This window comes from Schistocerca nitens, chromosome 6, assembly GCF_023898315.1.
Source record: "Schistocerca nitens isolate TAMUIC-IGC-003100 chromosome 6, iqSchNite1.1, whole genome shotgun sequence".
NCBI lineage: Eukaryota > Metazoa > Arthropoda > Insecta > Orthoptera > Acrididae > Schistocerca > Schistocerca nitens.
The window spans coordinates 280,505,389-280,649,567 of record NC_064619.1 but is presented as its reverse complement, the minus strand read 5'-3'; positions in this window follow the sequence as shown (position 1 = coordinate 280,649,567).

Here is a 144,179-nt window from a genome sequence, read left to right as displayed (position 1 = left end):
TAGCTTGGCCGAAGTTGCCCGAATTAATTGATATCCCAAATATCACTACTCGTTATCAGTTTTTTAATATTATACTCTCTGATTCGCTTATTGCATCTATGAGTCTTGCCCTAAACGCATTCTATACGATTTAATTATTTCCCACTCCTCTTTAAACTCCTAGCACACTTCTGAATGTCATATACACCACAAACATAATCAGCAAAAATCCATCATGCTTCCAGTCGTCACGTAACCGCTTCGATTCTACCAACTAATACCTCATTCTCTTTCACACACTCGAAACCCCATCCTAAAGCAATTCCAAGTAACTGCCTTTCAAATGTCAAACGCGACTACTAGAGGCTAGAGTGCCACCCAGACGACTATCAGAGTTCGGTTGACCGATATATTCAGTTGCATTCTTCAAAACATTCTTGTGCACTACATGCACAGCAGCTAGGTGTCTTGTCGACATAGAACCGATGTGTCGGATTAACTACCGTTGTCTTGATACACATAAAAACTAGAGTGTAATTTCGCATGATTTCCGAAATTCGCCTATAGAAATGACGAGTTCATTTACTTTCTGCACTACAGAAGCTCAAAAAACACACATTTAAAACGCGAAGGAGCGTAGGATTTATACGATTCATTTCTGGTCCAGCATTTGGAGCGTGTTGATGCCCTTTCCACACCTGTAGTATTTATTTTAAACTAGATGCTGACATCAGTCGAACATTAATTTGTATTTTAAAAACTGCAGCTCGTTTTGGCCCCCGAGGCCTTTATCCAGTGGATATGAGCTACACGGTCTGTCATTCTGTGTTCTCTCACTACGTCTGACATATAACTAGGGGTAATGGTCTTGGAGCCGGAATCAGTCTTCTTAAATAAAAATTAAAGGGCAACTCAACTGGTGCTGGCATTTTATTTGAATTTTATAATATTCGATGATGGCTAACAGGACTTTTCCTTAGTTTGAGAAACCTAGTATGGAAAAGTAGGTTATCGTCCACAGAAATAAATTTATGGTCAGGTGAACGAGTACTTGTCATGAGTACATGATAGACGTACAGTAAAACAAGAAATAACGCAAAAGGAAGTGACTCCTTGTATTACTACGTAGGTATGATGGAGCCAAAGACATGTGTAAACATTCCTCATTTTATACAACCAACACTATACTTCTGCTCATGACCAATGTTATGCAAAACAGATTCACAGGAACTGATGCCAAACAGGTGTACTCCAACATATACATCTACATTTCTACTCCATAACCTACCTTACAATATCTTGTGCAGCGTACTTTCAGTATATGTATCTGTCCCAAACTTTCCCCTTCCATTCGCGAACGGTACGTAGAAGAATTATTATTGGTAAGCGTCGGTATTATCTCTAATTTCTCAGATTCACACGCATTGGGTGTTTCACCAGACCTTTGTGCGAGGAAGTAATATGTTACACGACTCTTCCCGGGACGTTCTCTCTTGGAATTTGGTTATTAAAAATTCACGGGACGCACTGCGCTTCTCTTGTATCGTTGCCACTGGAGTCTGCTATGCATCTACGTAACACTGTCGCGCCGAATAAACTACTACGTCACCAAACACGCCACTCTTCTTTGAATATTGTCAATCTCTTCTATTAATCTAACCTGGTAAGGGTCCCAGACTTTCGAGCACTACTCGTGAATCGATCGCTGTTTTGTTTTGTAAGTCACTTCTTTCGTTGATGAATTATTTCCTTAATATTCTCCCAATGAATCTCAGCCTGATATCTGCTTTTACTACTGGTAATTTGCTTCGGATAGTTACCCCAAGGTACTATTTTACAGTAGTACTGTATTCCTGTGATTTGTCGACAATAGTGTAATCGTAAAGCAGTGGATTCCTTCGCCTATTTATGCGTACCATATTACTTTATCTGTAATGTCAAATGTGAGCTCCTGCAACAATCAACGATTATTTGCAAGGCTTACTGCAAATTTTTACGTTTCACAAATTGCTAGCTTCCTTTATATGGCCACGAACGGCCTTTTGGTGCTCCCGGCGTTATTCACTGTATCACTTTTGTATATTGTAAGTACCACCGTTGCTATCACACTTCCTTGTGATACTCCTGAAATTACTTTTACATCTGGTGATTTTATTAAGAGCGACGTGTTGAATTCCAGTTGCTAGGATTTCTTGAATCCAGTCCGGTAGTCGGTAACGTCGTATTTCATTCACTAAACGACACTTCGGAACCGTATCAAATGTGTTCCTGAAGTTAAAAGCACGGCATCAACCTCAGCGCTTCATGTACTTCGCTCTGTATGTCATGGACGAAGAGAGCGAGTTGAATTTCACAAGTCTCTATTTGTGGAATCTGTTTTTGTAGAGGAGTTCTTCGTTCGCCAAGTAGATCATAATGCATAATCAGAAAATTCCATAACTGTACAATAGATTAACGTCAGTGATGTAGGCCTGTAATTATGTGCATCAGTTGTACAAACCTTCGTAAAAATGTAATAACACACGGAACTGTGAAAAAACAGTGCCTCAACAGAGTTGTCCCACTGTTTTACCAGTCTTCAGACTTTCATAACCATGACGTCAAGCCAGTCGCTGGTGAATATGGACGAGAGTCGTGTGTGCACAGTGAATGTGTGCTGGTAGGAAATAATATTAGGAATTAGTGTTGTATCATCAATGTTGCCATAAGAAATGTAATGCACGATCATTTGTGTATGAGAGGGAACCAAATTCGGCACTGATTTATCCAAATTGCCATTCTCGAATCGCCTCAAGCGACTAAGAATCAACAGAGTAACTGAATAGAAGTAGCTATATTTGGTAGGTTCACCTTACCTAGAACCCACCGAATCTAGCTACTATAGTCCCCTTTTTTAGGTCTAACTCACTTATTGTCATTAAAAACGTATATTTTATAATAAATTATTTAGAAAATTAATAGAAAGGAATATTTTACATATCACATTCTCTCATTACAAAAAATATATTTTTTCTTACAAAAGCTGAATTTAAGAAAAAAATTTAATATTTTTTAAAATTAAGGTTACATATAAGAAAAAAATTAATTCACTATCACAAAGATTAACTGATATTAAAATTTCTATCCTCTCACCAAAACGAATATATCTGTCTTCATTATTTGGTATTAAATGTATTTGTTTTTTATCATAACCAAGTTATTTGACAAACAGATCTGAATCATATTCCACTAAATTATGTAAATACATTGGTACAAAACCAGGATGTTTCAACTGTATATTACAATTATTAGATAATGTATTGATATATTTTCCAGACAGACTATCATGATGACAGACCTTTTTATTATTTCTTGTATAATGACATCTAAACAATGCACAAATTTTATATTTGTTACGTCTTGATTGTTCTTCTGCTCATAATGGTCTCATTTCTTCAATTTCAGAATAATTTCTTCCAATTTCTTCTACTTCTTGTGTTATACATTCAATAATTTTTTATGTCAATTTTCCTCTGTATACATCAGAATCTTTCTCATGTTCATTAATATATTTCACACAATAACAAAAGCCATGTAGTTCACGCTTTTGATATTTCATTGTGTATCAGTTTTCTGGATTTGGTTGACAGTTGTCCATGTCCAGTAACAAACTTTCAAAATCAGTATAAATAACAAATACAGCTATTTGCATATGTTGATAATTTGTTAAATTTACGTATTTATCTTTCTCTGGCACTTCTGCTTTTAGTGGCTTGTTAACTAAACAATTTTTTAGTCATTATGTAATTTTTCTTTACTAGTGAAGTGGAGTAAACACATATTACAAATAAATTTTTCCTCCTAATTTTTACTATATTGACTCGAAACATGTCGAGATAATTTTTTTATATAACAATAGTGTGAATCACTTTCATTCTTGAAGTAAAGGAGATTTAAATGTTCTCTCTGTTATATTTCGTAAATTTCATTGGATGAATTTGATATTTCTCAACAAATGAATAAACATTAATAGATACATTAATTCTACGCTCAATTTTTGGAATATTATCAACAACTAAGGGAGATTCAAAATTTTAGAGTTTCTGATCAAGATCAAGACCAGCATTTTTATATTTTGTATCTCTTTCAAACCCACAAAAAACATTTTTATCATTATTTTTTACATTTATACATGGCTTTTTATTTTTTATTTTATCTGATAATTCAGTGTAAGATGATCTTCTCAATGGAAAGATATATATTAATTCCTAGTTTCAAAGTAATAAATCTGTTTAATGACCATCCTGATCCTCATACCTGAAAATTAGAGATTCTTGACAAAATATTTTGTTTACCACTCTTAATTTTTTATAAATTCTCTTTCATTTATGATCCTATAGTTTTCTGTTTGAAACTGAAATTTCATAATGCTTCTGTTTCTCTGCATTTGGTTCTCACAAAAAGGTTTCTTTGTTACTTTCAATCCATGATGCATTCTTAGCTTATCTTTCACAATTTTTATAATTTTCCGTTTTACTGCAGTCATGAAATGGTTAGGTTTGGTTGAGGTTATATTATTTTCTAAATTTGTAGTTTGTAATTTGTTTGCAAATGCATTATCAGCTAGATAATTTTAACTGTTCTTTCGTCTCTTAGTTTCTCACATTAATTAGTATTAAAATGAAATAACTTTTCATCATTAGTTCTAGTTTTTTGTTTCACAAACACATTGGTAGAACATGGAAATATTTCTTTCAATGGCTTAGTTTCATTATTTTGAAAAATGTCATCATCATTTCCACTTCCATGATAAGGTAATTATTTCCAAACACTTCCACCTTGCACTAGATGACGTCTATTAATAAATCTATTGAGATCAGCTTCATTTAATTTACTATAACCTCATAAATTATTTATTTTACAATAATCATGAAATCCAACAACTGTGTATTTCTCCATCTGGACTTCCTATTTATAAAAAATAAAATTTATGAGATTTGTCAATAATAGCTTTCAAAATTTAAGACTTCAGAGGTTGCTGTTTTAAAAGATATTTAAAAAATAATATATTTTGATTGGTGTATCTTACTTTTATATATTCTAAAGTACATATTTATATATAAAATTATGGTTTACCTTTCAGTTATGGACTAACACAGAAACAATCTAAATGTTTAATCCCAAGACATGCTTTACAATTTTTTGAATTTAGGCATGGCCCTTAGGCTGCTTCAGCTGCTGCTGTGTCAATTTCTTGTTTTTCATCAATTTTCACCAATAATAATATTTTTCAATGTTCTTCACTTGGAATTCGTTGTAAACTATTTTTATAATAACACTAGGGCATTTCAAAAACTAAAGATACAATGGTTCACAGTCCTTAAATAGAACATTTATTTAGAAAACTTCAGTTACATCTTATTAACTGGATTATATGTTATTTTTCGACATAATCGCACTCATTATCCAAACATTTAAGTCGGTGCACAAGCTTTTCTATCCCACAGTCATAGAAGGTTACTGCCTGTTGTCGGAACCACATTTCAACTTCATCTTTGATCTCTTCATAGTCATGGAATGATTTTCCACCAAGATGTGACTTCAGGTAACGGAAGACATGGAAGTCGGTGGGCGCAAGGTCCGGGCTGTATGGCGAATGGTCCAATACGTCCCATTTGAATTGCTTGAGTAGTGCTTTGGTTACGAGTGCTGTGTGAGGCTGAGCGTTGTCATGAAGCAAGCGGACTCCACTTGTCAGCATTCCCCTGCGTTTGTTTTGAATTGCCCTTCGAAGACGTTTCAAAGTCTGGCAATATGCAGCAGCATTAATTGTCGTTCCAGGAGGCATAAATTCCAGCAGAAGAATGCCTTGTCTGTCCCAAAAAACAGAAGCCATGATTTACCTCAATGAAATCGACGTTTTGCATTTCTTGGCTTTTGGTGAATTCGAATGGCGCCATTGCATTGATTGTTGCTTGGATTCAGGTGTGTGGAGATAAACCCACATCTCGTCACCTGTCACAATGTGATCAAGGAACTCATCACCTGCTTCAGCATAGCATGTGACAAAGTCGAGTGCAAAGCCCATCCTTTTCTTTTTGTGTTCTTCCATTAACGGTTCTGAAACCCAGTGCGCACAAAATTTCCTGTACCCTAACTTGACACTCACAATCTCATAAAGAGTTGTCACTGACACGTCCGGTATGATCTGATGCAATTCTTTCAATGGGAGACGTCTATTCGCACGAATTGCTTCCTCCGAAGAAGGGCATCAGAGATCACAGATAGCCGACCTGTTCTTTGTTCGTCATAAACATCGGTCCTACCTTCAGAGAAATGACGACACCATTACATTTTGTCGATTCATAATGTTCCCATAAACAGATACAATTTCTTTGTAAATATCGCCGGCCGGAGTGGCCGACCGGTTCTAGGCGCTACAATCTGGAACCACGCAACCGCTACGGTCGCATGTTCGAATCCTGCCTTGGGCATGGATGTGTGTGATGTCCTTAGGTTAGTTAGGTTTAAGTAGTTCTGAGTTCTAGGGGACTGATGACCTCAGAAGTTAAGTCCCATAGTGCTCAGAGCCATTTTTTGTTAATATCCGCTGGTAGCTGACCTTTTGCATGAAGAAAACGTATGACGGAGCTCACTTCGCATTTGACAGGATTCTGAATCGGCGCAGCCATTTTAAACACGACCTGCTCCAACCAGAAGCAACGTTCAGCTGCCGAACGACCGCAAGGAAAAAGCTAACGGTTCAAGGTTAACACCAGTGTTGCCAACTTGCTCGCCAAGTCTCTTCAGTTCCTCTGGCATACGGTGTATCTTTACTTTCCGAAATACCCTCATATTTAGAAATATTTTTACACAAACACAAGGAATTCATTTACTGTTGTAATTTCTTATGTGATATTCATTTACACATTGGCTGTACGTCGTTTATAACCATCTTTTGTATATTTTTGTGTAGTAAAATTATGAATCGAGTTCTCAGTATTACAATATTTACACAACTTCGTTTTGATTCCTTCCATTTATGTAGAAAAATATTTATTAGATTTGTTCAAAAACAATTTTTTAAATTTTTCTAGTATATCTTTTAATATATTTATTACCTCAAGCAATATTGTTGTAAATTTAATACCAAATAAAGATAAATCAACTGCATCAGCTCGTATTAAATTGTAATGAATTGATTATATCCATAGAAAGTATCATCCTTGAAATAATACAATAATCCATTGATGAATCTAAATGCAGATTTCAATCTTGTAGGGAACCCAGGAAACTGAAATAAATATTTCTCATACTTTGGTGTATTTTCATCAGTTTCCTTACACCAAATCTCATCTTTATCCATATGTACTTCTACAGGATCGTTATTCACATTTGAAAAAATACATGACCTCACACATTGCCTTTTCCATTTAGATGCTTTGAACACTGATTACTAGAAATTTAATGTGCATGTATTTGCCTTTTACTTTTAATTAAAATATAAAGATCATTAATGTCACAAATGAACTGAATATCAGTACACACTGAAGTGCCAAAGAAACTAATACAGGCATGCATATTCAAATATAGAGTGGCTAGGTAAACAGGTAGAATATGGCGCTGTGGTCAGAAACGCCTATTTAAGACAACAAGTGCCTGGTGCAGTTGCTAGATTGGTTACTGCTGCTACAACGGCAGGTTATCAAGATTTGAGAGTTTGGTGTTATAGTCAGCGCACGAGCGATGTGTCACAGCACCTACAGGGCAGTGATGAAGTGGGGATTTTCCAATGGTGCAGTTGTTAGATTGGTTACTGCTGCTACAATGGCGGGTTATCAAGATTTGAGTGAGTTTGAGCGTGGTGTTATAGTTAGCGCATGTGCGATGTGTCACAGCACCTCCAGGGCAGTGATGAACTGGGGATTTTCCCAAACGACCATTTCACAAGTGTAATGTGAATATCAGGAATCTGGTAAAACATCAGATCTCTGACACTGCTGCAGCCGGGAAAAGGATCCTGCAAGAATAGGACCAACAGTGACTGAAGAGGACCGTTCAACGTTCAAACTACTGCAGATTTCAATGTTGGGCCATGAACAAGAGTCAGCGAGCAATGTATTCGACGAAACATCTTCGATATGGGCTTTCAGAGCCAAAGGCCCTTCGTGTACCCGTGATGACTGCACAACACAACGCTTTACTCCTCGCCTGGGCCCATCAACACCGACATTGAACTGTTGACGACTGGAAACATGTTGCTTGGTCGGTCGAGTCTCGTTTCAAGTTGTATCGAGCTGATGAACGTGTACGGATATGGAGACAACCTCATGAATCCATGGATAATGCATGTCAGCAGGGGACTGCTCAAGCTGGTGGAGACTCCATAATGGTGTAAGACGAGAGCATTTGGAGTGATTTGGGTCCCCTGATACGTCTAGATACGACTCTGACAGGTGAAACATACGTAAGCATGATGTCTGCTCACCTACATCCATTCATATCAACTGCGCACTTCGAAGCACTTGGGCAATTTCAGCACTACACTGCGACATCCCATTCGTCCAGAATTACTACAGAGTGGCTCCAGGAAGACTTTTCTGAATTTAAACACTTTCGCTGGCCACCAAACTCCCCAGACATGAACATTATTGAGCATATCTGGGATGCCTTCCAACGTGCTGTTCAGAAGAGACCTCCACCCCCACGTACTCTGAGGCATTTATGTACAGCCCAGCAAGGTTCATGGTGTCAATTCCCTCTAGCACTACTTCAGACGTTAGTTGCGTCCATGCCACATCGTGTTGTGGCACTTCTGCGTGCTAGTGAAGGCCCTACACGATATTAGGCAGGTGTACCAGTTTCCATGGCTGTTCAGTGTATAATGCAATGTTTACTTTTTTATCGTTGCCATCACTCTGCTTTGTACCAACGTCACTAGCACCGTAGCACTGTTGTGAGCTACTCGTCGACTAAACAGTTCAATAACGCTCTGTAGGCACATGCTGTTCTCGCTGTTTGTTACCTCCAGTCCCTCTTCCTGTTGCCATTAACTTCCAGTATTATTGTTGCATGACGGAGAATGTGTGGGATATCCGTAAAAATCAATGGCTCCTAGCGACCTCGCCTTCGCTTTTTGGGAGATAGGTTAACGAAAGGAGAGCCTGCTTTTACAAATTTGTGGACCAGAGAAAGCGTTTGACAATTATGATTGCAATATGCTCTTTGAAATTCTAAAGCTTGCAGGGGCAAAACAGAGGAAAGGAAATGATATTTGCAAAAAAAAAAAAAAATGATTCAAATTGCTCTAAGCACTATGGGGTTAACATCTGAGGTCATTAGTCAACTAGACTTAGAACTACTTAAACCTAAGGACATCACACATAGCCATGCCCGAGGCTGATATCTTCAACTTGTACACAAACCAGACAACAATTATAAGAGTTCAGGGGCATTAAAGGGAAGCAAATAGTTGACAATGGCGCTAGGCATGGCTGTAGTCCATCCCTGATGTTATTCAATCTGTAAATTGAGCAAACAATATAGGAAATGAAAGAAAATCGTGGAGTAGGAATTGAAGTTCAGGGAGAAGAAGTAAAAACTTTGAGGTTTGCTGATGAAATCATAATTCTGTAACAGGCAGCAAAGAATCTGGAACAGCAGTTTAATGGAATGGATAGTGTCTTGAAAGGAGAATATAAGATGGACATCCATAAAATCAAAACAAGAATTCTGGAATGTAGTGGAATTAAATATGGTGATGTGAGGGAATTAGTTTAAGAAACAAGTTACTAGTAGTAGTGAATGAGTTTGCTACTTGGGCAGCAAAATAACTGATGATGGCCGCAGCAGATGGGATATGAAATGTAGACTAGCAGTGACAAGGAAAGCGTTTCTGAAGAAGAGGAATTTGTTATCATTGAATAGAGATTTAAGTGTTACGATGGCTTTTTGAAGTTATTTGCCTGAAGCCATGCATGTAAGTGAAACAGGGTCGACAAAAACATTAGCCAAGGAGAGAATGGAGGTTTTTTGAATGCTGAAGACTACATGGGTATCTCACGATACTTATAAGGATGTAGTGAATAGTATGGGGAGATGAGAAGTTTGTGGCACAGTTTGACTAAAAGGAGAGATTGGTTGACATTCTGAGACATCAAGGCATCACCAGTTTAGTACTGTAGGGAAGTGTAAGGACTAAAAATCATAGAATGAGACCGAGAGATGAATACAAAAAGCAGATTCAGAAGGATTTAGGTTTCAATAGTTATTCGGAGATGAAGAGGCTCGCAGTAGCATGGGGAGCAGCATCAAACCAGTATTCGTACTGAAGACCACAGCAGCAACATATACCATTGACCTTATTTTATTTCGCACGAAGTTCACATTATAACGCCCTTTCAAGAATCTGGTCTTTCCATTCAGGCGCTCCTTCAAATCGTCTCTCTTTGTCTGACAGAATTGCAATGACATCGGAAAACCTCAAAATTTTTATTTCTTCTGACCTGAACTCTAATTCTCTTTACAAACATCTTGCTTTGCTTTACTGCTTGATTAATGTTCAGATTAAACAATATCGGATATAGGTCACAAGCCTCCCTCACACCCTTCTCAGCTACTGCTTCATGTTAATGTACTTACAATCTTGTAACTACTGTCTGATTTCTGTAGGAGTTGTAGATTATCTTTCGCTCCCAGTTTTATGGTCTTGCTGTCTTCAGAATTGCAAAAAGTTAATTCAAAAATTTCTGTAAATCCACAAATACTGTAAATGCATGTTTTCCCATCTTCAGTCTATCTTCTGAGATAAGACGTGGGGTCAGTATTTCTTCACGCGCTCCTACACTTTTCCATAACTTAAACTGATCATCACAAACATACCTTTTACCAGTTTCTCCATTCTTCTGTAAACTATTCGTTCAGAATTTCAAAACTATGACTTACTACTCGAAGCAGAGAAACAAAGCTCTGCGTTCCGGCCGTGATTGACCAATCGTAAACGACAGAGCTTCGTGCCCTCCTTTACCGATAGCGTCATTGGATGCGGAAGGGGGGTGGGGGAGGAGTATGGACTCTCCCACCCTGTGTCGGCTTTCTTGAGCGGGGAGCCGGTACCTCTCACTCAGGTAGCACCTCACTTGGCATCACGACAGTCCTCCCACCAAGCAAACCCCCTGCCCTAGAATCCGAATCTTCAGCATAGCAGCCAGACACTCTGTCCGAACTACAACTGGAGTTATTGCCTTTTTCTTCATGTACGAGTGTATCTTGTAAGTCTCGTATATCTTATGCACCATTTGAGTTTTGTCTTGGATGTTCTCCCAAGGAGCTCAGAAATCCTGAGCGAATTTCGTCTACTCCAGGGGCCTTATTTCATTTACGTTCTATAACTGTGTTGTTCCTTGCTACACTATGTGATCAAAAATATCTGGACATCCCCAAAACATACTTTTTCATTTTAGGTGCACTGTGCTGCCACCTACTACCAGATACTCCATATCAGCGACCTCAGTAGTCATTAGACATCCTCAGAGAGCAGAAACTGGTGGTGTACGGAACTCACGGACTTCGAACGTGGTCAGGTGATTGGGTGTCACTTGTGTCATACGTCTGTACGCGACATTTCCACACTCTCAAACATCCCTAGGTCCACTGTTTCCGATGTGATAGTGATGTGGAAACATGAAGCGACACGTACAGCACAAAAGTGTACAGGCCGACCTCGTCTGTTGACTGACAGAGACCGCCGACAGTTGAAGAGGGTCGTATTGTGTAATAAGCAGATATCTATCCAGACCATCATACAGGATTTCCAAACTGCATCAGGACCCACTGCAAGTACTATGACAGTTAGGCGGGAGGTGAAAAAACTTGGATTTCATGGTCGAGCGGTTGCTCATAAGCCACACGTCAGGCCAGTAAACACCAAATGACATCTCGCTTGGTGTAAGGAGTGTAAACGTTGGACAATTGAACAGTGTGGAGTGACGAATCTCTGTACACAATTTGGCGATCCGATGGCAGGGCATGGGTACGGCGAATGCCCGGTGAACGTCATCTGCCAGCGTGTGTAGTGCCAACAGTAAAATTCAGAGGCGGTGGTGTTATAAAGTGGTCCTGTTTTTCATGGAGAGGCTTGCACTCCTTATTGTTTTGCGTGGCACTATCACAGCACAGGCCTACATTGATGTTTTAAGCAATTTCTTGCTTCCCCTGTTGAACAGCAATTCCGGGATGGCGACTGCATCTTTCAACACGATCGAGCAACTATTCATAATGCACGGCCTGTGGCGGAGTGGTTACACGACAAGAACACCCCTGTAATGGACTGGCCTGCACAGAGTACTGACCCGAATGCTATAGGACATCTTTTGGATGTTTTGGAACGCCGGCTTCATGCCAGGCCTCGCCGACCGACAACGACACCTCTCTTCAGTGTAGCACTCCAAAAGAATGGGCAGCCATTTCCCAAGAAACCTTCCAGCACCTGATTGTACGTATGCCTGCGAGAGTAGAAGCTGTCATCAAGGCTAAGGATGGGCCAACACCATAGTGAATTCCAACATTACCGATGGAGGACGCTACGAACGTGTAAGTCATTTTCAGCCAGATGTCCAGATACTTCTGATCACATAGTGTACATTTTACTTCCTTGCTAACTTTCTCCCGGTATGCATTACTTCGATGGTAAAATTGCGTTCGGAATGAATATATAAGGTAGCGTTCATAGCGGAAAATCGAGTAAGCTATTACGGTCCGGCAAAACTCAGAATCTTTTTTTTATGTTGCCTAATATGATCAGCCATCTGATGCTACCAGACAGACAGCCGACCCTCTTGACGAGTGTGACATTACGTGAGCCTGCTCCGGCGATACATCCGTAAACGTAATTAAGTTTCAGTGTTAGATAAAGTACACATTGATAGCATTTCCAATTGTTTCGCAATAATAGTGGTTTTTTTTTCACAGCAAAAAATACGTTAATTTCACATTCTTACCCGACTTTCGCATGTAACAGAGGACATATAACTCTTATGTACACACAAATTCATATATTTTAGTTAACATAGACAATATTTATTAGAGGAAAAGAAAATATTAATAAATAAATATGCTAACGCTCTTGACAGAGCGTTAGTATATTCTTCTATCGGTGTCATACCTCCCATATCATCTTTGTTTACTTCCTCTTCCCTCTGTATAATATTGCCACGTAGTTGATTTATCTTGTAAAGCCCTTCTAAATTAATATTAGTCTTACATAGTTGCACGAGGTTCAGTCAAAGAGTAATGCCTACTACTTTTTTTCTTCTTAAATATTTTAACTAGAAAATTATAATTTGGTGCAATTCCGCAAAGCTTCTCCTCCAACTGGAGTAATAACTGGCTACGTTAATAGGTGGCAGTACTGCAGTCGCTTGAAAACTGGCAGACATCAAATTTCGTATGAGACAGCGTTCCGAGATACAGATCTTGAATGCAGAAGTGGAACACCCATCCGCTTTGATGAAAGACTGAAGCACGTGTACAACGATGCAACAGGGAGCATTAGCACTATCAGGGAATGGGTTCGTCGCCGTAACGAAGCTGAAGGACAAACACTGGTGGCTGACAAGACACGGAGCGGCAGGCTGGTGTCTGCAGTGGCTCCACACAACGTTCAGCGAGACGAGAACATCATTCGTGGTGACTGCCGGGTGACTGCAGATGATTTTGTCCCATTACCTTCCTCAGTAACGTCAGTGGGCTGACGATTAGTCAACAACTGAGATACTCAAAGGTTTGTACAACTTGCGTACCAAGAATGTTAATCGGTCAGAATAAAGCAGCAAGAAAAACAATTGCCTCCAAACTCTTACAGCGCTTCGGTTTAGATGGATAGGAGTTTCTGGAAAAAACTGTGACTGGAGACAAAACAGGGGTCATTATTTTGAACCACAATCAGAGGCAGTCAATGGACTGGCATCACAGAAACTCAGCTAAGAAGAAAAAGTTCAAAAGTGTGTGATCGGCAAGGAAATTTATGTTTACAGTATTCTGGAATGAGGAAGTTGTAATTATGGTATCCAATACATCAGAAACCTCAAACAACTTAAAGCATGTTTTCACCGAGTTCACCCAACAGAAGCTACTACAGACATTCGTCTTTTGCATTCTGATGCAAGACCATGCATCAGTCGTCACACAAATGAAGGGATTGTAAGAATTGTATGGAATATCTTGCCTCATTCCCCACGTAGCTCTGATATGGCATCCTCAGACGTCCTGCTGTTCGCGCAGCTAAAAGAAGGTCATCGAGGGATTCACTTTTAAGACGAGGAGGCCGTGTAAACGTCCATTTGTCAAGGGCTTCGGAAGCTGGACCGTGCGTTTTACCACACCGGAATACACGCCCTTGGACCAAAACGATGTAAACAGACGGAGATTGCATTAAAACGTTGCGCTAACTCACCAAAACTGACTGTCACAGTTTTTGCTTCTCAAGTGGCCTGAAACAAAAGAGATGGCCCCAGTTAGAGGGCAAGGTAAATATTGATATGCCTTAGGGATCGCATGTTATTGTTCTACCCAGTATCAGACCGTGGGAGGGCACGGACTACGATCCCTACTTGCAGGGAGCCACTGATTTGCTCATTACTAGACTGTGTTTGAAGTAACGAAGCGTTAAACTTTGCAGCAACACGGCGGAGCTTACCTGCCGACAGACGTGGTCGCGGGAGAGACGGCAGCTGGTGAACCTTCCAAGAACACTTTGCAGAATATGGGCCGGAGCGGCGGGCCTCAGAGGTTCTGTTAACGGCAGCTCACAGTAGTGTGCCTATGGCTCAAAAAAGTAGTTCTGGTGCCAACTTGCTTTGTGGTCGAGCGACTAGCTGTTGCTTACTGGAGCACAGAGCTTGCCGTTTCCGTTTTACACCAGAGGTTTCCTAACCTGACGCAGCATCGGCGGTTGGGACTGCTGCCTTTTCTGTGTTCGTGCGCGCCTCAAGACCAAGAGGACGCTCCGTTTGAACTTGAATCTTTTTAACGGCCGCCGCCATATTGAAAAGTTTAATATTCCTCTCAAAATGACGGCAGCTGAAATTTGTTTGCGGATCTCGGTTCCTATGTCTGTAGGGAATTATTATTATAAGGTTTCTTCCTTTTCCTTAATTATTTAGATGCTTTAATTTCCGATTCAGTCTTGAGATACTTCGAAATAAAATTTATATGCAGATTATGGATACTGTTGTTCCTCGTAACATATTATGTGGAAAATATTCGTTTATGCACAAAACGCCATCTGCGATAAACTATACAGTTTCAGAAATATGGAAAGTAAATGATGCCACCATCCCGCGGAACGAAGATGAACAGAAACCACAAGTTGATTGCCTCATTTCAACAGGACCGCCCACTTTATCTGGACGCGTGTACGCTGTACAGCAAAGGTAGTGCGACCAGCGGTGGCTGCGCTCAGCCTCCTTTCAATTATGCAACCCTGCAGGCGCACTGTCGGGCAAACAAGCCGGTCGGCCGGTCATTAGCGGCTCCGGCCGGTCCCCATTGCGCGGTTTGAGCAGGGTAGCGCGCATGCGCCTCGCACTCTATCACGCCGCTGCAGAGACAGACGAGGCGCTTCCAAAAAGCCTCTCCAGTCCTGTCCCTCTGTGCGGCCAGACGCGGTAATTAGGGCCGGTTTGGTACCGGAGGCGGTCCGCCGCATCGGTGCGAATTACTGCCGCCGGCGAACGATTCCGATCGGCCGTTACCACCAGCTGCAGCGGGCACCTCTCTGTCACGGACTCAAACGCTGGGAAGCCTCACTGCACATAGGTGCACATACCGTACTACGGGAACGCTAGCTTCATTGGGGCCCCTGTAAACTCGTTACAATTCGGCGCTGCGTTAGCGGCCTGCCGGGTTACATTCCGCTGCAGTAAATAGAGATCGGTTACAGTCGTTTGCCGACAGTGCGGAGGCGGTCGTTAAGCGAGCAGCGCGTGCCTGGAACGGAGGTGGCGAGATACTGCCCCTCTGTTACAGCCCCGGGCACCGGAACTCTCCTTTGTGGATGGTACTTCCAGTAGTGGCGTAACAAGAGCCACTTTGTAAATACTGTGTTAACGCAACTTTGTTTAGGGATTTAGTATAGTTGAATTTTAATTGTCATCATGCGCGCCATTGTCTGCACTATTTATTATAATTTATACAATTAGAGTTTTCACTTTTAAGCTGTCACCAAGTGATTCAGCTGCAGTTCAAATGGTTCAAATGGCTCTGAGCACTGTGGGACTTAACATCTGTGGTCATCAGTCCCTTAGAACTTAGAACTACTTAAGCCTAACTAACCTAATGACACCACACACATTAATGCCCGAGGCAGGATTCGAACCTGCGACCGCAGCGGTCACGCGGTTCCAGACTGAAGCGCCTAGAACCGCACGGCCACACTGGCCGGGTGAGCTGCAGTCTAACATATACAAATGAATATTTGTTTCTCGTCTATCATGCATTCCTAAAGCATTCATTGATTGCGATGAAACTTTGGCGAGTTGTTATACGCACACCTGTGAAGATTTCTGCTGTGGTAGGGGGTACCTAACACCCATAGTGGCTGTGGCGAAAAGGGAGTGATGCAGACGCTTAACTCAGAAATTTCTGGAGCAAATTCAAGTTTTGTATGCATATGACTCATTATTGGTATAATTATTTGCATAAGACATGCACATGGAGTAAAGTGTCCTAATCATACACCAAGGGGGCGGGGTGGGTGCAAGAAGACATTTGATGGAGACCGATATGTTAAATCCTGCCTAGCCTTTTTGTTTTCCTTCATTGGATTTCGATTCCCCCACCCCCCAAAGGGGGCGGGCTGACAGCAGCTTAGTATGCCGCTCTTCAGCCTACAGAATTTTTAAAATATGAGAAACAATAAAAACAGGCGATAAAACGGCGACGTAAAATGTAAAACGGCGGAAAATTGTGGAAAGTTAAAACATAAAACTAATAGTGAGCGATGATAATAAAATACACAGGAAGCAGACAGGGAAAATAGTAGACAGACAATTAAAAACACGGCGACAGTCTGGATTCGGTTCGTAAGAGATATAAAAATCACAGTATGATGTCCGTTCGCAACACTTCAGAAAAGATGCACAACACTTAACAATCAATGGAAACACTGCACTAAAAAGTCGGCACGAAGATGACACACCACAGGCAAGGGCAGATGGGGGGGGGGGGGAGGACTGGGACAGATGAGGGGGAAGAAAATGGGGGAGGAGAGGAAAAACGAAAGGCGGGGGGGGGGGAGGGGGACCAAAGAAGGGAGAGGACTCAGAACGGGGAGCAGGGCAGACGCGAGAGGGAATGGGGAAAGGCAGAGGAAGGAAATGCAAAAGGACTTGGGGGAGAGAAAGCAGGCAGAGGAAGGGTAGGTGGGGAAGAAACAGGATGGAACGTGTGGGAGGGGAGGAGGGAGCCCAGGAAAAGGGCAAAGGAAAGGAGGGGGGTGAGGATCAGAGTTGATAGGAGGGATAAATGGAGTGAGAGAGGGCATCATCCAGGAGGTGGAGTTGACTGCCAAGTTTTCTTTTTTCCCTTTATTGAGTTTTGATTCCCCCTAAAGGGGGCGGGCTGGCAGCAGCTTATTACGCCGCTCTTCAGCCTACAGAATTTGTTGTAAAAAGATGAAGATAATAAAAAAAATAACAGTTGCCGATAAAATCGGTGACTTAAAGGTAAAATGGCAGAAAATTCTGGAGCTTAAAACATAAAACACAGGGTTGATGATGCTAATAAAATACACAGGAAGCAGAAAAATAATAGACAGACAATTAAAAAACACAGCATTCTGTTCGCAAAAGATAACAAATGCACACCCAGCGACAGCATGATTTTCTGTGCGCAACACTGTGGAAAGACGCACAACACTGAACACTCAGTTAAACACTGCACTAAACAAATATGACATACCACACCCGAGAGCAGGTGGGGGGAAACTGGTCAGATGATGGGAAAAAAGGGGGGGAGGAGAGGAAAAGTGAAGGGGGAGGGGGGAAAGGAGCCAATGGAAGATGAGGATCCATAAGACGGGTGGGGGGTGCTGAGCAGACGTGCCAGGGAGTGGGGAAGGCAGAGGAGGGGAGTACAAAAGGACTCGGGGGGGGGGGGGAGAAAGGAGATAGGGAGAGGGTAGGTGGGGAGAAAACACAGGATGGAAGGGGGGAGGAAGAGGGAGCCCAGGGAAAGGATGGAGGAAAGGAGGGGAGTGAGGATCAGAGTTGATAGGAGGGATAAATGGAGGGAGAGAGGGCACCATCCAGGAGGGGGGGTTGATGGAAGCCACCTTGGGAAAGGAGATGTAGGGTGTAGAGATGGAGGGTGGGGGGGATACAACAGTGAAGACGTGGCAGGGGGCGAGGATGGGAGAGGGCAGGAGCAACCTGGGGGTGAGGGGCTTCATGGCGACGGGAGGTGTAGAGGATGCGGATATGTTCGAGGAAGAGAAGCAGATGGGGGAAAGGAATGAGATCATAGAGGATCCGTGTGGGGGACGGGAGGCATATACGGAAGGCGAGGCGGAGTGCATGACGCTCAAGGATCTGGAAGGACTTACAGAATTTGGGGGGGGGGGGCAGATATCCAGGCAGGACTGGCATAACAGAGGATGGGACGGATTAAGGATTTGTAGGTGTGGAGGATGGTAGAGGGGTGCAACCCCCATGTCCAGCCAGAGAGGAGTCTGAGGAGTCGGAGGCGGTTGTGGGCTTTGGATTGGATGGAGCGGAGATGAGGGAACCAGGTGAGGTGACGGTCAATGGTGAGGCCAAAGTAGGTGAGGGTGGGTGTGAGGCGGACAGGACGGGCGCAGACAGTAAGGGAGAAATCCAGGAGCCGGAAGGAGCGAGTGGTATGACCTACGATGATTGCCTGGGTCTTGGAAGGATTGATTTTCAGGAGCCACTGGTTACACCATGCAGCAAAAAGGTCAAGGTGATTCTGGATAAGGCGTTGGGACCGTTGGAGGGTAGGAGCGAGGGCGAGGAATGCGGTGTCAGCAGCATATTGCAAGAGGTGTACTGGTGGGGGGGGGGGGGGGGGGTTGGGGCATATCTGCCGTGTACAGGAGGTAGAGGAGAGGGGAGAGGACAGAGCCCTGGGGCACACCCACAGAGGGGTAGAAGGTGTGGGAATTGGCATTATGGATGGTAACATAGGAGGGGCGGTGGAAAAGGAAGGAGGCCATCAGACGGATGTAGTTGATAGGAAGGGCGTAGGTTTGGAGTTTAAACACGAGACCGGGATGCCAGACACGGTCGTAGGCCTTTTCGAGGTCAAGGGAGACAAAAATGGACCTGCCAAGTTATCGAGTATGGGATGTCTAGGAAAACTGCCTTCTCGGATAGCTAGAGTACATTCAAATAAATCGTATTAATGAATTTTTTTATGAAATGAACAATGACAATACTTAACTTTGGCAAAAAGACAAAAGTGTCGCAAGCAAAGGGCGACATGTAAGTAAGAAATCTCTTGACTATATACAATTCCTAAGTCCCTGGTCTTGAAGTGCTGCTGGGCTAGAGGAGGCCCGCGGCCAGTCGAGAGCGGCGCTTATGTTCTCTTCACATAGAGGCCGCTGCCGTCTCGTTGTCGTCCTAGAGATGGGGTCGGTCAGCCTGCGATTTGCTGACGTTTTGTCGCAGCCCTCTCTGCTCTATCGTTACCGACTGACGTCCCGCCGCTTGATTTTACACCATAACACGATATTAGTGTCAAACCCTTTGTTTTTGGTTTCGCTAGACTTGCCGGTAACAGTCACGATGACGTTTCACCCCTAGATTGGGGGCTATTGGTGGTGCAAATGCAACAACGTATTTGATGCATGCATAGCTGTAGCCGTGGATGACGTCTGTGTCATCTCTTCTCTAAAGAGTCTGAATTACTACAGATTATCGAAAGATGGAAGAAATGGCCTTAGGAGATTAACAAACTGTCATTCTTCCCTAGCAGATCGCCTGCTGATCTTCTGTCCCAGGTGCCGGAGTTTCATACTGCTGATGCTTCGTCGCCCAGTAAAAAACTGATCAACAAAAAGGAACAGAAGAGAAGCTACAGATTAATGTTTACTTGACTGACACGGGTAAGCGGAACTTTAAGGATTCACACTTCGTAAGAACAGTAGAATTTACATAGCAGCTTCCGGCGCATCTTCTTCCTAGCAGTGTGGGCATAACTGTACCATATGAAGGCAGACTTTCCGGACAAGGACCAGCAGTGCAATCCTAAACAGAGATCCGCATAACTTGCAGGCCGCTTACCTTGCAGCGCCAGCAACAGTTTATTTTCTGGCAGTCGATTGTTTTTCAACTATTCTTTCTATATTTCAAAACAACTCACTACTACAATTAGAAAAATTCAAAATTCTAAACTGATTGAGGTATTTCGATCAGAATTTTTGGACTCTAGAAAAAATTGTTACTTTAAAATGAACGCCCAGTCCAAAAGTGCTTCGATGGTTTAGAATAAAAGGATTTCTATGGTTTGAAAGAGTATAATAACAACGTATCTTCAGTTACTTAAAATTTCTTATGCTTGAAGGTTGACAAGCAAATCCAGCTACTAATAGCTCACAGCTGCATGAAAGACACCACCGCGACGTAAACACGCACGTTGCAAGACTACACTCGTCTTGCGGTATAATTTGAAAGGCTACAGGCGACTGTGAGTTTACGCCCAGACACCAGTCACCTAATTTGTATGCCTTACGCTTGCTTACCCAGACTATGCGCCTGCTAAATTGATTTTGCCCTTTCACAGTGGTTGTTGTTGTTAGCTTGCATTAGAGGTTACCATTTTTATCTGAATCTAAATAAACTTGAATGCTGAAATAATTTAATGAAATGGTAGCCCTCCCATTATCGTAGTCAATTATTGACAGATGATTAATGTATCAACTTGGGACCGATCTTTTGTAAAAAATTATGGCCAAAGTTTATTGATCACAAAATAGAACAAGAAATACAAGTTAAGTGGGATGACAAATAGACGCAACTCCACACGGTGAGAACTAGTCGGCACAGACTAAGGTTTGTCTGATTAATCTAATTACTCTGACTCCAAACTTGGATAACGCAGTCTGAAATTATCTAATGCTCAATAGGCGTTGATTGATTTATTCTTTAGAGAAGTACACCTGAGAACACGTGGTGAGACTGTGATTCTGTTTGCCCTAACAGGCCAGAGTAACAATACTACACCCCTTTATCGATGTGTAGCGCTGTCCCAGGTGACAGTCATGGTGCAAACATCTGTAGAATAGCGATGTGAAATGCCTGTAAGACGTTATCCTGGGAACAAAATACCCAAAGACGTGGCTGGGGATCTGTTAGATGGATCGCATTTACTCTCTAATGGAGTCAGAAATCTCAGCAGATTGCAGCGGGCGGTATTCTAGTTCGTCAGTTGTACCATGCACGAGACTGACTGCAGTGCACGCGAGGAGATCAAACGTCAAGACCTTACATGAATAAGATTGCCCTCAGCGCAGTGAGTTGTCTGAGATGACTGAGATCTAAACTGTCGGATCAGCCAAGTCCTCACCATAGGTTCCCCACTCAAGACCAGTGCCAGTGCGAAGTAACACTCAAGGTGAGTGTTCCAAGTGCAATCCAGTCATAACAAGAGTCAAGATCAGAGTCCTCTCCAGAACGGAGTCTGAATCAAAAGATTGAGTTTCTCTACTCCTCAGTTTGTCGTCAAATCTTGGTAAATCCACAATATCACTCACGCAACCACCTCCAAAAGGGTTTTGTGCCAATCACAAGACTCCAAAAGCTCCATATCTCCCCTCTAACTCGTCTGCTTTACTTTTCAGCCAATCCTAACCAATGATATCCTTCTCTTTTCCGGAGAAGCAGCTAATCCCTTATTCATAAATTCCCATGCAGAGAGGAGAAGACATTGCACTCCCGACTTGTTCATTCCCAAAGCCATTTTAAGCAGTGTGTTTTGAGTTTCTGTTTAGGCTTAAAGTGAACAATACACTTATCACAAAGATCACTATCTGGAGAGGCCGAATATAACAGTGTTCGACCAGTGCCTCGGCTAAACTCAGAGAAGTACTTTGTGTCCCAACAAAGACCATTTCAGAGCTGCCATACACGTTGTGTTCCATTATAAAATCGTTTTGAAGGCCTGTTCTGGGTACCCAGAGGGACAACACCACCTGACAGCTCTCTCGATAATGCCCGGTCCACAGTGAACAGGGAAACTGGCAAATTTTCATGGCCGCCATCCCTCTTCACAAAGGGCTTTTATGACACTGTCGAAACACCCTGGCAGGGTGACCTATAGTTCTCTTCCGTCACAGCCCTACCGTGGCTAGAGATGCCTGACACGTAGATCCAGGTAGGCAGTTTTCTCGTCTCTTTGGCTGAAAGCATTGTCTTGGGACCAGCGTTCTGTACCGTGTAACTGCTTCAAGATCTTCCTTTCTCTAATAGCTGCACATGGCTTCAAGCACAAAACATCCACTGCAATATACACTGCTAAATGCCCAAACTGCCTGCTTGTTTTCAACTCAAGAAAATACTATTTGAAGGTGAGCCACTATAAAGATCCCGCATCCATTATTTTTTGGGGTAATTCATCAACCCAAGTTAAAGTTTTCGCGGCACAAAAACGAGCAATAAGAGTTATATGTAGAGTGAACTCCTGACGATCCTGCAGAGGCTTGATTAGGGAACTAGGGAGACTATCTACTGCTTCCCAATATATTTATTCCTTAATGAAATTTGTCATTAAAATATATCACTTTTTCAAACCAACAGCTCAGTTCATGGAATCAACACTAAAAATAAGAATAATTTTCAAAAGGATTTAAAGTCAGTTACTCTTGTGCAAAAAGGTGTCCATTATTCAGGAACACAAATTTTCAATAATTTACCAGCAGCCATAAGAAGCTTAAAACTAATTAAATTCAGTTTAATAGATGCCTAAAGGATTTATTGGTGGCCAACTCCTTCTATTCCACTGATGAATTTCTCAGAGAAACTAACTGATTTATATACAGGGTGAGTCACCTAACATTACCGCTGGATATATTTCGTAAACCACATCAAATACCACTCCTCCGCTGTTCGATCGTGTGTATCGGAGAGCACCGAATTACGTCGGGATCCAAAGGGAACGGTGATGGACCTTAGGTACAGAAGAGACTGGAACAGCACATTACGTCCACATGCAAACACCTTTTTATTGGTCTTTTTCACTGACGCACATGTACATTACCATGAGGGGTGAGGTACACGTACACACGTGGTTTCTGTTTTCAATTACGGAGTGGAATAGAGTGTGTCCCAACATGTCAGGCCAATAGATGTTCAATGTGGTGGCCATCATTTGATGCATACAATTGCAATCTCTGGCGTATTGTGGCAGCCTGCGGTGACATTACACCAGATGTACTGCGGCGTGTACGGCATTCATTACGCCAGAGATTGCAATTTTGTGCAGCAAATTATGGCCACCACATTGAACATCTATTGGCCTGACATGTCTGGACACACTCTATTCCACTCCGTAATTGAAAACGGAAACCACGTGTGCACGTGTAACTCGCCCCTCATGGTAATGTACATGTGCGTCAGTGAAAAAGACCAATAAAAAGGTGTTAGCATGTGGACGTAATGTGCTGTTCCAGTCTCTTCTGTACCTAAGGCCCATCACCGTTCCCTTTGGGTCCCTACGTCATTTGATGCTCTCCGATACACACGATCGAACAGTGGAGGAGTGGTACTCAAGCGTCAACTTTAGATTACAATATCTCCGGATGTAATTAACATTTTACAATGCAACAAACGGCACTGATTACGTATTTGTTTATATGCTCAGATGTGCTAATAAAACGAACGTGGTTCCATTTAAAAAACGTAGGTTTGTGTTAAAAAACATACTTCCGTGCATTTTTGTATGGTTTGTATTAAACAATTACACTAGCCCCGCTCCTCACGTTCGGTCTGTGGAATCGGTTCGTCAGTATTTGATGTGGTTTACGAAATATATCCAGCGGTAACGTTAGGTGACTCACCCTATATATATATATATATATATATATATATATATATATATATATATATATGTTGTGGTCTTCAGTCCTGAGACTGGTTTGATGCGGCTCTCCATGTTACTCTATCCTGTGCAAGCTTCTTCATCTCCCAGTACCTACTGCAACCTACATCCTTCTGAATCTGCTTAGTGTATTGATCTCTTGGTCTCCCTCTACGATTTTTACCCTCCACGCTGCCCTCCAATGCTAAATTTGTGATCCCTTGATGCCTTAAAACATGTCCTACCAACCGATCCCTTCTTCTAGTCAAGTTGTGCCACAAACTTCTCTTCTCCCCAATCCTATTCAATACCTCCTCATTAGTTACGTGATCTACCCACCTTATCTTCAGCATTCTTCTGTAGCACCACATTTCGAAAGCTTCTATTCTCTTCTTGTCCAAACTGGTTATCGTCCATGTTTCACTTCCATACATGGCTACACTCCATAAAAATATTTTTAGAAACGACTTCCTGACACTTAAATCAATACTCGATGTTAACAAATTTCTCTTCTTCAGAAACGATTTCCTTGCCATTGCCAGTCTACATTTTATATCCTCTCTACTTCGACCATCATCAGTTATTTTACTCCCTAAATAGCAAAACTCCTTTACTACTTTAAGTGTCTCATTTCCTAATCTAACCCCCTCAGCATCACCCGATTTAATTTGACTACATTCCATTATCCTCGTTTTGCTTTTGTTGATATTCATCTTATATCCTCCTTTCAAAACACTGTCCATTCCGTTCAACTGCTCTTCCAAGTCCTTTGCTGTCTCTGACAGAATTACAATGTCATCGGCGAACCTCAAAGTTTTTACTTCTTCTCCATGAATTTTAATACCTACTCCGAATTTTTCTTTTGTTTCCTTTACTGCTTGCTCAATATACAGATTGAATAACATCGGGGAGAGGCTACAACCCTGTCTCACTCCTTTCCCAACCACTGCTTCCCTTTCATGCCCCTCGACTCTTATAACTGCCATCTGGTTTCTGTACAAATTGTAAATAGCCTTTCGCTCCCTATATTTTACCCCTGCCACCTTCAGAATTTGAAAGAGAGTATTCCAGTTAACATTGTCAAAAGCTTTCTCTAAGTCTACAAATGCTAGAAATGTAGGTTTGCCTTTTCTTAATCTTTCTTCTAAGATAAGTCCTAAGGTTAGTATTGCCTCTCGTGTTCCAACATTTCTACGGAATCCAAACTGATCTTCCCCGAGGTCCGCTTCTACCAGTTTTTCCATTCGTCTGTAAAGAATTCGCGTTAGTATTTTGCAGCTGTGACTTATTAAACTGATAGTTCGGCAATTTTCACATCTGTCAACACCTGCCTTCTTTGGGATTGGAATTATTATATTCGTCTTGAAGTCTGAGGGTATTTCGCCTGTCTCATACATCTTGCTCACCAGATGGTAGAGTTTTGTCATGACTGGCTCTCCCAAGGCCATCAGTAGTTCTAATGGAATGTTGTCTACTCCCGGGGCCTTGTTTCGACTCAGGTCTTTCAGTGCTCTGTCAAACTCTTCACGCAGTATCTTATCTGCCATTTCATCTTCATCTACATCCTCTTCCATTTCCATAATATTGTCCTCAAGTACATCACCCTTGTATAAACCCTCTATATACTCCTTCCACCTTTCTGCCTTCCCTTCTTTGCTTAGAACTGGGTTGCCATCTGAGCTCTTGATATTCATACAAGTGGTTCTCTTCTCTCCAAAGGTCTCTTTAATTTTCCTGTAGGCAGTATCTATCTTACCCCTAGTGAGACAAGCCTCTACATCCTTACATTTGTCCTGTAGCCATCCCTGCTTAGCCATTTTGCACTTTCTGTCGATCTCATTTTTGAGACGTTTGTATTCCCTTTTGCCTGCTTCATTTACTGCATTTTTGTATTTTCTCCTTTCATCAATTAAATTCAATATTTCTTCTGTTACCCAAGGATTTCTATTAGCCCTCGTCTTTTTACCTACGTGATCCTCTGCTGCCTTCACTACTTCATCCCTCAGAGCTACCCATTCTTCTTCTAGTGTATTTCTTTCCCCCATTCCAGTCAATTGTTCCCTTATGCTCTCCCTGAAACTCTCTACAACCTCTGGTTCTTTCAGTTTATCCAGGTCCCATCTCCTTAAATTGCCACCTTTTTGCAGTTTCTTCAGTTTCAATCTGCAGTTCATAACCAATAGATTGTGGTCAGAATCCACATCTGCCCCTGGAAATGTCTTACAATTTAAAACCTGGTTCCTAAATCTCTGTCTTACCATTATATAATCTATCTGATACCTATTAGTATCTCCAGGATTCTTCCAGGTATACAACCTTCTTTTATGATTCTTGAACCAAGTGTTAGCTATGATTAAGTTATGCTCTGTGCAAAATTCTACAAGGCGGCTTCCTCTATCATTTCTTCCCCCCAATCCATATTCACCTACTACGTTTCCTTCTCTCCCTTTTCCTACTGACGAATTCCAGTCACCCATGACTATTAAATTTTCCTCTCCCTTCACTACCTGAATAATTTCTTTTATCTCGTCATACATTTCATCAATTTCTTCATCATCTGCAGAGCTAGTTGGCATATAAACTTGTACTACTGTAGTAGGCATGGGCTTTGTGTCTATCTTGGCCACAATAATGCGTTCACTATGCTGTTTGTAGTAGCTAACCCGCACTCCTATTTTTTTATTCATTATTAAACCTACTCCTGCATTACCTCTATTTGATTTTGTATTTGTAACCCTGTAATCACCTGACCAGAAGTCTTGTTCCTCCTGCCACCGAACTTCACTAATTCCCACTATATCTAACTTTAACCTATCCATTTCCCTTTTTAAATTTTCTAACCTACCTGCCCGATTAAGGGATCTGACATTCCACGCTCCGATCCGTAGATTGCCAGTTTTCTTTCTCCTGATAACGACGTCCTCTTGAGTAGTCCCCGCCCGGAGATCCGAATGGGGGACTATTTTACCTCCAGAATATTTTACCCAAGAGGACGCCATCATCATTTAATCATACAGTAAAGCTACATGTAAAGCTGCATGTCCTCGGGAAAAATTACGGCTGTAGTTTCCCCTTGCTTTCAGCCGTTCGCTGTACCAGCACAGCAAGGCCGTTTTGGTTAATGTTACAAGGCCAGATCAGTCAATCATCCAGACTGTTGCCCCTGCAACTACTGAAAAGGCTGCTGCCCCTCTTCAGGAACCACATGTTTGTCTGGCCTCTCAACAGATACCCCTCCGTTGTGGTTGCACCTATGGTACGGCCATCTGTATCGATGAGGCACGCAAGCCTCCCCACCAACGGCAAGGTCCATGGTTCATTGGGGGAAGATATATATATATATATATATATATATATATATATATATATATATATATATATATATATATAACTTCTGCACAATTTCAGTGCAGTAATGTAGTAGTATTATATTTTCATTACCTTATAAATAAAAAACATATTTTTTATATTTTAAATTCAATGCATTAATGTGATCTTAGTAAATGAGTCTTTTAAAATAATCCTTTCATATAGTTTTAATTTTAAAAAAGACGATCTTTCCACTTGAGACCTGTGGAAGGTACATTAGCTTATTTGTTTAGTTGTAAATATTTGTCATGTATTGTTGTTTTTTCTGACATGTTCTACATGCTGGAGGACCTCCTCACTATGGATCAATTGGAATGAAAGTAAATATAATCTAATCTAATTAATAACATACATGCTCCCATCAATGCCTGCTCGTGTTCATAACTTCATGTCGTCTATGAAAAATGATATCTTTGGTGTAAAATCAGCATTAAATAGTACTGAGAGATTGGCTAGCCCTCCCTCATAGCACCACACCTATGGCTGATTTCCGTATATGTAGTGTCTCACTTCAAAATGTCATACTGTGAAATGTAACAGAGGAAATCATCAAACAGTATTGAGATCTCACAAGATGTTATGGGTCTCTTTGCCAACCAAGACCGCATATAAGAAACCATCCTAACTTGACCTCTTTCACCACACAAAGCTGCATGCCTGAGTGTAGCATGATATATGTGGAACCTAGGGTCGTTGCTACATCACATCCTTCAGATTAATAATTACTAAGCGATCAAAAAGGTCCTGCAGCAGTATTTTTACTCACTCGTAATATTTCTGATGTCACAGATGACTAATGTCCTAATTATATTGGAATTCCATGGATTTCAAACCATTCTCTCCCTCAGTGATTTACCCCTGCTCAGTCATTTACCAGGTGTCAGTCATCCTTAATACATAAACAGTCATTAACTATAATTTAAGAAACACACTTGTTCTCAGAATCTAAACAAGCAAGTAACATGCGCCACCTGGTGTGGTTATTTCCTAGGGCTGCGTAATATTGTTCCTACCACCTACAAGACATTTGAAAATCACACTCTTCAAGTAGAAATTATGTAGTACTTCACAGATTATATTCACTAGAGAAACTGTATCGAAAATTAAATCGGTGTCAGCAGAAATGATACAGAAGTACATTAGAATACATAAACAGACGATAACTGTTATTTGGGAAGCACATACATTCTCAAAATCTAATACAAGCAAGTAACAAGTGTCATCTGTTGCGCTTATTTCCTAGAGCAGTGAAATATTGTTTCTTCTACATACAAGACATTTACAAATCACACTTTACAAGTAGAATTTACATGAATGCTTGACAAACTATCTTCTCTAGAGCAGTTGTATCAAAAATTAAATCAGTTTCACAAGAAAACTTGCCTAATCTTTACTACTGTGATGTAGTTCAGCACGGCACAAATAGTGAAAATTCGAGACGCCTCGAGCTAGTGATGAATGCTTGCGTTAGATACGTGTGCAATGTACGGTTGTATGATCATATCAGTCCTTCATACTCCCAGCTAGGTTGGATACGCCCACATAAGGCACGCGATCTCCACACGATGTGCTTACTTCATCGATTTCTTAGCCACTGGTGCCCCCAATACTTATCTTCTCACATTAAACACCTGTCATCATTCCACAACCGCAATACCAGATCGGATACGTCTAGCATCTTGGCTGTACCTTTACATAACACAAAATCTTTCTCCGTGTCATTCTCCATCTCAGCCATACGACTATGGAACGCGCTCCCCTGTGATCTGCGTCTTATCCAGAACCACTCAACATTCAAGAGGGAACTCAAGACTTACATATTAGGGACGGTATAGCCACCATTGTTGTGCCCCTCTCATCTCTTTCTTTCTCCTCTCCATCATAGCTTCGAATTTTACCATTCTATTTCTCTTCCTCTAACCTACTACCTCTCGTATATCTCTTTCATCCCATTCTATCGTCTTATGTCTCTGCTTGATGAGAATAACTCACAAGCTGCAAGAATATATAACGAGAAAATTCCCAACTAGCAATAGGAGTGACTTCATAAAAGAAAAATATGTTTACTTTCACATACAGTCATTACTATTATTATTATTATCATTATTATTATTATTCTTGATTGTTATAATTATTTTTTGATTGTTATAATTATCATTGTACTACTTTTATAATCTCTATTTTTTTTCTTTAACATTAATACTGTAATAACATGTTATATGTCCTTAATGTTCTGTAGAAACTGAAATTTGTTGAATCTGAGTATGCCTGGTTAGGTGTAAGAGAGGGCCTGAAGGCCCTAATCTTGCCAGGTAAAATAAATGCATAAATAAAAAATAAAAGATATAATAATGAGAGTCACGAAATATCCTATCACTCCCTCCACAAGGGTCCTGGGGAAACAGTTTACATTCACAAAGTCACACAGATAGAATATGGCATTAAACACAAACACAAATGGTCTCTGGACTGGCTGGAGCATCAAAGTGTAGCGAGGTTGCACCAGAGTGAAGATCATCTTTCATTCACCACTCCCTCATCTGGTCCATGGCAGCATCAGTTAAGAACCTCAGTTGTCGTCCTCATTTCGACCTGGCAACAATTGGAAGTTCGTCATGCTGTTGGGTGTGACAGACATGACATCTGGTGGGAGAGAATGAGACACCAGTGTGAATGCACAGTGTCAAACATCTCCATCTCAAGTGATGCCTCTGCCCCTATCTTGTCTCTCGATCTGCAAGCTACAAGAGCTCAATGTTCCCTTGGATTATGTGGTGAGACAGTATTTCATTTGGTGTCCAACCGATGTCACAGTGATTATTTCTTGACTTAGTGTGACAGTGGGTTGCGTGTGATATATCCATAGTCGCCAGTGCCCGTTTGCAACATAGTGCATGACTTCAGAGCAACACATCTGGATCAAGCACATTTAATTCTGCACAGGAGGGATGTGTCTACCTGGGGGATCCCTCCAGGCCTCATTGTGGCGCCGGTTTGTCTGCAGGTACAAGGGTGTGGTGTGATGTCAGGAATGAGCCTCCAGCCACCCCACTCGTAACCACTTGGTGGGTGGTCGCTGTCAGCTGTCATTTACTCAGTGTCAGGCTGTTCACCAGGTTGTTGAGGGAATAACGTGACATCAATGCCAGGCCACCCCTGTCTGGCAAGAAACCTCCATTTTTAGCCATGCAGGGTAGGCTTGTTTATGGCAGCTGCGGCACATGGCGCACCTCACCCTCCATTTTCATCCTTGTTCGTCTGCAAAAGGGGGGGGGGGGCAGACCCACTTACTATCCCAGGATTCATTCATCACAGCCAGCTGATCCTCCACTCCGCAGGTTTCTGTGCTGCCCACTACTGCCATTCACCTTCAAGTAACAACTGTAACAAGAGTAACAACTGTAGTAATCAAGCTTCCATGTGCCTAGCTGCAGGGTGTTGCCCCATGATGCACATCAGGATGCATCTAGACTGGGTCTGACAACTCCCAAAATCTGCATAGTCTTCATATTCTGCTGTGCGAAGGTTTTACATCGATTTTTACAAATAGTTTCTTATGAATAGAACAATAACACAAAATTAATCTCTTTGAATAACTACAGTGTGAACCCACATACAATTATTTGAGAGTGTAATAAAAGGAAGAGAAGGAATAAGTGTTATTGAATTGACTAAACATGACATATTTAACATTTACAATTCTCTTAAAAATATAGTGTGCAGTGTCTCTGGTCTGTGTGTGAAAGTACCATTTCCTCTCATGCGTACACCTATGCACTTAGTATTATTTTATTTACCAAACACCTTTCAACTTTACCTCTAAGCCCTCTCTACTCTTAGATTATAACTATGCTGCATATAGTCCTCCTGTTCTTAGCACTTCTAGCAGTTTTGTCACCCAATGCTGAAGTGGTCTGAAATCATGCTCCCATTCATCTGCATAGATGCTCTGTCTCATGACAGCTGCTTCTGCACTCACACATCTGAAACTTACGTGTTGCTTTACATATTACAAAAATGTGTTCAATTTTCTCTAGCTGGATCGGTGCTGTAGTAAAATACAAAAAGGTAAATTAGTTCTGTAACGTAGGTTGATCCTCATCTTCACCTATGGCTCCTTTCTTAGTACTGCTCTCCTTTTTCTGAACCTGGGGTACACCACACCATCATGGCTGATTCTGTACATGCTCATGCCGCATAATGCATTTTTCTTCCGGCGCTTTCATGGCATCAGCAAAATATAAAGAACTCAAGAAAGGCTTAATTGGATGACCGGCGATGGCCCAGAATCCGAGAAGATTTAGCGTCTCCACACAGCTGATTTGTGGACAATCAATACCACTCATAACACACCGGAAAATCGAGACAAACACATGCAGAATCATGGCCGCAGTTCTATCATCTCTAAACAGCAGAAAACAACATATACTCGCCTCTTGGGCAGTGCACAGGATACGTGGAAAGGACAGAAATATTCTTAGAGACCGTAGTGATGTTATGGAGGACACTACTACGAGAATTATACAGCTGAATTAGATGTTCATGATGCGATCGTTCATGACGAACATGCTCATACTCCATGGAGCCTGATAATGGACAATGGCAGTGCCGTACATATACTTCATGACCATTCGCCACACAGGCAAATGCTTGTTGAGCCCTGAGCTTAGTTCAGTCAAGGTGCAGGGCTTACCATGTTCATACGAGGAGCTGTCACTTATGACGAATCTCTGTTCAATTCCGACCTTGATTCTCAAGCAGACAGTGAACGCGTTGGCACGATGATGTAACAACCACGTTACTCATTTGGAAACATTCCTCAAGGAGTCATACCATAAGCTATGTCCTAAAGAAAAAACATCTTCCTTTCATATAATTGATTCGCCTCGATGGGCAATAAATCCACCACCTTCAATGCGGATGCACAATTATATCCAACCTCCTGCGGGAATCTCAAAGTATCGAGCATAGAGGACATGGACAGTGGCTCCTGATAGGTGACGCTACGTGGGAATGTGGGTCGGCCGAAAGGCCGGTCGAGATAGAGAATGCAATTGCGATAAACAGTGTGTCCAGGTGGCACAGTAGTTAACGCAACTGTCTAATAAGCAGAAGATTCAAAGCTAAGTAACTTTTTGTATAACTGCGAACAAATCGCGAAGCTTCCACATTTGGTCAAATACAAAAACAACAACAATTATCATTCATCAATCTTTTTAGATATTTGATACTGAAAATCCATTATCAAGGACACCATTTCAAACTAACAACCTTCTCAGTATCATGATAATGTCATTTAACATGCAAAGTAAATTGTCTTATCACTTGATTAAAAGCGCTGGAGAAAAACATAGCTACTAAGTTCCAGGAAAAGTGTATATTCAACCTGTAGAAAGAGCAGGTTATCATTCTTTTCGGTCAAGATTTTAAACATGGCTGCAGCAGCAACTGTTAAAATTCTTCAGAATAAAGGATGACAGCCAGAAACAGTTGCAGGATAGAATTTTTTTATTAAAACTCTTGACCACGGTTTCGGTACATATAAACATACCTTCATCAGAAGTAAAACTTCTAAAATTACATCATGCCATGGAGAATAATAAAATAATTATGCCAAAGGCGTCGTCAGTAATTTAAAACATCATCTCCATTTATACGACATGTGTAATGGGCACAAGATCATAGCGAACAGTTTAACATCGTTGCTTCGCCTATCCAGCGAAGCAACGATGTTAAACTGTACGCTATGATCTTGTGCCCATTACACATGTCGTATAAATGGAGATGATGTTTTAAATTACTGACGACGCCTTTGGCATAATTATTTTATTATTCTCCATGGCATGATGTAATTTTAGAAGTTTTACTTCTGATGAAGGTATGTTTATATGTACCGAAACCGTGGTCAAGAGTTTTAATAAAAAAATTCTATCCTGCAACTGTTTCTGGCTGTCATCCTTTATTCTGAATTCTTTTCGGTAGAAAGAATCATCATATCTATATTTAACGCAAATGAATGACACAACTGAAGATTTAGTTTAAAAAAAAAACAGCTGTTAATGAAGGGGATAAAACCTTCTATTTACAACTGTCAAACTACAATACTCAACCATGAGAAAATCCTCTGAGCTTGCCACGTGTGGGGCTGATGGAAACTAACTATTAACGAAAAATACATGAAAATAAGTTACATGAATAAGTTTCCAGTAACAGCAAAAGACATAATTCTGGCAGTAATACATAGCCAAAAAATCAGTATTTTATGTGGATAAGTTATTGTCAAGGACAGAAAATACAACATTAACAACATCCTAAGTATTTGATAATGTCATATGACATGTAACATGCAATGTCTTCTCGTTTATTAAAAAGAAGTGCGAAACAAAAACGGCATATAACTTTCAGACAAACGCATAATGAATGTGTGTTCAACCAATAGTCTTACTAATGCAAAGAAACACAATTTATGTAAGTATTAGATACGAACAGACAGTAATGCAACAAAGTAAGGAATTAATTTTTAAAAAATGCTCGTAAATAGAGTGGATAAAAATCTTAACTTACAACTGTCAAACTACTGGTTTATAAATTCAGTCATATAAAAAATCTTTCAGCTTGTTATCTTTGGGAATGATGAGCAATATCCAGTAGTGCAAAGTAAATAAAAACTTTGTACAATTTTGGTAAACATTTTTGGAATACAGTGATGAATAGATTATTATATTTTGACTAAAGTTCAGTCTTGATCACACCATTTATGTTTCAATGAGATAGGTAACCGGTTTCGGTTATTTTTGCATAACCATCATCAGACCCATGGCTCCCTTAGGATGGTAGGCGGAGCTCTCCTCGCTGCTACGAAGTCAGTAGGGGGAAGCAATATATTCGATACCTCATCCAGAAACGCACCCTCTCGAAACCTGGCGAGCAAGCTACACCGCGATGCAGAGCGCCTCTCTTGCAGAGTCTGCCACTTGAGTTTGTTAAACATCTCCGTAACGCTATCACGGTTACCAAATAACCCTGTGACGAAACGCGCCGCTCTTCTTTGGATCTTCTCTACATCCTCCGTCAACCCGATCTGGTACGGATCCCACACTGATGAGCAATACTCAAGTATAGGTCGAACGAGTGTTTTGTAAGCCACCTCCTTTGTTGATGGACTACATTTTCTAAGCACTCTCCCAATGAATCTCAACCTGGTACCCGCCTTACCAACAATTAATTTTATATGATCATTCCACTTCAAATCGTTCCGCACGCATACTCCCAGATATTTTACAGAAGTAACTGCTACCAGTGTTTGTTCCGCTATCATATAATCATACAATAAAGGATCCTTCTTTCTATGTATTCGCAATACATTACATTTGTCTATGTTAAGGGTCAGTTGCCACTCCCTGCACCAAGTGCCTATCCGCTGCAGATCTTCCTGCATTTCGCTACAATTTTCTAATGCTGCAACTTCTCTGTATACTACAGCATCATCCGCGCAAAGCCGCATGGAACTTCCGACACTATCTACTAGGTCATTTATATATATTGTGAAAAGCAATGGTCCCATAACACTCCCCTGTGGCACGCCAGAGGTTACTTTAACGTCTGTAGACGTCTCTCCATTGAGAACAACATGCTGTGTTCTGTTTGCTAAAAACTCTTCAATCCAGCCACACGGCTGGTCTGATATTCCATAGGCTCTTACTTTGTTTATCAGGCGACAGTGCGGAACTGTATCGAACGCCTTCCGGAAGTCAAGAAAAATAGCATCTTCCTGGGAGCCTGTATCTAATATTTTCTGGGTCTTATGAACAAATAAAGCGAGTTGGGTCTCACACGATCGCTGTTTCCGGAGTCCATGTTGATTCCTACATAGTAGATTCTGGGTTTCCAAAAACGCCATGATACTCGAGCAAAAAACATGTTCTAAAATTCTACAACATATCGACGTCAGAGATATAGGTCTATAGTTTTGCGCATCTGCTCGACGACCCTTCTTGAAGACTGGGACTACCTGTGCTCTTTTCCAATCATTTGGAACCTTCCGTTCCTCTAGAGACTTGCGGTACACAGCTGTTAGAAGGGGGCAAGTTCTTTCGCGTGCTCTGTGTAGAATCGAATTGGTATCCCGTCAGGACCAGTGGACTTTCCTCTGTTGAGTGATTCCAGTTGCTTTTCTATTCCTTGGACACTTATTTCGATGTCAGCCATTTTTTCGTTTGTGCGAGGATTTAGAGAAGGAACTGCAGTGTGGTCTTCCTCTGTGAAACAGCTTTGGAAAAAGGTGTTTAGTATTTCAGCTTTACGCGTGTCATCCTCTGTTTCAATGCCATCATCATCCCGGAGTGTCTGGATATGCTGTTTCGAGCCACTTACTGATTTAACGTAGACCAGAACTTCCTAGGATTTTCTGTCAAGTCGGTACATAGAATTTTACTTTCGAATTCACTGAACGCTTCACGCATAGCCCTCCTTACGCTAACTTTGACATCGTTTAGCTTCTGTTTGTCTGAGAGGTTTTGGCTGCGTTTAAACTTAGAGTGAAGCTCTCTTTGCTTTCGCAGTAGTTTTCTAACTTTGTTGTTGTACCACGGTGGGTTTTTCCCGTCCCTCACAGTTTTACTCGGACGTACCTGTCTAAAACACATTTTACGATTGCCTTGAACTTTTTCCATAAACACTCAACATTGTCAGTGTCGGAACAGAAATTTTCGTTTTGATCTGTTAGGTAGTCTGTAATCTATTACTGTTGCTAAACAGATAAACCTTCCTCCCTTTTTTTATATTCCTACTAACTTCCATATTCAGGGATGCTGCAACGGCCTTATGATCACTGATTCCCTGTTCTGTACATACAGAGTCGAAAAGTTCGGGTCTGTTTGTTATCAATAGGTCCAAGATGTTATCTCCACGAGTCGGTTCTCTGTTTAATTGGTTCAAATGGCTCTGAGCACTATGGGACTCAACTGCTGAGGTCATTAGTCCCCTAGAACTTAGAACTAGTTAAACCCAACTAACCTAAGGACATCACAAACATCCATGCCCGAGGCAGGATTCGAACCTGCGACCGTAGCAGTCTTGCGGTTCCAGACTGCAGCGCCTTTAACCGCACGGCCACTTCGGCCGGCTCTGTTTAATTGCTCGAGGTAATTTTCGGATAGTGCACTCAGTATAATGTCACTCGATGCTCTGTCCCTACCACCCGTCCTAAACATCTGAGTGTCCCAGTCTATATCTGGTAAATTGAAATCTCCACCTAAGACTATAACATGCTGAGAAAATTTATGTGAAATGTATTCCAAATTTACTCTCAGTTGTTCTGCCACTAATGCTGCTGAGTCGGGAGGTCGGTAAAAGGAGCCAATTATTAGCCCAGCTCGGTTGTTGAGTGTAACCTCCACCCATAATAATTCACAGGAACTATCCACTTCTACTTCACTACAGGATAAGCTACTACTAAGAGCGACGAACACTCCACCACCGGTTGCATGGAATCTATCCTTTCTAAACACCGTCTGTACCTTTGTAAAAATTTCGGCATAATTTATCTCTGGCTTCAGCCAGCTTTCTGTACCTATAACGATTTCAGCTTCGGTGCTTTCTATCAGCGCTTGAAGTTCCGGTACTTTACCAACGCAGCTTCGACAGTTGACAATTACAATACCGATTGCTGCTTGGTCCCCACATGTCCTGACTTTGCCCCGCACCGTTGAGGCTGTTGCCCTTTCTGTACTTGCCCAAGCCCATCTAACCTAAAAAACCGCCCAGCCCAGGCCACACAACCCCTGCTACCCGTGTAGCCGCTTGTTGCGTGTAGTGGACTCCTGACCTATCCAGCGGAACCCGAAACCCCACCAACCTATGGCGCAAGTCGAGCAATCTGCAGCCCACATGGTCGCAGAACCGTCTCAGCCTCAGATTCAGACCCTCCACTCGGCTCTGTACAAAAGGTCCGCAGTCAGTCCTGTCGACGATGCTGCAGATGGTGAGCTCTGCTTTCATCCTGCTAGCGAGACCGGCAGTCTTCACCAAATCAGATAGCCGCCGGAAGCAAGAGAGGATTTCCTCCGATCCATAGGGACACACATCATTGGTGGCGACATGAGCGACCACCTGCAGATGGGTGCACCCTTCATGGCATCCGGAAGGACCCTTTCCACATCTGGAATGACTCCCCCCCGGTATGCACACTGAGTGCACATTGGTTTTCTTCCCCTCTCTTGCTGCCATATCCCTAAGGGGCCCCATTACGCGCCTGACGTTGGAGCTCCCAACTACCAGTAAGCCCACCATCTGCGACCGCCCGGATCTTGCAGACTGAGGGGCAACCTCTGGAACAGGACAAGCAGCCATGTCAGGCCGAAGATCAGTATCCGCCTGACAGAGCCTGAAACCGGTTCGTCAGACAAACTGGAGAGGCCTTCCGTTCAGCCCTCCGGAATGTCTTTCGCCCCCTGCCACTCCTTGAGACGGCCTCTCACTCTACCACAGGTGAGGGATCAGCCTCAATGCGGGCAGTATCCCGGGCAACCACAGTCATAGTCCGATCGGGGGATGCGTGGGATGAGCTGGCCGCCCCCGACAAACCCCCATCCGGAACCCCACAGTGATGCCCATTGGCAACAGCCTCAAGCTGTGTGACCGAAGCCAACACTGCCTGAAGCTGGGAGCGAAGGGATGCCAACTCAGCCTGCATCCGAACACAGCAGTTGCAGTCCCTATCCATGCTAAAAACTGTTGTGCAAAGAACGTCTGGCCTAATCTACAGAGAGCGCAAACAAATCGACACAAAATTTAAACGGTTATTAAAATACAAGATTGCCTAGTAAATGCAGTAATGCTGCTACTTGCGCACTGCTGACACAGTGCTCGGCGGTGGAAGGAGACTACTCGATTTTACACTATTCAGGTACTAAAACGCGATGCTACAACTCTCAAATACTATAATACGCCCGAAATTTATGAATTAAACTATGCAAGTACCAAAAACACGCAAAGAAATTAAGAATTAAACTATGTAACAAATGAGTGAGCTAGGAGTATACGACTTGCTGCTGCAGCTGTTTATCCAACGGCGGCAGGGAGCACACTGACTGTGACCAACCGACACTGGCCGTTCAAAACAAAAACAGAAGACAGACGACTACGCGAATTTACACTATTCAGGTACTAAAACGCGATGCTACAACTCTCAAATACTATAATACGCCCGAAATTTATAAATTAGACAATGCAAGTACCAAAAACACGCAAAGAAATTAAGAATTAAACTATGTAACAAATGAGTGAGCTAGGAGTATACGACTTGCTGCTGCAGCTGCTTATCCAACGGCGGCAGGGAGCACACTGCTTCTTTGGTGCTGTGGGCCCAATGATGGTGTATCCTAAACCAGAATCGATCGTCCCCAATAAAATATACCGTTACAGCTGTGTAACGCAGAACTTAAAAAAAGATAAATTCAGGAAAAGATTTAATATGTAGTGGATTGTATATTTTTGCTATTTGAACACCCAGTGTTATCCGATTTCCTATTAATCCCAATTTTATATTGGATTGGGACATAATATTTAATTTACACTCCATGAGGAAGTGATGACGCACGTTAAGGAGTAACGCACCTATCGACGTAAAACGTAAAACTGTGAATGCTGGCGGTCGATGGACGAATGTGTGACGCTGCAGTGCGATTTCACCGTGCAGCTAGTAAGGATAGTGAACACAGCATCTTGATACCAGGCTGTCAAGTCTTTGCTTAATTCATTCCTTGTACGCGTGAACAATATACACAGAGGTCAGCATTTGAGAGAGGACGTGTGGTTGGATCAAAGAAGACGGTTAGAGTAGTCGGTGAATCGCTCGACATATGAATAGGAAAGATGCTGCTATTCGACGATGTAGGAAGGAATGGAGGAACTGCGGCCAAACAAAGCATCATGTAGGAAGCAGTTGGCCTAGAGAAACGACAGAACGTAAGGAATGAGCATGCATCAGAGATGCACTGCCAAGGGAATGGTCCAACCCAACATGTGGAAACCTCCCCTCAAATATTTCATATAGGAAGAATACACCGGAAGGAACAGTATGTCAAAATTTTGGCTGGTAAGGCACACTGCAAGTAAGTATTTTAATGCTGAAAATTGTCAAATTCCTAGCTCGCCAAGCAGCTGGAGCAATGTACACTCCTACCGTAGTAGTCGCAGACTGTGCATGCGCAACAAAGCAGGCGCTTTTTCTTGGTTGTTGGCAAATCGGTAACCAGATTACAAAAAATGGTTCAAATGGCTCTGAGCACTATGCCACATAACAACTGAGGTCATCAGTCCCCTTGAACTTAGAATTGATGATGATGATGATGATGATGAGTCCCATACTTCTTTACAGAGCGTAGGGGACCGACGCGGGAGAACTACTTAGAACTACTTAGAACTACTTAAACCTAACTAACCTAAGAACATCACACACATCCATGCCCGAGGCCGGATTCGAACCTGCGACCGTAGCGGTCGCGCGGTTCGAGACCGAAGCGCCTAGAACCGCTCGGCCACACAGGCCGGCTGACCAGATTACACAGCACGACGGGATCGTAACCTGTAAAACGAATTTGCGGTTTCGTTAATAGTCACACTTGTTCACAGTTACTATTCACAAGAATTCGCAACGCATTTAATATTCATACTAATTAGCAGTTCCCTTGGTGGAACCTCCAACTGTTAACAATGGAGATGAACGAATTAATTTTCTCTGTATTTTCTTCTTACGTGCTTGCTAATAACATTCTTCTTTCGCCATGTTCCAGAGTTTCACAGTAATCTGGAATCAAATAATGTTTTAAACCTCACAAAGATGAATTGTGAAGAATGCGGTGCGGAATCAAAATCACCTGTTTCTCCTGAAGACTTGCGCATTGATATTTATTAGTTAATATCTTGGAAGTTCATTCGAATGATGTTGACATTTCGTTAGAAATTTTGTAAACATTAGAAGAAACAACTCTGACTATTATGTGAATTGCGATTCGAGAAATAATTATTGTGCTAAAGGCCAGAAAAAAATGTAATTCCTTCCAAGTCCAAAGACAATGTCTACAGTAATGGCCTATTGTGAAACATAAAATGCTGTAAAATTTTTGGTTAAACGAAGGGGAGAGAAATTACTTAAAGTTAATCAGTTTGTAAAGTCAGTTTTGTTTCACAAAAGCTGAATGTATATTGTATAAATGGGAGAAAGATTTACACGAAGTATGAAATATACGCCAAAATGAAACTTGCAGAAATGTGAAAGAAAACCTATTCGAAAGATTTAGAACTGCTCCTGATAGTCAATGCACAGTTGCCGAGGGTAGTCTACTAGACTGTGCCCTCTAGTAACACAGAGTCTGGAAATTACACAAGAAAGGGAAGTCGCACAATTACAGTTTACATAAAGTGAACTTGTATAGATGCCATTGTAGGTAACATATTAGAAAAATTCGTAGTTGACGTGGAAGCGAGGCCTCTTGATATGCTTTAAAATGTTGTAAAGAACGGCCATCAGTCAGGTTTCGTGCATGATCTACGTGCTAACAGCACTTTATCATTTCGAGCGGAAAAAAAAGACAGAATCGCTAGTCCAGTCGATGAATCCTGTAACACATTCTTATACAACAATTCCAACGATAAGTATCAGTGGATTCTGCAGCTTTATATCTGCTTTCATGAACCTCAAGGTAAATTAGGACCAAAAAATTTAAAAAAAAGAGACTGTTAGGTTGAAAAAGTTTTGTAATCGATGTAGCAAAAATCTAGAAACGTGAGAGAGAGTGAGTTTCATTATTAAAGCAGAAACGTCTTCTTACCAGGCGGAAAAATTAATTCACTACTGTTTATTCTTTTCTTTTAAATAGCGACAACTCTGTTTCAGGTGGACAACGAAAAGAATATCAACGTAATTCGGATTTCACTTGGAACTTACAGTGTGATTCAGGCTCTGTATAAGAAACGTTTCCACGCTGTAAAGCACTTGATAGCATTGTTAAACGTCGGTCATTTATGCAGTGTCAGTTTGCATCAAATATACCTGGAACTCAGCGTTGTACGTAGAATGGCAACTATCGTTCCTTTCTTCATTCCAGTTCTGTCTAAATAAATTTAACAATTACTGCAAAATGCCTGAATGCATTAATTTTTCTGTTACCGCGTGTGCCTGATGTAAGATAAACATTGCTTCCGTCATCCAATAGATACTTCGCATTCTTGTGGCGAATGCAAGGAACAAACAAGGAACAGTTTCATTGTTAGTAAAATATACACTATCCAAAAATTACCATAAGAACTGTGCAACAGGAATTGTTGTATTTCATGTCAATAAAAGTCCCGATTGGTAGAAGTAGTCTGTAATGTAATGTCAGTAGCTCAATGGCTTTTTATTTACTTGTATAACAATTACATCTGTAACAGCTTAGCTGTCGATATGAACTGCAATTTATTCTTGTTATGGCTTGAAGATACATTGTCTTGTTACAAAATACAATGTACAATTATCTGCATATTTACAAACATATACAGTTTTAGATCTAGATCTATGAGTAACATCAGTATTATTACAGATGTATGTCCAGTACCCTTAACCACTCCACAGCTTCCTCACTGGCCTGATGGATCTGCTCCATTGAACCACTCAACCTTCGAATTGGGCAGTCCATAACTACGTGGCTTATGGTCTGAGGCACGTCTGCATAGTCGCAGAAAGGGCTATCAGCAATCTTCCACTTGTGCTTCCAAAAAAGATATCTTCCATGTTGGGTTCTTATCCAGTTAAGTGATGTCCCGATTTCCCTGGGTTGGTTGAAACCAGGGGGTTGCTCGGTAGAGTACGAGATCAGTCCAGATCTGTCTGGGTTTGAAGATAGCCAGTAGCTGCGCCAAGCTTCACTTACTGTAAACAGAGATCTTGGGCCAGGTTCTTTTTCAGAATCCAAGAAGGGTTCCGAGATTTCAGACTGAGATCTTCATGTAGCTAGTCTTCATGTATTGGTAAGAGAGGGTTGTCACAGCACTTACGACATTCTTTGTTCAGTGCTAATGCTCTTTGGAGATGAGGAGGTGGAATGTTAGGAAGTACTGGTAGCCACTGAGGAGTAGACTGGATTGTGCCTGATATAATCCCCATTGTGCCATTCAACTGGACATCTACCTTCTTTCTATGGGTACTGTTCAGCCATACTGCACTGCAGTATTCAGCTACTGGGTATACTAGGCCAAGTGATGTAGTTCTGAGAGTAGATGCAGAGGGGCCGCAGCCTGTTCCTGTGAGTTTGTGTAGGATGTTGTTATGGCTTTTGATTTTAGCAGATTTTTGCTTAGATGTGCACTGTAGGTCAAGGAACGATCCAAGATGACTCCTAGATATTTAGGGTGAGAATTGAACTTCAGCAGGTGGCCACGATACTGAACTTTAGGAATACAGTTGGCTTGTCTGTTGCTCAGATGGAATTGCTGGCCTCTGGTTTCCTTATATTTTGTTACAGTCTCCAGGTTTTGAAGAACTTGTCGAGTCTCTGAAGATCTTCTGTGAGCGCGGTTTCTGCTGCTGCAAAGTCATTGGACTGGGGTATCACTGCAAGATCGTCGGCGTATATAAACTTTCTAGCAGTAGTAGCTGGTAAATACGCAGTGTGTATGTTGAACAGCAATGGTGCAAGGACCGATCCTTGTGGTATTCCATCATTCAGTTTGCTTACGTTGCCATTTAGGTGCACTTCAATCGCAGTACTGGCCCACATGTTGATCAGAAGGGCGGCAAGTTTTTTGTAGGGTATTATCTTAAGGAATTTGATGATCATCGCTTTTCGCCAAACTGTGCCATATGCTGATGTTGGGTCCACAAACTCAGCTACAGTCTCTTTGCGGTCCTGAAACCCTCTGTCTATGTGACTTGTTAGGGCCAGCATATGGTCAGTACAACTGCGCTTTTTGGTCTAAAGCCAGCTTTCTCTACTGGTATGTTATCTAGGGTTTTAGCCGAGATTGCATTGTATATTATTCTTCCCAGCAGCTTATACCAGACACTCAGAAGGGCAATAGGCCTATAATCTTCTGCATTATCTCCACTTTTCCCAAGTTTCAGTATTGCGACAATTTCACATCTTTTGAGTATTGGTGGTAGCTGTCCATTGCGTAAAATGTTTCTGCAAAATTTAGCAAGCAATTCAGTTGTTCGAGGACCACAGTGTAACAGAAATTCTGGATAGATACCATCTATTCCAGCTGTTTTTCCTGATTTTACTTTCTTTACCGCAGATGAAATCTCAACAGCCGTGATATCAAGGGGAAACTGAGAAACTGCTTCAGCCTGGGACATCTTTGATTTTAATTTTGAATGAATTCTTTTTGACTCTTTCTTGTCATTGTCGAAAGGTTTTTTTGTAAGACTAACTAATCTGTTTGCTCTTGCATCTGGTTGTATCTTGGAGCACTTAGCACTGAATTTAGGAGTATCGCTACCATTTTTCCGTAAAAGAAACCATGTTTTTCCGCTGGAGTGCTGAAAATTTGTATTTTCCATGAGGTTGATCCATTTTTCTCTTCTAGGTGAGTCAAGGAAATTTACTAATTCGTCTGTGATTTCAGGGTCACCGCTGAGTTTATATTCTTCATATAGCTCATGTTGTTGTAGTTCTCTTCAGTCCTGAGACTGGTTTGATGCAGCTCTCCATGCTACTCTATCCTGTGCAAGCTTCTTCATCTCCCAGTACATACTGCAGCCCACATCCTTCTGAATCTGCTTAGTGTATTCATCTCTTGGTCTCCCTCTACGATTTTTACCCTCCACGCTTCCCTCCAATGCTAAATTTTTGATCCTTTCATCCCTTAGAACATATCCTACCAACCGGTCCCTTCTTCTTGTCATGTTGTGCCACAAACTCCTCTTCTCCCCAATCCTATTCACAACCTCCTCATTAGTTATGTGATCTACCCATCTAATCTTCAGCATTCTTCTGTAGCACCACATTTCAAAAGCTTCTATTCTCTTCTTGTCCAAACTATTTATCGTCCATGTATCTCTTCCATACATGGCTACACTCCATACAAATACTTTCAGAAACGACTTCCTGACACTTAAATCTATACTCGATGTTAACAAATTTCTCTTCTTCAGAAACGCTTTCCTTGCCATTGCTAGTCTACATTTTATATCCTCTCTACTTCGACTATCATCAGTTATTTTGTTCCCCAAATAGCAAAACTCTTTTATTACTTTAAGTGTCTCATTTCCTAATCTAATTCCCTCAGCATCACTTCCTGGCAGATTAAAACTGTATGCCGGCCCGAGACTAGAACTCGGGACATCTCCTTTCGCGGGCAAGTGCTCTACAGACTGAGCACCCAAGTAGCTCAGTTGGTAGAGCACTTGCCCGCGAAAGGCAAAGGCCCTGAGTTCGAGTCTCGGCCCGGCACACAGTTTTAATCTGCCAGGAAGTTTCATATCAGCGCGCACTCCACTGCAGGGTGAAAATTTCATTTTGGTAACACTCCCCAGGCTGTGGCTAGGCCATGTCTCCGCGATATCCTTTCTTCCGGGAGTGCTAGTTCTGCAAGATATGCAGGAGAGCTTCTGCGAAGTTTGGAAGTTAGGAGACGAGGTACTGTCGGAATTAAGGATGTGAGGAGGGGGCGTGAATCGTGCTTGGGTAGCTCAGTCTGTAGAGCACTTTCCCGGGAAAGGAGAGGTCCCGAGTTCTAGTCTCGGCCCGGCATACAGTTTTAATCAGCCAGGAAGTTTTGTAATCATCTGTTTCTCTGTACATGTACGTCACATCTACCGATTTCCATCACATTCGTATAATTCCAGCATGATGCGTCGTTTTTTTTTTCTCGGTCTTAGACTGTCTTTTCATTTAATTAAAGGCAAAAGTATAATATAGAAGTTATGTAGTAATATTTTTTAGACATTATTTGTAACAATATGACATAAACTCGATTACATACCATGTTTTTAGTTATTCTTTGCAGTGTAAAACCATATAGGGGTACGAGATGTATTACTCCAACAATATTTTTTCCAACATACTAGGTCACATATTTACTACGTTTTATTTAAATTTCTCTATATGTCGCAAAGGTACGTCTACTTATCAGTCCATTCGACCTCTATGGCTGCTATATGAATCACCGTGACAAAATAATTTTTTTCGGTTGTGAAGTTACATCTTGGCCACTCAGAGATACATGTAACTTGGACTGCTACTAGTCAATATGTAAATAATGGATTCATATTTTCGATTATTGTTACATATCACCCCTTCACACCCGCACCCTATATATCAAATTTGGTTGAAATCGCTCCAGGAGTTCAAAAGCTATGCTATAGAGCGCGCGCGCACGCACACACACACATGTGGGTGCATTAACGCATTTATGTTACGCACGTTTGGCCATACATCAGTTTCTTTAAACAGAAATGGTAACGCCAGGTTGCAAGGGCTCCACCGCAATGACAGCACCCAAGAGCGGTTTAGTGAAATATTAAAGACAACGGAGTTTTAAAAATTCCCGTATGATTTCAGTGTGGGGAATTTTTGCATGCTTTGGAGAACAGTTCAGACACGCAGCCAAGAGCTTTGGCATGTTCCTGTACTATTTGCCAATAAAGTGATAATGGAATGCTGGTCTCAAAGGAAAAATCCACCAGTGAACATTCATGCTCAGATAACGATCTTTTACTTATTAGCTTGAGTTAATCTAGTTATCTGTTCTTGAATGTCAACCGGAACACTACTTCCATAACATCATTTTGCATTCCAAGTACGAATAGCGCGTTCTTAACCAGACAATCGCGAGTACGTTCAAAATTTAGTAATAAAGCACTCAACTGCTGTAATTGATAGAGAAGATTAAATCTTCCAATACGGTGGGCTCCCTGCAAATTACATTTTCGTGGATCCAGAGAACAGTAGGTAAAGTACCATATTCCATGACTTCAGACTGAGTTCGAAAGGTCAGGGATGAACTCACGTCTCTGATGGTCCCAAAACGCAAAGTGCTCTTTTAGCACAAGTGGCCCCCTCAGAGAGAACGCTACTTCTTATCTGAGTGCTGGCGCTGCCGTATGAGTACGAAGAACAGCGATTTTGAAGTTTTGCTACAGAATCGGAATAGTGGATTGAGGTGGTACCAGAGTAATAAGAAGGGAAGTCTTTCCTTCCTGTTCATCCATGTTAGTATTCTAATAATAAGTAGGATAATGTTCTGCAATATTATATTTATTAATCATGAACCAACTTATGGCTTCTTAGGCCAGATGTTTACGGACTGGTACCACATTCGCAACAGTAGACAATTCAGTTCAAAATGGAGCTGGGAGGCTCTGCTATAAATTTATTACACCATAACACAGAAATAAGCACCAGGAGACACTTCTTCAGCATTTACAGAAAAACCATAGACACCACATTGCAGTGGTTGCAGGCTTCCAGAAATTAATCTCTCGCAGCTGTTGAACAGCATCTTATTATACCAAGAGCATATCAAACTTTTTGTTCAATTGTGCAGACATACTACAACCCTTGACACTGCATGGGGTGTATAAAATTGCACTCAAGCGGTATGGAAAATGTATTTTGTTCAGCCAGGCACAGATGTAGCAATTACGTTATCTGGACATGAAAGAAGCCGGAGATTAAGAAAGAAAGATACAACCATCTTGTAACACAAAACCACTCATGTGATACACAACGTTAAGTTTTACATTCTGTTAAGAACAGTATAAAGTTATCCCTACTGGAAATACAGGTGATCAACAAACATATGATTCAGAGCGCTAGCTTAATATTAAATGAACCTACTCAATTTCGTTTTACCCCTTCGTTAAATTAAGTTTTAGTTCAGGTACTCTATTTAAATTGTAAATTAAATTTTAATTTTTCCGTCACTTGTTAAACGTATCTCCACGTAAAAAGACTTGGTTAATGTAACCATTTCTGTATGAAGAATGTAATACTTTCCTATACAAACACTCCCCATGTAATCATTTCCGTACCTTCTGTATAAATAATATCTGTGTAAGTCGCACGTCATTTTGTCTGTGTTTGGGACATTCAGATGGCAGTTGGAGATGGCTTAAGAGCCAAAAGTAGGTTTGTGACGAAATATTCATAATTTTACTGAACGTCAGGAAGTATTTTACTATTTAATATTACCTTCATCTTCTGCCAGGTAACGACAGAAAATTCACTCAATGTTATTATTATTCTCTCATATTATGTGAATTATTTGATGCTTTAATTTGGTCTGTAAGTTCGAGTCGGTTATCACAAGTCAGATTGAAGTACATAATAAGAATTTATGGAGAGTTTTTCACAGTAAATTGGTTATTTCTTCTGAGCATTCTGAATGATGATGTGTCTCAGGTACCACACACTGTACTCTTCCTGTGGTATCTGCCTTATTGGCACTGGCGTGCCTTTAGCTAAAAACACATAAAATCCATCAACGAGGTAGGTTGGTTTGTGGGGAATTGAAGGGATCAGACTACAAAGGCCATCGGTTCCTTTTTCCACGATCATGAAAACCCGCAAGGAATAAAAACAGGCAACAGAGGGAACAAGGGACGACACAGAACAAGAAAGAAAAAAAGAAAAAGAAAGCCCCCGGCGCGAATAAAACTAAACCTGCTATAGCATCGTCATCTGTTAAATGTACAGGAAGCGTATTACGCAGCGCAAACGTCTGCCTGAGCGCAGTTAAAAGAGGATGTTCCAACAAAATGTGGACCACCATCAATGCTGAACCACAGCTACAGAGAGGTGGGTCCTCACGGAACCAATTGTGGTCTATTCGTAGCCGGCAGAGTACAATGGAGTCTTTGTGAGAGGCCGACCAGGAGGAGCGCCACACATCGGTAGTGTCCTTGACGACCCAAAGTTTGTTGCATGAAGGCAGGGTGCGCCATTCATCAGTCCAGGTACCAAGTACCTTCAGCCACAAAACTGACTGGAGATCACACTCCACAAGGCCAGTTCCAGGGCCAGTGCACCGAGAGCCTGTTTGGTCAGTTTGTCAACCTGTTCATTACCCGGGATGCCACATAAAGACCACGGATCGGCCGCAACGGGTAAGAGTATGGAGGGACTCCTGGATAGCCATCACCAGACGAGAGCAAGAAAAACAATGGTCGATAGCTCGTAAACCACTCAAGGAGTCACTACAGATAACGAAGGACTCACCTGAGCAGGAGCGAATATACTCTAGGGCGCAAGAGATGAATACCAGCTCTGCAGTGAAAACACTGCAGCTAGCCGGCAATGAGCATTGTTCAGAATGATCCCCAAGACTAAAAGCATAACCAACTCGACCAGCAACCATCGAACCATCGGTATAGACCACGTCAGAGGCGTGAAACGCGGTAAGAATGGAAAGAAAGGGGCAGCAGAGGGCTTCAGGAGGGACTAAGTCATTTGCGCCCTGTGCCAAATCCAGCTGAAGGCATGGGCTGGGCACACACCACAGGGGTATACGTAAATGGGCCTGGAAAAGAGGTGGGAGAGGGAAAAACTCAAGCCCAGAGAGAAGAGCCTGGATCAGAACCACGATCATACACCCTGACTGGGGTCACCGTTCTGGAAGATGGACGACCGAGTTGGGGAACAGGAGACGATAATTTGGATGCCCAGACAAGCTACAAACATGTGCAGCATAAGCGGCCAGTAGTCGTTGGCGCCAGATCCGCAATGGAGGGACACCAGCCTCCTCAAGTATGCTGTTGACAGGGCTTGTGTGGAAAGCTCAGTTGCGAGTCGGACCCGTCAGTTAAGTATTGGGTCAAGCTACCACAATGCGGAAGACGAGGCCGAGACATAAGTCAGGCTCCTGTAATCGAGACGGGACTGAATCAATGCCTGTTATAGTCATAGAAGGGTTCACCGATTGGCACCCCAGCTGGTGTCACTCAAGCAACGAAGAGTGTTAAGATGGCGCCAGCACCTTTGTTTAACCCTCGCATTACCAAACGGGATATTCTGTCTACCCCTGGTTGATTTTTTCCCTATAATAATGTTACCTGAAGGGTCACATGCCTGTGGTTTCATGACTTTGTACTAAAATGATTGACGTTGAATTCACACTCACGACTGTCTAATTTTTTTTGGCTTTATCATTGTTATTCAAGTCATTTATTGGTGGGATTGTGAGACTACCCAACTTGGTATGAAACGTCTTCTTTTCTTATTTGCAGAAAAAGAAGATTTTGGGAAATATATCTGTCATTCATCTTCTTTGTTGAATTTTGCCATAGATTCAATGTTTGTTATTGTTGCTGGTTACTTTTGTTGAGTTGAATTTGACGTTCACAGTTGAGATGACATTACACGAGTCAGTATTTCATCTGCAAGTAAGGATGTCCAAAGGATTTTCTAGCGAAGAGATCATGGAAATTATATACAATCTTGATGTCAGTGACGATGAAAATGAATGGGACATTGATAATGAACTGAATGAATATATGGAACCTCTTGACAAAGACCATATCATAGCATCAGATGAAGCTGATGATGAAATATCAGAGGACACCACACATTCACGTGCACAAGTAGAAGAAGAAGAAGAAGAAGAGGAGGATGAAGAAGAAGAAGAAGAAGAAGAAGACACTGGAGGTTTGTTTGTTTCTAGAAGTGGACTACAATCTTCTAGTGAACCACCAAAAGGCGGGCGGCGTCGACGTCGCAACATTTTGAACGGAACACCTGGCCCAGTGAGTGATGGAAAAACAATCAAAACAATAACAGAGTCATTTTTATTATTTATCTCACCGGAAATCGTGACCATCATTGTAGAAGAAACGAACAAGGAAGCCAAACGAGTAATTTCTTTGTGGAATGCAGCTCATTCTTCGAACAAAACGACATGGAGAGATATAAATGCAACTGAAGTGTAGGCTGTATTAGCAATTCTAATAGAAGATGGTCGAACTTTTGGACGTCGCACAAGTGCTTCCGATCTGTGGGGAGGTAATGCTGCCTTTCGGCAACCAATCTTTTCTGCTGCCATGTCAGGAAACCGATTTTTGTCTATACTGAAATTCTTGCGATTTGACAACAGAGTCACAAGAGCACAGAGAATTGAAGAAACCAAGGACAAGCTACAAGCCATCAGGGTAGTGTTCGACAAATTTCAATCTAACTTGTGCAAGAACTTCTGTCCTTATGAATACGTGACTATTGATGAACGATTAGCAACATACAGAGGGAACTGCCCTTTTAGGTTTTATATGAAGAGCAAGCCTGGCAAGTATGGCATTTAATTTGAGTTTGTGCTGATGTGAAGACATCTTACTTATTACGGATCCAAATTTACACAGGAATGATGGACAATACTCGGGAAGTGAATCAAGGACAGAGAGTTGTTTCGGATCTGATGGAACCGTTTCTGAATAACTGTCATGGTGTAAAAACTGATGATTTTTTCACCAGTTTTCCATTGGCTGCTGAACTACTAAAACGAATCAGGACATTGGTTGGTACCTTGCGTTCCAATAAGAAAGAGATTCTGAAGGAATTATTGCCAAACAGAAAGAGAGAAGTTCAGTCTTCAATGTTTGGATTCACAAATGACTTGACCATAGTTTCCTATGTTCCAAATAAGGGAAAGGCAGTAATATTACTCTCTACTCAGCATAATGAGAGACAAGTGAGTTGTGAAGAAAGTGAACACAAACTCGAAATCATACTGCACTACAACAAAACCAAAGGTGCTGTAGATAATGGGGACAAAATAACAAGAGGATACAGTTGTGTTAGAGAAATGAGGCGGTGGCCACTGAGAATCTTCATGGAAATATTAGATATTGCAGCACTGAATGCATATATTCTGTACACTCAAAGATATCCTGAATGGCAGAAGAGTAACCGAAGCCGACGTAAACTCTTCAAGACTGAACTGACATTTGGACTCAGCAAATGCAACGTGGAAGAAAGAGTCAAAAATTTCTACGGCCTTCATAAAGACGTACAACATGCACAGAAAGCTTGTGGTATTGCAATTCCTACAGCAGTGATCCAGACCCAGTGTTCCAAGTTACCAACGCCACAACGATGTCAAGATTGCAAGAGGAACGGAGATCGGGAAACAAGATTCTGTTGTGTAACGTGCAAGAAAGCTGTTTGTAATATACACAGAGAAGAAACTGTTACTGTGAAGTGCATGCACTGCAAAAATGTACTTGACTGAAAAGTTGAAAAAAGTCTTGTGTTATTTTACTGCAGTGACCGTTGAGGTAAATAGATTATTTATTTTCTGTTCGTTGAGTACTGAATTTAGAGCAAGATATAAAAATTTTTTGTGCATTGTATCTGCGATCTGATTAAATACTTCGAATAATCTGAAAAGCTGTTTACAATACTAAATAAACCCATTCAAAGGAAATAACGAAATCTGAGAACAACTATTACAATAAAACACAAAACTCTTTTGGGGTAGTCCAAATACCCAGCTTGGTAAAATAGAGGTGTGAAAAAGCTTGGTAACAGGAGGGTTAAGCTGCCGAGTATGAGGGAGCCAAGTCAATCGGGCATGAAAAAGCAATCCCAAAAACTGATGCGTCTCCACTACAGCAAGAGATTCACAGTCAAGATAAAGCCTTGGCTCAGGGTGAACAGTGCGATGCCGCTAGAAATGCATGACGCAAGTCTTGGCGGCCGAAAACTGGAAGCCGCGCGATACGGCCCAAGACTGCACCTTGTGGATAGCGCCCTGCAGCTGCTGTTCAGCAACTGTAACGCCAGTGGAGATATAGTACAGGCAAAAGTCATCAGCATACAAAGAAGCCGATACGGATGTTCCCATTGCTGCAGCTAGCCCATTGATAGCAACTACAAAGTGGCAGCCACTCAAGACAGAGCCTTGCAGGACACCATTCTCCTGGACTTGGAACTATGTGAGGGACAAACTTGCATACGGAAGGAACGAAGCAACAGAAAATTTTGAATAAAAATCAGGAGTGGACCCCTAAGACCCCACCCATGAAGCGTGGAGAGGATGTGGTGTCGCCATATGGTGTTGTATGCCTTCCGCATGTCAAAAAAGATGGCAACCAGATGCTGATGGCGGGCGAAGGCTGTATGGATGGCAGACTCCAGACAGACCAGATTATCAGTGTCAGAGCAGCCCCTACTGAACCCACCCTGAGACGGAGCCAGAAGGCCCCAAGACTCAAGTAGCCAACTCCGGCTCACCATGCTTTCGAGCAACTTGCAGGGAACGTTGGTGAGGCTAATGGGGAGGTAGCTGACCACCTCCAGTGGGTTCTTGCCAGGCTTCAACACTGGTATGATAATGCTTTCCTGCCATTGAAACGGGAACTCACCCTAAACCCAGATACAGTTGAAAAGGTCTAGAAGGCGTCACTGGCAGGTCACTGAGAGGTGTTTGAGCATTTGATAGTGGATGCGATATGCCCCAGGAGCCATATCAGGGCAAGTGGCGAGGGCACTTTGGAATTCCCACTCACTGAATGGAGCATTGTACGATTTGGGGTGGTGTATATGGAATGAACGACTCTGATGTTCCAACCGCTCCTTCAGGGAGCAGAAGGCCAGCAGGTAATCTGTAGAAGCAGAACTCTGAGCATAATGCTCTGCTAAGAGTTCTGCAATCGTGTGCGATTCAGTACAGACTGCTCCATTCAGGGAAAGCCCAGGTACGCTGACAGGGGTCCGATAGCCATGGAGTCGCCTAATCTTGGCCCAAACCTGCGATGGAGAGGTACGGATGCCAATGGTGGAAACATACACTCGACAGAAAAAAAAGTGGGTCACTCCTGAATTCCAGTGTGTAGGCTGCACCTGAATGTATGCAACCAACATAGCATATCTGTGTTGCACATCGTCGCAACCCCCCACAGTACAGTCGTTCTAAGATACACAATGGGTACCGCTAGAGACTGCTAGAGAACACCGGTCTTTATGACAGTCCGTCCAGATGTAAAGTAACACCACGATAATACAGAAGAGATCAGACAGTTTTTAACGTTTGTAAACTAAACTTAATTACAATAAGTGACATTTCAAGCGTTATGGGACAACTAATTTTGTCACATAAATCGTTCAGTAATCCTTAGGCACAATTAAATATTTGAGACAGTATATGGATTTATAAAGTTGTATGACAATTGGAAACAAGTTCTTTGCTGTCTAAAAGGTTTACCCAACACAGGCTGAATGTCGTTCAACGTTCAACTTGGAGTGGTTTCGCATCAACTTTATGTAATACTAAGCAGTTATAAGAAAACGTGATTAACGGCGGCAAACACTCTACAGAAATCTCAACATTAACAGCGAATCTCTAGTAATATCATTGTTCGCATTACTCATCAGCAGTTACTTGTACACAAAGTTGGACTTTAAATGCCATGACCAAGGTCTTCGTTCTGGATCCGAATGCAAACCCAGAACGTAAAGCCATTGTTAACCAAGCAAAGCTTTGTGCCTTATCGAGACTAGATCACTATGCAGAAAGAGACGTCAAATATTGACGTTTGCAACAGTATCAGTTATCAATTCTCATCTTGAACAGAAATGACGATAATGTTTGTACGAAACCAGGAACCCTAACATGACAATTATCTTCTTGGTAATTAACGTCGAAAGACGTTGTATATTGTTGCATTGTCAAGGAACAAAGGATGCACATGTTTAAAAATGAAATGCCATCATCTCATGCTGGTGATAACAATGCGAACCCAGCACCTAATCGGATTATTGAATAAGTACGTAAAATCAGAATGTAGATAACACAGTGTGTCACCAGCAGTGAGGTTGGAACCTTAAATGACGACTGAAGTTGTATCGCCTGACCGAGATTCGAACCTGGCGCCAACCACCGTCGTTGTCTAACCAGGAACAGACGAGAAATGTCCAATGTTGGTCCACCATTAGCGAGATGTGCTCACGTTTAACTAGAAATAAGGCGTCGAAAACGTCTATGCTGACTGAGAGTCGAACGTCGCACACACGGTTATGAAGACAGGTTAATTATCAAATTCTTATTCAGTAGTAGCTAGGAGTAGCATGTTTAGTTGCAAACCTTAAGGCCTTTCTCATCCCTAGTAACGTGTTGCCTAATATCTGCGATGTCATGGTGTTAATTTACAAGTGGATTGACTGCAGTAAAGAGCAATGTTCTCTAGTAGTCCTGTATCATTGAGATGTAAATGAAGTACCTCAGCAGAAAGTAATTTCCGTCGTGCAGCACGTATTGTTTCAGAGACACTGAGTACATGTTATAAGTGCACAAAACGTGTATTATATACTACGTATATACTATTATTTGGGGAAGCTGCCTCCAAACTTTTTTACTTTTACATTCCGCTTAGTTTCGTGGTTGAATACACGTTTTCTTAAGGCTACATCTAATGCGGAGCGCTTACAGGAAAGAATAGCTTCCTGCGTAATGCTATTGCTAGCTAGGTGAAATATTTTGTGGTGGCTATGTTTAAAATGAATGTATTTTTGAACGTATTGTTCGTCAAATATTTGAATGAATCGTCAACTGTAGGTGTGCCTGCACATGTTATAGCATAATAGCTGTAGCGGCGTTAGTTTATACTACAGACTTGGGTAGGTTAGGTGTAACTTTTGATCCTTCAAGGGGTGACCGTGGCCTTGCGGCCCTGGTCTGTACTAGCCGCGGCTCGCGAGCTACGGGCTAGCCAGGCTGGCCGAGGCGAGACAGAAGTGAGCGAGCTGGCGGTGGCGTTGGGGGGCCAACAGCCCGGGACGAGCCAGCACGGCTGCGCCGCATGCCTCTGCTTTTGCCGCTCCGTTTGACGTAAATATGTTTACCTCCTCTCCTGGCATCAGTATAAGAGCGGCAAGCAGAAATACACATCAGGCTGTCTGCCGTAATGGCTCACTGGGAGAGGTCTATTCGAGATAGAGTCGTCGCTGTCATTGAAGAAGGAGGATGTTCCATCAGAGAAGCTGCAGACGGTATGGCGTACCACATACCACTGCAACGAGATGGTGGAGGATCTGCCTTGAAAGAGGCACCACCAACAGGGCTCCTGGCTCAGGCAGGAAGAGAGTGAGCTCACAGTAGGAAGACAGGGACCTAGTGTCTAGGGGCAGAGAAAATCCCATTCTGAACGCGAAGCAGTTGCAGCGGGAGACCAACTTCCACGGCTCCAGTGACACGGTTTGCCGAATGCTGAGGGATGCTAGACTGCTTGCACGACGATCCGCCCTGAAACAAGAGCTCAGCGAAGACAACGTTTTATACCGGCTAGCATTTGCGGAGCTCCATCTGAGGGCGTCGTGGGACAACGTCATTTCCACTGATGAGAAGGTGTTTTCCACCAGTAACGACGGTCCACGAATCGTTTACAGGCCGCCAAAATCTGCAAATCATCCTCACACGCAGAACTGCTAGTAACAGGTAGCACAGAGGCAACATGAAGCTCTTCCTTTGTACCCAGTTTCTTCTTTTTCTTCTTCTTCTCCTGCTGCTGCGCCTTAGGAGCAACCTGGGAGAGAGTCTCAGAGGGTGGGTCAGGGACAGACGAAGAGCGGGAAGCTCTGCGATCTGCTGCTCGTGGCTCATTGAGCCACTGACTGATGTCAACTGTCGCGCTGTAGGATGCCTTAGAAGGTAGACTTCCAAGGGACCCTTTCTGCACGGGAGAATCCGGAAGAGGCTGACGTACCTATAGCGGGGGCGAGGGGGAGTCTGACATCCCCGTCAATTTAAGGGGTTTGTCTTCCAAAGGATGTACTTTGGGAGCACCAGAAGAGGCAGTGTCCCCCATCACAGACACGAGGGAAGAGTCGAGGCGGCCCTGAGGGCCCACTGGAGGATTAACAAACCCAGGGACAGCTGTCGCCAATGGGGGCTATGCAGCCGCAGCATATGAGGTAGTCATTGGAACAGGATGAAGTCGTTCGTATTTCCTCTTTACATCTTGATAGGTTAGCCTGTCCAGGGTTTTTATTTTCATGATTCGTTGCTCCTTATGGAGAACAGGGCAGTTCGGCAAACAGGGGGAGTGGTGCTTCCCACTGTTGACACAAGTGGGAGGAGGTACACACGGAGCGCCTGGGTGCAGAGGACAGCCGCAATCCCTGCATCTGTTGCTGGAAGTACAATGAGATGACATGAGACCAACCTTCCAACACTTGAAGCACCGCATTGGGGGAGGGATGTATGGTTTCACGTCACAATGGTAAACAATCACCTTGACCTTTTCAGGCAACGAGTCACCCTCAAAAGCCAAGATGAAGGCACCGGTAGCAACCCTGTTGCCTTTGGGTCCCCTACGCACGCACCGGACGAGGTGGACACCCCGTCGCTCTAAGTTGGCGCCCTGGACCAAGTTAAGGACTTTCATGGGGAGTAATCGACAAGGGGAAATCACCGAGAGCCGTTAGTGACTCTCTAGCAAAGAGTTCTACAGAAGAGGATTTCTCTGCCTACTCTCTTTTCCTCTCCTTGGCAAGCCCTTCTGTTTGGCTGACCAACCCAAAACCTTCAACTCAGAAACTGAATTATTCATTATCCATTTTCATTGCTGTTGCTTGACACACACCGATCACTTTACAAAAGAACGGCAGAGTTGCCAGAAACATCTGTATCAGTAGCTCAAGTACTGCTTAGATTCTCCTACATGTGCAGAACTACGATTCCATATCATCAGTTATCAGGTCAACTCAGTGATGCATTTTTTGCGCAAAAATGTCTGTGGATGCAGTCCAATGTGTGTCATCGTATCCGTTTGTGCGTACAACGACAATCAGGGGCCGTCCTGCACAGGTCTTACGTGTAGCTCTAGACAACTTGATGTCTGTCTGTTGCATTAAAAGAATTTTCTGAAAAAGGAAGAAATTACGTATTTCTGATGTCTGATTTATGGGCATAAGTCCATGGTCCAAGGCACAACTCTCTGCTAAATGTTTCGTCATCCACTGCTGGAAACTTCATCAGAGGCATTAACAGCTCAGATAGCCGTCACAAACTCAAAACAAACTCCAGAAGCTCAACTCTATGTATCTATCCACGCAACGGTCGATTCGTGACGTCTTCCTGCTGTATGTCTGGTGTGAGCGGCCTGGCTGTCAGAGCACCGACGCAAGGGCCCACACGTGCTCCTATCAGATTGGAACACTACGGCAACACATCAGCTCCTCCCGGAGGTGCACACTAAAGGTAGACTTACGTTTTTCACATTTCCTCACGCACAGTGCAAACTATTGTAGATACAGTACAGTAGGTTGCGTCACATTAAAGAGGAAGTAAAAATGATTGTGTTGATTTGCATTATCTGAATATAATGTGTGTGGGAGCGCCGAGCAGATTCATTTAGCTGAAGTCCAGTAAATAATGAACAATGGTAGCGCGTGTGTCCTGATTGGGCGCTATGCGTCGCGACAGACGAGATTGAGCTGTTAATTATTAGCACTCGTCAATGCTCATCGACTGAGCTATTTATATGTTCCACAACTCAATTGATTAATGATGAAATGAAAGCTTTCACGACGGTTTGATAATGCTGCCGGTAAACCTTTCGGGCTATAAGGTCGTGGTCTACGGAACTTTTCTGTTCCTCAAGTTTCGACCAGAACTGCGCTAGATATCTTCAGGGGCGTTGCTTCTCCGCTGAGTGTTGCCAACTAACAGGTCAGACATATATACTGCAGAAGAAGGGGCGTGGTTGGAGTTAGTAGAGCGTCGTCGGAGTTAGTCTTGATAAGCAAAGACGATCTTTGTCAAAGATAACACTTAACTGTCGGTTGTAGTCTTCCCAAAGATACAGACCTTTTTTGCGATTCTGCAGAGCTACTGTCCATATGTTGCTAAGTTTCATGGTCTCTTCTTTTCTATTAAAATTATGCTTCTGCTTTCTCTACATAGCCACAGACAACAGTTCGTCATGGTAGATAAAATTTTTGCTTCAGAAAACTTCCCACTTCGTGATTTAAAGGCTGAATATCATGCTCTACTACAGACGATTTGTCTATTTTCCCTAGTCGGCAAAGACTTTTGTCTTTCTTTGGCCGTGTCTTGAGGCTTCTCATAGTTGTTCCAATATAAACTTTACCAAACGTTGATCTGTTAACCTGAAAATCATGCTTTAACTGAACTTTTGATTAAAACCAGCATATTATTTTATCCAAGACAGCGACAACAATAGCCAGGCAATATGTTATAGCAGACGGGATTACACACCACCTACAACATTTAATTCGAACGATTTATATCTTTAACTGTCACTTTTAATTAACTATTTATAAATTTTCTTAGTTTTTCCAGTAATTCGAAACTGATTAAAGCTACGTTAATTGTACCTGAATCAGTGGAAAGAGCAGGGAAATTCCTGTAAGACAGGGATGTCATGCATGTGTGTAATGTAACTAATGAAGGCATAGACATCATGGTTTGGTTATTGCTTCTACTATTTTCAATTGTTTAAAATAAATTTGAGAGAAAACTACTGCACATACAATGGAGTATTACTTACCAGTTCTGATTAGATTTCTGACACCACACCTAAAGGCTCATTCATATTTTTAACTGCTTTTATTTGTGGTAAGGTCTTATGGGACCAAACTGCTGTCATCGGTCCCTAAGCTTACACACTATTTAATCTAACTTAAACTAACTGACTCTAAGGACGACGCAAACACCCATTCCCAAGGTAGGACTCGAACTTTCGACGGGGCGACCCGCGCAGACCGTGACAAGACGAATCAGACCACGCGGCTACCCCTCGTAGCCAATTGCTTTTGTATATCAAAGTTTGCAAGAGAGGCTGATGATTGCATGTAGACATTAAGTAACGTAGAGGCTTCGATTTTCAAGGGAACGAGTGCGACAAGAGCTTAAAGGTGCGGCAGCCATATTTCTCTTTCTCATCGAGGATGGACTGGTACAGGCAAAACTTTTACTTGTTGGGGCAGTGATTCAGCCGCATGCTTTCCCGTCGTCAGTTGCGACGCGTTGAAATACTTCAGATCGCCGGCCGGAGTGGCCGTGCGGTTCTAGGCGCTACAATCTGGAACCGCGCGACCGCCACGGTCGCAGGTTCGAGTCCTGCCTCGTGCGTGGATGTGTGTGATGTCCTTAGGTTAGTTAGGTTTAAGTAGTTCTAAGTTCTAGGCGACTGATGACCTCAGAAGTTAAGTCGCATATTGCTCAGAGCCATTTGAACCATACTTCAGATCACTTTAGTGGTGATTTAGAGATATTCTGTATTGTTCAGGAGTGTTCTGTTTCTGTTGGTTTTCAGTAGAATTTATATTTTTGCTGGTGAAATCGATTTGGACTTAAACTTATTTGCACTGAATGCTATTTTTCACTTAGTTTGCCAGTGAGATCTTTGATTACTTTCGTCACTGATCGGCACTTAAGATTACTGCATCAAGTGTCGTGTAGACTACTATTTATTTGAGTCAGTGTGGAGTCTGACGTCGATTAAGTTTAGCTGTGAACGCCGCCTGTGTTTTCTAGCTGTTTTATTTATTTGGAGAGTTTGCAAACAACTAAATTGGTGGTTCGGTCTTAACTAGCAGAGTAAAACTGTGTGCCACACCGGGACTCCAAACTGGGACCTTTCTCTTTCGCGGGTAAATTCCACTAGCATCTCATCCAGAAGTTCTTCTGCGAAAGTTGCGGGTCTACTACACCTGGAAGAAAGAGTGTTACAGAGACATCACTTGGACACAGTCTAGGGGGATTGTTTCTCGAATGAATTGTCATTCTGCAGCGGAGTGTGTGCTAGTTTGAAACTTCCTGGCAGATTAAAGCTGTATACCGGACTTCAACGGGATCATGGGATCTTTACCTTTCGCGGGAAAGTGCTGTCAACCGGAAGGTAGTGGATGAGGTACTGGTAGAAGTAAAGCTGTAAGGAGGGGTTTTGGGTCGTGCTCGGGTATCTCAGTTAGCAGAACGCTTGCCAACGAAAGGCAAAGATCCTAGTTTCGAGAACCGCCCGGAACACAGTTGTAATCAGTCTGAAAGTTTCATTATCAGCGCACACTGCCCAGTAGAGTGATTAGTTCTGAAAACAATGAACTTCATTCGTTAAACTTTACTGCTTCTAGCTGGGATATATTATTTACATTTGCTGCACCTATGATGAAACTAACGTTATTTCAAATCTGATTAGTACATCAAAGAAAATTTTGTTGTTTTTATTTATTTATAGGCGATAGTAACTCAAGTCAAATAATGACCCCCTAAGACAAAGTATTACAAACTGTCACTGGGAACTGTGGCATAATTTTCGAAAATCTGTATTTAATTCCACCAACTCTTGTTCCTAATGTCGCCTACCTTGCCACTTACTAGTCAGAACATGTTGGTGGCACCCATTTTGTACGTGTACACACAGTAATCTGACTGGTTCTGAAGCAACTAAAAACATTCCCTTTCTTTCTTTCTCATCTTTCTGCCGAGGTTTATTGGCAATTTTCTATTTCTGAATGGACTGTATTGCTGACGCACAAACAATATGTTTTGTCTTATTTTTACAATCATTAAATGATTCAGTTTCTTCTTCCAGAGCAGGTCAGTAGACCGCTCATCCCACCTTTCCGTTTGAGTATTTGTTTTTATTCTTTTGGTACTGACCTTATGTCCTTGAGTGACATGGTAACGAATGCAGAGTGAGATTACAAGGAACATTCTGGGAATGGCTCAACATTTTCGTAATAGAAAGAGAAAGCAAATGACACTCTTAAGCGTTAACAGCCACATAATCTGCGAATATCTCTAGTACGGACACTAATCGACGTTGAGCAAGAGTTGGTGAGCAATATTAACAAGTCGTTACATTTACCGAAAACACGTAAGTTAAAGGACAATGTTTTTGAGTAGAATATTATACTCTTGAATATTCCATTTAAAGTCCTGTGGAATAATACCGATAGAAAGATGGCAGTTACCTGGTTGTCGCCGACCCGTAAGTTGTCCGGAAATAGTAAAATGGTAAAAGCCTTGTAATTTTCATCACCGTCTTGTCCTGGCAAGAGCAGTGGTACTCGAGACCATGAGGTTGGCCATAAGAAATCTGGAGTAATGCGAATATTGTCTTCAGAACAGGTGTGGATGATAATGGGCAAGTGAGCAGTATTTACCACTCAACCCTTCATTTACAACCTGCCAGAAAGATACTGTAGAGAAGCGAAGTTTTCGTGTCTGTTTTTGTGTGTGAAATGTCCGGTGACTGCCTCGCAAAGTCAAGCAAATGAAACTCATTTTATTTTATATTGCCTAAAAAAATTATTCACGTGCCTTGAAAGAGCCGAACGGAACCAGTCGTAAATATAGTGCCGTTCTGAAGGTTTCAGCACAAAAATGTATGCCAATAGAATTTTGAATCATCTTTTCGATATGTCTTCAATCTTATTTCAACAAATTAGTTCCGACCTCTCAGAAGTACTCCATTGCCCTCCTTATTGTCTCGTCATGCGAAATATTATTTAGAGTGATATTCTTCATGCGATGTGAGATAATTGACTGTGTGGTTTCTATGAAGTCTTGAGATACTGTTAAATAGGGTAATCAGTATCAGTTGTTTTCTTATAATACCTTATATAACAGGTTACAAACTTACCTTTCCGACAATAACAGATTTCGTTCAGTTACAATCTCCAGCCGAACAGAGCCTGTAACTGAAAAAAACCGTTTGTAGTCGTGTAAAATGTACGACAGTAATACTATGTGATGCACTGCCTAAACTCCTACGAGCTTCAGTTGGGATCCTTCATTTCCGTCCTTCTTATCGGTATACGGCAGATTGCTACAGTCCTTTGCCTCAAATGAATAACTGACTTTACGCCTTGACACTGGGTGTACAGTCGGTCGGTCTCAGGCGCAGTTCGATCGACAGAGTGCAGTGTAATTCTGCCCCAGTGAAGACAGCGCATGCGCCAGTGTTCTCTCCATGCATTTAAAATGACTCGCCTTCTATCACCGATATTGATGTCTTGTCGATAATTTGCGCAACCACCAAGAAACAGCTTTCCTGTCGGTCTACAAGTAATTTCCAGTATAATTCATAATTTGATGGGTTCCACTTCTATTTCGTTGAAAATAGAAACTCGTATGGTCCACAGCTGGTTTCACTTGAGAGAAAAATTACAGCCGTTCCTAAACGCTACTATAATTTATATTTACTCGGCTTTTTCAAGTCTCCTCGTGCTTGCAGCAGATTCTTTGGGAACCTTTTCCGACTCATTTGGTGGGCTACAAACCTTACGTCTACAGAAAGTTGTCAAATACTCTTCAATGATAATGAACAAATAATGTAATGAAATACACAAATTTTTCCTCAACGATTAAGGACCTAATTATTGAATCTATATTTCTTACCTGTTCCTAATCCTCTAATTGTATACTTCTCTAACTTCCTCAATTTTTAAATGGGCCTCCTACATTTCGTAAAGCTTCCTTCCGAAATTTCTTATTTTAATATACACTTAATACAGGCGTCTAGAATTTCTGTGGTGAGATAGAATAATTTTCTTCTGGCAGTCTTATCCTCGTGCGAAATTCGTTTACTGTTCGTTCCTTGACATTCTAACCATTATTTTCATACAAGCTTAAGCTCTTTACTCTTTTTAGCTTTTGATCCCGTCGGAACACATGTCGTTAGAAATTCGATTCTGAGAAATCCGTAAGTTCAAGTGTCCCATAAACAAATTCTCTCACTCGCAACGAAATTTTTTGGAAGGCCTTAAATTTCTTTTTTAAGGGATCTTGTGGCATGCATTTCCGAGGGGATTTTGAATGCTTTAATCTGATGTTTGTGCTTATCTATGACGCTTAACTTTGTGTACTTTGTTCACTCAATCATTATACTGAATTTACTATAGGCCTGGACTTCGCAAATTTATAATCTTGAACCATTTCTCTTGTTCACAAATTCCATCACGTGTACTTTATCTTCATGGGCGATTACTTAAGAAAAACCTGGTCTTTCACTTATATTGGCTTCTATATGGGTTATGACATATAAATAAGCAGTGCTTTCAATCACTTTCCGTAGAAATTTTTCAACAATTAAAGTAAGGCGACGTAAATGCAGTACTTCGAGACATTGGCGGCAAAGATGGCGTTATCGTAAACTCGTGTTTCAACCACGTTTTCAGGTTATTACGCAGTGAAGGTCACAAATGACAAACACGTCTGTCCTGCACAATTTGAGCCTTTAAGGCCCAATTTATCACGCATTGAGGCAGTATGGTGTAATGTTTGCAGTCAATGCTGTAATTCAAATCTCAATAACGTTACTTCCGAGTATCTCTACCTCTCCTTGCGCTTTGTGTAAGTTTTGCCATGTCTATAATTTAATATTTCTATTCATATTGCGTAGTTAATGGCTCATATTGATAGTCTAGGGGTATATTTCAGGTTAACAGTAGTGTATGGAGAATAAGATTTTCACTCTGCAGCGGAGTGTGCGCCGATATGAAACTTCCTGGCAGATTAAAACTGTGTACCAGACCGAGACTCGAACTCGGGACCTCTGCCTTTCGCGAGAAACTGCTCTACCATCTGACCTACCCAAGCACGACTCACGCCCCGTCCTCACAGCTTTACTTCCGCCAGTACCTCGTCTCCTACTTTCCAAACTTCGCAGAAGCTCTCCTGCGAACCTTTTAGAACTAGCACTCCTGGAAGAAAGGAGTGCTAGTTCTGCAAGGTTCGCAGGAGAGCTACTATGAAGTTTGGAAAGTAGCAGACGAGGTACTGGCGGAAGTAAAGCTGTGAGGACGGGAAGTGGTGCTTGGGTAGCTCAGAAGGTAGAGCACTTGCCCACGAAAGGCAAAGGTCCCGAGTTCGAGTTTCGGTCCGGCACACAGTTTTAATCTGCCAGGAAGTTTCAATAGTGTATGGACATTCAGGTTCAGTTACAAAAGGAATGGCATTCTTACAGTCTCGTCTCAGTCGGTTCCGCGAATGAATTCATGGATTGGTAATTAAAACCGTTAGAGTGAAGTTTCTTCAAAGCACACTTAGCTCTCAACCACTAATACGTTTTAATATTACTCTGCTTTCTCTTGTAGTGTTTTATCTCTTTCTTTATATACAATGTTTCATAAATCAACGTGCCGAGACGCTGGCTAGGGTTCCTTGCCATCTTCCCTTGTGTGAGTTCAGATGCTGTTAATGTGTTCGCTTGTTGGCTGTATATTTCATATTTATTTGGGAATTTCTTATGGCGAAATGTGTGGTATACTTGTAACTTCCTGGAGAGGAATATGTTGGTAAATTAGAGATTTTGTGTTCCACGTGGTGGCTAGTAAGCCCGAAGTTCTTTCTCTTATCGGGTAGTAATTAAATGGCTCTGAGCAATATGGGACTTAACATCTGTGGTCATCAGTCCCCTAGAACTTAGAACTACTTAAACCTAACTAACCTAAGGACATCGCACACATCCATGCCCGAGGCAGGATTCGAACCTGCGACCGTAGTAGTCGCGCGGGGGTAGTAATTAATGAGAACAGAATCTGTGTAGCTTTTACAGGATAAGAGTGCTGTCTCGTGGTATCGGAAGTTAATGTTATTTGCGTCGGGTTCGACTTGTTTTTGTTTTATGAATCGTGGGAAATCGACGTCTTCATGGCGAGTATTCATAGAATGCAACAGATTCAGAAGAGTAGCCCTATAATACTATCTGTACATTTTGTATCGTGTAATTTCTGTTGTTAATTAGACTTTTGAATACACAGTCAAAGTGAAAATAGATTTCGTGGGTTTTGGTTAGAGATTTCTCTTGTTCCTGAATACTTTGTCGAGGGGTGTAGACGTGTGCATTTAGTTTAAAATATTTAGAATATATGTATTGCTGTGCGTGAGTGATGCACTTCAATTTTTCTGTTCTTGTGTTTAATTATCTTGTACTGAAGACACGTTTCGCTCTTTTTCATCACTTACTGCCTGTGTTCGCTGACCTTCTGTTGGAACATTAAACTGTTGTGCCCAGAGAGTACGTTCAATTGCTGTAGATGACGCGGAAGCTTTGATAAAAGCGATCAGCATAAAGTTAATCCATCGCACTATTACTGGTGTCCACCGGTAGTCCATCACCGCTCTTTCAGATTATGTTCCGGTAGAAGCACGCTGCGATCAAGGTCACCGTTACGTGCTGCTAGTTTGAAGTTTGGTTGGATACGCAACAATTTGCAACTTTTTTAAAATACTAGTAAATTAAATGCCGATTAAATATTCATTACAATCATATGTATATTCATTAACAGTCTGTTGCGTTTATTCATTCTTTATCAGTTCGTTGTGTTTGTATATTCAACATTAGTTACACGTTTAAAATAATCAAGCTTATTTAAATATGCTTTTGTAGTCCTCTTCAGTCAAATATACTGCTCTATTCAACAATTCAGATGTGAATAAATATCAACTTCAATCCGCTGCCTCTACAATCTCGAAACCTTTCAACGTTAAATTTCTGTTCACTGCTGTTGTCGTTAGAACCGATTTTTTTGTGGAATTTTCTGGGTAAGGATTGGAAATCAACTATACTACAATTGTTGTATTGTCACTAATTGCTTATGCTACTAAACATCACTACAGAACCGGCACTGGAAGCAGGCAGTCAACATGTAGTACTGTAAGATACAGTGTTTTAAGATATGGCTTGTAAACGTCATGTATTTATAACTTTTTCTGATGCAAGGAGAGCGTCAATAAATCTTTTTTCCAACAAATACATTTGTAAATTGTATGCTGAAACACTCATTGAAAAGAGAACACGTAATTAAATTTTAACCATTTGCGCTTTCTCAGATAACAGTTTTTACAACAAATGCATGAATTGTATGCCTCCAGTATCGGTGAAAACTTTTGATGTCTGGAAGAAAAAACGGTCTCATCCTGAAAAGCTCCTCGGGTGTTGCGAATGATAACGGTGGACTCAAAAATTCATACGACCAGCTCTTCAGAGGCGTCGACTGCAACATCCATGCCAGTGATAAACAGCTGCTCCGTGGCTGTAGCCCCTGAACGGTGATTTTCCAACCTATGGTTATTCGACAAATTATTCTCAATATGACGCCACCCGTTCTGATCTTATCTTATTACTTTTCTTTTGCATTCTGTATTTATGTTAGTGTCAAGTTTCCTGTACTTCCTTTCTCATAACTTTTCGATCACATTTCAATGAATATTATATTTAATTGCTCAAAACGAGCTATCGACGTACAACGTTGAATGTCCTGCTATATGATTTGTGAGGATTAAGTTACATTACAATGAGAACAGATCTCTGACGTTTGAATATACCTGCAACAAAATATCCGAAACGCCGCTGTATGGGTGTTTCCAATAATATTTCTGTTAAATGTTAAATATTATCTTATTTGCTTTATTACTATTAGAATTTAATCTATTTCTGGTCTTAACGTTTCCTCGGGATTCACGTGACTGGACAATTAGTAAGGCGACGTTCAGAATATGTGGGTCATTCTGCTTCGATCGCTGTTAATCCCTTAGTCATGTAGCAGTGACACAGCCTTTACAGTATGCAACCCACGTGGCGTCAACGCTGACCGGCTGGTATTCCCAGCGCACGCAGGCACCACTCGTAAACCGACGTAACCAGTCACATACACGGCATCGATCTTACAGGTGGCTTTTACGTCGACATCTTTTCAAAGACTGCATAAGGAGTCGTCAGTAACTATCATGACCCGGCGGATAACAGCGGTATCAACAAACCTGCGGATTTACCATAAAAAGTCAGAGCCCCCATAGGACTGGACAAACTAAATAAGTTTACTGTAACTCTACACCAAACAGAGAAATTTACTATTCTCTCCCAGTAAAAACAAATTATATATTACTTATACTCGGTTCAAGCATATCCATTCAACGCCATTAAACTTGCCCAGCGTAAAAATGTAGCTACATGTCTATGCAAATAGCTTTGCGTAAGGTCTTCTCGGAGCTGAGTAGACCCCGATCCACACCTTCCGGTACCAACTGAATCCTTGAGGATCCACGGTATTTTGTTTCCGCCATTATTTTCTAACAGAAACCAATCGGCCACTGTTATGTCGACACTTTCTTAATAATTAGGAGAGCAATGAGAAATGCTCTCTGCCTACGTACAGAATGCATTGGTATTGGTGTACTTTTGTCCGCCTGGATATCTGAGTGGACACCGGCACGGTAGCTCAGCGTGTTCAGTCGCAGGGTTAGCTGCCCTCTGTAATAAAAAAAAACTGAATGACTAGATCAACAGTGAACTTCAGCGGGTGTCACGGGACGTCTGCCCCGAACAAATTCAACGAACAAAATGAGATTTCTATTTAAAAAAAAAAAGTGGTCAGCGCGGCCGAAAACTTTGCAAAGGGGTCCGGTTTCGATTCCCGCCTGGGTCGGAGATTTTCTCCGCTCAGTGACTGGATGTTGTATTGTGTCTATCATCAAATCATCCCCATCGACAAGTAAGTTGTCGAAGTGGCGTCAACTCGAAAGACTTGCACAAGGCGGCCGGTCTACCCGACGGGAGGCCATCGCCACACGACATTTCATTTCATTTTGATTGTAGTTTTGGTTTAAATAATGAAAACTGCGCCAGTTACTTATGTTTCGATGCTAGCACAATTTGTCTCTAGAATTTATTCTCATTTTCAACTATATTTTCGTATTTTTTACAGGAATGTGATTGGTGACATTTGCAAGTGTGATTTTCTGCCTCTCATGCATCTCTTTGCGGTTATAAGTTATTGTGCCTCCTACATTATACAGAATGCCATATATACGCAAATTATCACTTATACTGTTTGTTTACTGTGAAAATCAAAAGGGTTTTATTTGCAATAGTTAGCTATACCTTCCAGAAACTTACATAGTCGTCGCTCACACATAGCCTATAGCTCGTTCACTGTGCCAAAATGGTGTCTGCCTAAAAAGCCGTTCCGTGAGTGGAAATGAAACTCAGGGGGTGCAAATTTCGGGCTGTTCTGACGGTGATCAAACACTTCCCATCGAAAAAGCTGCAGGAGATCTTCATTGCTCCTACAGAATGCAGCCGAGAATTGTCATGAAGAGGAAAACGCATCACCGTTGTGTGAAGTGGGCTGCATGACATCAGGCAAAATATCTCTGTAGGCCCTCATAATTGGCGGAGGACAGTATTTTCTACGCATCTTTGCGTTTTCACTGTACGCTCAGAGCTGAAAAGAGTGACGTGCCGCAATCGACGAGCATACTAGAGACACTTCCAAACAAGTCTGTGCAAAGCGTCTTCGGAATTCACTGTGTTTCCATTTCGCACCCAATCGGACCTTGCGTTCCGAATAGTCTTCGTTCATATGTCCATGAGATGTATAATGACGACTACTCCGTATCCTAAAGATCACCTGGCGTCATTGATGGTCCGAGCGTAATGTAGCATCGAAATCAGTTGTAAATAAAATATAACCTATCCATACAGCTGAACGCTCGTCCTAATACACAAAAAATTCTAGTTTTTCGCGATGTATTTCCTCCGAAATTATTGAGGAGCAACAGAATTTCGATTAGGAGCAAAGTTAGCCCCAACACTGAGGAATATGTAATAAAGGAATTTACGAATTTGTGCTCCCTTCAAACAAAGTAACTATGATAGACGACGGAAGGGTGCCATAAGTAGACGAGTACAGACAAAACAAGGATAATAATATTAAATTAGGCAGTCATTTAAGAATTTAAGAATCAGCTTTCTGAGAACGATCTTCTGGAACGACTAGGGGCTGTGGGAAAACAGGAAAAGGAGAGCCTAGGAGGGTGTGGAATGTGGTGTAACAGAAAGATGCTAGAAACTAACTCATAGACGGCACTGAAATGTCGAAAAAATTAATTTGTTGATAAAAGTAACTAGAAGGAGGGACTGGATGACAGGACGTGTCTTAAGATGTCAGAGGAAACTTTCATAGTAATAGAGGGAACTGCACAAGGCAAACATTTTAGGACTAGATGACGATCGGAGTTTACGCAACAAATAATTAAGGACATAGAGGTTCAGATGGCAGTCTGAGAATTGAATGGTGAAGGAAATCCAATCCGGAAACCGCGGTCTGGTCCACATACTTATGCTTGCAAGCCACATCGCACCCTTAAACGACAGCAGCGCTCCTAGCGCATAAAATCAGAACTATAATCCATGACGTTAATGTTTATGGGGTACCGCTCCGATATGAATGGAACCCCTTGCCTGAAACGCCACACCAACAAATTTTAGCCTCAAAACACGCGTGTTTGAGAGTACGTTCATATTATGTTCACCCGAAATTTCTTCCGCAAGCCGGATTGTAATCAATCACTAGCTGGATGCGGCCCGGTGGCAGCTGGTTGCCTCTTGTGATTTATGTGAATGTGGCTGCTTCATATTTCACAGCTGCGAAATTGGAAGTTCCGAAACTGCAACAAAAATAGTCGATTAAAGCTACAAAAATTAGTAGAGGCTATTAACATATATAAAAAAAGCACTTATTAGGAGGTTGTTTTCCTTTCTCACATTATTCATGACAACTCTCTTACTCTGTTCCTCCATTTTCGGATTTCTGTGCCATGCTATTCATTAGTTTGAAGGTATATTCACAATCATCATTTATCTTCTGAAATGCAATCCATTGTCAATTCAGTATTCGCCTAACGGAATTTTCCGTCACTTACGCCACTGCTTCTTTTGTTGTAAACTCGTAACAGTACACTAAGTGAAAGATATCTACAACCACATACGTCTCAGAATTCCAATGGCTCAACCCACGGTCAACGAACAATTCTAGTTTCCAGAGTGGGTGGTGAACGCTCATAGACTATTTAGTCGACCACACGGTACACGTCCATCAGACTGACCTGAAATTACATAACTCTCTTAGCTGTCGTTGTCTGCCCCATCCGGAGTGCAAACCACGCAGAGGTTCACGAAAGTCTAAACGCGTGGTCAAATAACTACGTCAACCATATCTACGGCAGTCGAAGATGAGTGGGATATATTACGAAGTAGACTGAGGCGTCACTAGGTCCAGCGCGACTTAACGTGTTGGAAAGAGGGCTATGAAAATATTCCTAACCCTCCTTGAAAAACTTCAGTGACAGTAGGCGCGAATAAGCAAATTAAAATTTCTCTTTTAAATGGGGCAAACGTGCGTCTCTTGGATAAAAGCTCTTGAGAAATTTACATTTTCTTGCCCTTCCTGTTGGTGTGTCTTTGAGCTTCCGACAAGCAGTTTCAAGACATTTTGTTACCACAAGTAACACCAAAAACAACTAGTTGCTGCAGATCTTTAAAACACCGTTGATTCAAAGGGAGACACAACCAGAGCACCCAAGTTACGTTAAAAAAGCCGCTATATTCGGATTTAAATGTCAATACGATAAATCCGAAACTGGTGGCTGCTATATGCTGCGTGAGATGTAGACAGCTGTTGAATTCTTTTCTGGTTATCAGCCGAGTGCTGGCGTCGTCTTGTCGCAACGCCAGAAGACGATGGGTACGAAACTCATTGAAACGTTGCGACAGGACGACGCCAGCACTCGGCTGATAACCCGAGGAGAATTCATCAGTGGAATACGCCGAGAAAGACTGCAATCACATATGTAGACAGCTGTCTCCATAATGGTGCACATCACATTCAAACATTCAACTGGATGATCAGGAAACCTGATTCGGTTGATTCCATTTTACACGTTCGGAAATACATTGTGGGAAAAGAACACCAGGAAAGAGACGTCAGCTTTAATCCGATGACGGCATAAGGCACCTGCGGAGTAATAGATGTACTGATAATGGTTTCAACGTTGTGCGCTGGCATAGCTACCGCATCGCTATTTGTGTCTATCCTTTAGTAGGGAAATCTTATAGCCAGAAGGCTCAATGTGGTGCAGACGTGTGAAGGAAGCAGGTAACCATGGCACAGAGACGCACTAGTGCTTCCTACAGCCGAATGAGTGGATTTGAAAGGAGTCAAATTGTGGCCTTGCAAGTGTTGGATGGCCCTTTCGCGGAACTGCCACGTAAGTTGGGTGTGCTGCGTCAGTTGTGCAACGGTTCTGGTATTAGTGGTCACCCGAGCATTCTCGCACTCGTAGGTTCTGGACGTCCCCGCTGCACAGACACCTTCCATGTTCGTCGTATTGTAAGGGCTGTAGTGGCAGATCTTACAGCTGCCACAGCACAAATGAGGGGGCTTCTGAGGCCAAACGTGTCAGCACGAACTGTTGTGAACCGGTTATTAGCAGTGGTGACCGCGGGCTCGCAGAGCTCTAGTCCGTCTTCCACACACGCCGCAGAATCGACGTGCACAGCTTGACTGGTGCGTCAGAGCATCTCTTAAAAGATGAAATGGCGCGCCTTGGTCTTCAGCGATGAAAGCGGACTCTGACTGCACGCAAGTGAGCGCGTACGTTGTAGAGCTGGTGAGCGCTGTCTCGTAGAGTGCATTCATCCAAGACCCCAGGCCTTATGGTCTGGGGTGCGATTAGCTACAACTCACGTTCACTTTTGATGTTTCTGGAGGGGACGTTAACCAGCGCTCGGTACGTGCAGAATTCTGTTAGCCTCGATCTTTCGTCGTTCTTTCAACACGAAGATGATGTGTTGTTCCAGTAGGATATTGCTCACCCACACACTGCCCGTGAAACTCGACGTGCACTGCAAGACGTACAGCAACTTCCCAGGTCAGTACGACCTCCGTACTTGTGTCCAGTCGATCACGTGTCGTATATCATGAGACAAGAATTGACTCGCATAGCTCGTCAACTAAAAACCTCTTACACAAATGCATGAAGGGGTCGAGCAGGCGTCGAATAACATCTCCCAGGGCCCCTATTCTGTATCGTTCATAGCGATCGGTGTAGTAGTTTAGTCTCGGCAGTGACGTCATGTTCGGGTCTTTATCGAAATATCCTATTCAGTAAACTTCTGAGACCTGTTACCGAACGGTCCTCCAACCGATTTTAAACAATTGTAGCCAGAGGTTTTGGATTTCGGTGTGGCGCTGTCGATCGGTGAGCTGTGGTTTATGTACACCTATAATTTGTTATTTTAAACATATTTAGTGGTTTCAGCTTTGGATTTAGTGCTTGTGTTACTAAAGAATCACCAGAGGACCCATCTGGTTGAAAAGTGAGTTCATAGACTGTTTTCCTTTGTTAGAAATAATGGTTAGGTTAGGTTGTTACTGTGAATGATTACATCACAAAAAAAAAAATTTTCGGTCAATATTCTCTCAAAATACGTGTTATTTTTCATGCAAATAAGAGTTTAAAGATCATTAAATATTAAGACATCGGCTCTACTTACGTATATTACATGAAGGTGAACTGACGTTACCACTGACTTTGTGTACTTTTTCCCACACATGGTTTAGTTAGTAATTATCGAAATGTGTTTAAAACTTTCAAGTAACAATGAAAAGCAATTATGTGAAGCCTGATTTTGGAAACCTTCCAAACTATCACGCCTTTATGACTTACGCACACAAGAATTGAGCTAAGCGTTAGTGTCGTTTGCCGCGGCTAAATGGTTTGCGCGCGAGAATGCGATATCAAAGGACACGGGTTATAGCACGGATGGGAACAGAATTTTTTTTCCTCTCCATACGTGCAACACGTTCTGAGACATTGTTATCCGTGTAAGTGAAGATTTTTTCTGCAATATTTGTTATTACTTACATGAAAGAGCGCAATTCCTGATTTCTGTGTGTTTAAAAATCGAAATATGAAATTGCTGTGAGTGAAACAACTGACAGTGACACCATTTTTTCCGAATATGTAGCGATTTCCGAGTATGCGGTTACACAGGAATCTAAGAGCACAACTTAAAATACTGGGAATGTAACTAGCAGCAGTCATCTTCATAATCTTGCTCATCACAAGTATTCATCTGCGATCGAATCCTCAACAACAGTAGACAAAGTTGAAAGATCTCCGCCGTTATTTTTAGACCGTAGCACCATATACGAAACATTTTCATTCATGGGATGCATGTTATAAACTTCGACGAAATGCAGGAGCCCTCAAAAATGCGTTTTTTCAATTTCGTTTTTAAGACCCAAATCGTTGACGTATCATATAGGGAAGTGGGCTACTTAATCATTTGCACCTCTAGGAGTCAGTTATAACCACATTCTGTTTTTCTTCTTATTCGTTGACACGCACAGAATCATTTTTTTCGAGTGTTTTTATAGATGTATTAGTACACTGTGGTACTACACACTATTCCTAACTCATTTTCCAAAACAGAATGTCAGTGTGAATGAGAATAAAATGATATAATGCGGCATTTACGGCAATCTGCAGAATACAGTCCAATACGCTATCTTTTAGGTACTTCGAAGAATAGCGCGCCTGTGTCGTCTCCTAGCTGCTTTGTGTTCGTGGAGCTGTGCGTGCTACAGTGCGCATGCGTGGATCTCGGTCGCTTGCTTTTGATTGGCTTGCGCGACGCGAACCGACAACAGTACTTCGGTTCTCTAGACCAGAGCGGTATCGCTTCCGAAATGCATAATAAATAACGCAGGGGCTCTAATTCGAGTACCAGATCGTTCGGTGCTCTCGAGTGCCGAAACTATCGGCACAATAGTGGAAAGATACAGTATAGGCACCCAGGACAGTATTCGCTATCTGAACGATCGACTGGATGCCTGTGCCACCTGTGGAGGCTTGTACTAATATGGGTAGTAGGAATCTCACCACCAGTTGTGCTACTGAACTGTAAATGTAAGCCGGCCGGGGTGGCGCTATAGTCTGGAACCGCGCGACCGCTACGGTCGCAGGTTCGAATCCTGCCTCGGCCATGGATGTGTGTGATTTCCTTCGGTTAGTTAGGTTTAAGTAGTTCTAAGTTCTAGGAGACTGATGAACTCAGAAGTTAAGTCCCATAGTGCTCAGAGCCATTTGAACAATTTTGTAAATGTAATAATTTCATTTAATCCAAATGCACTGTTGTGACAATAAGTCTTGAGTGAGTTGGAAACCGCAAAAATGGTGTACTAATTTTTGTTTACGGCTCTGTATATCCAGTAACTGACGTCACGAACTCGTAATGTTGTGTGTCCACTCTCGCCGATGCTGCCGTTTTATGCTAGAGGTACAGACACATGTGGAACAGTTCAACATGTACTCGAATGTGTGCCATGTAGCGTGCTAGGAAGATGACACAATACGTCGTTACCATCGCAGTTCCGTATTAGGCGTTATGAAGCAATTCAGTCTAACGTTATCTGTCTGTACGGATGTCTTCCAGAGCAGACATGGAGATTTATATTTCAAACGAGATATAGCACACCCCTACACCCTAGTAGCTACCCAAGACGCAATGCTGTTCCCTTTTGTTTCTAGATATATTCCATGTTTTCAATGTTACTGGCAAAGGAAGGTAGCGGTATCTGATCGTGGAAGTAGGGCGCACGTTGCACCGCCAGTCAGCAGTCCGGCTTATCGGGGAAACAATAGTGGCTGTCTCGCAGCAGCAACCGATGTAACTGCATGTCGTAAGGCGCCCGCCTGGCTGCGGATATCTGGGAGGCGGGCCCTGTCTTGTGCGGAAGCGGGCAGCAGAGCACGACCCGGGCGGCGGGTAGCGAGCGGCAGTCACGCTGTGAGAACGCCCGCACCTGCCGGGCAGGGCACGCCAAGGCGAGGCTGCTGTAATTGAATACAATCTGACATCAGCGCCCGTAGCCTTAATTACGGACATAATTTACAGCCGTGTTGTCATAGTTGCAGATGCAAAACCTGTTCCTGGCGCCGGTGCAGAATGCGCAAAAAGGGTGCCGTTTCTGCCGCGTTCACTGCCCGTGAATATCGTCAGCTGTCGATCGGGATGAGTGATCTCCTTCCGGCGGAAAAGTCGAGTACTGTAGAGTTTCCTCCTGTTCCCATTCTCCCTGATGATTGCAGATTGTCTTGTGCTCTTTACAATCGTGCAGTAGCGCCTGCTCCGCCGAGTGAGAATTGCATTTAGCAAGGCAGTCGTCCATCCATCCATACAGATCGTTCCAGAACTCATCCAGGAAATAACTGTCCGCTTATGTTACTTCCTTGATATCTGCTGAAAGTCAGTTTTCTGGTGCCAAGGACGATTACATTCAGGACAACACGATCTCTATAGAAAGCATACAACTTCTCAGTATGTCTATAAGTCTGCTATTATTACGAGGCGTGTTTTTTGAGTAAGTACCGTTTCGAAAAAAAATGGTTCAAGTGGCTCTGAGCACTAAGGGACTCAACTTCTGAGGTCATCAGTCCCCTAGAACTTAGAACTACTTACACCTAACTAACCTAAGGACATCACACATATCCATGCCCGAGGCAGGATTCAAACCCGCGACCGTAGCGGTCGCGGGGTTCCAGACTGTATCGCCTAGAACCGCTTGGCCACTTCCTGCACCAAACTTTCATTAACGACCGAAGGACGCCCACTCCGTTGTTCATCATGCACATTTATGCGGCCATGTATAAATGCTGTCACCCACTTTCTCACCATTCCATCACTTATAATGTTTTCTCCATAAACTGCACATATCTCACGATGAATATCGGTCGCTTTTAGGCCTTTAGCACAAAGATATGTTATAACAGCTCGTACTTCACAGTCGGCGGGACTCACGATTATCGGAGGCATCTTAAACACTCAGTACACAACGTAAACAAGGAAGAATTAGACTGTAATCGCGTCAGTGCATAGATTAAGGTACAGGCTTTCATGTAAAAATAAAATTACTGAGATATCTTAGCACGTCTTTTTTTAATTTCTAAACGGTACTTACTTAAAAAAAACGCGCCTCGTACAAGGCCACCTACACCAGGGGTGCTAACCCTTTTCAGGCTTCAGGTCTACTAAATGCAATTTATTCCATTGAGAGACTGACACAAAAATTAATAAAGGTTTAAGCTGTTAGCTACAACGGAGCCAACATTAACAATTTTAATTACACAAAGTACATAAAAGTTACAAGTTCGCTACTAAATTTTCAAAATATTAAATATGCAAAGATAATTAAAATGTACATCATCATAAAAATTGAAAACAGTTTGTGAGATACTTGACTTTGTTGTCTCTGTGGTGTGTATTGTTGAGCTATTTCGATCGCGATTGTTTCGAAATTGACTTATGAGGTGGTTATTTGACAAGCATATACAAACAGTAATCTCAGTTTCGATAAATGACCGTTACGTTTCATGTACATTGTTCTTTTGTGGAAGTTCGGAAACAGAGCTTTGTGTTGCCTACTGCACGTGGAGCTCCCTCACCCTCCCCCATTGCCGCACCGCACACAGTACCTCATTTCACAGCAAACACAGATTTCTCCCCGCTCACCTAACCCCTGCTCACAACGGGCCAAGTAACAGTTCGCGAATAGTAACCTCACGATGCAGGAGGAAAGCCTGTTGCTTGACGTGAGAGTTAAGGGCGGTGAAATGCTGATGGAGACGAAAGAGGCACACGAAGTGCTGTCAGACTATCGTATGAAACACACATTGTCAACTCGGGACACTCATTGTCAACCAGCTAGTATTTTAGGATAATTCTTATTTATTGTTCCGTCTCATTTGCACATTTCTAATTAGATTACATATTTCGATCACTCTGGATCATCTTCAGATGTAAGCAGTTGTGTCAGTAACTCATCTTGTCAACTCAGAACTACATGTAAGAGTAATGATATGTGGTCCTGAGTAGACAAGACGGGTTGCTGACGCAACTACTTGGGTCTGAAGATGATACAGACTGATAGAAACATGTAATCTAATTTAAAATCTGCGAATTGAGACGGAACAATAAATGAAAATTATGTTAATGGTCTAAAAACTTGCGGACCTGTCAAGACAATTTTGTCGACTACAGTGAAACTGGTATTTTCCAAAAGCAGCTCATTTGAACAGATATCGGACAAACATTTTGAATGATCTACTCGTCGTGGAGCGAAAGCAAACAGCAAGCGAAAGCCGTATTGAGAAATTTCTTGTCATGACGGAAACACATTCTGTGTCAGATCATGAATACTGCTGGTGGAGGCTAGTATGAAGGTGTAAATCTTCCTTTGATCGACCAGTAGAGTGTGATAGACGGGTTGACCACCCCTGACCGTCGGAAATGAAAAGTGCTACGCCCTGAAGTTTTACTATATGACATAATGATGACTAATAATTAAATTTTTAACTCTTTTAGAAATAATGTCCACCATCAACGTCAATATGGGGTAAGACCCCACAGAAATGAATTCACTCTGGTATTCGTCGTGGCACGTAAGCAAACAGCATCGGCATGTCGTCTTGAGAAATCTCTCGTCATGATGGAAACAGATACCGTGTCACATCATGAATACAGGTAGTGGAGACTGGTGCGCAAATATACGTCTTCCCTTCGCGTCCCATAAATGCTCTATTATTAGCAAAATCGTGGATCGGGCAGGCAGTCGTAGACCTATGCATTCTTCAGGGCGTTTGTGATATGAAATGCATCGTCTAGAATTAACCTGGTCGAATATGCCATTGTTATCTCGGTCGTCAAAGGTATTTCAAAATAGTTTACCAATCTTCATACATACTGGTGATCATTTAGCCTCATCTCGACAGTTAGCGTATCAGTCTTGTTGCCACACACTATAGCTATCCTCACCAGGATTTCAGAAGTTGGAGAGGTATGGATTACGAGAATCGCTGCCTCCCATGTCCAGCTCGCGTAAGGACACTACGGCGTTGATCTCCTCCCGACAAACACATTTGAGTCTCGCCACAGACTGACACTCAGTTTTCCAGTTTCGCTCTAAATCGTATATGTCTCCGTTTTACGATGCTAGATACTGACTACGTTTACAGCGCAAAAAAAATCATTGACACTACGAAACGATGGTAGTTTTAGACACCTTGGTAAGCTAACATGTCAGGGTGGCAAATTGAAAGAAAAAAAATAAGTCGCTATTCGTCGGGATCAAATATGTATGCTATATTGGAGTTCCTGTGTTGCTAAGAAGCACGATGCAACGTTTCTTCGGACATGCATGCATGCTAACGTACTTTTTAATAGCATATAGTAGACCCAGAAGAACTAAGGCCAAAATGTTGGTTTCTCCAGTACAGTGTTTTTACGTCATGACGCGGTACGATACTCAGGAAACTTACGTCAGCTACTCAGGCCGCGGAAGCCTACCTACATAATTGTATTTAAGAATATTGTCTGGAAAACCTATGTGGAATAAGTGTATGCAGTACTGAGGAATGATGAAGAGTGTTTGAAATTCTCTCAGGCTGCAGATGCTCTGATAATGAATACAACAGTCGGTGGTTCAGTTACCGAGGATTCAACAACTCCGGAAAGGGCAATCACAAATGTTTTACAGACAAGGAAGATGACTGCGAAGAAATCTTGTGAAACAGAATAAAGAAGGAATCCAGCATTGTAAGTGCAGTTAAAGCACAACGGTTACAGGAATAATGTGAAGAAATCGAAAATGACGTGGTCATTGGGAGGACTCGGCATATAGAAAAATCAAAATAATCTCCCGTGAAATTAAAAGCAATGTCTTCAACATTAATAATGCAGAGGATATCCATTTTTAAATGCAGAAGAAATAGCGGGGGAATGGAAAGAGTGCCTTGAAGGCCTCTACGAATGACAGGAACCGTCTCACGACGCGAAATATGGAGTGGCAGTCGATTTGAAATTGCGGCGGATCCAGAATTAGAGTTAAGTTTTATAGATCTTTAGAAGACTTGTGATCAGATAAAACGGAAGGTATAGATACCAATACTTCGGGACTTCTCAAATATTAAGGGAAAGTGGTATCCAAACGACTATTCAAGTTCAGCTGTAGAATCTATGAGACTGGAGATGCACCACTAGACTTTCGGAGAAACCTCATCCGTGCAGATCCTAAACCAGCAATAGTAGGAAAGCGCGAAAACTACTGCATCGTCAGCTTAATATCTCTTGCGTCAGTTACTGTCAACAGAGAACAATGGGAAAGAAAATTTAGTATCTGTAAGATGACGATCAGTTTGGCTTTAAGAAAGGTAAAAACAGTGTAGAGGCAAGTCTGATGTAGCGCTTGATAATGGAAACAAGAAATATGAAAAATCAAAACACACTCATAAGACGATGAAAATGTAATCGATTATGTAAAATGGTGACAAATGTTGAAAATAAAATAATAGAGCAGCTTCTGTAAAGGAGTTGATCATTGGAAATGTAATATAAGCGTTTTCCAGAATAAATTATGTTTTACATTTTGCTTTTCTGTGTATGCAGCCACCCCCTGAAAGTATTTCACTCACTAAGATGCCACAGAGGAATTGTTTTTCAGGGAAAATAGCCGAAACCGCGTACTGGTACTGAGACGTCAGGATTCACTGTTATTTCAGATAATTTTCTTGTGACGATAACACCCGTCTGAGTTAGCCCTGTAGAATGAGACCTGTTTACAAAATGAGTGGGATGCATCAGCGAGTTAATATTGTCGTAAGTAGACCTACGATATAGAACAGTGCTCCTCCCTGTAAGTGTGGACTGCAGATAAGGTGCTCAAATGATGTTGTTTAATTATATCAAGATCGTTGCAGGTCATTGTACCGACAAGAAATTTAAAAATCTTGTAAGATAAGGTTCACAAAAAAGATTGTTCAAGTGGCTGCATGGTTTTGCGCTCCTCGTATTGTGTAGAATTTCTGGTCGTAAAAAGAGCAATCCTGGAGCTGTGCGTAGACGGTAATATAGGCGAGAAGAGGAATGCAGTAACAGGAGAATATCAAGGGGGTGTCAGCAGGCAGCGTAGATCATTTTTAAACATTGGAATAGTGTACCAACAAGGGAACGAATCACTCCGAGTGAGGATGGAAACTTATATTCTGCCCCTGATGGCCAAATTCTATTGGTGAAGATTGTTTGCATCCTCGGGAAGTTACAGTAATTTGAAACTTCAGTCCTGTGTAGCATTGCTACGTGAGGAGAGTCCTGTCACGGGAAACAGATGAAGTATTCCTGCTGCAGCCAGCTCGACAAGTGCTGAGGATTTGCCTTTACTAATTTAGGGACATCGTGGAAAGACTAAATCCGGATGGCCAGACGGAGATTTGAGGCATCATCCTCCCGAATGCGAATCGAGTGTCGTCTTACTGGTGACGCACATGGGACATTGCGAAGTCTTCGGAGCGTCGCTGTTACTCTGCCTGTCAGGAGGCGTATAGGAGTCGTGCGGGTTGCGGTATTCAGGCGTGAACGGGTTTAACACTCGCCGCTCGTCGACGATAGAAATACGTAAGCAGCAAGTAAGCGACTAGAAATCTGAAACGAAAAGTAAAATTATTTGCCAACGGAATAAGACCGCCTACTGAACGCACAGTGAATGATATTACGACCTAAAGTGTGTTCTCACGTTGTCAAGCAACTTATTACGCACAGAAGCAACTACCGTGATCAAGAACCACGGAAGGGGATAACTATTTCGAGTGGGGGTTTCTGTTCCTTGCTCTCGATAAGTACTGAGGATTTGCCTTAACCTATTTGAGGAAATCACGGAAAACTTAAATTTGGATGGCCAGACGGAAATTTCAGCCATCATTCTCCCCAATACGAGTCGGAGTGTCGTCTTACAACTGCGCTACCTCCCTCGATGCAATAGCACATTCGTTCGTTGTTGATTTTCCTACTGTTCCCTAATGTTGCATTTCTTTCGTTCCACCATCCCTACAGCTACAATTTTCAATAACGGTCATTTTGTAATATGTGTCAAACATTTCTATCTGTTTGATTTATAATTTTTTTAATAGGCACGTTTCCTCGATGGTTCTTGTGAAGTCAGCCCATCTGAACTAGGAAACTCGGGCATCCTATCGCACCTTGACTGCCCCGCTATATCACTCAGTCTAAACACGACAGAAAATTCCTGGGACTGCATGAAACAGTGGATGAAACGTAGCACATTCCCCGTACTCGCAGGTTAGTAGCTCGACTGGATCCCATCAGAAATGAGTGGCTTCAGAGAAACTGGCCTACCTAAATAAAACTTTCGATTATCTTTCTCGGAGAATTGAAGCCATTGTCAAGGAAAGAGCCTTAAAAGGCTACAGACGGAATTAAAAGTCAGTAATGCCGTCTCCTGACAACGAGTATTTTTTTGTTTAGTTGTTGTTGTTATTGTTGTTGTCTTTAGTCCTGAGACTGGTTTGATGCAGCTCTCCATGCTACTCTATCCTGTGCAAGCTTCTTCATCTCCCAGTACCTAGGCAAACAACATCCTTCTGAATCTGCTTAGTGTATTCATCTCTTGGTCTCCCTCTACGATTTTTACCCTCCACACTGCACTCCAATACTAAATTGGTGATTCCTTGATGCCTCAGAACATGTCCTACCAACCGATCCATTATTCTAGTCAAGTTGTGCCACAAACTTCTCTTCTCCCCAATCCTATTCAGTACCTCCTCATTAGTTATGTGATCTACCCATCTAATCTTCAGCATTCTTCTGTAGCACCGCATTTCGAAAGCTTCTATTCTCTTCTTGTCCAAACTATTTATCGTCCAATTTTCACTTCCGTGCATGGCTACACTCCATACAAATACTTTCAGAAACGACTTCCTGACACTTAAATCTATACTCGATGTTAACAAATTTCTCTTCTTCAGAAATGCTTTCCTTGCCATTGCCAGTCTACATTTTATATCCTAACTACTTCGACCATCATCATTTATTTTGCTCCCCGAATAGCAAACCTCATTTACTACTTTAAGTGTCTCATTTCCTAATCTAATTCCCTCAGCATCACCCGACTTAATTCGACTACATTCCATTATCCTCGTTTTGCTTTTGTTGATGTTCATCTTATATCCTCCTTTCAAGACACTGTCCATTCCGTTCAACTGCTCTTCCAGGTCCTTTGCTGTCTCTGACAGAATTACAATGTCATCGGCGAACCTCAAAGTTTTTATTTCTTCTCCATGGATTTTAATACCTACTCCAGATTTTTCTTTTGTTTCCTTCACTGCTTGCTCAATATACAGATTAAATAACATCGGGGAGAGGTTACAACCCTGTCTCACTCCCTTCCCAACCACTGCTTCCCTTTGTTGTCCCTCGACTCTTATAACTGCCATCTGGTTTCTGTAAAAATTGTAAATAGCTTTCGCTCCCTGTATTTTACCCCTGCCACCTTCAGAATGTGAAATAGAGTATTCCAGTCAACATTGTCAAAAGCTTTTTCTAAGTCTACAAATGCTAGAAATGTAGGTTCGTCTTTCCTTAATCTAGCTCCTAAGATAAGCCGTAGGGTCAATATTGCCTCACGTGTTCCGATATTTCTACGGAATCCAAACTGATCTTCCCCGAGGTCGGCTTCTACTAGTTTTTCCATTCGTCTGTAACGAATTCGCCTTAGTATTTTGCAGCCGTGACTGATTAAACTGATAGTTCGGTAATTTTCACATCTGTCAACACCTGCTTTCTTTGGTATTGGAATTATTATATTCTTCTTGAAGTCTGAGGGTATTTCGCCTGTCTCATACATCTTGCTCACCAGATGGTAGAGTTTTGTCAGGACTGGCTCTCCCAAAGCTGTCAGTAGTTCAAATGGAACTTAGAACTGGGTTTCCATCTGAGCTCTTGATATTCATACAAGTCGTTCTCCTTTCTCCAAAGGTCTCTTTAATTTTCCTGTAGGCAGTATCTATCTTACCCCTAGTGAGATAAGCCTCTACATACTTACATTTGTCCTCTAGCCATCCCTGCTTAGTCATTTTGCACTTCCTGTCGATCTCATTTTTGAGACATTTGTATTCCTTTTTGCCTGCTTCATTTACTGCATTTTTGTATAATCTCCTTTCATCAATTAAATTCAATATTTCTTCTGTTACCCAAGGATTTCTGCTAGCCCTCGTCTTTTTACGTACTTGATCCTCTGCTGCCTTCACTACTTCATCCCTCAAAGCTACCCATTCTTATTCCAGTGTATTTCTTTCCCCCATTCCTGCCATTTGTTCCCTTACGCTCTCCCTGAAACTCTGTACAACCTCTGGTTTAGTCAGTTTATCCAGGTCCCATCTCCTTAAATTCCCACCTTTTTGCAGTTTCTTCAGTTTTAATCTACAGTTCATAACCAATAGATTGTGGTCAGAGTCCACATCTGCCCCTTGAAATGTCTTACAATTTAAAACCTGGTTCCTAAATCTCTGTCTTACCATTATGTAATCTATCTGAAACCTTCTAGTATTTCCAGGGTTCTTCCATGTGTACAACCTTCTTTCATGTTCTTGAACCAAGTGTTAGCTATGATTAAGTTGTGCTCTGTGCAAAATTCTACCAGGCGACTTCCTCTTTCATTTCTTACCCCCAATCCATATTCACCTACTACGTTTCCTTCTCTCCCTTTTCCTACTGACGAATTCCAGTCACCTATGACTATTAAATTTTCGTCTCCCTTCACTATCTAAATAATTTCTTTTATTTGATCATACATTTCTTCAATTTCTTCGTCATTTGCAGAGCTAGTTGGCATATAAACTTGTACTACTGTAGTAGTCGTCGGCTTCGTGTTTATCTTGGCCACAATAATGCGTTCACTATGCTGTTTGTGGTACCTTACCCGCATTCCTATTTTCCTATTCATTATTAAACCTACTCCTGCATTACCCCTATTTGATTTTGTGTTTATAACCCTGTATTCACCTGACCAGAAGTCTTGTTCGTCCTGCCACCGAACTTCACTAATTCCCACTATATCTAACTTTAACCTATCCATTTCCCTTTCTAAATTGTCTAACCTACCTGCCCGATTAAGGGATCTGATATTCCACGCTCCGATCCGTAGAACGCCAGTTTTCTTTCTCCTCTTGAGTAGTCCCCGCCCGGAGATCCGAATGGGGGGCTATTTTACCTCCGGAATATTTTATCCAAGAGGACGCCATCATCATTTAACCATATAGTAAAGCTGCATGCCCTCGGGAAAAATTACGGCTGTAGTTTCCCCTTGCTTTCAGCCGTTCGCAGCACCAGCACAGCAAGGCCGTTTTGGTTTGTTCCAGCAAAAATACAAACTGAGCAGCAAAAACGGGCCACCCCAAACAAACTCTGAAATAAAATGAATTAAATTAAAAACGATGCACCTCCAAGAATTATGCGAAAGGGACAGAAATTGGTAGATGTCACGTACGTTAACAGACAAACCAGCAGTTTCAGTTTCAGAAAAATTGTATGATTTATTCAAGTCAAAAGCGCGTCGGTCCACTCTGGCACTTATGCAAGCAGTTATTCAGTGTGGCAATGACTGACAGAGTTGTTGGATGACCTTGGATATCCGCCTGATGGAAATCGTGCCAAATTCTGTCCAATTGGCCTGTCAGATGGTCAAAATACCGCGCTAGATGGAGGTATCTGCCCATAATACTCCAGGCGTTCTCATTTGGGGGGGGGGGGGGGTTCAAATGGCTCTGAGCACTATGGGAGTTAACTTCTGAGGTCATCAGTCCCCTAGAACTACTTAAACCTACCTAATCTAAGGACATGACACACATCCATTCCCGAGGCAGGATTCGAACACGCGACCCGCGACCGTAGCGGTCTCGCTGTTCCAGACTGTAGCGCCTAGAACCGCTCGGCCAACCCGGCTGGGGGGGGGGGGGGGGGGAGCGACATCCGACGACAACGTTGTCCAGGGAAGGGCTTGTCAAGTACGAAGACAAGCAGTAACTCTAACGCTGTTTGGAAGAGCGTCATTTTGCTGAAATATAAGCCCAGGATAGTTCGCAGTGAAGCGCAAAAAAACGGTGCGCAGAATATCGTCGATGTACCGCTGTGCTGTGAGAGTGCGGTCAATGAGAAGCAAAGGGGTCCTGCTATGAAGAGAAATTGCACCGCATACCACAGTCAGTTTGGTGTCCCACCGCTGTTTGGGACGAGGGACGACAAGTCTTCGCTGGACGTCGGGGTAAGTTTAAAGCGGGACTCACCACTGAAGTCAGTTCCATTCTTCCACCGAGATTCCATGCCCCAATGACAAGCGAAGAAATGTGTGGAGACGCTTCGGACAGCGTTGGCATAACAACCTCAATGGCACCAGGAGTGATGGTCTGGGGTGTAATTACTTTTCGTAGAAGGACTCCTTTGCCATCCGCAGCATGCTAACAGCACAGAGGTACATCGACAATACGGCATCCTTACAGCACAACGGTACGTCGACGATATTCTACGCCCCGTTTTGTTGCTCTTCATGGCAAGCCATCAAGAGATTACGCTGCATCAAGATATTGCCCTTCCGCACCCCGCGAGAGTTTCTACTGTTTGTCTTCGTGCTTGCCGAACCCTTCCTTGGTCATAAAGTTCTCACCGCAGTTTTGAATGTATGGAGCGTTAAGGGCAGGGTCTCCAACCAGTTTGGGATAAGGTCTCCAACCAGTTTGGGATAACGGACCATCTAATGAGCCAATAGGGCACAATCTGGCACGATATACTTCAAGAGGACATCCAAAAAATCTGTTAACAAATGTCAAGCCGAATAACTGCTTGCATAAGGGCCAGAAGTGGACCAAAACGTTACTGACTTGATCAGTTTAAGAAGCACCTTCTCTTGAATAAATCATTCATTTTTTCTGTAATTTTAATCATTCGTTTGTCTGTACATGTGCACCTACCGATATTCCTTCGTGGTGCATCTTCTTTTGTAGACGCAGACTGATTAAATATGTCGAGGTACGGTTGTTGTCAAGTTATAACGAACAATACGGCGAATTTCCTTACATTGGCAAGTATCTTTTATCCTTTGTAGTCGCCGAGTTACGACACCAAATTTGTCTTTTTTTCTATAGAGGCTATAAACTTTTTCAGAACTTCATCAACATGGCTTGTGTGGGATTTGACCAAACAGTAACAAGACAACAGTGCCGAAAAGCAGGAGAAGGGTTTCCACAAACGTATGTCCTGTTATACCGATTGTAAGCAAACACGAAATTCAGGTACAGTTCGTGTGCTTACTATCACGGCTGTCATTCCAAGTGCTCAAAATGTTCACCTTGAGCATTGCTACACGCTATAAAGTGATTCTAGAGAAACAATGCTGCGCGTTAAATTTCATCTGGAGTTAACGGCAACACAGTCTCTTGATATAAGGCATGTCATACCTTTGGGTGACATGGGTGTTCCCTGACAGACCTGTTATTTTAATTTTCGCCAGAGATAAAAGTATAGAAGTGTTAAGTTTGATGAGTGCACAGACGATTTTGCGTTTCCTGAACCACCGATCTAATGCTCTCCAAATTTTCGCTTACGAGAGTTTGTCATCACATGTGCAGAATGGAATAGGCCTTCGGTCACTTTGGTACCACATTGATTGCCTTATGTCCATTGGGATGTTCAAATGGCTCTGAGCACTATGGGACTTAACTTCTGAGGTCATCAGTTCCCTAGAACTTAGAACTACTTAAACCCAACTAATCTAAGGACATCACACACATCCATGCCCGAGGCAGGATTCGAACCGGCGACCGTAGCGGTCCTGCGAGTCCAGACTGTAGCGCCTAGAACCGCTTGGCCACTCCGGTCGGCTCCATTGAGATGTCTTCCAATAAATGCGGCAGCAGCATATCTTAGGAACTTGAGGTACTTGAATGTATTTAGATATCCTTCAATAAAACAGAGAACAATTACGCTAATCTTGAAGAACATGCATCAAACGCTGATAGACCACGAGCTTTGTTTTTATCCACTTCTTTGAGTCAGCATCAATTTTCAGCTGACGATTAGTGCATATTGCGAAGACTGAGTTGGCCATGGTTTGTAAATGATGCTTTTTCCTTGCAAAATTTGCATGCAGTTTCACTTTGCACTTTTTGTAGATAACATTCGCAGAACTGTAACCAATTTTGGAAGTCATTATCAAGAAGCTGTAGATGTAGCGAAATTTGAAGTGAATGTTACGCGGTGGAATGTCGACTTCGCAGAACACTCGTCTGCTTGATCCCTCTCGTACTCTTGAGATAACTCTTACAGACATTTGCATCGTATGTTACTGCTGCCATGTTAGTTTCATTTTGCCCATCTTTTGCCTTGGCGAATTTTTTCACCACATTTCCAGTTTATAGAACAGTATTTTTCTAAAGTTGGCAAAGATAGATCGCCATTCGCAATCAACAAGATTCACTTTTTTTACTGCCCTATATCCTACATCGTGGACGTCTCATTAGCTTTATCTGTTTGCTACAACAGCATAACACAAACCGATATTCTGCTAGCGCACAGGTAAACACAAGAAACGAGTTACTAGTTTGCTTGAATTTGGTATAATAGGGCATACGTTTGTTGACGTCTTCTCCTGACGGCGGGACAGTGGTTTGAGGCGCTGTTATCTTCATACTATTTGATTAAGTCCCATAGATGTTACGCGGTTGAAGCTCTTGGGAGATTCTTTCAAATGCCACAGACAAATGTATATCATTTCATAAAGAAAAAAATCGGTATCGTAATTCGGCTACTATAAACGATAAACGTTACTTGCGAACGTCACCAAAGTCGCCTTATTGATTGTCCGCTATAAAATTCTCCGTATTCCTTTCTTTGCTGATTAAGCAGGAAACCTCATTTCTTACAAGCCCGCTTTGTTTTCAGTTTTTTTTCTACCATATCTTAAACACTCTGAGTCTTTTCTTTCCTAGTTTCCATGCAAGTCATGATTGACTTTGCTGAGATGTTATGCTTTGGACGTTTGTTTTTGAAATTAAGGCTCGGGTCTCATTAGGATGAGAAATGATTCCTATGCCTATGCTAGCTTGTTATTCTTCCTTCCTTTGCCCGCTATGTTTCATTTTGGTTCATCTACTATACATTCTCCAATTTTATGTTAAATTTGTCGCTGCTTTCATTTCTGCTAATCCTCAGTACTTTCAGCTGTTTTTCGTTCAGTCTGAATTCAGAATCTCTGCTCGTTGTACAGTTTATTCCACTCCACAGTTATGTCACCTATTTCGTCTTCCTTACTTAACTACTAGTCTTCCAAAGCTCTGACAGTAATACTCAAACATTCTGTCCTCGATATCGGCAACCACCTCTCCGTGTAATATGTTACCAGGTAAATCAGACTTGTCACTGTCCGAAAAGTACTTTTTTCCGCTTGTTTGCTCTCTCCTCTGCGTTCAACAGGCAATTTTCTTTTTGTATTCTTGATGTTAAAGATTTAGCTTTTAACTTCTCCGCGGATTACATTCCCTTTTCTGTTTGTTGAAGCTACCCTTACGACAGTCGTTCCCTTCTCGGTTTCTTCTAGTTTTTCCCGTTACCCATTTAGCTTTATCTTCGTTGCACTATTTTGTGATACCATCTATACGTGAGTTACATTCCTGTATTTCTTTACTGTCTCGAATAATTTTTTTGTGATTCCGTCTTTAGTATGTCAACTGAATTTTTTTCATTTGTTACCCACAGTTCCTTCGCAGCTGCCTTTTTTTAACAATTGAGTCCAACATCTGTATTTACGTATTTTAGAGGTGTTTATTCGTTCACGACTAAACTGCATATTGTGGTATTCAGTATTGCTAGACATATAGAGGATTGAGGACGCACGTTATCAATCCTCAAGAAGGAAACATATGAGAAACACACAGAAAATACCACCAGACTCTCAAAGAAACATCATCCGCACTATTACGAAGATTGCAAGAGCCGACAAGTGCGAGAATTATTGCACAATCAGCTTCACAGCCCAAGCATCCAAGTTGTTGACAAGAATAATATACAGAAGAATGGAAAAGAAAATTAAGGATTTCCTAGACGACGATCATTTTGGTTTTAGAATAGACAAAGGTGCCGTAGGGGCAGTTCTGATGTTGCGATTGATAATCAGAGCAAGACTGAAGAAAAATAAAGACACGTTCATAGGATCTGTTTCCCTGCAGAAAAAGTTCGACATTGTAAAATGGTGCAAGACGTTCGAAATTCTGAGAAAAACATGGGCAAGATATGGGGAAAGACGGCTAATATATAATTTGTACAAGAACCAAGAGGGAGCAATAACAGTGGGAGACCAAGGACGAAGGGCTCGGTTTAAAAAGGGTGTAGGATTGGGATACTGTCTTTCGCCTCAACTGTTCTATAGATACATCGAAGAAGCAGTGACGGATAGATCATGTGACTGAAATTCAAACACACAGATATCAGTGATAAGTGAAACTGAAGAAGATTTACTGGCGTTATTGATTACGGCCTGTAATTCAGAGGATTTCTCCTACTTCCTTTGTTGAGTATTGGTGTGACATCTATAACTTCGCAACGGATCTTTCGTCAGTCTAGCAGTAATATATGATAGCTTGTACAGGACTATTGTGTCGATATACTCTGAAAGGAACCTTATTGACATGGTATCTGGACCAGAAGACTTCCTTTTATTAAGTGCTTTAAGATGCTTCGCTACACCGAGGATATCTAGTTCTAAGTTACTCATGTTGACAGTTGTCCTAGTCTCGATTTCTGAAATATTTACTTCATCTTCTTTCTTGAAGGAATTCGAAAAACTCTGTTTAATAACTCCGCTTTAGTGGGGCTGTCATCGGTTAGATGCTATCGCGTACTGAAGGTACTGATTGTATCTTGCCGTTAGCGTACTTTAAAATACGCTCAGAATCTCTTTATATTTTCTGTCCGATTTCGAGACAGAGTTTCATTGTGGAAGCTGTTAAAGGCATCTCGCAATAAAGCTCACGCTAAATTTCAAACTTCTGTAAAGCTTTGTCAATCTTGGGAGTTTTGTGTTCTTAAAAATTTGACACACCTATTCTTGTTGCTTCTGCAACAGTATTCTGATCTGTTTTGTGTACCTTGGGGAACCAGCACCATCTTTTATTAATTATTTGGCATGAATCTCTCAATTGCCTCAGATAATATTTCTTTGAATTATCTTGCCTACACGTACGTAGTTACTTGGGAAGGAGTGGAGACTGTCTCTTCGGAAGGTGTCAAACGAAATTTTATCTGCTTTTTTTAAAAAAATTACGTTTACTTTTGCTGGATTTGGATGATGCTGTGCTCAGTGTTGCTACAACGATCTAATCCATGTAAGTGCCATGATGCTCCCTATTTGATCAAGATTATTTGTTGCTAACAGGTCAAGCATGTTTTCGCAACTGTTTAAACTTCCTGTAGGTTCCTGAACTAATTGTTCAAAATAATCTTCTGATAAAGCATTCAGTATGATTTTTGATGACGTTTTATGCCTTCTAACGGTTCTGAATACGTAGTTTTGTCAACAAATCGACGGTTGATTGAAGTCACCGGCAAACTACAACTGTATGAGTGGGATACCCATTTTCAATGAGACTCAAGTTTTTTTTGAACTGTTCAGTAACAGTATCACTTGAGTCGGATGTGGGGGAGGGGGGGTCGTTAAGGGTCGTTAAAAGGAACAAGTTATTAATTTATTCTGTTTGTCACGTATAACCTTCACTCATACTAAATCGATGGAACTATCTACTGCATTTATACTACAAGCTAAACTACTTCTGACAACAATAAACACTCCACCACCAACTGTATTTATTCTGACCTTTCTGTACAGGGTTAGGTCCTTTGTAATAAATTCGGCTGAACTTATTTCCGACTTTATGCAGCTTTACCTCTAACGATTTGAGCTTCAGAGCTTTCTATTAGCGCTTTAAGCTCTGGCTCTTTCCCGACACAGCTACAATTTACAATTACAGTACCGATTGTTGCTATGTCTACCTTTCTGTGTTTATCGTGCACCGTTTTAGACTTTCTATAGTTTGCCGTGATCCTCTCACGTAGAAAACCGGCCAGTATCCCTCCACACAGCCTCCGCTACCTGTGTAGCCACCTCCTGCGTGTATTGGACGCTTGACCTATTAAGCAGAGCCCTAAACCCCACCACCACAGAGCGCAAGTCGACAGATCAGCAAAACGCACGGTCGCAGAACCGTCTTAGCCTCTAATTCAGACCCACCACTCGGCTCCGAACCAGTCTGCACACAAAGTGCACACTAGATTTCCAACAAATAGGAAATAAGTGGTAGGATCCTAACTTCCCTTCTTATTTTAGAACGCACAAGAAATATATTTGAGCAAGCGTGACGAAATTTTGTGTGTCCTTGCAGTACCTCCATTGACAGCGGTCAACATCGACAGATACGTTTACTACGAGAGTAATTTTTTGCTGAAAGGTGTAGACTGATAACGTTTAAATTTAGTTTAATTACTTCCATGTTCTATCGATCAAAATTATGTTCTGTCGACATAATGTAGGACGGTCAGTACGGACTGGTATCTCGTTAAACCTTTGTGTTAGATGTTGTAGGAAGCACAGAAAAAAGGATGATGGTGCCCTGTAGTGCAAAACTATTTCTGCGTTCACTTTTATGGGCCGAGTCGTAGGTTTTTCATGAAAAGTTAGAAATGTCTCGTATTGACACGTAATTTATGAATCTCTTTAATATAATGATTGTGATGATGGTTATAAAATGTAAAAATACAAGTGTCAACACTCACTGGCCGTTGTATGCCCGATGAGCTAACTACGTAATCGCTTTGCGCCGTTTTACCGTTTCCTTTTCGACGCATCCGTACCTCTCGCATTCTCTCCGCGCTGGAGTTTTTAGCATTTTCGGATTCCTTTCAACCTAAGCTTTCATCTGATCGTTTTGGTGGTCCAGGAGTTACGGTGTGGGGCAGCTTAATGTTGCATGGGCGCACTGATCTCGAAATCTTAGAACACGGCACACACAATGGTCAACGTATGTACGACTTTTCAGGGATGCATTCAGTCTTGACGTCATTTTTATGGATGACACTGCGCAGATGAAGGAGCTTGTTGAGCGAATGGAATGGCTTGCCTATTCCCCCGACTTAAATATCATCGAGCACGTGTTGCATATGTTGGGGAGATGTTCTGCAACGCGCCCACATATAGCAACGAACATCCAGCAGTTGTCGACCATGCTTCTGGAGGAATGGAACGCCCTACCACAAGAACTCATTACCATCCTTCTTGTGGCCAGCATCGGAGCATGTTTCAAAGCATGCATTTCCGTCCTGGTATCACCTCAACCCCCCCCCCCCTCTTAAGACCCATGTTCTGACTTTTTTTGTGTCCAAGAGACCAACATAAATCACAGTGACTTAAGTGTAATTATTGTCTTTGAATGAAAGTGTCGTTTCCGTTCGGCTCACTGCGTATTTCCTTCAGCTACTTTCTGTACCACACTGAAGTGCCAAAGAATCTTGTGTAGGCACACGTATTCAAATGCAGGAGTATGTAAACAGGCAGAAGACGGCGCTGCGGTCGGCAACGCCTACATAAGACAGTACGTGTCTGGCGCAGTTGTTATATCGGTTACTGCTGCTACAATGGCAGGTAAGCAAGATTAAATTGTATTTGAACGAGGTGTTATAGTTGGCGCACGAGCGATGGGACACGGCATCTCCGATGTAGCGACGAAGTAGGGATTTTTCCGTAGGACAATTTCACTAGTGTACCGTGAATGTCAAGAATCCGGTAAAACTACAAATCTCCGACATCGCTCCGGCTAGAAAAAGATTCTGCAAGAACGGGAGCAACGATGTCTGAAGGGAATCGTTCAACGTGACATAAGTGCAACCCTTCCGCAAATTGCTGTACATTTCAATGCTGAGTCATCAACAAGTGTCAGCATGTAAACCATTCAACGAAACATCATCGTTTGGGCTTTCGGAGCCGAAGACCCACTCGTCTAGCCTTGATGAGTCCAACAAAAGCTTTACACTTCGCCTGGGGACTGTTGCCTGATCGAACGATTCTCGTTCCAAACTGTATCGAGCAGATGGACGTGTACGGGTATGGAGGATGCTAAGTTCACCGGACTTGGATACGATGTGACGTCATTATGACGTATACACGCTACATCGAAAACGATAGAAACCGTATATCGACTATTCGACTTTTGTGAACTTTCGAGAGATTGTGACAGGGTAGCGCTGTGCTTTGCGCCATTCGTTTAAATGTGTTTTGCGTTCCCTGTGTTTAAATCGTGTATTGTACTGTGTTTGTGTCCTGTGCGTTGTTTTTCGTTTGCTCGTCTCTAATTATGTGTTAAGCATTCGAGAGACTAATGAGAGAAAAGCTTACCACCATGGAATGCTTTGACACTATCATACCACCATGGAATGCTTTGACACTGCATTCAATCATTTCATACGTCAATCAGTACTAGACACTAACCTTTGGTTAAGATTACATTGAGAAATCCACTTCACCTCGTATTTCATCTTCGGTCGACGATTTTTCTTCAACAATGCCTCATATTTTTCTTTTTAAGTTCGAAGTTCAATCATTCTACACATCAGTCATTACTGGACACTAAAGTACCTGTCTCTGCGGTCCGAGTGTAAAATTACTTGGAATTATGGTTGATAAAAGACTATCTTGGGATGGACATACAAATTACTTAGCTAACAAACTTGCACGAGTTCTCTTGCAGCTATATAAATTAAGAAAAAAAAGTCAGCAAGAGTATGCTGCTACAATCTAATATGTACTGACAAGACCAATTGTATGAAACCATACTAAAATGTTGATAATAAATAAATATTATTTTCGGCGTAAGCATTCAATACAACAATCACACAATCTAATCTGGTCGGGACATAAGAAGACTTCACTTTTTTATGTGGTGTTTTCAGGGCCACGGTCAGGAATATTTCTACTAATATCCAGCTTTTTTATTTTGGCGAAATACATATACGCTGCCACACTGAGCTGTTTCCAGAATCGCACGTGTCAAAACAAACCACTAGCTGACGACAGTTTAGAATCTCGAACGTTCGTAAAAGTCGATAGGTGTGTTAATCGACTAAAGCGTATATACGTCATAATGACGTCACATCATATCCAGGTTGGGTGAACTTAGCATCGTCCGTACGGGTATGGGGACAACCTCACGAGTCCGTGGATCCCACAGGTAAGCAGGGGACTGTTCAGGCTGGTGGCGGCTCTGTAATGGTGTCGGGCGTGTGGCCGCGTTGGCCGAGCGATTTTAGGCACTCCAGTCCCGAACCGCACGACTACTACGGTCTCATGCTCGAATCCTGGCTCGGGCATGGATGTGTGTGATGTCCTTAGGTTAGTTAGGTTTAAGTAGTTTTCAGTTCTAACGGATTGATGAACGCTGGCCACCAAACTCCCCAGACATGAAGATTATTGGGCATATCTGGGATGCCTTGCAACGTGTTTAGAAGAGATCTCCACCCACTCGTACTCTTACGGATTTATGGACAGCCCTGCAGGATTCATGGTGTCAGTTACCTCCAGCACTACTTCGGACATTAGTCGGGTCCATGCCACGTCGTGCTGCGGCAGTTCTCCGTGCTCCCTGGGACCCTACACGATATTAGGCTGATGTACTAGTTGCTTTGGCTCTTCAGTGTATGTTGCAGGTGTTACTCCTATGCATGGCCCAAGCTCCATCGAGCTACGTTACGTTGGGGTGACAAGTTTGCGAAAGTTACTTTCATCCTTAATCTTTGCATACCAAAGTAGGGTCAGCCAGTTTACTGGCAGGAGGAAAGCGATACGTGACCGTGGTTCCCAAATTAACTTGGCTGATCTATTTTCCTGAGAGGAACGTGGTAGCGAGCCAGCTGGTCCGGGGTGCGACGCTGAAGGCTGGTAGCCGTGCGCCGTCTCGAGGTCGCGCGCGGCGCGGAGTAACGACCGTCGGCGGCAGCGCCTTCGCCCGCGCCCGCCGCCTCTGGCTGCGACCGCTCGCCCCGTCCCGGCCCGTCGCGTCGCGCACGCAGCGCGTGACCTCCGCGGCGCGGGTCCAGCAGACTAAACAACGGCTCCGCGCGGCTCGCCTACTGCCTACCTGCTGCCTGCTGCCTGCTTCCCGACGGCCAAGGACGCGACACCGCCACCGCCACCACCGCAGACGCAGCCGCAGCCTGTTCTGCCGCTGCCGCCGCACTAACCGCTCTGTTCGCAATATGTTCCCCACGGAACTATGTCGGGACCACTTTTATTTGCACACCCTCAAAGAAAGTTCATTTGTTAGAAGGAATGTTCCTACGTAAAAGCAATTTCGTACACGTACGTACCATCGGTGGCTGTGTGAATGATTTGAGCTGCAATGATCCATGACGGGTACAGTGGTGACCTGCGTGGGTTAGCGTTGTCACCATGTGAACGTGCCACCGGGCCTGGAAGAGTATGCAGAATGTATCGTAATTAACAACGAAAACTGAGACGGAGAAGCGCACGACAACAGAAACGAAAACTTTCCAGTAAACAAGAGCAATGAACGCGCCAACACTGACTTCAGCGTGAAGTATTGTCCTAGTTTACCCAAATTTGTTTGAAGTATAAATTTTTCGATTACATACTGGCTCAAATTTCACACATGACCTATCTTAACAATATGAAACGTCCCCTTAGAAAATTTAATGAATTACTGTGCTGATAAACCTCTTACATTATTTGATTTTCAAACAGCTGAGCAGAACTGAACGTACCCAGACATTTCGCTCTTTACCTATTCTGATCAACACTAAGCTGACACACAATATTTTTAGCGCAACACAATCTGACTTTCAATAATCCCTACAAAAGAATGGCCCTGACTAACATTAACCTATACGTTTCACAAATCACTTACCTCACAAAAATCTTCGTTACTCGAACTACTGCAATACAGCGAGCGCCACTACTGCCAGCTAAATAAAAGATTCTAACTACTGAAGGCACTAACTACTGATAGGCATAGTTAGCAAATGAAAGATTTTGATAGAGAACAAACAATGTATTTACCTTAATAGTGTTCCAAAGTCATAATATATATAGCAGTTCATGACATCCAGTCTTATGTATTTACTGTCTCTGATGGACACACGTCCAGCTCATCCGCTCTCAAAACTCCGCCATCTCTCTCCCCACATCCAACTGCGCAACGCTACGCGCTGTTCACATCCAGCTGCCCAACACTACAATAGCAAAAACAACAATGCAAATCAGCCACAGACTGCACACAGCACAGTCAGTGATTTTCATACAGAGCGCTACGTGACGTTACCGACATAAAAACCTAAACAGCCTACTTACAACAAGAAAGGTTACTTTAGCACGTTACGTCGCTGATTAACGTATGCTCGTACATCTCCTCTCTGCAATGAGTTAGGAACTTCCAAACATCCCAGAACGTCTCGTAAATCTTGACAAATGTGTCCAATCCGTTGCTCTAGTTCTTCAACCTTATCTGCAGTAATGTTGTATATTTCACTTTCGATATTACAGAAGATGGAAATCAAAAAGTGTCATATAGCCTTGGTGAACAACACCAAGATCCTGCTCGACCAATCCACCTTGATCGTTGTTGAATCACCGGATATCACGTTAAATCAGTAGCAAACTGTGCCAGTGCTCCGTCATGCTTCTATTACATTCTTCCACCGCGGACCAAGGATGAAATTTGAGCCCACTTAGATAGGTATTTAATGGAATAGTACAACGAAAAACCAGCCAAAGTAGTACATCTCACTTTTCTTATTTACTGGCTGACTAGTTTCGGACCAGGACCCATTTTCGAATCATTGTAAGATAGTCAAAATGATAGTTCCAAAAATACAAAAACCATGTCAAAAATATACAAGTATATATGACCGACGCGAGTGGCTTTGCCAACAATACCTAGAAAGGGTCTGCCAGGCTCGTGACCATATCGGTTGGATCCTAGACGACTGGAGTGCTACTCTGAGATGAAGAGGAATTCGTGTCGCGCCGCATCTGTCAATTGACTGATGCCTCAAAAAAGCATTGTTGACGATGCACCGTGCAAGTGCTCGATGCAGAGTTATTCCTTCTGATCCCATATTAATTGCTGTTGTAATAAAATTTACTGCTCCAAGAATGGATAAAACACCTGCTAACTGCAGTGACAAAATAGCTTAATAGAGTCAGCTGCGTTTACATGAATGGACTGTGTACTGCTTATGTTAGGCTATTTGGAGGCCATTTGGAGCTAATCTCGGACTTCATGTTCCAAAACAACGATGGAATTCTTATGGATGACAATGCGCCATGTCACCGGACCACAATTGTTCGTGATTGATTTGAAAAACATTCTGGACAATTCGAGCGAATCATTTGGCCACCCATTTCGTCCGTCAGGAATGCCATCGAACATTTATTGCAAGTAATAGAGAGATCAGTCCGTGCACAAAATCCTCCATTGGCAAGACCTTCGCAGTAATAGACGGTTGTAGAGACAGTATGGCTCCATATTCCTGCAGGGGTCTTCCAACGACATGTTGAGTGCAGGCCACGTCGAGTTGCGGCACTACGCCGGGCAAAATGAGGTCCGACACGATATTAGGAGGTATGCCGTGACTTTTGTCTCCACAGTGTATGATTTACCTGATTTCAGTTTGACTCCTTGATATAGTAGTTGTAACATACCACACGTTTTTGCCTAGTAGTAGGTGCAATTTAGTGACTCATGCATGTTCGTCTCAACTTTGCTGTAGACGTCTAATATCGTGGGTTGTCTTAATAACATGAATCGGTAGTGCGTGTGCTCGTATATATTCTGTTTATATCAGATAGGCTCGGGTACAAGCAGAACCCAGTGGTACGTGCAATGAAATCGTTTTACTGTACAGGCATAGAGCCAAAACGCATCGTCTTTGATGTGCTTGTGGAAAATTTTAGCACAGCGAATGCCGGAGTAGTAACAAGGCGAAGCAGCGACCGCGGTGTCTGGCGTCAGAGGAAAGGTCGCGGGGCGGGGGGCCGGGTGGCTCGGCAGTTTGCCTGTTAGGCGGGAGGCGGGAGGCGGCCGTAACGAGCTTATCTGGAGCGCCGCGGCGCCGCGCTGTGGGGGAGGCCGGCTAACTGCGTTATCCCCGGGGCCTCCCAAACAGACGCCGGGTGTCAGCCGGCGTCGCGACGCCGCAGCCGGTGCAAAGTTAGGCGCGGCGCAGCGCCACGGCCGCAGTTTGCCTCGGTAGCGCTGCGCTCAGTTTTCCCCACAGCGGTGACGTAGGCACGGCTCTGCCAGTGTCGGCGTCAGTGAGCCATACATCCGGTGTCGGTTAGAATTCTAGTACACCGTGCCATGGTCGTTACGAAAGGGCACTCAAAAATTACCACAATTCCTTTCCTTCAGGTGGAGGGGTGCTGGTGACTGTTGTGGACCGGGGGACGTTCACTTTGATGAAAATCTCGCTATCGGTGAGAAAGACTAATAAAGATGTCCCGGTAGGACGCATGCGTGGGAACTGGAGCATCACATACAGAATGAAAGTAACACAGAATAAGGAGTAGTAAATATGTCACTCAAATTTGATAGCGCTGGCTACAGAAGTTGTAGAAAGCAAGTTTAACCTATTGGTCCTGCGTTGACTACAGTTCCGTGACCATAAACTAATTACTTATCTCTGAACTTAACTCGCAAGAAAACTAATCTTATGTCTTGATGTACGATTCGAAGAACATTTCCAAACTAACAGTACTCAGCTAAATCTCTAGGCAAGCGATCTCTGTCCATTGTCAATAACTCTATTCACTGTTCTGTTTCTACTGAAGACTAGCGCCTGTCTTTTGTGTCGGACACTGTTTCTATCCAACTCGACGACTTGAAGACAAACGAACATTCCGCAGGAATGATGGTCTCTGGCAGCGTGACTGGTGTACGTGCAGCAATGTTCCTGCTACGGATGGAGATCCAAGGTACTCCTTGTACAGACAGTCGCAAACTCTTCTTGTATGGTATCTCACTACATCACAGTGACAGCACCTGTAGCTAGGTGCCGCTCATAAACAGTCGTGAACCAGCTGACTGAGCATGCCCTTGCACTGTGTCAGTTCGCTAGTTATCAATAATAGTCTGCTTACAGATAAACTTTAGATGCACATTTAGGGAATTCCCCATCATCAGAATATCAGAAACAAAACTGACACAATTGTATCAAGTTTTTTCTGATATTCTGATGGGTCATTGTTATTTGACGGCCCACCTACGGTAGAAATTTTCCAACTAGATGTTTGGGCATGGACATGACGACCTACTACTGTTACGTTTCAGATATGCGTGACGATGGGGCGAAGACAGCGAAACCGAGGTAATGTACAGTGATTTCAGGCTTATAATCAGTGGTCAATGAAAGTGTGCTACAACTGTGGTGGATTTGTTTGACATGACCATATATAAATTTGTCAAAGAGCATACTACATCTTATTTTATCGTCCACAACATTCTATGCCTTATTGTCCCATTACTTCTGTGGTGTCACCGCTAGACACCACACTTGCCAGGTGGTAACTTAAATCGGCCGCGGTCCTTAGTACATGTCGGACCCGCGTGTCGCCACTGTGTGATCGCAAACCTAGCGCCACCACATGGCAGGTCACAAGACACGGACTAGACCTCGCCCCCAGTTGTACGGAAGACATATCTTGCGACCAGACGTACGAAGCTTTCCTCTCATTTGCCGAGAGACAGATAGAATAGCCTTCAGCTTAGTCCATAGCTACGACCTAGCAAGGCGCCATTTGTATCAGTGCTTATAGCTTCCTAATATTCAAGAGAGATGTATTCCAACAAGAGAATAAAGTTAAGTATTATAACACTACGTACTTTTCTTTAGTGCATTAATAAGTCTCCTGTTCCAGTACTTCAAGCCCGTCTGCGTTAGTTTAGCGGGCACCTAGCTACCTCATTGTGTCTAGACTGTATGAACTAAACACAACAACTTCTTGATAATATATGTCTCTCGTCAAATCTGTCAGCTTGTCATATCTCCCTACGAAGTGTATTATCAAAGTAACGAGATTTTTTATCCAACCTAGTTTTTATTTTTTTCAACAACAGTATTGTCCAGCTTTACACCGGCGGAGTCCTTGTTCCTAGTCTCGGTAGGAGCACTGAATGGTTTCAACTCGTCATTCTCCTGAATGTTTTCCAGAGTCCCAAATTGACGTCCTTTTAAGACTTTTTCAACTTCGGAAAAGAGAGAAGTACTGAGGACTCAGATCTGGTGAATATGGGGGCCTGTAGAGCAATAGGAATGCCTTTTAAGGTCAAAAATTCTGTGATGGAAGTCGCCGCCTAACATGGGGCGTTGTCATGACGTAGGATCCACTTGTCTGAAATGACCGGCCTCACTTGGTACACACTTTTCTGAGGTTTTCAAAGACAGCTTTATAAAAAATTTGCTTGACAGCTGATCCAGGAGGAAAATTTTCTTTACGCACGAAAACCCTACTGTCTAAAAAGCAAATCAGCACTCTTTTGATATTCGATTCGCTCATTCGGGATTTTTTCGCTCGAGGAGTCGTCTCTTCACTTTGGCGCTCTGTCTCAGGATCGTGCTCTGGCAGTCCTCTCAAGAAGGTCAACGTCTCTTTGATTGTCCTTCTGCACAGATGTGAGGTGCCATTTTGGCACAAACCTTTCGCATGGACAAAATTTCGGTCAAAATTTGATGTATGGTGAAAGTGTATAGCAGGTCACCCATTATCCTTATTGTTATACGTTGTTCTGATATCACAGCAGCACGCACAGGTTCGACGTATTCGTCAGTTTTTTAAGTCGAAGGTGTCCCTCAACGAGGTTGAAAGATTGTATCTCTAATTTGCTTTGCTGAATAGCGTAAGATTGTGACTTGAATTTGGTATGCTGAAATCGGGTGCTAATTAGACCATGAAAGCGGTTTAAAACTGTGAGCTGTCTTGTGAGGTTAACCGTGCGTTTACTGGGCCACTGTTTCACGACTGGGTAACTAGTCTAGGTTTACCACATTACCAATCAGACTATCATTGATTATAATCTTTTACAGTCATACAACAACCGGTAATATATCTATATAAAAAGGAGAATTTAAATAAAAAGAAAGAAATCAGTTTATATTTGCAAATTTATTTTAAAGATTGTTCATTGAAATTTCAGCATATTATACGTGAGTTATAACTGAGCTGGTGCCTTATTTACGATTGTGAGACTGTGAGATTGGAATATTACGGAACACATAAAATATGGAGCCAAGATTGGGAGACTGGGTACAACACTGCATTCATAAAACAACACACAAAGAACATTGAAACACATGCAACAGAAAGTTAACCACAACCAATAGATTCAAATTTTCAGTTAAAGAATTTACTTTCATAGCACAATCCTGTCCGTCTTGTAATTACCCTTCACGTGGTCAACTTGGTTTACAGAAAGCGTATAACTCCACAATAATTTAGATAATAAAAATAAATTAGATCAAAAAGCAAATTACAAAACAAAAACCTCGAACTGGTTACTAACGTCTTTCTATTAACCTGATGGGTCAAACAGTTATATAAGCACGTGGTACTGGTCTCACAAAGTACACGCCACGTGGGTTGAACATAAAGAAAAGTTGGTATATTCAAAATCTTTTCAAGACGATACGTTATAATCACACAAGCATTTGCATTTAAGATTGATCTTACTTAGAGTTACTGACCAACACGTGGTTCCACTTTACTCACAAAGTAATAACAAAGCAACTACCGCCAAATAATCTGAACTGGACACGAGAATCACACTCCGCTGCAATTAAAGATAACCTTAGCTATTTTAAAGCTAACCCGAAATAAAATGATTAAATTCTCAGTTAAGCTGAACTTAACAAATCCATTGTCCTATGGACTTAACAGACACGCGCTTGGCCGGAGATCTTACCACTTCAGACGCTCGCTACCGCCAGACTGCTACTGCTGGACTGCCCTGCGCTACTACTGGACTCCAACAGCTTACTCTCCAGCTGCCAGACTCCCACTGAACTACCCAGCGTGCTCCCGAGATTCGCTCACAAAGACCAACGGAAGGCGCCAGAGGGGCAGCTTCCTATACCAACATGACAGGGGACGGACCGGACCATACTAAGAATGGAAACCTCTCTGCTTTTAGGAACCGTAGCTACCTGTTTCAACGTTGGTCCTACTGTTCTCTAGCAGACAGCCTTGTCTGCTACCCTCAAGCATGCAGCTACAAACACATTTGATCATTCATCCTCTCACACAGAAGGGAAGGGGGATGACAGTATCTTATCATACACAGTATATAAAAGAAAGCGGATGTAGGTTCCGTATGAGACTGTGTGACATGAATTACATATAAGAATTACATATAAACTGTGCTTTAAAGTGTAGTAGTGTGAGAGATCGTTCTTGTTTACGTGTAAAAGTAACACGTTCCACTACTCAGTCTCCTCCCAGATAGTCAGAAACGCCACAGTAAATTTAGAAGAGGAATTTATTCCTTAAAAGACAACAAATTTGAGAAATTAAACATGAAAGGAATCCAACAGAGACCTTTCATAACCCCAACGCTCCGGGAAAAGACTGTGCAGGGAATTTTCTGGCCATGCTAGGACATTCCCAAGCAGGCTTCTCACACCCTACTTAAACCAAAAGTGTAAAGAAAAAAGGCAAAAGGTCACCAGCTACTTGCTAAAACACAATAATTTCAAACATCTTTACAATCTACCAATTTCAAAGAGAGAAAAAAAAAAACACACAATCTGTGACACCTATTTAAAAGGTCGTGTAGACCTAAATCGGTCAGCAAGTAAAAACAATGGTTCCTGTGTCATTGATATGAAAACAATTTCTGGTTGTTACCCTTATGGAGTTCACCAGTATTTGCTCATTGCAAGAGCCAACTGATCACAGGCAAATTTATGACTGTTTATTAACAGGCAAAATTTATGAAAATAGCAAAGGTGCCACAGCAATTAAAAAAAGAACATCAAATAACATCAGTATCATAAAGTAGAACATTACAATGCACAATTCGCAGAAGCAAAAAAAATCGACAAAAAAAACATGTTTTACTAAGTGGTTATCGCAAAAAAATTCTATATCTTATAAAACTAATAATCTGTAGAATTAACCTAACTATGTGGCACTAATTTAATCACTCTACAATATTTCAGTTAGTTAGCAAACAATGAGCACTGTGTCATTATACTGAAAGTACAATAATTGTGTGATTGTTACCCTTAAGGGGTTCCTCACAATAAATATGCCCCATGCAAAGGCTAATCGATCACAGTCCAATGAGAATGAATAGCTATCTGACTCATAAAGGAAGCATTGCCACAGCAATGAATTTTCGAAACAAAATATCACAGATCCAATACCTAACACAAGAACAAACATTGATCAATAAAACAGTACAATAGTCAACATCTAAAACAAAACACCAATAAATAAAACACCTGCAAAATACAATAGTCAAAGTTTTAAAAAAAATATAGAACACCTGCAAAATACAAGAGTCAAAGTTTAATAAAGACCAATAAATCGAGTCCCTGCAAAACACACGAGTCAAAGTTTCTGTGACAGAAACACACGTATATGCATTGAACTAAGAACCGTATAATCACTGTTCACTTATACACTCACTAGTTCCACTGTTCCGTGGCACAATATAAGGGGAGGGGGAGGGGGTTCGTCGCCGCAGCTGTCAGTAGGGATTTTTGTCCATCTGTTGCGTGCAATCCCGCCATCTCTGCCCTCTCATGAAGTTTCTCTTGTGTCACGTACATCTCGATTTTGTTCCATGTTTGTATTGTCAAATTCGTGCAGTATCCTCGATTGACATGCCAGGTTGATATTCCTGGGCAAGGATGACACTTCAATGGCTCTTCTTCGTGTCACCCTTAGCGACCAGAGAACATCTAACCATGAATTACTGTCGCTTGACAGTAGGCATCCGTCAGGAAATGTCGATAGGCGTCGTTGACGTCTGCAAGTTTCTTTGGACAGTACCTGTCAAAAGGCTCCACGCCCTTTGTGTTGTTACACCGCGGCCGTCTCGTCACGGTCGCGTGCGTGAGGTGCGTTGCCAGGAGATGGATTTCCGCGCGGTGGACCGCTCGCCCATCTCAGGTCATTCCCTTCAGGAAGGGTCGCACGGGGCGGCCGCCCATTAGCTGCAGGTATACGGGAAAGTGTTTGCGGCGTAGGGTCTTTTGTTGTCGGCCGCGCTCCCGAAGTGGCCTGGCTGACAGCGTGTCCCGCTGGGAAACCCGCCAGTTTACAACTAGCTGGCTGCTCCCGCTGTCTCTTAAGAGTTTTGCCGGTTCGCTTTCACGTTCTCAACTGCATTCACAGAAATTTTTCATCATCCTTATGTGATTACACAATGTCATACATAATACCACTTAGTATTGTCTTTCACAAATTTTAAGAACAAAGTTATATGAATCGACAATATAAAATTAAAAGTTAAATCACTTGACAATATAAAAAAAATAAAAGTGAAATGACTTTACATTGTAAAAAAAATTAAAATTAAATGAACTGACAATATCATATTTAAATCCACATCACTAATGTGGTTCACTTGTGTTTTAATAAATCAAATGCCACTTATTAATTCACTAAAATGAATAGGGTTATGTCTTGCGCAAGTATAGGTTAGGAGAGCATGGGGTTCACATGTTATTTACACACACACATGCACACCTGTTGTCTATTCTACAAACTAACTACCCATAAACATGCATTACTCAAAATTCTACTTCTATCCACTACTAATTAATCCCACAAGCCACTTCAATGCTACTTCAACAAAGTGTTTACACCACTACAGAAATGTTCTAATTCGCCCTCTTCTTGACGCTCGCGGCATACGTCTTGTCACATGATAAATGGAGAAACCTTCCTTAAACATACACAGTAAAAAGAACAATGGTTATTTACACACAAAAACATTTATACCAGTTCGCACACCTGAAAAGAGACTCGCAATAATACATTTATCATACTCATAGATTCACACATAAAACAGTAAGAAAATTTCATCTAAAATTACGTTATCACTAGAATTAATCACACAGATGGCTCTGAGAAGGTTAAATTATTTGCATTATACAGGTTATATTACATTCTCTTACCCATTTTGCTTCGATTTCGTTCCTTCTTTACGTTACCTTTCGCCTTCAAATCAGTTATTTCTCCTGTGGTGGTTATTCTGGATTCATTTCTCATGAATGGCAAAATTGTGGTCACCTCTATTCTGTAAAACAGTATCATCTTAACATTGAACTTACAACAGACACAAAAGATCCGAATCCTCCTGTAGTATAAATGACAAATGTTTTGCTTCATCCTTATTACCTTAAACCAAGCTTTCCTTCGTTCCCATAATCAAAATTATTTAATCATCCTCTACCTTCAAGAGGGAAACTTCCACAGTACAAATCATATAGGCTGCAGTGCATCCCGCACCAGCGAAAACAGTAGGCTGTAATGCTCACAGCATCAGCAAAACACATAAACGTCGCTTTTCTGGGACAAGTATTAACGCAGAATAAGTTTTCCAGGCTTTGGCTCAACATCAATCAAGACTACAAAAAGGATCCACATTTCCGTTCCATTCTCTATTTGCTGAAAAACTGCTCGTATTTGACTACCACAATAATATTTCAGGGCCACGTAAATTACACAAACCACAATTCTTCTTTCACCTTGAAGGGAATTAATATACTTACGAAATCCACAGACAGCACTTTACGTACTCAGCTATAAAGAACAAAAAAGACATATATCATCAATATTAACATATCATCGCATATTGGGAAGCCAATGGTTAAACAATCGTATTATCGCATCCTGTTTTCACGATTCCAGATTTACTCATTCCTTTCTCAGAGTTCTCCTTTCTTAAAATATTCATACAGCACGCATACTATAGTAAGAGATCCTCATTTATACTGACAGATATAGAATAGTAATAGATAGATAGTAGCACTGAAAGCAGAAAATCGGAAACAAGGCTACTAACAGCTGGGGACCTGGGTTTGCCAGACCCATAATACCCACAGATCGGATATTCCCCTGAGTTTTTGCACTAATTCAGCAACGATCTTGCTTCTCTCAGGAGCGACTCCATTCAATTTACACAAAAAAAAACAAACAGCATTTTACTCGTTCACAAGGAAACCTTTTATGTTCACATTAGAACCAACCTAAATCCTAATTGCACAAGGAAAGAAAACAAATTAAAACATCACTTCAATCAATCACATAAAAACATCTTTATCATTAATTTTACTAACATATTCTTCAAAATGCATACGCCACAAATTTAAACTAATCAATTCATTCTCCTCTCTATAAACCCTATGTACTCATTTGCCATGTCGCTCATTTGTTCCGATTTGGCGCCTTCTGGGCTGATCGTTTGTCATTGCCGGTTTCGTTCATTTCCATTTACTGGATTATGTCTAGGATTGGCCGGCCGAATTTCAACATCATGAGGTGCTCCGCCTATAGTCCTATTCCCACCGTGTTCACCGTAGTATCGATTCTGGTTGCCGTAACTGTTCCGTTCACGATTCTGTCCACGTCCTCGATCATTTCTGTTGCTCCACCTGTGTTCGCGACTGTTACCCCAGTTTCTATACGGCCTGTCCCGATTATTGTTTCGTTCGCGTCGCGACGACCAGTCACGCCGTTGATTAGTAATACGGCCACGACTGCGATCGCGCTGCTGTGCCCCGTAATAACTTTGTGCCTGATTAGGCGGACATTCTGCTGTATTGTATTCCATCTCTTGGAGAAGCGTTTTAAACGTTTCCACGTCCTCTTTGCATCGTCCCGCAAGAATGACGTGCCGCAAGTGCATCGGCAATTTGGTGATGCATATCCTAATTAGTTCCGCAGGCCCGTATGGGTCGTATAAAAATTGATTTGCCTGCAGCATGTGGTCGAATAGGCGTGCAGGGCTGCCGAAACCAGACTGGTTCAAATTTGGTAGCATAATTATGCCATGTTTGACCCTATCTTGTGCCGCTTCCGACCAATAGGCGGAGAGAAAGGCTTGTCGAAACTCCCGAGTGGAGTTGCAGTGACGCGCTGCCGACCTCATACGACTCGCCGGTTCGCCTTCCAAATAGCCACACATATACTCTATTTTATGTGAACTTGCCCAGTCGGGAGGAAGACAGAACTCAAATTGCTCGAGCCATGCTCGTGGATGTATGCCTTTTTGAGAATTTCGGAATATCTCAAATTTTCTTACCGTAAGGAAATGTTTGAAATCAAATCCCCGCATTTCCTCCTGGCGAGGCCCTTGAATGTTTCTATTTGTCTCATGTCTGCCCCTTAAATTACATTCTTCCCTGTCGTCAAAATCTCCCTCGTGGCCGGAGTCCCTCTCTGCACTGTTCGTACGGCTATTTTTATTGCTATTGGCGAGTTCGGAATCACACGCCATGCGGTTTTCCAGATGCGCCACGCGTTCTTGTAAATCGCCTGTTACAGCTTTGTGCTGTCTGTTCACTTCAAACTGTCCCTTCTGGAATTTAAGAAGCGAACGCACTTCTTCGGTCTCTGCGGCCGCTACCTGTGTGATATTGTTCTCGCTTTCCGTCAGCTTCATCGTGCCTACAATGTCCGCTAATGCCGCGATCTTCTCATCTATTTGTCTCTTGTCCTCCGCCCCAGTCTGCTTCAATTGTTCGACCTCCTGTTCCAACGCGTGGATCGCTAAACTGTTGTCCGCTATTGTGTTGCTAACGGCCGTGGGACAATGCGTTTCAGCTTCTTGGACCCTCGAGAGTACCTGCTGACGATCTCTTTGGCATTGTTCTCTCAGCTCTTGGAAATTCCTAAGTAGCCGTTCTTCGCTTTCTTTAGATTCGGCCTCGCCACACCGCTTGCTCTGTTCTAGGGCTTGCAGACGGTCGTCGATTTGTTCAAATGTACGGCCTAATTCTTTCATAATGTCACTTTTTATTTCACTTGCCAGATTGTTTATTCTTTGTGAGATATCATCGGACACTCTCTGCATCGACTTGTCAACTTTATTTGTCTGCTGGATTAATTTTTTGTCTATTTGTTCGCCTAGCTCGCGGATCGATTTTTCGGATTTCTGCGTCATTTGTTCGCCTAGCTCGCGGATCGATTTTTCGGATTCTTTTTGTTCTCGGAACAATTTTTCTGATAATTCTTTTTGTTCTCGGAACGATTCTTTATTTTGTTGTAATAAGGCTTTCACGAGTTCTGCCAAATCAATTTGGTTAGTTGGAGGCACATTAATTTGTGGCTCTGATGTGAGGCCGTTCGTGCTGTTTTGCATTTCGTCTGAAGTATTCCTCATTGCATTTTCGGAACCGCCCGACGCGTTAATATTGGAAATCAAATTATCCCCTTGGTCCATGTTGCTTAAGTTGTCGGACCGCTTACTTTTAGCTTGGTTACGTGTCAGCATTAGTGCAATTCACACCCAGTACGCAACACACTAATCACAATAAATGTGTCCCCCAAAATTTACGACAGTCACACGAAAGATACTCAACCTAGTACGCACTTTTTTTTTTTTTTTACACGCAAAACAAATTTTTATGTTTAATCGAAACAGTGGAATTTACAAGCGAGAAAAAAAACACACATATATAGAACAAACAAATATAGAAAACAAAACAAGACAAACAACACAACGCCGCTCAACAACGCCGTGAATCTTTTGAACGTCTGCTCAGAAACAACGCAAAAGTTGTTTGAGCGCTGTAGGGAAAAAAAATTAAGATTATATAACGCTTGCAATCTAACGTCTCAGAGATTCCAGAGTCTAGCGGAATCACAGAACAGGGTCGCCATGTGAAAGATTGTATCTCTAATTTGCTTTGCTGAATAGCGTAAGATTGTGACTTGAATTTGGTATGCTGAAATCGGGTGCTAATTAGACCATGAAAGCGGTTTAAAACTGTGAGCTGTCTTGTGAGGTTAACCGTGCGTTTACTGGGCCACTGTTTCACGACTGGGTAACTAGTCTAGGTTTACCACATTACCAATCAGACTATCATTGATTATAATCTTTTACAGTCATACAACAACCGGTAATATATCTATATAAAAAGGAGAATTTAAATAAAAAGAAAGAAATCAGTTTATATTTGCAAATTTATTTTAAAGATTGTTCATTGAAATTTCAGCATATTATACGTGAGTTATAACTGAGCTGGTGCCTTATTTACGATTGTGAGACTGTGAGATTGGAATATTACGGAACACATAAAATATGGAGCCAAGATTGGGAGACTGGGTACAACACTGCATTCATAAAACAACACACAAAGAACATTGAAACACATGCAACAGAAAGTTAACCACAACCAATAGATTCAAATTTTCAGTTAAAGAATTTACTTTCATAGCACAATCCTGTCCGTCTTGTAATTACCCTTCACGTGGTCAACTTGGTTTACAGAAAGCGTATAACTCCACAATAATTTAGATAATAAAAATAAATTAGATCAAAAAGCAAATTACAAAACAAAAACCTCGAACTGGTTACTAACGTCTTTCTATTAACCTGATGGGTCAAACAGTTATATAAGCACGTGGTACTGGTCTCACAAAGTACACGCCACGTGGGTTGAACATAAAGAAAAGTTGGTATATTCAAAATCTTTTCAAGACGATACGTTATAATCACACAAGCATTTGCATTTAAGATTGATCTTACTTAGAGTTACTGACCAACACGTGGTTCCACTTTACTCACAAAGTAATAACAAAGCAACTACCGCCAAATAATCTGAACTGGACACGAGAATCACACTCCGCTGCAATTAAAGATAACCTTAGCTATTTTAAAGCTAACCCGAAATAAAATGATTAAATTCTCAGTTAAGCTGAACTTAACAAATCCATTGTCCTATGGACTTAACAGACACGCGCTTGGCCGGAGATCTTACCACTTCAGACGCTCGCTACCGCCAGACTGCTACTGCTGGACTGCCCTGCGCTACTACTGGACTCCAACAGCTTACTCTCCAGCTGCCAGACTCCCACTGAACTACCCAGCGTGCTCCCGAGATTCGCTCACAAAGACCAACGGAAGGCGCCAGAGGGGCAGCTTCCTATACCAACATGACAGGGGACGGACCGGACCATACTAAGAATGGAAACCTCTCTGCTTTTAGGAACCGTAGCTACCTGTTTCAACGTTGGTCCTACTGTTCTCTAGCAGACAGCCTTGTCTGCTACCCTCAAGCATGCAGCTACAAACACATTTGATCATTCATCCTCTCACACAGAAGGGAAGGGGGATGACAGTATCTTATCATACACAGTATATAAAAGAAAGCGGATGTAGGTTCCGTATGAGACTGTGTGACATGAATTACATATAAGAATTACATATAAACTGTGCTTTAAAGTGTAGTAGTGTGAGAGATCGTTCTTGTTTACGTGTAAAAGTAACACGTTCCACTACTCAGTCTCCTCCCAGATAGTCAGAAACGCCACAGTAAATTTAGAAGAGGAATTTATTCCTTAAAAGACAACAAATTTGAGAAATTAAACATGAAAGGAATCCAACAGAGACCTTTCAAGGTTCAACGTGCTCTCGGTCTTCCGCAAACTATTTGGCCTGCGAAAAACTTGTGCTCTTCATGAGGAATGTTCGCTATATGCTTATTTCGACTTTTCAAAGGTCGCAGTCGCGGAATCTCTAAGTTTAACATCCGCTGTTCCATATTTGTAACACACAAGAAGAACACAATCTTACTTATGGCGCTCTTAAAAATCACTTGATTGCTGTACGGAGTTGAAACTCAGACTGAGCATCTGGAAAAGACGAACACGACAGTCTACACAAGCAGAACAACGCAGCGTTGCAAGATCGCTCACAGTGTTGTTAGTCTTATTACTTTTCTCTCACTCTTCGTATAGCTCTATTTTCCCCGCAAAGTTTCCACCAATTCACCATTTCTTACTCTATCTAACCACTTAATTTTCTCTAGTCTTCCATAGTGTTAAATCCTGTTTCTTCATTAAACACAGTGTTATACTTAACCGATTCTTCATACCGCTGAAACACCCACTTGCGTTCCTCTGGCGAGGCTGGGAGGAATGCATATCAATAATGCTCTCGGAACTGCCATCTCAGTCCTCGTTAAACAATCAGTAAACAAACCAATTATGTTGTATAGTGTATGTTCTTTCGATGTTTTTCCTTGTCTCCATTTTAATGCATTTTAATTCACATGGACGTAAACACACACACATTCCCAGCCCTTCACACAGAGGACATCTCCAATATACAGTTCATTACTGACACGTCTCGGTTTATATAGCTAACAAGGGAACCTCCCCATACCACCCCCCTCAGATTTAGTTATAAGTTGGCACAGTGGATAGGCCTTGAAAAACTGAACACAGATCAATTGAGAAATCAGGAAGAAGTTGTATGGAACTGTGAAAAAATAAGCAAAATATACAAACTGAGTAGTGCATGGAAAGATAGGCAACATCTAGGACAGTGGGAACGCACAAGCGCCGTGTTCTCGTGGTAACGTGAGCAGCTGCGGAACGAAAGATCCTTGGTTCAAATCTTCCATCGAGTGAAAAGTTTAATTTTTTATTTTCAGTTTATGAGACAAACTCTTATGTTTTCATCACTTTTTTGGGAGTGATTATCACATCCACAAGAAAACCTAAATCGGGCAAGGTAGAAGAATCTTTTTACCCATTCGCCAAGTGTACAAGTTAGGTATGTCGACAACATATTCCTGTCATGTGACGCACATGCCGTCACCAGTATCGTATAGAATATATCAGATGTGTTTTCCTGTGGAGGAATCGGTTGACCTATGACCTTGCCATCAAATGTTTTCGGTTCCCATTGGAGAGGCACGTCCTTTCGTCTACTAATCGCACGGTTTTGCGATGCGGTCGCAAAACACAGACACTAAACTTATTACAGTGAACAGAGACGTCAATGAACGAACGGACAGATAATAACTATGCAAAAATGAAGAAAGTAAAATTTTCGCTAGAGAGAAGACTTGAACCAAGGACCTCTCATTCTGCAGCTGCTCACGCTACCACGGGACCACGGCACTCCTGCGCTTACATTCTACATGATGTTGCCTATGTGGCCCATGGACTACTCAGTTTGTATATTATGCTTATTTTTTCACGGTTCCACACAACTTCTTCCTGTTTTCTCGATTGGTCTGTGTTCAGTTTATCAAGGCCTATCCACTGTGCCAACTTACAACTAAATCTGAGGGGGGTGCGATGGGGAGGTTCCCTTGTAAGTAGTCTGAATATCTGTAAATACTCCTACATCCACGCCAATTATAGAAATGGACGTATGTATGTATGTTCTCCTAAACTACTGGACCGCTTTCAACCAAACTTGATACACATATCCTTTACATCTGGGAAGAACCCTTTTGGGATAAGATCCACACATCTATCCAAGGGGAGGGTCCGGTTGAAAAAGTAGCGTAGAACACGACGCAACAACACCCATATTTTAGTTATCCATTATCTCACAATGAGAGCACCTAGACTTGAAAGAAATTTTATAATTTCAAACCCTTAAAAATCTTTTCTCGCTGATGACCCTCACAAAATGATGAAAAAAATGTTTTTAGTTTACTACATTTCTGCTTTTCGTGCAGTAAAACTGCCACATGATGCATATCGTTTTAAATTATTACTTTCTTACTACTTCAGTTATTCGTGACAAATTCTGTGGGCAGTCTTCAAATATGTCGCTCAATACACCAGAAAAGTTACATCAATGTACGATACGTAGTTCTGGAGATATGACGTCGAGTACTGAGACGCGAGAGAAACTGCGGCATCATGCACCACGTTTTAATTTATTACTTCTTTGCTACTAACTCTATTCGCAACACATTTCACATACAGCATTGACAAATGCTGCCCAATCTACCTAGAAAAATATATCGTTTTACGACCTATCGTTCAGTAGGTATGACGTAATGAACACTGAGATGCATGACATTTTAATTTATTACATCCTTACTACCAAATCTATTCACAACACATTTCGCAGACAGTAGACACACATGCCACAGGATGTTCCTGCAAGTTATATCCCTCTACAGCATATAGTTCAGGAGATACAATGTCATAAACATTAAGCTGCGTGAAAATGAAACTGCAGGGTGAAATTCGATAGACATTCAGGTGAGATACGCACACAAATACGCATGAAACACGTTAAATACAAGTGAAATGTATTTGACATGGGAGTAAGTCACTAAAGCGACTAGTACAAAGCTCATCCTAAGTTTTTCTAACGATTTGAATCAATAGTCGTTTACAATATGGAAAGAAGTACTGTAGGGGTGAGAACCACCAGCCTGCTGTTGGGGTAGGTGAGATAGAAGGATAGAAAGACAATTAAAATCGCTCAAAAGAGGAAATGCCGCTGGACCTGATGGGATACCAAATCGATTTTACACAGGGCACGCGAAGGAACTCGCCCCCCTTCTTGCAGCGGTGTACTGTAGAAGAGCGTAGCGTTCCAAAATATTGGAAAAGAGCGCAGGTCTTCCCCGTTTTCAAGAAGGGACGTCGAATAGATGTGCAGAACTATAGACCTATATATCTAACGTCGATCAGTTGTAGAATTTTGGAACACGTATTATGTTCGTGTATAATGACTTTTCTGGAGACTAGAAATCTACTCTGTAGGAATCAACATGGGTTTCGAAAAAGACTATCGTCTGAAACCCAGCTCGCGCTATTCGTCCACGAGACTGAGTGTGCCATAGACACGGGTTCCCAGGAACCGTGTTTCTTGACTTCCGTAAGGCGTTGGATACAGTTCCTCACAGTCGTTTAATGAACAAAGCAAGAGCATACGGACTATCAGACCAATTGTGTGATTGGATTGAAGAGTTCCTAGATAACAGAATGCAGCCGGTCATTATCAATGGAGAGAAGTCTTCCGAAATAAGAGTGATTTCAGGTGTGCCACAGGGGAGTGGCGTAGGACCGTTGCTATTCACAATATATATAAATGACCTTGTGGATAACATTGGAAGTTCACTAAGGCTTTTTGTGGATGATGCTGGAATATATCGAAGGGTTGTAACAATGGAAAATTGTACTGAAATGCAGGAGGATCTGCAACGAATTGACGCATGGTGCAGGGAATGGCAATTGAATCTCAATGCAGACAAGTGTAATGTGCTGCGAATACATAGAAAGAAAGAGCCTTTATCATTTATCTACAATATTGCAGGTCAGCAACTGGAAGCAGTTAATTCCATAAATTATCTGGGATTAGGCATTAGGAGTGATTTAAAATGGAATGACCATATAAAATTAATCTTCAGTAAAGTAGATGCCACACTGAGATTCATTGGAAGAATCCTAAGGAAATGCAGCCCGAAAACAAATGAAGTAGGTTACAGTACACTTGTTCGCCCACTGCTTGAAAACTGGTCATCGGTGTGGGATCCGTACCAGATAGGGTTGATAGAAGAGATAGAGAAGATCCAACGGAGAGCAGCGCGCTTCGATACAGGATCATTTAATAATCACGAAAGCGTTACGGAGATGATAGATAAACTCCAGTGTAAGACTCTGCAAGAGAGACGCTCAGTAGCTCGGTACGGGCTTTTGTTGAAGTTTCGAGAACATACCTTCACCGAGGAGTCAAGCAGTATATTGCTTCCTCCTGCGTATTTCTCGCGAAGAAACCATGAGGATAAAATCAGAGAGATTAGAGCTCACACAGAGGCATACCGACAATCTTTCTTTCCACGAACAATACGAGACTGGAATAGAAGGGAGAACCGATACACTCACGGTACCCTCTGCCACACACCGTCAGGTGGCTTTCGGATTATGAATGTAGATGTAGATAACGTGGAGAGAGAAGGAAGGATGAGGCGATGGACATACAGCAAGAGGGAAGGATTAGATAGGCACATACAGGAGAAGGAGGAGATGGACAGAGACAGGGGATGGAGAAATGGACAGAGAAATGGAAAAGGAGGAAATGTAACCGGTGAAGGTACCATGTACATCGCTCGTGACTGAAACATACGTGGAACACTATCATTCTGATAAATGTAAGAGTCAATAATCGCCATTGTAATACTGTGGACTTGATAGAATGTTAGGGAATCTTTATGTATATTACCATCTCTTACCGTAGTGTGAAAGGTAAAGTTTCCTGATGCAGTTTGTTCTAATTTGCATTCGCAAATGCTGGAACAGACGAAAGTGTGTAATCTCGACAATTATTTATTCCATTTCCTGTTTTGTCTCCTTCGAAAGCGTAACTACAACTTCATTACTTTTTATGCTAATTGCTCTTTACTTATGGAATAGCAGTCTTTTTATCAGGAGGATACAGCTCTGCTATTCTTTTGAATATTTGGAATACGAAATACTAGTTGGTTTTATAGATTGTTACTGACTCGGTTCTTCTACAGTATCAACCCAGTACGCGAGTTTGTTATAGCTTTCATTGTGTCGTCTCTTTTTCCGGGATATCTAAATCTCGCTAATATGTACAGATGTTCCTCAGTACTCTCAGCAGAAGCACCAGCATATATCATCTTCTGTAGGTGTGCCCATACGGCCGTCTTTCAACTGAGCTGCTCTTCTAGATTTCCTGGCGATAACAGCAGTCTTGTACGGGTCCCGCATCGTAGCCCCGACGAGTCAGCTGAGGATGCGGGTTCCCGCAAGGCATTGTGCTCGCACCTCCGTAATGCACTCCACTCGATGCATTACTGCGAACGACCGTCCGCTGCAGGTCTGCAGGTACCAGCCGTACGCCTCCAACAGGTGGATCTGTAGCGCACTGTAACACCTGTATGCCATGCTTTCGTTCGCATCTGCGCGAAATCGTTTTGGCACCAGTGGTTCCTGCCTGAAATCATCGTTTCATTATTATTACTGTTATTATTATTTCTGAAGTGTCAGTGGCTTTCACATTAAATCACCGATGCTATTGCAAAACGGAGACATCCAGTGATAGATACACTGAGGTACTTCTACGAATGTAATGCATTGTAGCAGTCACTTACAGCGTTAGTGACAACATTCGGAGCCGATATGCTGCACGGCTGTAGGAAACGGTATGTGTATGTACATACAGGGTGACAATTATTGAACTATATGAGACAAAATCATCATAACTTCTGAAGGTTTGCGTTATGACGTTCAAACTGCAAGGTTGGCCGCGGGGCATGATGGAAATTATTATGATATGTATAGCTTGGTTTAGCGACGGAGCACACTTTCATTTGGATAGGTTCGTCAATAAGCAAAATTGGCGCATTTGAGTGACTAATAATCCGCATTTTGCGATCGAGAAGTCTCTTCACCCTCAATAGGTGTCTATGTGGTATGCAGTGTCCAGTCACCGAACAATCGGTGCGATATTTCTTGATGGCACGGTGACTACCCAACGGTACGTGAAGGTTTTGGAAGATGATTTCATCCCTATTAGCCAAAGTGACCCCGATTTCGACAAGATGTGGTTCATGCAAGACGGAACTCGACACATCGAAGCAGGAGAGTGTTTGATGTCTTGGAGGAGCACTTTGGGGACCGCATTCTGGCTCTGGGGTGCCGAAGGACCTCGACTGGCCACCATATTCTCCGAATCTGTACACATGCGACTCCTTTATGCGGGGCTATATTAAAGACAAGGTGTACAGAAATAACCCCCAGACCACTGCTGAGCTCAAAGCAGCTATTCAGGAGATCATAGACAGCATCAATTTCCAACACTTCAGCATGTCATGTAGAATTTCGCTTAACGTGTGCGCCACATCATCGCCAATGATGGTAGGCATATCGAACATGTCATAGCCTAAATCCGAATATGTGTAGTGACGTTTACATACTGAATAACGTGCGTGCACGCCGTAGTTTGTAACTAATTCACGTTTTTATTCATATAGTTCAATAATTGTTACCCTGTATATATGGATTTCATTTCGGGAACGGCTACAAACACCGAAACGTGGTTTTCGGTAGATGTTATAACGTCGCCGGGCGCAACGGTTTAGCGCTGGTATCAACTGAGTTATTGAAGTACTTTTTTTTTTAATGGGAAAGTTTATTTTTAATAACCGCATTCGATAGTTGTTGAGAACACAGTTACAGTGATAAAGCAATTGTTAATGTTGAGTTGAAACCTGTTGCAAAAATATCGAGAAATATCCTAGAGACTAAGACGACGGATGCCGGAAACGGCATTTGCCGTGAGAAATCTGCAAAGCAAGCGTCTCGGCCCAGGCTGCGTAGTTGAATATGATAAGGTAGGCCTGAGCTATGAGCACAAACCTTTATTTCTTCTTGAACCAATGTGGGAACTAGATGGAGGCTCACCTACGAATAGGATATGTGGAAATACGACATAGACACAAAGGACTTAGGAAAACCATTTCACATTTTGAATCCTCCCAGATTTACATGAGCTGAAACAGATAAATCAGCTGTTCGCTCTTCAAAAACAAAGAGTTCTCATACGCTGCAAAAAGCAACTACTGTATTAAATATCTTATTGGTAGAAGGAAGATTTGACCTATCTTTTCGTGTACGTGACTGTGTGTTTCTTAGAGATAAAATACATGCTGTAGGACAACTATCTCTGTTTACATTACACTAAATTATGTAATATTTGATACATTCGATGAACTAAACATTTTTCTAAAATCACTTTCCTGGCCATATATACATCGCAAAATAAATATTCTTCTTAACGAAACGTCGTTTCATGCAGAACGCAAGCACTTAATGACAGTATTACCAGTTACGTGCAATACACGCTGTCGAATTATTTGACATTACAACGCAATTTCATACACACGAAAATGAAATAAACCATTTACTAATGACGATATGGTAACTATCTAAATCACACAACACAAATTTTGTCTTCCAAAAAAATATCTTTATCATTTATTGAAGCGTATGTTCCAACTGTTGACCATAGACTGAAAGCCACATTTGCAGTCGCCGTTTGAAAGAACGATGAACAGGTGTAATCAGAGTGGGTGATATAGTAGACCACGCACATACCATCTGGTGTAGTTGGTGACAGACTGCATCATTGAGTGCTCCCCAAAGAAATAAGTCATGAGGGGACCTCAAAGGTCACTGGACAACAGAACTTCGTCCAACGTCCAGAAAAGTTCTCATTCAACACGGAACGAGTGAGTCAGACAATCGTCATGTGGCAGCCACGTACACTGGTACCTCCCCTAGAAGAACCGGCAGAATGTTCGTCAGATAGTGTACTTACGAATGTCCGTTTAGAGCGCTTGAGATGAAGTAAGGTCCCACAATGTAATTTCCTATCGCCGCAATAAAAATGGAAATGTCGTGTGGCTAAGGTCGGGTAGACAGTTCACCTGGTGCAAGTCTTTCTGTATGAAGTTCTAAATCACTATCAGCGAGTGCCTGCTGTAGTAACAGATGACAGGGACGGAAATTCAGCCGAGGCAGGATGCGAATGACATTCGTCTGGCTGATTCCACATTCCTTGGCAATATGTCTCGACCACTGTACGGATTCACAGCTTATATGCGTTCTCTGTCAGTTGCAGTATTCTTTCTTGTCCTCTTTTTGACATCCAAGCAGCCTGTAAGCAATACCGTCTTAATAATTTGTGCGTTTGTCTAGCGCGTCGGACTTGGCGATCCAGATACAGGGTGTTTCAAAAATGACCGGTATATTTGAAACGGCAATAAAAACTAAACGAGCAGCGATAGAAATACACCGTTTGTTGCAATATGCTTGGGACAACAGTACATTTTCAGGCGGACAAACTTTCGAAATTACAGTAGTTACAATTTTCAACAACAGATGGCGCTGCAAGTGATGTGAAAGACATAGAAGACAACGCAGTCTGTGGGTGCGCCATTCTGTACGTCGTCTTTCTGCTGTAAGCGTGTGCTGTTCACAACGTGCAAGTGTGCTGTAGGCAACATGGTTTATTCCTTAGAACAGAGGATTTGTCTGGTGTTGGAATTCCACCGCCTAGAACACAGTGTTGTTGCAACAAGACGAAGTTTTCAACGGAGGTTTAATGTAACCAAAGGACCGAAAAGCGATACAATAAAGGATCTGTTTGAAAATTTTCAACGGACTGGGAACGTGACGGATGAACGTGCTGGAAAGGTAGGGCGACCGCGTACGGCAACCACAGAGGGCAACGCGCAGCTAGTGCAGCAGGTGATCCAACAGCGGCCTCGGGTTTCCGTTCGCCGTGTTGCAGCTGCGGTCCAAATGACGCCAACGTCCACGTATCGTCTCATGCGCCAGAGTTTACACCTCTATCCATACAAAATTCAAACGCGGCAACCCCTCAGCGCCGCTACCATTGCTGCACGAGAGACATTCGCTAACGATATAGTGCACAGGATTGATGACGGCGATATGCATGTGGGCAGCATTTGGTTTACTGAAGAAGCTTATTTTTACCTGGACGGCTTCGTCAATAAACAGAACTGGCGCATATGGGGAACCGAAAAGCCCCATGTTGCAGTCCCATCGTCCCTGCATCCTCAAAAAGTACTGGTCTGGGCCGCCATGTCTTCCAAAGGAATCATTGGCCCATTTTTCAGATCCGAAACGATTACTGCATCACGCTATCTGGACATTCTTCGTGAATTTGTGGCGGTACAAACTGCCTTAGACGACACTGCGAACACCTCGTGGTTTATGCAAGATGGTGCCCGGCCACATCGCACGGCCGACATCTTTAATTTCCTGAATGAATATTTCGATGATCGTGTGATTGCTTTGGGCTATCCGAAACATACAGGAGGCGGCGTGGATTGGCCTCCCTATTCGCCAGACATGAACCCCTGTGACTTCTTTCTGTGGGGACACTTGAAAGACCAGGTGTACCGCCAGAATCCAGAAACAATTGAACAGCTGAAGCAGTACATCTCATCTGCATGTGAAGCCATTCCGCCAGACACGTTGTCAAAGGTTTCGGGTAATTTCATTCAGAGACTACGCCATATTATTGCTACGCATGGTGGATATGTGGAAAATATCGTACTATAGAGTTTCCCAGACCGCAGCGCCATCTGTTGTTGAAAATTGTAACTACTGTAATTTCGAAAGTTTGTCTGCCTGAAAATGTACTGTTGTCCCAAGCATATTGCAACAAACGGTGTATTTCTATCGCTGCTCGTTTAGTTTTTATTGCCGTTTCAAATATACCGGTCATTTTTGAAACACCCTGTAGATACCCCATCTCGATGAACTGTTTTTACGGCATTGCTTTCACAGTCACCATATACGTATAGTATATCCTACTTCTCTTCATTGGTGTACATGTCTTCACGCAACGAGTGTTGAAGCAGAAATGAGCGACTGTAGTGCAGACAAGTAACCAGGCTAACATGTTGACATTCTGACACAGCGCTGCACGAGAGCTCTGCTTGGCGGTGTTTGCACCGCTAATGCTGATTCCGGCCACCGTGCTTTCAAATTCTACAACATTTCTCGAATTTTTTATGACAGGTTCCAACGTCAATGTTAACAAATGCTATATCACTGTACTTGACTTCTCAAGAGCCATCGAATGCAGTAATGAAAAGTACACAGTTCCATTTAAAAAACGTACTTGCTTCAATATCTCAGTTAATACCAGCGCTAATAACATTAACCAAACAAAAAAATCGTGCCCTTTGAGCTCTAACATTTGTCGAAAATCGCGATTCGATATGTGTGGCCGTTCACGAAATAGAATTGGTCAAGTTTTAAAATTAATTTTCTTGTGTGTTATTGGTACTGAAAGAGTTAACGCTGGCCCTAGGGCGTAGGTTAGCTGCGGTGACAGGTGGCAGCACCAGCACGACAATAGGAAGTACCGATGTGATGTATCTAAGATTTATGGAGAATGATGGACAGCTGTAAATGTTCGGCCGATTAGTAGTTTTAGATGGTTGTGTACTCCTTATTGTATGGTTAGGAAGGGGATCTCCACATTAGTTTCCGGTTCTAATTGTGGGGAAGGAGACATGTGGTTGGAAGCTGCTTTCTTTTATTTTGCAATTATTGTCCGCGTCTTGGAAGGGTTGACCTTTTGGAGCCACAGATGACTCGAGGAGGCAAACTCACCGAGATGCAAATGAAAGGATCATTGGGAGGGCGTGTTAGGAAGGTGGTATTGCTGTCGTACTACAGGATGTGGAAGGAGGGTAGATATATGTAAAAGCTGTAGTTAGTGTAGAATATGCGCAGTGCTAGGTAAAGTGCAGAATTTTGAAGTGCACTGGCAGTGGGATGCGCGATACAGGAATTGGTGGTGTTGGATTGAAAGGATGCAACAAGACAGACACAGATGACCAGAAGTACGTAGGTCTGTAACACACAGTGGCTTAAAGTGTATAGTCCTGTAATAACAGTAGATGATCATGGGGCAACTGAAGTAGCTACTGAAGATTACTAGCAATTATTTATCAAAGCTGACATGTCTCATTCGTTACCACGAAGGAAATATGTGAAAAATTTCTTGTTCATAAAAAGCAAGATAAAGCACTTAGGAAATTGAGTTACTCAATTAACCTTTTAATTACTGACGCACTGCCTGTTGTGACACAAGACTCAATGGAAATCTTACATAAATAAAGATATTGCAAGGCGGAACATAAGTCTATTTTTAAAAAATCGAAAAGTAAAAATAAAAGATAGTTATATCAACATACAGTCACAAGAAAGCTAATATTCCAGGAAACAGCTACTGTGAAAACTACATAATAATGAAATATGTGTATCCATTGTTAATTCCTACCTGTATGAATATTTTGTGACTGATTGCATTAAAAGATCTGTTAAACTTTAAAATAAGAAAACATATTATCTAAAATTGCAACTCTCCAGTAACTGAAGAATGGTATCTACAATGACACCGATCAACACAGAGCTAAACGATCATTATTACAATGTTACTAGTTGGACACATAAGTCATTTATTAATGTCCATTACGAAATATTGGGCAAAACTTTTGGTTTTTGAAGATCCAGTCTATACGTAAGATGTGTTAAGTCACAATTAGCAACTACCGGCTTGATAATCAGCATTTCTTTTACGTATGCTCTCACTTTCCTGGAGGCGTCTCGTCCCTTAAGCATAGTGTTCATCAACTTTGGGTCCTTAGCAGGTAGGGGTAACAGAGGAGATAGACAAGATTCGACGAAGAGCGGAGTGTTTTATCATAGAATCGCTTAGTTCCCGTGGGAGCGTTACAGAGACGCTCTACCACTCCACTAGCAGACGCTAAAAGAGAGGCGTTGTGCATCACGGACAGGTTAACAATTGAAATTTCGATAGAGGACTTTCTGGGAAGATGCGGCAACTTAGTACATCAGTCGCTACATGTCCATCAGATGGTTGTGGGACCTCGGCTGTTTTGTACAGAAGGTCGAATCAAAAAACCTTTCAGCCATCGAAATTTCCAAGAGTTATTTTATTCAGAAACCACTTTCGACTATATATTACGCCATCATCAGGCCCCGTGACCAGCGTGAAGGAAGATTTCCATCTCTGGCCTAGTCAAGTGATAAGCGAAGGGATCGCTGAGGCAAAAACCTACAGATATGAGTCATTGAATGGTGGCCCGTATTTTGACTGGACCGGAAGTGGGAATCTTCCTACATGTCAGTCTGGGGGGCCTGAATATGGCGTAATATATCGCCGAAATTGCTTGCTCTATAAAATAACAATGGGAAATTTAGACAGGTGAATGGTGTCTTCATTCGACGTACTGGACATATTGCTTCCTTCAACGAACGTATCTCAAAATGACCGTGACGAGAAAATTCAAGAAAATTCAGTGAAACGAGAGAGAAAGCCGCGCAAAGCTATGGTGGAGCGGTCAACAGAGGCCGAAATATGCGTGTTCATGACTATAGCAACTTCATGATGAATTCACAGTCTGCAGAGTCTGAAGTAAATCAGGTGAAGAGCGACAGAATTAAACATGCTGGCCTCCAATTGGAATGTAGGACCAAGGAATTTGAAGTACTCTCCTGGGAGTCAGAATTTCGGAAAAATTGGTGTTTTATGTAGATGCTAACCTTGCTGGGTGACGTGGGAGGAGTTAACTAACAGAAGTTGAGAGGAAGGGAAATTTTGTGGTAATTTGTTCACTTCCCAGAGCAGGCATTGGTCGGCGCTGGGATGCAACGCATAATTAACGCGACTTGCGCTGCAATTGGCGTAAGTGATTTTGCTGGAGGGGAAACCGAGGCGAAGAGCAGACTGGCAGAAATCTCCGTAGAGGTTTCTTTTCCGTTCCCAGCTTGCCTAGAGTGCGGATGTGGCGTTCTTTACTCAGCTTACCTGAGAGAGAGTGACCATCTCTGCAGTTTAAGACTTAGCAAATGGAACGATTGAGCTTGGAGATAGAAAGTTTTCGTTCAACTATGTACTGAGCAAGATAGCTAGGAGTGAATAGACGAGCGCAGCCTTGCAGCACCACGAGGCCGGCCGACGTCTGCACAACGACGACGCCCCGCCACGCTGAATTCGGTGATACTGCTCCCACTCTGGCTTGAGTTAGGCCACTGATTGATTTGTTGGATCACGTCGGCAAAGTTTCCACGAGGGTTTCTGGGCCGTGTTTTCTAGAATTCTTCTGACACTTCGCATTACGCCTGGGTCAGTCGATAGGAATTACTTTTGAGTTATCGCGCTTTACTCCACGCAAACGCAATTTATTACCCCTGCCTGGTAGGAGAGTCATGTAATGTGATGATTGAAGGTCGTGAGTTAAAATAAATTTGTGCTAATCGACTGCATCTGTTTTCAATCAAATAGTTGAAATCCCAAGTCACTTTCTCAATTCATTTTATGTTCAACATTTGCATCTGGTGTTCAATAGCTGAATATAACATCAATGTGCACCCCTTTTTAATTAAAAGGGATCAATTCTGAATCAATTAATGTCAACACTGCCACCGCAGTTCAATCAGGAGTCACAGGGCCTTATTATGTTCTTTGCTTTATCCGATATTGCGGCAGTTTTGCACTCTCTGTTAGTCAATTAGCTGGGGTGAACACACGCCAAAAACCAGATAAGTGACAGGTGAGGTGTTACAAGATGATGAGGTCAACACAAACACCCAGTCTCCAGGTGGAGAAAATCCCCAGCCCGAAGAAATTTGAGCTAATAATCTTACCGACAATCTCTCTTCCTACGTACCATTCGCCAGGAAAACGGGAATCGGTTAGTGGTACCAGAAGGAAGTCCGGCACACACCATTAGTTGGCTTGAGGAGTATAACGTAGATGTAAATTTAGAAGGAATTCAGTGAAAAAAGCGAGTGCCGACCGTGTTGCGCTGGAAGCTGTTCTAGTAGCGGCTCCTGTCCGCGGACCGCCAAATTTGCCCTCTCCCTCACCCTCCGAACTGCAGGACCCTTCGCGACTGGCGTCTCGAAATCGTGTGTCATAGCCGAAGGGGAGCGGTTGCCGCCCGGGCAACGGGCGATGATAAACGGCGGGACCTGGGCTCCGGCAATACGGCCGCCGCCGGTTCCATATTTCGCGGAGGGCAAGGGCGGCATTGAGACCGCCGCAGTCCGGCGCCGGCGGCGACCGCGGGGCGATAATTTGGGCGGTGAGGCCAGGCCGCTGGCCGCTGGCCGCTGCTTTATGGCGCGGCGAGCGCGCCGCGATAACTGGCGCGGCCGCAGTCGCTACGTCTGTGGCGTGGAGCTAGCTGGCCCCGTCTGCTCGCATGTGCGGGTGTGTGTGTGGGGGGGGGGGGGGAGGGGGAGAGGAGCGGCGCCATAAATCGCGGTGGCGATAGCACCGCGCCGCCGCGGGCCCTCGCCCCGTCTCGCTGGACTTATTACTCGGCATTATCATCGCACTCGCTCTGCTGGATAATTGAATTTTTGCCTGCTATCTGCGTCCCGTGTTCTCTCCGCCCTCTCTCTATTCTACCACTTCCTCATTCCCACTCCCCCTCCTCCAACACTGTCCCCTCTCCCTTATATCACCAGCCCTCTTGCTTTGGTGTATGGCAGATATAATTACAGTGTGTGTAGCGCGTCTCGACCACACCGCTTACCCATTCGAGCTCCACAAGCAGTTATCCAACTTTTCCATGTCACAATCACTTGTTACTGACAGCCTCTGAAGCATTCCTTTGCGTAGTCTTTGCAGACGCAGTGTTGACGGCCCAAATCTATATCCCGCCAGTGATTTTTTTGTATGTTAGACATTTTACGGAACGTATTGCACCACTGTTTAGCCAGGAAATCCAAATCAATTCTCAATGCTGATACCCTTCTACACCAATCTTATTGAGGGCACGCCACATTCTGTTCCCGCGCAGATTGCTGGTGAAACGGCGTAACGACATTATGAATACGAGAATCGAGAAGTGAGAACACTACGGATGAATTGGTAGTGCAAGCAAATTCCCAAATCCCTGAGTTGAAATAAACAGAATGAACTTCCTCATAGCTATTCTTCTTGTTGGCAGTTTCGTAGACCTATGAGCAAAAGTAGAAATCACTGTGCTATTATTGAATGCAATAATGCTTCTATAAAGCTCCGCATGTCGTTTACCATTGATTTTCGGAAGATAAGCGGGCGTCACGTTCTGAAAGAACTCATTCTGTCGATTTGTTCCGATCACCCTCCCCAAAGATTATGAACGAGACTTAAAAATTGAACTTCTGGGGTTGTATCTGTAAAGAAAATGAAGGGGTGTCGACGTGTCCTCGCAAGAAACTCCCAGCTGCGGTGGAGATACATTCGTGGTTGTAGCGGACACCAGCAAGGACAGCGTACACATAACTGCCAGATGTTCATCCTTTTTAAGAACAAGTTTCTACGTATTTTCGGTTCTGAAATTAACTGCGCATTGTTTTTGTGTCGTTTACAAACGTTTCATTTCTACGGCACAACAGTAATGCCATTCTAAAACAGATTTGCTTTTATTAATAATGGTTCAAATGGCTCTGAGCACTATGGGACTTAACTTCTGAGGTCATCAGTCCCCTAGAACTTAGAACTACTTAAACCCAACTAACCTAAGGACATCACACACATCCATTCCCGAGGCAGGATTCGAATTTGCGACCGTAGCGGTCACGTGGTTCCAGACTGAAGCGCCTAGAATCGCACGGCCACATCGGCCGCCAATCATTTTCAGTTGGAAAACTGTGTTGTTACATTTCTAGTGTTGAAGACAAGCTTTCAGTTATCATTGTACTCAATGTAAGCGTAACATATGTCTGACCTGTATAGCACCCTTGTCTGAACTGACTGTTTAACACTGTGAGTTGTCTGCTACCTTGAAAGGAAAATAATGGAAGTAGAGAATAAATATCGTATTTACTTTCGCATATGTGTCAGCCGTTTATTTTCTAGAAAAGTTTCGCTCGACAAAGAATATTACTTACAAAGAATGCCGATACAGATAACTGTAGTTTACCTCAAACTTACAGTGGAAGGATTCACTAACAAGGAACCTCTTGAGTGCGACTGTGACAAAATAAAACACCTACAGCCGTCCCTATGATTTTATTTTATTTTGTTGCACCAGTTTCAGCGCTTCAATGCATCATTTTCACACTGTTGTCGATGGGGTGCAGGTTGATTATATATAGGATGAGTCACCTAACGCTACCGCTGGATATATTTCATAAACCACATCAAATACTGACGAACCGATTCCACAGACCGAACGTGAGGAGAGGGGCTAGTGTAATTGTTTAATACAAACCATACAAAAATGCACGGAAGTATGTTTTTTAACACAAACCTACGTTTTTTTAAATGGAACCACGTTAGTTTTGTTAGCACATCTGAGCATATAAACAAATACGTAATCAGTACCGTTTGTTGCATTGTAAAATTATAATTACATCCGGAGATATCGTAACCTAAAGTTGACGCTTGAAACCTCCGACGCTCTGTAGTGTGTTGTAACAAACACGGGCCACGGTCGGCGAGCAGCATCTGCAGGGACATGTTTACGATGACGACCGTGTTTACGAGTGTGGCTGTAGCGCACTGTTGTGGTTTGGTCAAGCTGTCGCAGTGTCCGCATGTAGCGCTTGCTGCTATTGTTATTCTGAATTCGTCTCCGCACGCAGACCAACTGTAGTACACCGTGTTACCAGACGTCTGTGATAGTGTAGTGTTGTAGGAACTGTGACCATGGTGTATTCGAACTATGAAAAGGCGGAGATGATACTCATCTATGGCGAGCGTCGACGAAATGCAGCTGAAGCCTGCAGGGTGTATGCAGAACAGTACCCGGACAGAGAGCATCCAACGTGCCGCACATTGCAAAACATCTACCGCCAACTGTATGCAACAGGTATGGTCGTAGCACGCAAACGGGTCCGTAACAGTCCCGTCACAGGAGAAGCGGGTGCAGTTAGTGTGTTAGCTGCTGTTGCCATGAACCCACACATGAGTACACGGGACATTGCGAGAGCCGGTGGACTGAGTCAAAGTAGTGTCATGCGCATACTGCATCGTCACCGCTTTCACCCGTTTCATGTGTCGCTACATCAGCAATTACATGGTGATGACTTCAATCATCGAGTGCAATTCTGTCAATGGGCATTAACAGAGAGAATGCGTTGCAGTTCTACCTGTTTACCGATGAAGCGGGTTTCACAAACCACGGGGCAGTGAATCTACGGAACATGCATTACTGGTCCGTGGACAATCCTCGCTGGCTCAGACAGGTAGAGCGACAGCGACCGTGGACTGTAAATGTATGGTGCGGAATCATTGGCGACCACCTCATTGGCCCTCACTTCATTGCTGGGGCCCAAACAGCTGCACCATACATCGCGTTTCTACAGAATGATCTGCCAACGTTGCTTGAAAATGTCCCACTGGAAACGCGTCGACGTATGTGGTATCAGCATGATGGTGCACCTGCACATTCCGCAATTAACACTAGGCTGACCCTTGAAGGATGTTCGACGGGCGTTTCTTACGACGTGGAGGACGCATAAATTGCCCAGCCCGTTCTCCTGATCTTACACCTCTGGACTTCTTTCTGTGGGGTACGTTAAAGGCGAATATGTACCGTGATGTGCCTACAACCCCAGAGGATATGAAACAACGTATTGTGGCAGCCTGCGGCGACATTACAACAGATGTACTGCGGCGTGTACGACATTCATTACGCCAGAGATTGCAATTGTGTGCAGCAAATGATGGCCACCACATTGAACATCTATTGGCCTGACATGTCGGGACACACTCTATTCCACTCCGTAATTGAAAACGGAAACCACGTGTGTACGTGTACCTCAACCCTCATGGTAATGTACATGTGCGTCAGTGAAAAAGACCAATAAAAAGGTGTTAGCATGTGGACGTAATATGCTGTTTCGGTCTCCTCTGTACATAAGGTCCATCACCGTTCCCTTTGGATCCCTATGTAATTCGGTGCTCTCCGATACACACGATCGAACAGCGGAGGAGTGGTACTCATGTGTCAACTTTAGGTTACAATATCTCCGGATGTAATTAACATTTTACAATGCAACAAACGGCACTGATTACGTATTTGTTTATATGTTCAGATGTGCTAACAAAACTAACGAGGTTCCATTAAAAAAAAACGTAGGTTTGTGTTAAAAAACATACTTCCGTGCATTTGTTTTGGTTTGTATTAACCAATTACACTAGCCCCTCTCCTCACGTTCGGTCTGTGGAATCGATTCGTCAGTATTTGATGTCGTTTACGAAATATATCCAACTGTAATGTTAGGTGACTCACCCTGTATATATCACATCAGCTGCCAGAATAACTGGATACGCAGATAATCTGTGATATACAGGGTGTTACAAAAAGGTACGGCCAAACTTTCAGGAAACATTCCTCACACACAAAGAAAGAAAATATGTTATGTGGACATGTGTCCGGAAACTCTTACTTTCCATGTTAGAACTCATTTTATTACTTCTCTTCAAATCACATTAATCATGGAATGGAAACACACAGCAACAGAACGTACCAGCGTGACTTCAAACACTTTGTTACAGGAAATGTTCAAAATGTCCTCCGTTAGCGAGGATAAACGCATCCACCCTCCGTCGCATGGAATCCCTGATGCGCTGATGCAGCCCTGGAGAATGGCGTATTGTATCACAGCCGTCCACAATACGAGCACGAAGAGTCTCTACATTTGGTACCGGGGTTGCGTAGACAAGAGCTTTCAAATGCCCCCATAAATGAAAGTCAAGAGGGTTGAGGTCAGGAGAGCGTGGAGGCCATGACATTGGTCCGCCTCTACCAATCCATCGGTCACCGAATCTGTTGTTGAGAAGCGTACGAACACTTCGACTGAAATGTACAGGAGCTCCATCGTGCCTGAACCACATGTTGTGTCATACTTGTAAAGGCACATGTTCTAGCAGCACAGGTAGAGTATCCCATATGAAATCATGATAACGTGCTCCATTGAGCGTAGGTGGAAGAACGAAACTAAAATGAGCTCAACATGGAAATTAAGCGTTTCCGGACACATGTCCACATAACATCTTTTCTTTATTTGTGTGTGAGGAATGCTTCCTGAAAGTTTGGCCTTTCCTTTTTGTAACACCCTGTATATAGGGATCATATCAACCCGTACCGCATCAACAACAGCCCGAAGATGGCGCATTGAAGCGTTGAAACTGGTTGCAATAAAATAAAATAAAATCATAAGTACGGCTGTAGGTGTTTTATTTTGTCACAGTAGTAAACAGCTGTCGTCCCAAGGACCTCATGCCAAAAGGATGGACGCACAAAAATGTTGAGTGCGAGGTCGCAAGTTCATTCGTAGTAAGACACATTTGAAAATGTTATGTTAATAATTATGACAGGGAAAATACTAGCTGAAAATGAGGCAACATGCGCATCAGAAGGGAGACGAAAATGAGTATCTGGGAACTGCAGAGATCAGTCTTCTATGGGATGTACGTATTGCAGTTTATAAAATGGACATCGTCTACATTCAAGAAGTGTTCGAAACAAAGCATTAACTTGCACAATGAACACCGAGCGAAAAACGATCATAATGGTTCGCACCATCAATGTCGAGGAAGGACTCCTTGTGAGTTACAGACCGTCCAGGACGTTCAGCTAGGTATTCTCTCTTAAAGAGTGAGTATAGAATCATATTGGTGTTACAGGATGACGACGACTGTGTGGAGCTTATAGTGAAACTGACTATCCTTTAAGGGATACTTGCAGATAGTGCGATAGGGGCTGAATTTGTCCATGTGATGTGAATTGAAGTGTCATACACTTTTCAGGAGGGACGTTTTTCTCTAAAGGAGTATGATTATTATACGCAGGCCAGGAATCAAGCAAAATCAAGTTATTTCGATCAGCTATTGGCCAAAAGCAGTGCTCATACCATAGTTGTAGTTCTCTTACGCCCATTTTCTCACTCTTGCTTGTTGTGACGTAAATATTCCCTACTGACCCTGCGAGATCAGGCGCACAAGGAAGAATCGTTGGAGGAAGAGACCTCTAACTTCTCGCAGCACAGTAAATAACTTTTCATCCAATTTATCAATCAGATTAACAGTCGGCATAATTGTGTACTTGAATGTTGATCTTAATACAACTCTCTTGGTACCTCTAATGTCCAGGGTTCGTTTCCTTTTGTATGCATTTGCTCTTCAAATCCCGATTGGTCGAAGTTGAAAAACAATCCTTTACTGGACGATGGGATAAGTTTGTTTACCTCATCTACAAACCTTCGGGCCGATTTTGCTGTGTATCGTCACGTTGACGCTCTGTTTGAAATTTCCTTATTTGACGTCTTCTTCCAATTATGTAGCACTGCTGAAGATATGCAACCGTACACTGCTTCCTTTGAAATCACTGTAATGTATGTCTCGCGCAATTTGATGTGGATAACGTAGTAGGACACTCCCATGCACATACTGTAAATTGTATCGAACAACCTTTTTGTGCTCCCTCGAATATCCGTAGTTTTTCTTATGCACTAAACGGTCATATTGCTACAGACTTTTTCGAAATCAGTTCATTTTTTTTTACTATGCTGCAACTGATCTTCCGCGATTTTTTGCTCCCTGTCCGATAAGGATGCTGAACTATATGGCTCGACGCCTGTTTCAGTATCACTGTCATATGTTAAGCACGTATCGTCATCATTGTACTCCTCTAGTACATTGTCCGCTCAGTCGATCGTACACGACACCACGCTTTCAAAAAATGGCTCTGAGCACTATGCGACTTAACTTCTGAGGTCATCAGTCGCCTAGAACTTAGAACTAATTAAACCTAACTAACCTAAGGACATCACACACATCCATGCCCGAGGCAGGATTCGAACCTGCGACCGTAGCGGTCACGCGGTTCCAGACTGAAGCGCCTTTAACCGCACGGCACCACGCTTTCCACAGACTAATCTTCCACAACGATAATATTTCCGCTGCCACGTCTTTCTCACTCTGTTAAATTCCTTCCGTTCCTTTCTGGCGAAATGTCAACTTCAGCAACTGTTGTTGCTGATATAATCCAATCTTTGTTTAGTTTTTCGTTGCCATTGCTCTGCTTTTCATCAACATCACGAGCACTGCAGCACTGTTGTGACACATCGACCAAGCAACTACGCTCCGTAGCCTTTTGCTGTGCTCGCCATTGGATACCACCGGTCCCACACCCTGTTGCCATTAGTAAGCAGTACGGTGGTCGCACGGAAGGCAGTATGTGGGGCGTCGAATGCCGCAAGCATCATTGGCTTTTTGCAACCTCTCACTCAAGCCGTTCCTTGTAAGTGTTGATGGCCCGGATGCATATTCTCCTAGTGATGTGTTGTGTCCCAGACAATTTGCGGAACTTAATTGCTACTGTTTAGCAAGGAAACTCAAATCAGTTCTCGGCACTGATGCTCTTGTATACCAGTATTAGAATATTTCGTCCGTAAAGGACTGCGTCATAAGGGCTGCGAATGTTGATACATATAAATAAAACAGTTTACTGCGACAGTTACTTGTTTATTTCCCCACTGTTTCAGTGGTTTACGCCATCATCTTCAGGTGGAAAATTGTGTTATTCCGTTCCTAGTGTTTTAGCCATGATCCATAATTGCACGTTTCGATTATCATTGTACTCGCCGTAAGGACAGCATATCTCTGACTTGTATAACATTCGTGTGTGAAGTGTCAGTATAAACACAATGTAAAGAAAAAATCGCATGCAGGGAGTAGCAGTTTGCAAGACCTTCCAGATTCTAGATTCCTTGTCATTACGCTTTACCTGTGCGAATTCACGTTTTTCTAACTTTAACAGTGCATTTTTGAAAAACCAATTTCACTACCAGCAAACTAAGCAACGTAACATGCTTTACACTTGGCCTACTGCTGTGGAAAAGCATCTGTGCTCTGTACTAACACCAGGAATGTAGCAACACAGTTTTCAACCTGAAGACGATGACGTGAGCCACCGAAAAGTGTACTGAAAAAAAAAGTGAGTGACGCAGTAATCTCTTTTAATGTTATTTTACCTTGACAGTCTTAGTAAGGTTCACCACCCTCCACTTACCTTAGAAACAGAGATAAAGTAGCCTGCTAATGATAAAAGCCGTATGGCAGTTTAACTTTATGTGAAGGTTTTCAATGATCCGACCAGTATCCTGCTAAAAGTCTGTAACGTGCCTCCTAATGAATCTGACGGAAATTCTCTCTCTTGAAATAATCTCACAAAAAAAGGTTACTGTAGTGTATTGTGATTTTATTGGATACCAGGAAAATAAGTTAAGTCTACAAAAGAGATGGCTTACAAGAAATTCATCTGAACCATCCTAGAATATTACTCAGCTGTGTGGATACTGAACGTGTACAAAGGATACCACCAATGGTCAACTTGTTTGTTTGATCCATTGGGGATCGTCAGCGGAACGAAAAAAGCTGAACTGCCAGATGCTTGAAGGCAGACACAAATTGTCTCGCCAGAGACTACTTATAAAGTTTCAAGAACCAGCATTAAAAGAGGATTATACAACACCTCCCTAAATATGACTTCTGCTGCGATCACGAAGACAAGATTAAACAACTTAAAACTTGCACAGAGGCATTTGAGCAGTCATTTTTCCTCACCCTCCTTACAGGTGAAAAGGGAAGAAAGCTTAACATAAGGTACAATGGAAAGTACCATTTGCAACGACCTCACCGCGGTTTGCAGAGTATGAATGTGAATATAGATGTTATGATCTGCGAGAAGCCACGTAAATGAGAAGCAGTTCCTCAAGCAACGGCACTACTACAATGGCCTTCAAGCAGCCAGTTATAAGTTTCAGGTCGGCTGGCGACGATGAATCAGGCTGATATCCCTGATATCCTCGGCTGCGAGCCTCGTAGCAAGCAGTTTGGCGAGCACCGATGACGCACGTTAGGGGGGTCAGGACGTCATGAGGGCTCAAGAAATGGAAAAAATTTTCTATTTCATAAAATTCTGTGATTTTTTCCTGATTCTAAAAAAAAAATAAACTTTATTGACAGCAGCTCGTCATTTTCGTGTTTAAATGACTTTCTATGGCAGATGCGGACCAACGAATGCCTAGCTATCGCACTAGTGTCAGACAGAAAACCATACCTAAAATGTGTCGTTATTTAATAAGAACTGTTCTAAAACTAAAGCCCGTATGTACATATTTTTCACATCCTAAGCTCGTACAAATAAGTTTAGGCAGCAAAACGCAGGTGCAGTAGTTACTGCTGCGCATGCTTGCCAAAAACCGTTTTTATTGGAATGCCATCTTTTCAGACTGGTGTGATGGATGCCACAATATGTTACAGTGATGAAGTAACAAGCGCATTAAAAACCATGAGCAGACTAGTCATAAAAACTCCGGACATCGTGAACATTGGGCTGCTATAGTGGACATATAACGTGTCGCGAAAGCTTAAAAAGCTGCTGAAAGCATGACAAAATAGACTAGAATAACAAAGAAGAGAAATAAAACTACAGAAGGTAAAAGGGACATTCAGAATCAACAAGATTATGCAGCTGGAATGTTTTGACACTACTGCAAAGTCTCTGGCGATTTCAGAAAATTCATGTTTGCTAGTAGTAATCATCGTTATCGAATAATGTTTTTCACTCTATGGGCAAGCACTATATTATCATTTATAATTGTACTCAAGGACAAGGACGACGTTTTTGTGCTGAATGAATCTTTAACTCTATAGTAGGATATGTGCTGTTTTGAAACTTGCTTTCAGATTAAAATTATGTGCTGGACTGGGACTCATACTCGCAACCTTTGGCTTTAGCAGGCAATGTTCTTACCGACTGAGGTATCCAGCAGGACTTACAGACCAGGCTTCCCTCCAGGAGTGCTAGACGAGCAAGGCATACAGCACAGCACGTGTGGTGTTTGGAGAGTAGGAGGTGGAATTCGAAGAAGTGCAGCTCTGAGGGTAGATCCTCTGTCATGCTTAAGTGGCTCAGTCGGCAGCAGCATTGGCCGCTAAAGGATAGGACACAAAGAACCAGCTCTATACAGTTTCCGGCTCGTACGAATTCGTATAAGTTACGATGTTGTACATGGATGTCGCATTTCATGGGTCGACTTTTTAACTATATTTTTACACTATTGCCATTAGCCTGCTTTTGAGCTTTGGGCAAGCAGCAGAGTCTGTAATATCCACAAGTTCCGTGTGTGGGGTTATGTACAGCGATAAACAACTACCTGCACGAAATTCGCGAACAGATACTGCAGATTCCTGATTTTGTGAAGTATGTAGACCACAACCGGCTGAGTAAGATACAAGTAACGATTCTTTTAGCTCAAAATTTCCTTCGGTTTCATTGACATTAACACGTGTGGGTTACCAATTCGAGGAAACGGGATTATTTTATACAGACAGAGGTTTGTTGGACTGTTTAAAATATAAATAAAAAACACAACACTGTCAGCCACTTAATTTTATGTTTTGTATTTACAATGAGTTTCGGATGTTTTGCTGCATCATCAGATAAATATTGTAATCAATGAAAATAGCTCAAATGTAGATCTATAGAGGAATGTACACAATGAAAACAAGCAGGACTGTAAATATTTCGACAGGTTGGTCTCCCGAGACCAATTCACCCGAGCTAAACACCGGTTCTACGATCTGACCTTCTAAATATGTCGTAAATAATAAAAAAAAGTTCACGGATTGGTTAGGTTTTTCACCTTTATTGAAGATATTGTTTGAATGATTCCCAATCCTCCAGAGGAAGAAACGAAGGAAAAGGAGGTGTTTAACAGTTTATGCTTTTTTTATAGTTGTTAGCTAGCCAAATTAGTTTAAAATTTTATTTCATATTTTTGTGTTAATTCGAAGTGCTATGTCCTGTTGTGTACGATTTATGAGAGTGCTCGCCCGTATTTCGTCATGAGCGTACGGGGAGACAGAAAGAGAGAGAGAGAGAGAGACAGAAAGAGAAGAAGAAGAAGAAAAGGCATATTTTAGGATCCGCACATATTGCTTGCCAGTATTTACATCATACCTGCATCGAATTATAATGACAAAGAGCCACTCTGTTGAACCCTCAAAAACCAAGCATCATTAATGATTTAAAGAGTAAGGCATATATTCTCCATGTCAAGCACAGTATACTTGTTTCACACACAAAGAACAGTGCTTAAGCTGTGTTCTTATTACGAAGAAATATCACGCTTTCTTTTGTGCATAGTCCTTAATTGTTTGTTGACTCGTGGATCCCATAAATCAGCTACCTAATCGTTTCGCATACACCACAGTGCTTTGTATTCCGGGGACTAATATTTACAGCAGCTGCGGAGGAAAGTAAGCGATTTATGGAGAGAGCTTATGCCGTCTGATAAGTTGCAGTAATAGCTTCCCATGCCAGAGGAGGTTCTTGTTGCCGCTCTGACTTCATTTATTAGCTAATGCCTTTACATAAGAGAGTTGTCCCTCGGCTTTGCACATAAACAAACATTCTCTTTTTGCCAGTGATTTTTTAAACTCATTCAACCCGTACACAGTCCTCAAAAAGGCGTTCTCTCGCAATACAACCACTGACCCTACAATTTACGACCTCACGACGTTTTTATATACAGTACACTTTCGAGGAGAATGTAGATAACCGAGTAATTTAATTTAGCTGCTCTGTCTGGTTATGAAACTGGAGTAAGTGTAAGTAAGTCACCACACTGTTCTGCATTCTGAAGTTAGACGTAATTTATCACAATGAACTGTCCTGGCGCAGACATTAGAAACCGTTACACATCAGCTATCGGATTTCAGTCACATGTGTTGGCAATTTAGACGCTGATGGCACATGTAACGAGACATTCTACTCCTCTTCCCGAACATAACGTTCAAGACGAAACATTTTGTCGCTTGGTTCTTTCCTATGAAACTTAATCGTAATAAAAACCTTCCCAAGAGAACAAATACGCGTAAGAACGTGTAGGACACTTCGTGTCTACTCATGAGAAAAAAACGATTAATCCTGATGATCCTCCGACGTACTGTCGCGTTATATCACTGTGACAGAAATTACCAACCAGCTGCCAAGCGAACAAAATGCACACGTACAAAGAAAGTTTACGCAACGGCGCACTTATACTTGACAGATATGATACATGATTTACAAACATGATTCCTTGTTTGTGAATTACCACTCTTTAATAAAGGTAAGCAAAGTATTGAATAGACGAATAAAAATCCAGCCTAACTGCGAGAGCGGACAAGATAATATTAATGTATAATATTGTAAGCATTTCCTCCATTTTCTAAGGCTTAAATGAAAATGACTTCTTTTTGTTTCTTACAATCAAAACGTCTGGAGCAGAACCAAGATTACTTCAGGCAGAGTAGTATTAAGCAGAGCTGGACTGAATTTTTTACAAACAGATGAAAAACTGGAATATCACAGGACAAAAGGCATATATTGGTACATTAGGTACTATCTGAAGCAATAACAGCTTTATATATATATATATATATATATATATATATATATATATATATATATGTGTGTGTGTGTGTGTGTGTGTGTGTGTGTGTGTGTGACCAAGTGGGAGGAGAAGATGGACAGAAAGAGGGGAAGGAGGTGGTGGACAAAGAGGGGAGAGGAGGAGGAGATAAACAGAGGAAGAGGAGGAGATGGACAGAGAGAGAGGGAGAAGTATATTAGAACATATACAGGGTGTTACAAAAAGGTACGGCCAAACTTTCAGGTAACATTCCTCACACACAAATAAAGAAAAGGTGTTATGAGGACATGTGTCCGGAAACGCTTAATTTCCATGTTAGAGCTCATTTTAGTTTCGTCAGTATCTACTGTACTTCCGCGATTCACCGCCAGTTCGCCCAATTGAAGGAAGGTAATGTTGACTTCGCTGCTTGTGTTGACATGCGACTCATTGCTCTACAGTACTAGCATCAAGCACATCAGCACGTAGCCTCAACAGGTCAGTGTTCATCACGAACGTGGTTTTGCAGTCAGTGCAATGTTTACAAATGCGGAGTTGGCAGATGCCCATTTGATGTATGGATTAGCACGGGGCAATAGCCGTGGCGCGGTACGTTTGTATCGAGACAGATTTCCAGAACGAAGGTGTCCCGGCAGGAAAACGTTCGAAGCAATTGATCGGCGTCTTAGGGAGCACGGAACATTCCGGCCTATGACTCGCGACTGGGGAAGACCTAGAACGACGAGGACACCTGCAATGGACGAGGCAATTCTTCGTGCAGTCAGAGAAGTTGCTGCTGTACAAGGTAACGTTGACCACGTCACTGTATGGAGAGTGCTACGGGAGAACCAGTTGTTTCCGTACCATGTACAGCGTGTGCAGGCACTATCAGCAGCTGATTGGCCTCCACGGGTACACTTCTGCGAATGGGTCATCCAACAATGTATCAATCCTCATTTCAGTGCAAATGTTCTCTTTACGGATGAGGCTTCATTCCAACGTGATCAAATTGTAAATTTTCACAATCAACATGTGTGGGCTGACGAGAATCCGCACGCAATTGTGCAATCACGTCATCAACACAGATTTTCTGTGAACGTCTGGTCAGGCATTGTTGGTGATGTCTTGATTGGGCCCCATGTTCTTCCACCTACGCTCAATGGAGCACGTTATCATGAATCATACGTGATACTCTACCCAAGCTGCTAGAACATGTGCCTTTACAAGTACGACACAACATGTGGTTCAGGCACGATGGAGCTCCTGTACATTTCAGTCGAAGTGTTCGTACGCTTCTCAACAACAGATTCGGTGACCGATGGATTGGTAGAGGCGGACCAATTCCATGGCCTCCACGCTCTCCTGACCTCCACCCTCTTGACTTTCATTTATGGGGGAATTTGAAAGCTCTTGTCTACGCAACCCCGGTACCAAATGTAGAGACTCTTCGTGCTCGTATTGTGGACGGCTGTGATACAATACGCCATTCTCCAGGGCTGCATCAGCGCAACAGGGATTCCATGCGACGGAGGGTGGATGCATGTATCCTCGCTAATGGAGGACATTTTGAACATTTCCTGTAACAAAGTGTTTGAAGTCAGTCTGGTACGTTCTGTTGCTGTGTGTTTCCATTCCATGATTAATGTGATTTGAAGAGAAGTAATAAAATGAGTTCTAACATGGAAAGTAAGCGTTTCCGGACACATGTCCACATAACATATTTTCTTTCTTTGTGTGTGAGGAATGTTTCCTGAAAGTTTGACCATACGTTTTTGTAACACCCTGTATATCTCCTCCTTTTCCTTCTCTTTGTTTATCTCCTACTCCTCTCCCCTCTTTGTCCACCACCGCCTCCCCATGTTCATCTTCTCCTCCAACCATCTCTCTCCACCTCTTCCGTCCTCCTCTCTCTGTCCATCTTGTCTGTTCGCCTCACCCCCCCCCCCCCCCCTCCCATCCGTCTTTCTCTAAATTTCCTCTTTACTGCTCTCGATGAGCTGGAGCCTTGTTTATTGTTATAGCCGACGAAACCTGTATTGGAATTTAGGCTACTTCAATTCCCAATGTAGATTTATATTAAATGGATGAATTGGCTACGATCATTGGCATATGGAACATGGTAGACCTCTCGTTTTGCTGTATCTGTAAGGATAGTAGCTTCAATGACAGTACACCGCGTAGTTTTAATCTGCAAACTGTAGGATTACTAAGCGTCGAATGATTTCGTAGTAGTATCCCAATCATAAACCATAAATACACTCCTGGAAATTGAAATAAGAACACCGTGAATTCATTGTCCCAGGAAGGGGAAACTTTATTGACACGTTCCTGGAGTCAGATACATCACATGATCACACTGACAGAACCACAGGCACATAGACACAGGCAACAGAGCATGCACAATGTCGGCACTGGTACAGTGTATATCCACCTTTCGCAGCAATGCAGGCTGCTATTCTCCCATGGAGACGATCGTAGAGATGCTGGATGTAGTCCTGTGGAACGGCTTGCCATGCCATTTCCACCTGGCGCCTCAGTTGGACCAGCGTTCGTGCTGGACGTGCAGACCGCGTGAGACGACGCTTCATCCAGTCCCAAACATGCTCAATGGGGGACAGATCCGGAGATCTTGCTGGCCAGGGTAGTTGACTTACACCTTCTAGAGCACGTTGGGTGGCACGGGATACATGCGGACGTGCATTGTCCTGTTGGAACAGCAAGTTCCCTTGCCGGTCTAGGAATGGTAGAACGATGGGTTCGATGACGGTTTGGATGTACCGTGCACTATTCAGTGTCCCCTCGACGATCACCAGTGGTGTACGGCCAGTGTAGGAGATCGCTCCCCACACCATGATGCCGGGTGTTGGCCCTGTGTGCCTCGGTCGTATGCAGTCCTGATTGTGGCGCTCACCTGCACGGCGCCAAACACGCATACGACCATCATTGGCACCAAGGCAGAAGCGACTCTCATCGCTGAAGACGACACGTCTCCATTCGTCCCTCCATTCACGCCTGTCGCGACACCACTGGAGGCGGGCTGCACGATGTTGGGGCGTGAGCGGAAGACGGCCTAACGGTGTGCGGGACCGTAGCCCAGCTTCATGGAGACGGTTGCGAATGGTCCTCGCCGATACCCCAGGAGCAACAGTGTCCCTAATTTGCTGGGAAGTGGCGGTGCGGTCCCCTACGGCACTGCGTAGGATCCTACGGTCTTGGCGTGCATCCGTGCGTCGCTGCGGTCCGGTCCCAGGTCGACGGGCACGTGCACCTTCCGCCGACCACTGGCGACAACATCGATGTACTGTGGAGACCTCACGCCCCACGTGTTGAGCAATTCGGCGGTACGTCCACCCGGCCTCCCGCATGCGCACTATACGCCCTCGCTCAAAGTCCGTCAACTGCACATACGGTTCACGTCCACGCTGTCGCGGCATGCTACCAGTGTTAAAGACTGCGATGGAGCTCCGTATGCCACGGCAAACTGGCTGACACTGACGGCGGCGGTGCACAAATGCTGCGCAGCTAGCGCCATTCGACGGCCAACACCGCGGTTCCTGGTGTGTCCGCTGTGCCGTGCGTGTGATCATTGCTTGTACAGCCCTCTCGCAGTGTCCGAAGCAAGTATGGTGGGTCTGACACACCGGTGTCAATGTGTTCTTTTTTCCATTTCCAGGAGTGTACAACTGTAAAAGCGAGAGTGAGGAGGAAAAGAAAAAGCACATAGTGTTGTAACAGTTTTTATTATAGATATATCATTTTCTTTCTCGTAGTCTGTTTTAATAGAGAACCTATACTTGGTTGTTGTTTTAAAAAAATTCTGGTCTTTGCCTGTCTGAATGGAGTATTCTGTAAAAATTTGAAGTAAATTGGAGAAAAATTGTCGGGATTTTACCTAACAATGTTCCCTCTTTATATTACAAAACTATGTAGCCTAAGTCAGTCCGAAAGTTTGCTAGAGTAGCTTGTAAAAATCTGAACTTTGCTTTTCGAGATTTGTTGTAACAACGTTAAATAATGACCTGTCTTTATACAGTAGTCTAGATGTAAGAGGATTCGTCGTGATGCCTAGCAGAAAAGATGGCTTAAGGCTCATGAAAGCAAAGATGAAGGTGGTCAAGGGTACCTGGTGTTGAACAGCGATTCGCTTAACATCGAAATTGGGAAAGTAGTGGAAGGATTGGAGGGATTATCCCATCTATGAAGTAAGATTACGCAGGATGACCGAAGCAACGAAGACATCAGAAGTAGACTAGCACAGGCGAAGAACGCTTTCATCAGTTAGAGATGTCTACCAGTGTCCGAAGATTCGAAAGTGAGAGAGGAATTGACAGCAGAGAGCTGGAGCACAGCGAGACATAGACCACCGTAAATCCGGAGAGGAAAAAACTGGAGGCACCCGAAGTATTGTGCAGTCGAAAAAGTACGAAAAATAAATATGCACAGAGAGAAAAGCTGAAGAATTAAGTCGATAGAAGAAACTTATCAGAAGAATCGATAGGTTAGTTGGACATTTGCTACGGTATCCTCGAAGGAACAGTAGACGGGAAGAAGTCAGACGGGTAGAAAATGAATATAACAAGCAAAGCGCATTGTAGAAGATGTTGCATGTAGCAGTTACATATAGATTCAGATGTCAGTACGATATAGCAAAATATGTAGAACAGCATCAAACCATTCGAAACACAGACGAAAAAATACGTACCTTGACTTAAAATTACGAGGGGCGTTTCGAAGCCTGCTACTTTTCATCCCGTCGGGTTTTAGTGTTCAAGCCAGGCTATGTTGGTTTAATACTGATTTCTGAATCTTCCTGCTGATGTCCAGTTGGTTTTACGCTCCTGTGACAAATATCAGTAGAAAGATAAAGTTTCAAAATAGCGCCTGACATCGAGGGAGTATAAAGCGGAGACGTGTCACTGAATTTCTCACTGCTAAACAAACTGCACCAAACGGAATCCATCCACACTTACTAAAAGCGTACAGAGAGTGTACAGTAGACACGAGCATTATGAGGCGGTCGGTGCTAGGTTTGAGTGGTGGTGAAGCGCATGTACGCGACAAGCCATGTCCTGGTCAAATCTGCTCGTCTGACAACCACGATAATGATCAGCGTCTGAGTCGACTCGTCCGTGATGACTGGGGTGATCAAGGAACTGTTTGCACAGCTGAACGTCGGCTGTAAGGCACAACGCAACCTTTTGTATCACAATGTGTGTGCGAGATGGGTTCCGCTGACAATAGCTAAAAAATCTACTGGAGGTGAAAATTTTATGAACACCATCACCAGAGATTAGACGTGGTATCATATGAGCCGGAATCCCAAGGACAGTCAGAGGAGTGACAGCACTGAAAGTGTGCCTGTAGTGGCATGGTAGAAGCTTCACAAGCACAACAGGATCTGTGTTTGTAAAGCATCTTTCATTAAAACAGACTGAAGACTACCCAAACATGCTTCCTAGGCAAAGGCCAAACGTGCAACGAATGTTGCCTTATAGGTTCGGTTCGCACAGGACAACTATTATTGCCATCTGTTATACGTCGTCATTCAATGATGATGTTATAAACTGTCTGGGACGATGGAGAAATATCAGTTTCAGGTAAGGGACTTGGTCCGGAAACGACCCAGTCGACAGTTACATGAGAAAATCGTTCTCTGATTGTTGCTAAAACTGCAGGGTAGGCAACTTTCAGAGGTGGTAGTATGGACCAAAGCAAGAAAAAATATGTAGTAAATATGAGCTCTAAAATGTGTATCTTAAGAGCTAGGAGCTCTTGTTCATCTTCGTTACTGTGAAACACAACTCTTCGACAGACCGAGGGCTCATAACTGTTAAGGTATACATTTTAGAGCCTTCATTTATTGTCCATTTTGTCCTTGTTTTGGCACATAATATCTCCTCCAAAAATACGGACATTAAAGACCCTGCAGTAGCAGAGATGTGTTACACAGTATCGAATGTATCGAATACGAGGAAGTGATCATAGTTCCTAAGATACAAATTTTAGAGCCCATGTTTACTAGCTATTTTTCTTGCTTTGTTCCATACTACCACCTCATGACAGCTGCCTATCCTACAGTCTTAGTAACAATATTGTGGGTACATTTATTCACTATCAGAGAACGATTTTCGATTCTAACTTTCGACTCTGTCGTTTATGGACCAGGATCCCTTATCTCAGATTGATACATTTACCCTTCTCCACTATCTCTGAAAGTTTGTAACACCATCACGGAATCATCCTGTAGATTTTACTTTAAAATTAGTTGACAGTGAGATGTGGCAGACGTCACAATTACCTAACCACTGCTCCAAGTTGCATCTCAGGACCTGTGACGCAGCGTCTTTACCTTATTGCTGAAACATATTAGGTAAATGGTATTATGTGTGCACAAAGGTAATTCTCTACTGAAATAAATAACAGTACGAAACCGTGTGAAATCATTGTTATAATATCCGAAATAATAGTACTGAAATGGTAGTCTCGCATGGACAATATAAATCATTTATATAAATGGTGCACAACTCCGCGAATCATACAGTCAGTTGATGAAATTCATAACGAAAATTACAAAATGTTCCCTATGCTTTTCACAATAGAGAGAGAAGAGCAAGCCATTTACATTCATGGAGGGAACAGATAAAACTAGATAGCGCTACCCACCTGAGAACTTAGATTCGAGCGGGTCACAAAGGAATAACAAAGTCCCGTTGCTAATCGACTAATACCGGCAGGACAAGTTATTCTGCATTAATATTATTTGAAAATATACTTGAAACACAAGAACCGTAAATGGAACACTTATGAATTGCGTGGTTACGGACTACAACAAACACCAGACTCACCATCTTGTGCCAAGCAGTGCGCTGAAGTCCCGAAACACCTTGTAAACTTCAGAAAAGCAGAACCAGGAAACAAGAGCAGATCTTTCTCGTTCAGAGGATGTCAGCAAAACTACATTCTGGTGGCCTGCGCTCCCATTGGCTCACACAGGCCATTTTTCCTGAACTGACTGAGATATAACGTCCGAGATGTTAGTTACTCCAAACATTAGCTTATGGTGGAAGTGTTTTGGTAAAAAAAAATGCCAGC